At 34.6% G+C, this 124,367-nt stretch overlaps 4 protein-coding genes across 8 annotated transcripts; 2 read left to right on the top strand and 2 right to left on the bottom strand.

The window, feature by feature from the left end:
• The first annotated feature begins 1,353 nt into the window (after positions 1 to 1,353).
• Positions 1,354 to 13,213, top strand: LOC123548575 (alpha-tocopherol transfer protein-like). 2 transcript variants are annotated; one of them, XM_045335942.2, is made up of 8 exons: positions 1,382 to 1,594; positions 3,081 to 3,230; positions 7,987 to 8,146; positions 8,388 to 8,449; positions 8,936 to 9,144; positions 10,204 to 10,314; positions 11,240 to 11,363; positions 12,664 to 13,213. In XM_045335942.2, exons 1-8 carry the CDS (start codon positions 1,579 to 1,581, stop codon positions 12,804 to 12,806), a joined length of 975 nt encoding a protein of 324 aa, XP_045191877.1. In that variant the 5' UTR covers positions 1,382 to 1,578; the 3' UTR covers positions 12,807 to 13,213. The 2 variants fall into 2 exon arrangements, with proteins under 2 accessions (XP_045191878.1, XP_045191877.1); XM_045335943.2 differs by lacking the exon at positions 10,204 to 10,314 and having other exon boundaries at positions 1,354 to 1,594.
• A 123-nt stretch (positions 13,214 to 13,336) lies between these two features.
• On the bottom strand, positions 13,337 to 27,043 carry LOC123548576 (alpha-tocopherol transfer protein-like). Of its 4 annotated transcripts, XM_053546159.1 has the most exons (7): positions 26,218 to 27,043; positions 23,087 to 23,236; positions 21,166 to 21,325; positions 18,205 to 18,266; positions 17,779 to 17,980; positions 14,982 to 16,658; positions 13,342 to 14,450 (listed from the first exon to the last, which is right to left on the bottom strand). In XM_053546159.1, the coding sequence occupies exons 1-5, from the start codon at positions 26,231 to 26,233 to the stop codon at positions 17,970 to 17,972; spliced, it is 399 nt and encodes a 132-aa protein (XP_053402134.1). In that variant the 5' UTR covers positions 26,234 to 27,043; the 3' UTR covers positions 13,342 to 14,450; positions 14,982 to 16,658; positions 17,779 to 17,969. The 4 variants fall into 4 exon arrangements, with proteins under 4 accessions (XP_053402133.1, XP_053402134.1, XP_053402132.1 ...); XM_053546158.1 differs by having other exon boundaries at positions 13,337 to 14,450; positions 17,779 to 18,266; XM_053546157.1 differs by lacking the exons at positions 23,087 to 23,236; positions 26,218 to 27,043 and having other exon boundaries at positions 14,982 to 15,105; positions 17,779 to 18,266; positions 21,166 to 21,250.
• A 23,969-nt stretch (positions 27,044 to 51,012) lies between these two features.
• On the bottom strand, positions 51,013 to 63,668 carry LOC123550032 (alpha-tocopherol transfer protein-like). The gene is made up of 8 exons (XM_045338472.2): positions 63,555 to 63,668; positions 61,564 to 61,713; positions 60,781 to 60,940; positions 58,603 to 58,664; positions 57,761 to 57,969; positions 56,286 to 56,396; positions 55,063 to 55,186; positions 51,013 to 54,464 (listed from the first exon to the last, which is right to left on the bottom strand). The coding sequence occupies exons 1-8, from the start codon at positions 63,568 to 63,570 to the stop codon at positions 54,322 to 54,324; spliced, it is 975 nt and encodes a 324-aa protein (XP_045194407.2). The 5' UTR covers positions 63,571 to 63,668; the 3' UTR covers positions 51,013 to 54,321.
• A 15,602-nt stretch (positions 63,669 to 79,270) lies between these two features.
• On the top strand, positions 79,271 to 106,203 carry LOC123548577 (alpha-tocopherol transfer protein-like). The gene is made up of 8 exons (XM_045335947.2): positions 79,271 to 79,288; positions 87,099 to 87,248; positions 95,885 to 96,044; positions 98,009 to 98,070; positions 98,923 to 99,128; positions 101,199 to 101,309; positions 103,968 to 104,091; positions 104,342 to 106,203. The coding sequence occupies exons 1-8, from the start codon at positions 79,273 to 79,275 to the stop codon at positions 104,482 to 104,484; spliced, it is 972 nt and encodes a 323-aa protein (XP_045191882.1). The 5' UTR covers positions 79,271 to 79,272; the 3' UTR covers positions 104,485 to 106,203.
• The last annotated feature ends 18,164 nt before the right edge of the window (positions 106,204 to 124,367 follow it).

Genomic DNA, 124,367 nt, shown 5'->3' with positions numbered 1-124,367 from the left:
GCTCGGTATAGAAAGACAAAACAGGAAATGTAACCTATGTAACATGAACGATATTGGAGACGAATTCCACTACATATTTAAATGTACCTATTTTCGTGAATATAGAACACATTTTTTACCTTTTATAAGAAGAATACCTGTTAATGTTATCTCATTAAAGAATATCATGACTGAGAATGATGTTAAAAAACTGACCAATTTGAGTCGATTCATATCAGTTGTTTTGAAAACCGTTAAAAACCCACCTGGCAACTTATAACCCTTAAAATCTTAAAGATACATATGTATATTCATATTGAAAATAAATGCTAGCTGTAGTTTACTGATAAAACTGTATTTGTTTAGTACCACTACTTAAGATTTTTGTATCACAAATGTTCCGTTATACTGCAATATAGTTTATCTTTGTTCTTATAAAACATGTAGATATTGACCTTACAGCCTGGTTAACATTTTTGTATGTGTATTATACATAATTGATTATTATATGTACCTCTAATCACATGTATTTTGTGAAGAGTGAACAATAAACTGAAACTGAAACTTTATCGTCGTGGCTGATTTCTGCCAGATTAAATTTTGTTATGTGTTTCTGTCGCCCCGCCATGATGACAAAATGATCTTTTGCTGTTTTATTTCATTGTTTTGTTGTCTGGTCCTCTCGCCCCCACCAATGTGACAAAACAAAAAGTACAGCGCTACCGAACGAAGGAAAGACACTTACGTATATATGATAATGATGCCTTAAATTATTACATTTGCGGTCTCTCGTGGTGGGAATACGACTGACCAAATTAGCAGAAATCAGCAACCATACATTTCACAGGAACAGCATTTTAAAATTCACTCTTAAGCTGTTCACACACCGTACAGGTGTATAACTGAATTAAAGCCGATTTTTTTTTCTTTCAAAAACACAAAAGAAGGTTATGGCAAGATTTACCATGCGCTGCCGAACAATCGGCCATTTTTCAGTCACATGACTTTGCCACCGTTATAAGAGCTCATGCAAACTTTATTGGATTTTCATTGTGCGAGCGTAGCGAGCGAGAAAAAAAAACGCATATTTTATATTTTTTACCTAGAACAAAAGATAAATTCCCTATGCGAGCGTAGCAATCGAGAAAAATGCATATTTTACATTTTTTTACCTATGCGAGCGTAGCGAGCGAGAGAAAATATGCATATATTTTTTTTTTATCCAGAACAAGACATAAATTACGTATGCGAGCGTAACGAGCGAGAAAAATGCATTCTTTGCCAGCATCACTATCCCCAGTATGTTCAACCTACAGAATAGCTTAAATGAAACATTTTTTTTACGCGTCATTTAATCAACTATTAGTTAATGTTTTAGTAGAACTATGGTAAACTGTAGCTACAAATAATCGATCAAAACTGTTTCTGTTTTTGCCCGAAGCAGTAGTGAGTTTTCATCCAGTGATGTAGAGCGTTTTATCTTTTTGCTTCATTGATTGACTACAGTACATTTAACCTATTAACCCTACTTGCTGTTTTGTGTTTTTATTTTTTACCTGGAAATTGACCAATTTATAATTAATTGGAGTTAAAATCATCATGGCAGTTGAACCAGGTAGGTTTCACTTGTATATCATTTAGCAATTTACAGCTTGCTACAGAAAGCTGTTCAAGTGGAAGACACGAAAATATTCGTCACGCACCTATTCTCTATGAGCACACACAAAGTAAATCTGCACCTATGATATAAACTCGATCATTCATTAAAGAAAGTTTTGATGTTAGTGTTATTAAGTATCGACGCTTTACATGTACCTAAAATGTATTATAATTTAGGTAAAGGTAAATTTTATCTACCGTCGCTTTGTGAAACAATTAACATAAGCTCTGTAGAGCTTTTGAGCGACCCTTATTTACGAATAGTTAAAACCAATTATACCTTACCCACAGCAATTTGTTGGTACCCATTTAAAACAGCTGGGTCGGCTGAGGCAATCGTGTTAACGTGCCTCGCCCAATAAGGACACACCGCAATGGGAGTAGCCAGGAATGGAACCAGGGGCATTCGCTTCGCTTCCGTAGGAAAGCGCCTTAGCCATTTCGACCAGTGCGTCCACGGTAATAGACTTCTAATTTAAAAATCAGGTTCTTATGTTTATTGTTTCCCCCTTTTTCTGCATGTGAATCACTAATAATTGAACGGTTGAAAATGAAAAATTATTTTGTAATATTAAGTGGGTATAGATATATATTTTTTTTGCAATATTTCAGAGGTAGGGTATTTTTGCAGTGTTTCGGGGCAATAATTTGGGGGTATGTTTTTTGTAATATGTCGTGGGTATACAATTTTTACAATATTTCGTGGGTATATCAGTTTTTTTGCAGTACTTCAGGGTGTTTTATATTATTATCAATTTGTGTGTGTGTGGCGGTGTGTGTGTGTGTATTGGTGTGGGTGGGGGTGTGTGCGTATGTTATCTTTATTTTTTTTTGCAATATTTCTACTTTGAAGTTGATTTTTGGGTTATATACTTTTCGCTTTATAGCGGTAAACTTAGAACCAATAGAATCCATTTTTGATATTTTTTCTCCTTTTTCTAGAATGTAAACTACTTGTAATTGAAAGATTGACAATGGAAAACTATTAATAGTATGGGGCTATATAATTGTTATAATAGTTTTGGGTACGTTAGTTTTGCAACATTTTGCAGTATATTTTTGGCTTTTTTGTGTGTGGTGGGGGGGGGGGGGGGGGGGGGTAAATGTTTTGCAATATTTCGGACTTTTTATTTGCAATATTTCAGGAGAATATTTTTTTTTTCAATATCTCAGTAGAAGATTTTCCCAGTATTTCAGGGGTATTTCTTTGTTGTTTGTGTTTTCAATATTCCGGGTGTATATTTTTTTTGCATTATATCGGGGGTAAAGCATTTTTGCAATATTTCGGATTTATATAAGTTTTGTTATATTTCGGGGTTATACTATTTTTGCAATATTTCGGGGGTATATTACTTTTTGCAATATACTGGGGTTTTATTTTTTAATGCGCTGAACAGGAGCAGCTGTGATTAATTTACTTAAGTCGATCTTTTTTTTTCAAGACGATGCTAAGTTCATCAGTAAACTAGACGAAACGAGTAAACAAAAGGCTAAAGAAGAACTAAACGAGAGAAATGACAAAGACAGGGAATTGGCAGTACAAACATTACGGCAGTGGATACTGGAACAGGACTGGTTAAAGACACCGACAGGTATACATGTAAAGTTTTACCTTAATTGATGAATGAATACAATCTGTAAAAAGACATTTTGAAAGCCTAGACTGTATTCCAGTAACACAGCAGATTCGGTTGGACCGAGTCTGTTCATGTAAGGTAATTAAATTTGCAACACCCTCACGCCCTTAGCACCGGAATTGGTGGAATTCTGTCGAAGCAAGAATAAATGGACGCAATGGGGCCAAATGACCAGAAAATATAAAAACTGTTATGGTCGCTTACACATACCCTGCGCGTTTAAAGCCATTTTCTGTAAACTGCATGTGTCAGACAGTCGACTCTTTGGCTTAGTGGTTAGAGCATTGGACTAACACCTGAGCGACCCGGGTTCGAATCCCACTACAGGGAGTTGGAATTTTCCGTCATAAAATGCTTTGCTTTTTGATTTGTTACACCCAGAAGTCATAAGATGGGGACACGTCCGGGATACGGACTTTATCTCGCACTTTCTATGCCAAATCCTTAAAGTATCCAAAATGGTTTTATTTTTAATGATGATTTTGTCTGATATTTACAATGGGAAAATACAATTTTAACCATAAAATTGACATTACTAAAGATCATTTGAAAAATAAAACAATCCTGCTTCCATCAATGGAGATCTTTGGAATAATGTACGACTTATATCTGGATCTTGCAGGATAAAGCCGAAAACATGTTGCGAACTAGTTTAGTAAATACATACTAGATAACTCTCCAAAAAATCAAGATATTTAGATTATGGTATCATAAATTATACATAACTAGCGTTTTGGATCATTACACGCGATAGAAATATAGTTTCATTGGTTACTTTATAGGCCTTCTGCTGCATGATTACTTATATTTTATTTGCTTTATTGAGGTTAGAACCACTACCTTTTATAACTACTTAGAAATGGGTAATGGTTGCGTTTTGTGACGGCCAGTCACAGGCGACTAGTATTCAATACTCCAACGATTCTTCTTTTTTTCAGTGAAAAACATTGAAGTGTAATTATAATCATTTCATGATTTCAATGTCATTTTGTAAAAATAATATATTTTTCCTTATTACTGTCATGTACAAGTAAATTTCATTTCAAAGCAAAAATACCATTCATAATGCTTCATGAAAGGTAAGGTTTGCCAGTTATGTCAGTGGATTCCTGGAGTCCAGAGTTCACTTTTCACTTTTGTTTAAGTCAAGCATTAGATGCACTAAAAACTTTTTTATTTGCGCATGTATACAACACAATGATTGTGTGTTATACACAGTATTTTAACTTTTTTTCAGCAGACGTCAATACAATTTCATTTTGTTTGTTAAATTGATTCATATGCTATGTTAAATATGAAAAGTTATATAGAGTACAATACCAAACAAGAGGGCCATAAGTAATTTGAACAATCTTGGTAGAGGGTCACACAAGGACCATTTGTGTGAAATTATTTGCAAGGAAATATTGCTTATATATGCTATTTAAGATATCTGAAAATGTTATAACGATCCAGTCACAGATAATGTCAACACTGAAAGTATTTTTCAGCAGGCTGCTATGACGTTTTGACGATGTGCCGTAATAATTGTGACATACAAAAGGTGCATGTGTTGCATAATAATACATAGTTTCTATTGTTTTATAGGGAAATAAATTATCATATTATATTATATTTAAAAAGAAATCAAGGAAAATCCTTGTTATGGCAAATGCAAACAGCAGACAATTTTTATTGAAGCTGAAGCATTTTAGTATAATTCAGTTAACTACGTAATAATGCATGCATTTGTTGCAAACGTTTATGCCACTGTACAAAAATGTTTTAAAGATAAAAACTCACGAAATGAAAATTTTTTGTAAGCAATGATGAATGTAATAAAAAAATATTTAAGTACATGCAAATATTATTCACTTGCAACTGCACATTTGGTTTAATGCACTGTTCAACAGCAAAAATTAAACCTTACTAAAACAAATAACTACCGTGAATTATTTTAATTGCAAACTTTTACTCAAATAGACCAGAAAACATGCACATACAGGTGAACCTGCCTTAGTGCAAACCTATATTAATTTCCAGCAAGTATATTGCACTGAAAAATGATAAACTGAGTGAAAATAAGTGTTAGATAGTGGTCAAAAGGCAAGAAAAATACTGGCTTTTCGGTGTAATGATTTTCTCCCGTCTGCACAACATTTTTGATAATTTATTAGAATGCATTACAAAATGAAATGTTTATATATGTACCATATGTGTGCACCATATCAAGGCATAAAATACATGTATTACAAACCAGTGCTCATCAATTCACAATTTGCATTACAAGAGACAAACAAAAAACCTAAGGCATTACAGAAATTAAAACTTATCTTAATAAAACTAAGACACATCATAGGAAACAACCAGTACATTTTGTATTTTAAAAGTGTTTGGACTTTTGTCCTTGTTTTATTTTTATAGAACATAAGGGTGCCATGAATCACCAAGTATTACAACAGATGGAATGAAAGTGTAGAAACAAGTTGTATCAGTGCAATTAAAACATTGCATAGTTTTAAAAGAAATGGGGTAGCTAAAATATACTTAAAATTAAAAATACTATAATACATGCTATAAATAGTTCAGAGACTTTTGTTATCTTATTCATGGTCCTTAAATCTCATAAAATCATATTGTTCAATAAAAAGTAGCAAATTTATTACATGAAGCATCCTGATACCTGTTTGTCATTAACATGCTTAGATAAATTAATGAATAGTTTAAAAAAATACAATGACTGTAACAAAATTATTTTTTAAGTTTTTAATTGGTCTTTGTTCAAGCAGGGTTTGGTGGTTAACTTATCAATGTCATCATTAGAGAGTACAAACATACGTTAATGTTGACGTCCATGTCATTAAAATTCGCATTGGTATCCTTAACTTTATCAAACAGAACATTTCTAAGAGCTTGGTATGCAAAGCATTGAGTAATTACATGCAGTTCTGTCTCAACACCATGTCTACACAGGGGACACATCTTGTCATTGTTAGCAACATACTTTCCTGTCTCACATGCTGCACCATATATAATTTAGCGAGTCGCTCTATGCATTATAGATTCTGACGACCACTAGGTCCATATTAAACAGATTGTGCATGACAAAAAGTTATATGAAAGGTCCTCTAGAATTTGATGACAAAAAGTACGCATATATATATATATATATATATATACAGCAGAACTTAATAATTGTATGTACAAAGTCGAGGTAAATAAAAAATTTAGTTGACCGTATTGGTTTTATTGAGTCGGCTAAAGGCTGAAAGCCTTTTGACGAGTCCTTGCTGTTCAGCGATTCTCTAAATGGACCGAATAACACGTGAAGGGATGTAGTTCCATTAGATTTATCAAACTTCAAACAGTTCACTGCATGAATGAAGTTAAGTTGTGTCAATTCCCTTTGCTATGACCAATATACGATGTAATCTGTAATATTTATGACATGTGATTGTGCAATACTCGAATGTAACTCATTAAGCATAAATGTGCATTTTAAGAATTGCGCAGGCTTACAAAGCTTGGGTAACATCCTGCGAAAGACAAAAAATAGTTCCACAGGGCTCCAGATAAGATGCGTATTAGCGTAAATTATGTATAGAAATAATGCAAATACGCATGTCTAATAATTTCTAAGCGTATAAAAACGTATATAAAATTTCAGAAACGCACACAATGCTTTTTTAAAAACAAAATCTGAATCGTCTGGATGCGTTAGGTAACATAGCCGATCAGCCTTAATTCTCCCACATTGAACGTAAACACGCATCGTATGATTTCTATAAACTTTGCGTGAGTTGAATTTTGCAGTCAGTAAACGGATAAATTATCGGAAGAAGAAGCTCTTACTGGTTTGTTTAGATACTACTGATATTAAAAATGATTTTAATTCTTATTTTTTCGAGAAATAAACAAATCGGCGAAACATTAAATTGTATTTTCTTGTAGTCTATGTTTGGCTGCTTTCACGAAACGAAACAACTTTTTTTATGAAAAGATTTAAATAAGAGGTAATTTAACCCTAAACTTCAATGTCAGATACTGCCAATTGCTGCTAAATGTCTTCGTATCATCACAATTTGTAAAATATATTGTTGAAACTGGAGAAAAGTGTAATCGTATCCGGATATAATATTTTGTGTAAATATCGAGCTGTGTTATGAAATTTTAAGATAAAAACTAAAAACAAACTGAAACTGGTAGACTATACTGTCAGTACATCAATCATTAGCCGACTCAGGCCCTTCAGGCCTTTGATTTTTGTTCTTACTGACGAATATGGCGATATGTGAAACTAAATGTTTTATGAATATCAAGCAGTTATAACGTATTTAAGGTAGTAAACCTACAATGACAATTAGCAATGTATTCTTGTATGGCTTGTCGGCATTCTTCAGGCGATAATATAGGTCGTACGAGTACTTGACAAAGCGTTTATACCGGAGAATACTGGACTCGCATACGGAGAGTTGTGCTAATTGAATGAATATTTCCCGATTATCGTATTAAGTCCACTACCTTAACTACGAAACGCGAATTCTTAACAAACTGAGTGTGTAGACTGTTCTTTATTAAATAAAAGCGACATAAAAAGTACCCTTCAACAGCATTTTAATTTATTCATTTTATCTATAGTCTGGAAAAAATGGTTTAGTAAAAGTTTTGATAATCCCACGAAATGAGTATACGAGGAGCCGCTTTAAAACGCATAAACTGTGATATATTTCAGACTTTCAGTTCCTGCTGAGATTTCTACGGGCTAGAAAGTACAGTCAGCTGGGTGCACGAGAAACGCTGGAAAATTACTGGACTGTGAGGACGAAATTTCCAGACTGGTGCAAGAACGTTGATCCCGGAGAAGAGGTTTTGCAAGAAATTATCAAGTCAGGGTATGCGTTTAATTGTGTTTCACAGTAAGCTCATACAGATTGTATGCAAACCTGCTATTCGAAGCTTTCCTGTTTAATTTCTGTATTCCATTGAAAAATTGGTTCTCAAAATCCGTTTTCTCAATATTTTGTTTTATGTTCTCCAATCTGAACTTTTAAAGACATTAAAAAGAATATGACCCATGTGGAAAACACATACTTAATATTTAACAATGTTAATGTGATTTGATATACATTTTAGGATTATTGTGTGTCCTAAACGCTATGACAACGAAGGGCGTCGAGTTTTGATCGACAGAACTGGTAAAAATAAATTGCATTTCTGTTATACTAGTACATCCTTCTTCTTCTTCTTCGTACGTAATAATATAGTACCTCCAATATAATATTTCTGAAAATATAATATTTCTGAGCTTGGCAGAATGGCCGAAATTCTGCGATCGATATTGATTAAATGTGTGAGAGTATAATAGCTCTTGCGTCTATTTATGTTAATTTAATTCAATGTTAAATATGATTATTCATTTATGGACAACAGTTACAGTAATTTTATGTTGCACACTACAAGTCGTTTAAAAATCCGATACCGTCATAGAGCCGTGGTGTATTGGATCATGGAGTCAGTTCAGTGCTACTGTTTACAAGAAAAGAGTCCTGTAAAGTCGATGATTGAGAGTGCATAATTATTCTATTACCTCTGCTTTTATCTCTATGCTTCCAAAGGATCTTGTTATAGAGTTGATGTGACTTCTGTTATGACAATATATACTTTTTTCTGTACTCCCACAGCACACATTGACGTTGACGAAGCAAACCAAAAATGGGGACTGAAGAATGTGTTTAGGGCGTTGGTACTTGTTTCCGACTGGTATTGTTTAGACGAAAATGTGCAAGTGAATGGCATGCAAGTACTGTTTGATGCTAGTGATATAACACTAAACACTGCGACTACGATATTTACTGGAGAAAACGGCAAAAATCTCATAAAATATTATCAGGTAGTAATTCTGAACACTGCGACTACAATATTTACTGGAGAAAATGGCAAAAATCTCATAAAATATTATCAGGTAGTAATTCTGAACACTGCGACTACGATATTTACTGGAGAAAACGGCAAAAATCTCATAAAATATTATCAGGTAGTAATTCTGAACACTGCGACTACAATATTTACTGGAGAAAATGGCAAATATCCCATAAAATATTATCAGGTAGTATGGTACAGTGAAATCAGAGGTTTTTGTGAGGGAATTGTTTTCGCTATATTCGCTAACTGCCCTTAACCGCGAAATTAAATACTTATATTATTGTTAAAAAAAGACCTACCTGTGTCAGAAGAGGTCTGTATATCGCGAGTAATGTACATAGACAAAAATCTAATTAGCAAGACAAATTTTTAGCACAGCTTAATATCCGATTTTACAGCATCTAAATAAGTTTATGTACAATTAACTTAATGATTTAATGTGAGGGTGATCTGTTTCTCTTCAGATATACGGAAGATCTTAAATTTTGTGTTTGTTCGCAAGCTGGTTTATAAATGTCATTGTAGAAAATATAGTTGAGTGATATAATTAACTGTTGTATATCATTACATGACTGCTGATATAAATCTCCGCTTCAAAAGTCAAGTCAAAAAGAAAAATTATTTCTGATGTTATGATATAAAACATTTATTGAATTGTCAGTCAAAAGTCAAAATTATAGCCCTCCGCAGAAGATGATAACTTTGGCTATTTAATAATAATTGTAACTAAGTTGCTGAAAAATACTGTTTCATAACACAACATTTGAGCCTTGCCATGAGAAAACCAACATAGTGGCTTTGCGACCAACATGGATCTAGACCAGCCTGCGCGACAATCCTGCGCATCCGCGCAGTCTGGTCAGCATCCATGCAGTTCGCTTTCAAAGCCCATTGCAATTTGAAAAACTTTTAGCGTACAGCATGTATCCAGTCCAGACTGTGCGGATGCGCAGGCTGGTCTGGATACATGCTGGTCGCAAAGCCACTACGTTGGTTTTATCATGGCAAGGCTTCTGATTTATTCCAGCGTTCACAACCAGTTCGGGTGAAGAGACTCAATTTATACAAACAACCTTCTTTCTTTGATACAATATTTGCCATAATTAAACCTCTGATGTCAGAGAAAATGAGAAATAGAGTAAGTTTTTATTTTATTAGTATGTATAACTGTCAGGGGATATGTACATATATTTTTGAAACGGTTATAATGAATGTGGACCAAACATTTGCTGTTAACACAGTTTTATATATATTCGCATGAGTATATGTGTTGTGTACAAATCTTTCTTTTTATTGGATTTACGTATGTTAGGGATACTCCAGGCGGCGTGTGCTGTCGGTGTCATGGTGGGATTAAAGTGAGGTGGTTTCGTGCACAGTATACAGGTTTAATCTTGCCAGATGGTGTTCTTGCCACAGACTTTTCAAAATCTGGCCTGTGTGTATTTTCCCCATTGTGTATTTGCTTAACTTTTTCTACGTACTTTTTGTGAACATCCCTATCTACACGTACAATTGTTGTGTTATACTATAACAGAACGTTAATATTCCTTTTTGGATCTGTGTCTATATGTCGGTTAAGGGGCATAATTTTGTAAAAAGTCCAATAACTCTACCTTTTGTTAATTGGTCGAGCTACATACAAATATCTTCAACATCTGGTTAAACTGGTCAGTGGTGTTTGCCTTACTTTAGATACAGCAAATTCCCGTATGAAAAAGTCATGTTTATTTTAATAATGCCCGTTAAATTGATTACGCTGATTTACTTATAGCGACCGAGAAAGAGTACTGCTGTGTTTGATTTACAAGAATCGAAATGATGCATATAACTAATTGTAACATTTCGATAGAATATTTCATTCAGGTGCACCCGCGTGCGCGACGTAAAAGGTTTTCTCGTGTGTTAATTAATCAAACCACGCTGCTTCTGCTTTGTATTTTATCTTAAATGGCAGTTTCTTTATATAAAAAGTCTACATTTGAATGGTCAGAAATTAATTGTTTTAAAACACTTATTGTAGAAATCAATCTACGTTTCTCAAAAAATTTGGATCATTTAAGGTTAAACTCCATGGTAACAGTATGGTGAGTGTGTACAAAGATATAGACAGATCTGTACTTCCAACTGAATATCTACCAGATGATTACACCGGACCTAGTGCTGGGCCTCTAAAAGGTATTATAGGTAAGTGGGAACAAAAATATAGACAAAATCTTATTCACCCACATCTACCAGATAATAACCGGACCATGCGGAAGGCTTCTGCAAGGTATTATAGGTGCATTATATAAATATAGGTTCCATCAAAAAGAGTTTTTACCTAGCTGTAAATCTAGATTTCTTCCATTTTAAATAAAATTTGCTGCTTGATTAACACAACTACACCTTTCAGGTTAAGTTATATAAAGTTATACAGTTGATTTTCATTAAAGTTAGAAATACATGAATATTTAAGTCTTGATGTATATAAAGCACATCTAAATATTTTATTTGGTACACTTTCACGGTTGTCTTACCTTTATGTTTGAAATCTTAAGATTACCAATAAAATGTATCAGAGTGCGACACAATTTATAAATTATATTTAAAGTTTAGAGTTTATTCATTCATGCATTGGACCATAGGTCCCTGAGCATACATGCAAACATAAATATATATTTACAAATAGTTACATTGTCAAGTACATGTATCAGTTAATAGAATATGTTGTAAATATCAGTAGCACATCAATAATAGGAACTGCAATATAATATCATATACATATTATTTCATATATTATGTATCATGTATACAGCGTGAGGAAAGAGAGGTTTTCTATCAATTAAAATAATAACAATATTGATTTCTAATGTCAAAAGCTTTATGTACATACATCGCTACATTCTTATTAATATTAACATTTTCTGCAGTCATTAATTCAATAAATCTTGGTATATTTGGTCTTGACCAGTAATATTTCTTTATATATTTTTTTCTCAGATCATTATAAAGTGAGCATTCTAAAACAAAATGAAATTCATCTTCTAAGCTATTACAATAGTGACATTTTCTTTCATTATAAGGGATTGGAACCGGTTTATGCCATCTGCCTGTTTCAATTTCTAGTCTGTGAGATGAAACTCTTAATCTACAAAGTGCATTTCTAAACGTACTTATGTTTACTAATTTTAAATATGGTTGAAGCTTAAAACTTCAAAAAAACAAAGCATAACTTTTTGCTGTTGTTGAATCATTAATGTCCGCCCTCCAGTTTTGAATAAATATAATATGATGTAAAATACAATTAGATCTGAGAAATTTCCTTGTTAACCTAACTTTATTTTCACAAGAATTTCAATAAATTGATTGCAGTGTAAAAATGAACTTATCTCGGTTTCTTAATGATCATTTCGAAGTAAAACACTTGGCAGTTTTCGGTTACATTTGAAAAATTATATTGTTTATATATATATATATATATATATATATTTTTTTTTTTTTTTAGATGAGATGTTAGAAGACATGATGGTACCAGAATTCCGAAGCTACATACGGAACTTGTCCAGCGAAAAACATCGTGTAGATTTTTTTAAAAGAAAACGGGACGATCAGCCAGCAGAATCTTTTAGGAAACTTCATGCGGAGTAATACTAGTATCTGTGCAAAGGAAAGTTACATATCATTCAATGCATTATTGTCTTGGTATTTAATTCGGGGAATAGTCTTACTGTATTAATTGCTTGAAAACAAACAATATCTATTTATAAGCAGGTGAATGTTTTATAACATGTAAAGGATTTTGTAGCTGGTAATGTAAGTTTTTTTTGTCGCCCTTTTTTTTCTAAAAAAGTTATTCTTGTGTTTCTAGTGAGTATACTATACCTATCTCTATGTCGTGGATAGATAAATTTTGTTTAAAAAATGATTTAAATTCTATATGCAGTTGTTTGTTAGGAAGAATCATTCTAATAGAGCAACAGGACATTTCACATGTTGAGTTCTTTGTTCCTTCTTATTTCTATGTGGACAATGAATTCAATAAAATTTCTACTTTATTTGTTTTTATTGTTAAAACGTGATTAGAACGTTACGCAAGGTGTTGTGCGTTTTCGTTCCATCGTCAGAATGTGTAACAAATTGTTATGTTTCTTTGCACGTTTTTGTTTTATTAAAATATGCGTGTATGAATCCTTTTTTTTTATTAAAAAAAAGCGTTGAAAAGGCGTTTTCATCCTATTGTACAGACAGAGGTCGGTATGGTGGGGTGGTATTTCATTAAGTTAACTTTGTGTCTAGAATTTTCTAGTTATCAGTCATATTCTTTCAGTAACAGAGTACTTTCCAACATCAATCGGGTGCACGATGAATGGTCGGAAAATGTTTTTGTAGCTAAATTGAAGCGAGAAACAATCCGTATTGATGCTAGTTATCTCTTTCGCTTAAATTAAAACTCTGACTGTCATTTGTTCTTTATCCGTGTTTGAACCACGAGACCGAAGAATAAGTGTTTAAAGTAAACCAAAAGTCTTTCTCTCTGAAAATAACAAGAAACGTTTAAGCTTCAGAATATTTATTGTCTCCGAGTAGTAACATACCGGCCCTCATTGCACAATTTCTATGGAAATTTTATCGCTAAAACCACACAATTCTTAAAAGCTTTTTTCCAGTTTAATGCAATGACAGATTTTAACAAAATACATATACAGCAAATACAAAATAACCCGCATGTTTTCAGATACACATTGGTTAAATACATGACTGATAAGCGCATAAAATACATAGAGTAACACATAGCTATAGACAATGAGAACAAAACTAACAAATAAAGGAACATAGTGGGACACCGAAATAGAGCAATCACCGGTAAAACCTCAACTGGTTAAGTCTGTTAGCTTTGCAAAAAATCCTCATTCTGAGTTCTAAAGTTAAAAGAGTTATTCTTGTCATGTGCGCCATCTGGGGCTCCACCATGTTCTAAAGTTACAAGAGTTTTTGCCGTCAGGTGGCACCAGAATCCCTAATACACGTGATGGAATCAAAAATCATGCGTTTTTAAAATAGAGAAATTATCAGAATATATATATAGAAAACATAATAAACCAAGTACGCATGTACTTAGACCCTTTGCAGATGGAAAAACATCAAGATTTCACTCTACATTGAGTTTTCTGAACGACTCCTCAGGCGTATGATCTTGTTTTCTTTCTTTCAAATCCACTCCATATTTTTCACTAGAAAGATCTCTGATATATTCCCGGAATTCAGGGCTCATCATGTCTTCTAGCATTTCATCTAAAATGAAATTTGTAAAATTAGAGGCAGCAACATCATGAGTTTTTCCTAAACAACTGGAATCACCGACAAGTACCGACAAGAATATGTCCAATAAAGTCTTTATATTTATAATCCCTGTATCAGAAATTTTAGTTTAGGAAGTTATTTTTGTATTGTTTCTGCTATTGGCAGTTTAATAACAAGAAGCGTTGTTATCTATTTTTAAAAAAATATTCAAACAATTTGTATTAGATCACGTTCATACTTGCTGAGATGAGGATAGGTTCACTCATAACACAATCTTGTTGAAATGCAGAACAATTAAAGCATTCTTCACGATGATGATGATTCAGGTATAAACCAAACTTCTGCTATCCCGTTTTACAATGAATAAAGCAAGCATTCAATCATTTAACTCCAGAGTAGATATTTAATGTTATCAATTTTCTGTTTTGTTAATAGAAGTCATTCAGTTTACCTTTAAAAATAAAATAAAATGCTTTTTACTAAAAATGTTCGTTTCTATTTCTAAATCGAATGGCTACATACTAGCAATCTTTTCATGTGTTCCCACACGTGGCCCGTCATAATCGTCCGGCAGGTACTCGTCAGGTAACACAGACATACCTATCTCATCGTACACCTTTGCTAAGCTATTCCCATGTAAAAACATCTATAAAGTATAACATATGATGCCATATTCTATATGAAATAACAGAGCAATAGAATAAATAAAATGCACATAAAATTTTCCAATTGATTAAATATAATTGTCAAAAGCAAGGACAAAAGTACGACAGCAAAAAATCTCTTTCAAAGAACGGAGCCGCTCATTCAGTACTCCACATGGAAATAAGGAGTATATATAAATGTACACAGAACACATACACTCATTAACAAAAACATTTGCTATAATAATAGCAACACAAAAGTAACAAATAGTAGACACAAAAATACATGAACTCCTCCAACTCATGAAACTCATTTCTCCAGAAACAATAGCATTTGAGTGCCTAAATTGACAGAAATGTGCTAGCCTGTATTTGTATTTCAAATTGCAGCTGACTACAGTATATGTAGATTAAAAGTAAGAGCTAAGTGCCACATATCAACATAGCAAAGGATATGTCCGACAATAGAAACAGATGTCTTTTTCTACCCCAAAACACCTTTTCTTGGAATAGTTTTGAAATGAAGAGACACAGTATCTCAAATGATTTTAAAGCATAACAAAAGAACGAACTGCGGTAGTCTCTTTATAGGTTATGCACTTGGCTCTAAAACTCTGAATCATCAAGTGAACAGCAGTCAGTTACTGCACTCTTCATCAAATCATATAATACATTAACGTCAGCCAGCGTAATAATGTCTTGTTTAAAGAAAGAAATCTACTGTTATGCTGACCTAAACACATTTCCATTATTTCAAATATTGTGCGATTTCTTTCTATGATTATAAGGTAAAGATGACATAACAAGCAAGTAAGAAACATCTTTGGACACTACCTCTAAACAACTACTAGGGAGAATAGAGCACACAGCACACACTCTCAATCCCACAGGACAGTGTAAATATATAACACGTGAAATACCTAATACAAGCAATGGTTTCAAAAGTCACAGCGTGCAAACCAATGAAATGTTCGAGTAAAGATATAATATGTAAATAACACATATTGAAGTAGATATGTGTGTGTACTCATTGCCCTTGAAGATAGCAGAGCAACAACTGAAAAACATCAAATCCAGTATCAAAGTTGGCCTTTATATCTGCCGGTCACGGAATCCTCCAGAAGGCGATGAGATACAGTTAGAGAGGAAATCGTAGCTTCCAACTGTTTAGCTAGAAACAACCAACAACATCGATTAATCTTGAATTAGTTTCAGGTTTTGACGTTATTTCACGTAAAATAATAGCCCAATTATTCAAAATTGAGCGGTAAGAGTAGTCTCCCTGAAGCATTGAGCATAGCTAACACAGCCAGAGTCGCAAGACAAATACATTTATACGTCACTCGAACTATTCTTTTAACCCATGCTGTGAAGACTTTTACATATTACTTAACTGACTTAGCAGATTTTAAAACCGCTACAGAAACTAATAGGTTCTGCTAATCCGATCTTTCAGCTTTTGTTTCATTAGATGTGAAAATACTGCATACATTGCATCGAAAAATATTGGCTCATTGTACAAGTGAAGACCCTTCACTCTTGCTGGCATAGAATTCTGAAAATAAGAATATATGTAATTTTGACCGTTTCAAAAGGAACAGAATATTCCAGTTACTCCTAATAGTGATAATAACATACGTATTTTCAATTTCTTTGTACTAACAACAGGATTTGGTCAGATATTCTGACCGAAAATGTCTTAGAAATACAGCGTGTTATCTTATGGAATTTCAAAGTTTCTCCAGGAGGCCGGAAAAACCCCCGTACCTTAACATATTATGCCAGAATTTGCCATCTTGGCCTGGAGACATACTTTGTGTAAACTAATGTTGATCTGTACCTTAGTCCCTGTACACCTTAATCTCCACTCAACCCAGTACCTGTCATAGGGTTAGAAGAAAGTGAAGCAGTCTGTGGCTCGAACCCGGGACCCTTCGCTTACAGCGCAAATGCTCGGTCGTAAATCTACCGACCGGGCTAACTGGCTGTCAGACACATATTCTCCCCTAACGTGACCAGGTTCGTATCTTAAATACACCCCCACATACCACAGGGCGAGAAAAACATGCAGACAGTCATAGGCTAGAACCCAGGACACCTCGCTTACAGGGCAAATGCTCTATAGCCTTAGATAACCAGCTGCCTGACACATATTCTCCCCGTACGTGACCAAGTTCGTACCGTGACACACTTCCCCAAGAATAAAAAACGTGTCTTCGAATTCCAGAGGTATACACTATTACAAAGGTCGTAAGACTACCAAAGCAAGCATGCCATGGTCACCCATTGGGCGCCAACTGCCACTGGTTGAGAAAGATGTGCAGCCAGTCTTGGAGCGGTGCTCTACCGACCGAGCTTATCGGCTGCCTAACATTTTTGGGCTAACGTGATCAAGTTCGTTCCGGGACAAAAGTCATACTTACGAGGCTTGCACGAGAAACATCAACTTATAATGGTTAATCTATGTGCCAAGTTATTTGAATATTTATTCATGCAATACAATATTACTGACTGTATATAAGACAGTTGATCTTTATGTTTGAACTTCAAGTGTTACCTTGGTCTGTGAGGTAGGGAGAGGTCTTGAGTGCATCACTGTCTTAATTGTATGGATGTTTGAGCTTTGATATTTGAAAATCTGTGGGTAAATGTGATTAACATATGAAACAATATACCTGCCAAAAGTGCATTGTCTTGTTTCCATTATCATGACCAAACAATGTCAGCACGTGGTTCATAGTGATGTGTGTATTGTCCACAAAAACTACAATACTATTTACTTGTACGTTCTCATTCCTGTTTACCCAGTCAGATACCAACGTGATCGCCCGATATATATTGTCCACTCCCCACTCCATTACTTCATTCATGTCCAGTCTCGCGTAATTAAAAAATAAAATATCAAATAGATATTTTTTAAACAAAAAGACATAGTTCTATTTTTTAAACAGTTTAATATTGGAGAAAGAAGAAAGCCTGTTATCAGGTATAAATGCCGTTGTCTGACAGAATGCTACATCTGGTGTTATTTTTTTATTTTGTCGTAATACCAGTACTTTGTAAGAAGCTTTTATACATTGTATGTAATAAAATGCACTTACCACGGTTTTCAATAATCACTCTTCTGCCGTGTTTGTCTAACTGCTTAGGTATAACATAGAATCTGCAAAAAAGTAGCTTTCCCTTTAATCAAGAGTAGGAACTGGTTATATAGCACTAATTCGTTCAAAAATGTGCTTCCAAAAATGTGCTTCCGTGGTGTAGATAGATGCTATTTTTTCCATTTTTCTCGCATTTGCGCATAAGCCGGGGACCAAAAAGCATTATTTCGCTCGTGGAATGTATTTTACATAAGATAAGACACTTTTCATGCTTATATTCGCATGTTTTAGAGTTGTTTACTTGAAAACGAAAGTAGGGTGCAAGATGAGGGTACCTGACTTCAGTTGACTTGCATTTCACTGCATACTATTCAACATCCCTTTTTCTTTTCGTTTTCTTGAAGCAAATGTATGGATATCTTGTGGAAAATAGGTCTAAGACGGAGTGAAAATCTAAAACCTGTATCAAAATTGTTTTGAAGTAGCTGAATTTTATATGAAACAAAAAACAATTTCTTTTATTGGTATATAGCCTAGTGCTAATTCCACTGAATCAAGAGTAGTTAACTTTTTGCCCGTTTTCTCTAAACTTTGCCGCCTACTGACATCTGGAAAGTAAGTTTAGAGGTAATATAGGAATAATTATTTCTTTTACACGTAACATCAATCATCCCCATTGGCTGTGGTTGGAGAAATTATCTAAAGAGCACTTATCTGACATATGGCGATATTTTCAAAATTATTTTTAATTTTCAACACATGTTTCAGTCTGCACTTCGATATAACTGATTTCAGTTTAGTTCTATTCATAAGATATGTTAATAGATCTATGCAGAAGATACAAAAATAATAATGACACTTTTTCAAAGAAGAATGTAGCTTCTTCGTTTGCGTATTCACACACGCACTGCTGTGGAGTTTCATTCTGGGGAATCTGCGTTCTTGTGTGGCTATTCTTATAGTACCTTTGTCCTTGTTTCTACGTTCTAAAGACAAGCAAAATATAAAAGATGAAAGTCGTTAAAGACAGCATTTTGTTTCAAATTCTAACACGATCCGCAGCAGTTGCTATATAAACATATAGCGAAATCGCCTATACATGATTCTACGATAAAATATAGCTGTTCCATTCCACCCTACGGTTGTAACATGACTGTGAGATTCTACATGCAGACTAAATACTCTACTTTTTCAGTGCTAAGTAGTAGTTTTCTGAAACAAACAATTTCTAACTGATGAATTTGTTTGTTTATATTTTTACCGTAAGAAAATGTTTCAGCCCGTAAGTTTCAACTTCAACATCGGTGCATCTAGATCTATATCTGGACGTGTGCGTAGTTTACAATTTCTGCGCCGTAGGCACCACAAATGTCAACTAGGTTCTGCTTTGACAGTAAATAAATTATAATTCATGTTCCAATCTTCCAGACTCAAGTGTTTACGTGTTTATATGCCGCAATGTTCTGGCGTGTATGTTTCAGTGCCATCATGTAGGTGACGTGTACTATTTTTAGAAACTGCATATATAAATTTTGAATGAAGTATTTACTTCTGATTTCTATATCCGACCTTAAATGTTATTGAAAATAACATTTTCACAGCAGTAACTAAATACTTTAATTAAAATTTACTGAATAGTGGAAAATTCCGTTTTATGCAACGCTTTCTATTCGTTGGGAGGTTTTTATAATAGCATATGACCAGCCGAATGACGTATCGAGCTAAAATGTAGTGCTGTAAAATGCGAAGAATTTGCGCGGTTAGAATCGAAATAATAAATATGTTCCAATAATTTTATCAGTTAATAAAATATGGGCAGTCGTTCGGATGCGAATATTAAATCACTCGTGCTACGCACTCGTGATTTAATTATTACGCATCCGAACTCCTGCCCATATTTAATTAACTGATAAAATATAGGGACATATTTATTATTTCTTAAACATAAATTCTCTGTTGCAGGCATTGTCTCAAATATTTCCTAAAACGCAGTCACAATATGTCACTTCATAATAACTTCGTTTACTGTCAAATCATATACGTAATTTTGGTCCATCAGCATAAGTTGTTCTTTCCGATACGTTTAGTAAGCGTGACGTCATTTTGCTCTTGGTCAGTGTAACATTAAATACTGACCCCGTTGAAAATAGACCCCATGGGTCCTTTTTCAACGTTGAGAATTGACCCCGTCAACATTATACATTAAAGTTTGATCAAAAGGTTCTTTTTCAACATTGAGAATTGACCCCGTTAACATTTCAACATTAAATTTTGATCAAACCGTTCTTTTTCAATGTTGAGAAATGACCTCGCCAACACTTCAACATTAAATATTGACTAATGGGGTCAATTTTCAACGGGGTCAATATTTAATGTTACACCGGCATCGCATTCATGAACTTAAGGGAATATTGGGAAAATTTTCAAAATACATCTTCATAAAATCTTCATAAAATGTACGTAATAATATATTCAGTTGTGTCATTGTAGTACCAGAAAACTAATGCAAACAATGTAAAAAATCTTGTATTCATTGATTAAATAAAATTTTGATATATTTTTTTTTTCATGTTTTTAATGGTATTAAAGACTATAATACAAATTTACGCTTTTAGCTTGCGCAACGTCACGCGTAATATAATGACGTCAGCGCAATAAACATAATATCATTTGCTCCAAACCTCTAGGAATAAATGCAATTTGTTCCATTTAAAAGATATATTTGTAAAATATAAAATGTACTTGTATCGATTTATCAATTAAATGGTAGTCAGCCTCACGGGATCTTTGGCTGATAAATATTATTAATTTTATTGATTTCCACTGACTTCCATGACAAAGTCTACTCGCTTTACTTTTTCGATGTATTTTGGTTGTGGAAAGTTAATCATTTACTTTTTTTACTTTATTCTATAAAATTAACATGATATAAAACTATACATGTATAATTCAATGACTAACCCAGTTTTAAGGATTTCCTGTATGACTTTTTCAGAAGGGTCCACATTTCTATACCACTCTGGTGTTTTTGTTTTGCACGTCCAGTAATTCTCCAGCGTTTTTCTTGCTTCCAGCTGACCGAATTTTCTAGCTCTTAGTAATCGCAACAGAAAGCCAAAATCTGAAAAAAAGGTTTAACATTATTAAAGTAAATATCATTTATGAACAGACATACTACATAGAGCGTCAGCAAAGGCGTATGTAGGATTTATATAGGCAGATGGCCCCCGATTTTTGAAAAATAAAAAGATAGATGACAGTGTTAAAAATCGACAGTTTTCATTAAACTAAACTTTAAACTACCGAACTGTGTCGTTTTAAATATTAACACATTCTCAATATTGATGTAAAATGAGTTCAAAGTACGAACGGTACTGGCATTTTGTGTTAAAACTGCTGAATTCGGCCATTTCAGACTCAAAATTCGCTTATTAGCAACCCTTGCTTTGATTAACAATTTATAACAGCTATTACATTTGTTAATTTCATTTAATATTTTCCTAACCAGAAATCAAAGCAAGGGTTGCTAGTAAACGAATTTTGGAAAAAATGATAATATTTGTCTGGCCTTTTTCACGTATACGAGTAGCCTCCCTTGAAGCTAGGTGCTCGTTGCCAGGCAATATTATAGGTAGCGCCACTGTCAACATGTGGATGTGAAAACGAAAGTAGATTATTTATCGTGGAATAATTACAATTGTTTACCCTTCTACATGGAATTTATATGGTAAGTAGATCAAATGCCATTTTGTTGTGTTAAATAAACTAGAAGAGTATTCATTCGATTCTTTTTCAATGGAAACCGAGCAGAATTATTGACACACAAGTGTCACAACGTACAGTTATCTGTGACAGTGACACACAATCAACCTGACAATGATTTGCAGTAGTGAACAGAGATATTCAACACTTCTTTATTTTCGAATGATTTTTTTCAGCACTTGATTAGAAAATTTGACATCGTTAGAGCTTCGGAATACCTAGTAAGCGGACGATGTTTATGAAGTCGACAACAATAATGACATAATTTCATAAATTAAATGGACTGGGAAGGGGTGTCTGTTAATTTATTGAACAAGGAACCCTTAAAACGGTGGTGTTTTGGTCATAACTCTCCACCTTGATAAGACTGCAAAAGAAAGAAAAAATCTGCTGACACAGTGTTTAAATATAAATTTGGCATTATTTTTCCGATTTGTTTACGACACTACACAATAGATTCAGCCTGATGGAAGGTGTGTACTCATTGAATACATGATCTCTATGTGAATGTTTCATAGATTTACTGAAAGTAATGAAGCAATAATTTGACAAATACAAGCGTTTTACTGACTATGTTTACGTCTGCCGGCAGGGCTACAATCGTCACAATAATTTACATTTATCAGAAGCATGTTTTATATTTCCGAATCCAGGACCTGTTCCTGTTTGAATAAGTTATCCTTAAAAAAGCCGGACTGTTTCTGGAATAAATGTTGGAAATATTATACACTTATTAAATGGCTAGCTGGTCAATAGTCAAAACTATTGCCCGATGTACAAAGCATGATGTCCAATCGTTTAAACTATTGATCGGCAGGCCATTCTTTAAGTCTTTTATCATAAATTTTCATTTCTTTGTGCAATTTTTGCCTTCAGTCCAGTAAAATTTAATGTTGAACTTTAGACCGATCAATAGCTCAAAATATGGGCCGGCAATTTGAATAAGAAGGTATTACACGTGTCTTGCCGATTTGAATTGCCAAGAGAAAAAATAAAATAGATATAGCAAATCTGAGTTTTTATAGTTTTTTTTTTAAAGTTACTTATCTACAGTTTTATAACAACATGGGAACGAGACGGGCTGTTTTGACCAAATGCGAGTTTGCGGACGATTATGTACCTGTAGGTGTTTTAAGCCATTTCTGTTGTAATATCCACTGTCTAAACGACTGTACAGCAAGTATTCTATCTGTGTCATTGAGCTCGTTCAGTTCCCTCTTCGCCTTCTTCTTACTCTCCTCGTCTAGCTTGCTCACGAACTTGATATCATCTGATATATAAATAAACTTTATATCAATAGATGTAAAGTATACTTGATAGCACCACGATACCTTTAGCCTGCTGTCGGCAAGTGATTATGCCTATCCGTGCAGGCTGATCTTGATCTGCACTGTTCGCTATTTGTCTGTAAATTTTCATTGAACACCCCTTTGAATAATAAATGGTACTGCCAAAATTGAATGATGGACAAGTCTATTATAGAGATTTAGTTGGGTAAAGGTTAAGTGAAGTCCACATGAGGATTTATCAACCTGGAAAATGTTGACACCCTCGTTTGATATCATTTTTTCAAGGTTGACACATGCTTACATCGACCGAGGCTAATCGATACATCCTCATATCGACCAAAACTAATCGATAATCTCAATATTGACTGAAGCTAATCGGTACATCCTCACATCGACCGAAGCTTATCGACACATTCTCTTACTTACCAAACCTAATAGGCAATAAATTTTTTACTGTTTAAACTAGTACATATGCTTGTCATTTTCCCATCGTTATGTTCTTAAATTGTCCCATCGTCATGTTGTTATATTATGCTCAACCCTCGATTCTTTTGAACTGTGTACACCAAAAGGAAGGGACATCAAATATCCTATAATCTGTACAGAAAGGATTTTATATTGCCTTCCATACAAAGAAAATTAACTGCTTTGTTTATATGATAATATAAAACATCAATATATAATATTTTACACGTCTATGTGATTTGATTTTAAATGATCCAGAAATTTCCTTGTATGCGTACACTAATCAATGTTAGGTCGACTGTGAAGCAAGTTCTACAACTTATATTAATCACTCTCGGAGTGGGTCTGGGAAAAGAGAAGCCAGTTTCCCTTTTTCTGCTGAGCTTCAAGCAAGGTAGTAACTGGTACCAATTTTCACGTCTTTCGAGGATCGAACCCACAACCTCCCGAACTCGAAGCGAACGCTCCACCACTAAGCTATCCCTCTATGCATTTTAACGATGACTATATCATACAATAATATACTTGTTGAACGTGTTAAAAGTTCACAACACAGTAGCAAGTGTCTCCAGCAGAAGAGTCTGTATTTGAAAGGGAGTTTATTTGTGTGTAGAAGTTAACCCTCATATTTCAAATTAGCAATTGCATTACAATTCAGTTAAGTCAATAATCTATGAACAGTTTTTCAAACATTGTTGTATTTTATTTCTTATTTTGTCTATACTAACGTTTTTAAGATGGGCATATATAATTATTGTTATATATTACAATGATAAACAATACAATAAACAACGATGGTGTATAAAAAAGTTATATAGCAATAGTTTCTTTGTATTTCATTAACTAATGTTGTTTTCTCAGAAATACATGCCAATAAACGTAAATTTGCGTAGACAGGCCTCCAAGGAGAACATAATGATCACCCACTTAACTTTCTGTGTATATTGTCGCAAATCTGGATCACCAAGACGCTTGTATAACAGGGTTATAATAATAGCAGCTACTCGAGCCGAATACAAAATCCCAGATCTTAGCTACTCCTGTATATACCTCCGCTTTTGTGTTTGTCGTTTTGTTACGGAACGAAATATTCAACGTTTTAACTGTTTATCGATGTAAAACAGAACTGAGAGTAGTTTTTGTGTGCGCTATTTATAACACAGTGTTAGGTCATGAAAGTAGTCCGGCAACATACAATACAAAAGGTACAATATGGATATTTTTCCTGCCTGTTCGTATTTACTTGTAAAAAAGAAGATCAGTATTTTGACAGAATTCATACAGGTATATAATAATTTCAAATACTGTGCACTCGCATACAAAGCAAAGAAGGCGGACTTAAAATGCATTACTCTAAGAGACGGTAATTAAGTGACAAATAAATGAAATATGTTATTAAATTTTTATGTTAATTATTAATTGTTAATAATCGTTTCATTTATTCCGTGAAGACTTTCGATACTGATGACATTTTGCAGTTTAGATTTTCTATTTGGTCTTTTAATACCATTTATTCTGTGAAAGAAGTATTCCCTGGGACGTTATTTTACGTTGTATGTGAAGAGTGAAATCAACAAATGGCACGTAGAGTGGATTATGATGTAGACCGACTGTGTTTTCATTTATTTTATATGCTACAAGAGAGAAGTTTCTTCCGCGTATTTAAATGAATGAAGAACAAATATCGTCGCTCTATATATAACCCGGGGTAAGTTCCCTCTGGTGATTCTCGCCATTCAGCTACCATGTAGATAACGTCCCCGGGCAATATTTCTTTTTCCCATAACAGAATCACAGTCATTCCGTAAAATTGCTATTGTTAGACACACTCCCCAAAAGGAATGCCAAGCCCCATTCTCTAATGCATAATTTCCCCGGACAAAACCCTATTTCAAATCTTCAATTAGTGTTTAACTCCCCTTTCTTTTTCAGCCAGATGTCAGTGAGACTGAAAACAATCAAAAATGTTAGATATACAAGACAAATGATACAATAATTGTTGTAAGATGCCTTACTCTTTTGTTTTATTGAATGTTTAAATGCGAAATGAATAAAAGAAAATATCGCCTGTCTATTATCTATATGTCAACCGGTCTACATCCTCTTTGTTGCTATTACCATTGAAATACAAACAGAGGGAACATTTATTTTACGGCATAATGATTTTTAAAGTGTTTGATATATAGGGAAACATAAAAACATCCCGTCAGTATACAAAAGTCTTCACGTAATGAATGACATGATTATAAACAAAAATGAATTACCATAAACTTATAAAAGCATGTTTCGTTAATGTTTCTATTAATTACACTCTCTTGTCCGCCTTGTTCGCGCGCTTTGGTGTTCCAGATTAAAAACAACATGCGCAGTAAGTAACTAATCCGGATACTACTATCATTCACCCGGGGAAGTAGACCAGATATTGCCAGGTGCAACACCCCTTACATATGTCTTACCTTCGTCAGTTGCCATTGTCATTATATAGATAAAATCTTACCTTTTTCACATGCCATATTCCTTATTAAATAGTCAAGTATTTTTACAATGTTTTTCTGTTACACACTGTTGATCAGCTGTTACGTTTTGCTTCATAACATCACGGATATGTCGCATCGCCCGCGGCAATGCAACAATACCTGTAATTTTCAATATCGGTTTTAAAGCTGGAGTAGTTATATAACCTATGATGTAGCAAATGTAATACTGCCAAGCCCTCTTGCGAGTATTAAACTCACGGGGGAAATTTTGAATTTTCAGATTAACTGAGAAAAAGGTTATGACAGATTTCCCGGAAGCACAGAACACATCAAACAAAGTCAGAGAGCCATGCATCGCAACGAAAGCTAAAGTTGAAAGAATAATCACACATGCCCTTTCCAAAAAAAAAAAACAAAAAAAAAAAACCTATCTCTTTGGCTTTTTCTCTTTTTCTCTGTCTTTCTTTTTTCTTGTTTAGTGCCACACCGACTCAATTTTAGCTCATGTTTAAGCGTTTGACTTTGAAGGAAGACATCAGATATCAGATGCCCCGTGCATTATTTCAGACGGATATTTCGAACCCACATCAGTGAATCGTAAATGATCCGAAGTCAGCGACCTTAACCACTCAGCCACAGAGGCCCCCTAACTTTATGCAGACTCTTTTATCGTTGGTTAACCAGTACCAATATGGCCTATGATCTAGACGTCTCCAACATTGACAGCGAAGAGATTCCATGGATTCACTTTCTTCCTTTATGTGTTTGTGTGTTTGTTTTGTCATTGTTGTTCGCCTTTTTACTTTTATGCAAATATTCATTGTCTCTACATCCATACGTACACTATTGTCTCTACATCCATACATACACCATTGTACACCATTGTATCTACATCCATACATACACCATTGTTTTTACATCCATACCCACATCATTGTCCCTACATCCATACATACACCATTGTCTCTACATCCATACATACACCATTGTATCTACATCCATACATACACCATTGTTTCTACATCCATACACACATCATTGTCCCTACATCCATACATACACAATTGTATCTACATCCATACAAACACCATTGTTTCTACATCCATATGTACACCATTGTCTCTACATCCATACACACACGATTGTTTCTACATCCATACGTATACCATTCTCTCTACATCCATACGTATACCATTGTCTCTACATCCATATATACACCATTGTTTCTACATCCATATATACACCATTGTCTCTACATTCATACATACACCATTGTCTCTACATCCATATATACACCATTGTCTCTACATCCATATAGACACCATTGTCTCTACATCCATACATACACCATTGTTTCTACATCAATACATACACCATTGTCTCTACATCAATACATACACCATTGTCTCTACATCCATATGTATACAATTGTCTCTACATCCATAAATACACCATTGTCTGTACATCCTTACATATACCATTGTCTCTACATCCAAACATATGTAACTGTCTCTACATCTATACATACACAATTGTCTCTACATCAATACATACACCATTGTCTCTACATCCATATACAGTCAAAACTGTGCTAACGGCCACCTGTAAGTAGCGGCCACCTGTCGACAACGGGCAACCAGATTTTCCCCCGTCGAAATATAGTCATAAAAAGGCCGTGAATAGCGGCCACCTGCCGACCGCGGCCAGCGGCCAGCCAAAGTCCTTCTTATAGACGCTAATTACTCTGAACAACGGTCATTTTTTTCATGCGTCGGCCGCTCATAATTTTCCCGCTCATAATTTTCCCTAATCAGCGGTCAAACTTCAAAGTCTTGATAAAGAGGTGCTAAATTGGCAACTGCCCCCCTTATTAACGACATAAAGAGCAATCGGTGTTATTGATTGTTTTTGATCGATTGTTGAACACGTTCTGCAATCGATAATATGGTTGATAATTGAGTTGTTTGTACATTGTTAACCGCTCTTGGTACACCTGCAGTTTTTCACACTTTTTAATGAACGGTGAAGTGCTTGTAATAAATGAGCAATTTCATAAAATATATTCATTATGTTAATATCTCTCATTCGAATTGTGTTCAAAATACCAGTCAAACGTTACTAAATTAAGTGCTTACTTATCATAGAAAAATGTCGAAACGGAACTTTCTTACGTTAGAAAAAAAGTATACACCATTGTCTCTACATCCATACATACACCATTGTTTCTACATCAATACATACACCATTGTTTCTACATCCATACATACACCATTGTTTCTATATCCATACATACACTGAGGTAGAGTTTAGTTTTGGTGGTATTGCTTTCCTGGAACGTCGCTGTTCCTATTTTGTCTATTATTTCATAATTTTTGGCCGACAGAATATTACTATTATAAATCTACAGGCGATACAACCAAGATACTTCCCAGGCTGACAACACACAATATAAGCGTTCAAACAATTCCACCTGATATATCAGTTTTGCCATGCACTTGTTCATAGCAAAGTTAAGTTTTCTCAATTTAAATGTGTTTCTAAGGAATTTTGCGGAATAAATGTATGGATACTTTGTAACGGAAACACAGGGTAAAACTTTTAAATTACAAGATGTGATCAAAAAGCTGTAGTAAATTTCATAAACTCTCGAAAACTTGACCATGTAAAACGTGCTCGCTATATGTATGGGCGCCGCCATGTTGTTTATATGATAGTTTGAGTAAATTTGATGTGAACAAATACAATCTTGAGAAACGGTAGAAAGAGACTCCGATAGGAAAATTGCAGACAATAATAAGGAAAAAGAGTGAGGAAACGAGAATTCTAAACAACGGGGTCGGAATGCAGTCAGTGCAAGTGACCTTGACTCTAGTATGAGCACTCCTCCAAACAAAACGCGAACAAAACCAGGAGGAGTTGACCTCAATTCAAAAGCAGTTGTCAGAGATAAATACAAAAATGTCTAACGTTATGACAAAAAACGACGGAAATCTTCGAAACCTGATTTGAGAAAACATCCAACAGATGAAAGATGACCTATTGAAATCTGTCGAAAAAAAAATGACATCCTAGAAAGTAAACTGTTCGAAAAAGAAAAGGAAAATGACGAGCTAAAAACAGAGGTAAAAAATTTACAAAAGAAAATGAAACAAAAGGATGATGAAAATCGCAAAATTAAAATTTGAAATGCAAAATATTGACAATAACGCCATGGAGTATTTAAACGAAATGGATCAATATAATAGATCAAACAACATGAGAATAAATGGCGTACCAGAAAATGGGGAAAAAAACGCAGAAAAAACGATAGAAAAAGTAGTAGAAACTTTGAATGGAAAAATTCAAGATCTGAAAATAACCAAGAAGGATATAGACAATGCCCATCGGTTAGGTAAACCAGCAGTTCAGAAGAAAAGGCAAATTATTGTTAAATTTGTGTCGAGAATTACCAAAAACAAAGTTATGCGAAATGTCAGAAATTTTAAAGGCACCAAGATGTTCCTGTCAGAAGATCTCACTCAATTAAATAAAAAAAAGTCCTAATCAGTCTCAGAAGTAAAACACCTGGTGAAATAAGATCAGCACGGGAAAATTCTGTATGAAGATAAAGAAGGTGACATCCACAGTGTTAGATACAAAGATTACGAGTATTGGTTAAATCTCCCATTTCTAGAAGATGTCAATAAACTTGGTCTTCCAAAAGAAAGCAGTGCTAGCTGTGATTAGTAACTAACAGTCTATCTGAACAAAATATATTTTGTTTTTGTTACGGTTTCTGTCTATACAAATATAGTTTGTTGTTTTTTAGTTACCTACATATACATTAAAGAAATCTGCTAAGTGTACAGATAAAAAAGACATGTATATACTCTTAATATCAGTGTATATACAAAAATTCTCCTCTTTTCTTCGATTATTAAATAAATTTAGCAAGAGGTAACCCCGTCAAGATGCCTAATTTTAGTGTTTGTACAAGTCTAGACGTCAAAACATTTTTATATCTTATATTTTAATTTTATATATAGAAGAATTAGTAAAATATTATGTAAAAAGTGATCGACAGATATTAGAAACTGTCTTGATATTTAAGTTAATAGTGTTTATTAAAAAATACTGTTTGAAAACTTCAAATTTGCTTTTCAATTGACTGATGTAAGTTTGTATTCACAACATGCGTATAAGAGTATGCATATGGAAAAAAAAATTAACTATTTTTCTCACTTTTATACTACTACGTAAACATATCTTTGTTGCGTGGAATTCCTTAGAACACATTAACATTCCATTTCTGGAAACGTTCCATGCTTGTGGGAAAAGCCCTGCTTTTTGTATGATAAAAATTTTAAATGCTGACATGACATCTCAGAAAATGGACACACATTAAGTACATCTTGGCTAAAAAGATGTACTAGAATTATAAAATGAGATTAATGATATAAACGTACATGTCTAAAAGAATTGAGACGTCACAACAGTTGTTCACAATAACAATGTGTCACATGAAGAAATCAGTATGAAATTGGTGTAAAAATAAGACTGGTATAAAACGATATATCTTTAAAAAGGTATAAAAGATATTTGACAACAAATACATTTGAATATCAAAATATGACAAATGAGCATATTTCATACGCAACAATTATGTTAAGAGAAATATATTAAAAATGTGGTAAGTAAAGAAATGAATAACTAGGAGATAACAATTGGAGATACAGAGATTGAAGTTCAACAATTATTGTCGACATACATAAATGCTTTGATATTGTAAGAGGAATAACATCTTAAAAAGATAATTGCAAATGAAATAAAGCAGTAAAAATTAGTAAGAAGTATTGATACTGAAAAATTTATTCGAAGTAATTAGCATTTTTAACTGACCAGAAGTAATGTAGCACTCTGAATTCACATTTATTGTCGATAGTACATAAATTTTTTGAATTTGTGTGAGAATAACATCTAATAAATAATTTGTAATGAATATATATCAGATAAATTTTAGTAATGTAGCACTATATGATTCCTGCAAACTATTAATTCAACAGTAAATAAATCTTAACCTGCTCGAGAAGAAATTATCTTAAAGTTGATTCAGTAAGAAAATTGACAAGAATACATTAGTATACAATTAAGGTAAAAACCACATTGTTCATATGACAGAATTAACTTTTATCCGACCTTTGTAAGGAAATTTAAAAATTGGTTATATGTAAAAGAAATGCTAGGTAGACTTCTAAAGGTAATGTAAGATATTGACAATGAATATATTTGGTATACAATTAAAAGTAATGTACTACTGAGCCAACATTCATTTTGTCTTTAGCATACACTTATTTGATATAAGAAATATCTTAAAAGTGGTAATGATAAGAATAGACAAGATATATATTTATAATATTGGTATTAAAGCATATTTTCTCGCTTTTTACTTTTGAATACATTAAATTTTGATGCAAAAGACATTCTGAAAGCAGTAAAAGTAACCTTTACACAATCGATGCCAACATTTAGTTGGTTAGTACAATTCTAGAGCTCTAAGTTTACATCATAATTTTAATAGATATAGGAATCTTGTATAAATAGATAATAAAGTGTATATATAAATTAGTAAAATGGATATATCGTTATACATTTGATAAAGTTAATATTTTATGCTCAAAATTATTTTGACAGATTAATTGTTTTCTCTGATAATATCTTAAATCAAAAATACTTAAATGATGGTCGCGAATTGTAATAAGAAAGAAATTATAATTTTTCTCTAACTTTCATCTATTACTAACATTTTGTCAAATTGCTAAACTAAACACACTTTAGACAATTAATGGTCCTTTTAAATTTTCGCAAGGTTGTAGGGATTGCATTTTTTTTTCGTTAAATCTGACATGAATAAATACAGCATTAGTTTGATAAGACTACAGATGAGTGGTTATAGAAGAGTCATTAACGTGTTATTTTTTACTAATTTGGTCCTACCATTTGTAACAACAAAGCAGTGAAACTTACGATAGTTACACATCGAGTTTGATAAAATCCATTAACAATTTATGGTATGAAAAAAGGCATATCTACTTTTAGTATAAGTGGTCCTAATAAGGCCATTCCTATATAAAATAATTTGAGGGGATTATAAATGATGCTCCAGACAAGTATGACAAAGATACCACCAAGCTGTTAATGAGACCATAATTTAAAGGCATTCTAGTTGTATAGCTCTAGGCAGCCCTAAAGGGTTTCAAAATGTCCACAGACAAAAGTTTTTGATGTTTGGGATCCTCATAAAGATCTGACAAAGCAAGTTGATAAATACCTAGAAAAATCAAAGGATTTGATTGAGTATTAATTGTAATTATTTCTAACAATAGCTGAACTGATCCCGCTTTAACAAATAGCATATCGTTTTTCATGAATTTTGGCAATGAGATCACACCTATAAATATGAAGGTCAAGCAAATATAAATTGTAATTATATCAATATTTTGTTCAAAGCAAAGTTTGACAGTATATCAATAGATTAAACCTGATGCCGGACGTACTTCATTTCAGTGTTAATGAAAGATTCAGATCATTATATAGCAATTATAAAAAACAGTTTCATATGAAGTTTCAATATTTGCGACCTTACTAAAGAAAATATTCTAAAAATGATGTAAAATAATTTATAACAAAATATATTAAGCAAACAAGTACTATTTTAATAGCAATCTGAATAAGTTCACAAAGCAGAAACCTTTTGCAGTTACATGAACACAATTGTTAGCAAGAAAATTATTTAAAAGCACTTCTACATGTAAAGATCTTATACAACCTTTATTATATATACGCAGACCTAATTCAGCTTTTCTTTAATTTGTTATATTGTATTTGAACAATTTTATCATATTTATAAACTTCTATAATAGAGATATATCAAATCTTGCTAAATATACTGAGCAAAGTTAGCTTTAAAACTGTGAACACGTTGTTTAGAACACGTTTGTTACAATTTCACTCAGCGAAGCACAATCAATAGAGTAAAGAAATTTGACAACTCTGGTCAATCAGTCAGAGTGGTAACATAAATCTTCATTTTGATAAACTATCTATAATGCGTTATCAAGTAGTTTGATTTGCAAACTGAAGTCACGTGGCATAGGTAACGAAAACGAATTTAGACGGCGTCGCCGAAAAATGGTATATGGTATATGAAGGATATCAGAAAAGAAATATATTCGTTCTCGTTTTCTTGCCATCTTTGCAAAAATTCCATTTTTAGAAAGCTATAATATGATTACTAAATAGTACATAATTTAAAGTTTTTGAAACAAATTAGTAGACTGTCTTTTGTAGATGTATTTGAAAATTACGATATACTGAATTCTGTATATCTATGACACATATAGTTGTTTCTTGTGGTTATGAATCATCTCTTAACAATAAGGAAACCAATTTTAACAAAGTCTATCAGTATATAACTGTGACTTCTATTTCTTAGTATATTCAAACAATTTAGTCTCCTTATTCTACCAACCTCACAGTACTATTATATAATGCAATGTTTTTGAAACTAATAATAGACTATTGTTGGAGGATGTTATGAATCAGTATCAAGAAAAAAGTAAACAATATTAACTAAGTCTACCAATTATAACTATGAAGGGGTCTTTTTACTTGTGTTTATATTTGACAACAGACCACCTTTTGTATAACCTATGTTTATAGATAGGTGTCATATTAGTTAAGAACCAGTATTAATAATAAGATACCAAATAGCAACTAAATCTACCATTATAGGACGACTTTTAGATAGTATGATTAAATATATTGATAATAGAATGTGTCTTAAAACATTTATGTCACATATAGGTAGCTTATAAGTTATGATTCAGTATTAAATAGAAGGTTACCAGTAAAGTAAGGTTTTCAAATTGTAAGTCTACGACTTGAGTCTTGTGATTAAAAGATTAGTAAAAGTTTTAAACCACTTCATGAAAATCTATTGTAAAAAAGTCGATAACATTGCATTATACCAAATTAGTAGTACAATGTTGTTACTATTAGCTTATTAAGTTTTACTGAACAAAATAAGAAAGCATTGGTATCTATTAAAGGTAAAATTAAGCAATTCAAGTCTATGCGATTTTTGTAACATGTATGTAGAAAGTCAAGAGCATTTATTTTGGGAATGCCAATATGCTCAACATATGTGGAATAGATTAACTGATTTCCTAAGTGCCTTAAACATCTCAGCATACTTTAATCTAGAAATAATCAGTTTTGGTCATTTAGTAAGCGGACATAGAAATGTAATAAACTTTCTGATCTTTTTAATGAAATCCTATATTTTTCAGGTAAAAAATAAAAAACTTTTACCTGTCTTTGACAATTTTATTTTATATTTGAAACTACGAATTAAAATAGAACAGGAAATAGCCACAATACATAACAAAATAGAACAACACAGGCAAAAATGGTCAGTTTTTGATAGTATTGGAGAAAAAATATGAGCTGTCTTAATAACATTTTGTATGAGCTAAAAAATGCATTTTTCCATCAATAACAGTATATAAATTATATCGAGAACATCCAAATCTTCATTTTCTTTCTTTTTTTTTTCATTCTATTCCTTTTCTCTCCATAAATTTATTGTTGTTTTTTTACCCTCCTCCTTTTTTATCACATTTTTCCAATAATATAGACATATATAATAAAAATAAAATGAATAATGAAGATTAATTAAGAAAGTACTTTGTTTATCAATATTGAAAAGAAATAAACTGTCACTAATGTATTTGTTGTAAATATGCTGTATGTATTGGAAATAAAAATATATTACAAAAAAAGAGTTAAGTTTCTTGTTCCAGTAAATGTTTTCAAACCGTAATATAATCATGTATTCTCTAAAAAGAAAATATTTGGAAGTTTAAAAGATAACAAATGTTAAAAAGACGCTGACAATTTCAAACTAGAATCATTGACCTGCTTTCCCTAAAGTACAATCAATGTATGTATACATCCAATTAGGGGCGCCGACGGACGTCATAAACAAGTGCACTTAATACTTCCCTATGCAGTTTTCTAGTCAAACACCTCGATTCCGTGAGAAAACTTGCGACTGTTTTATTGATAACTGATAGGCTTAGAAATGACCTATGGTCCGACGTACCTGCATGTGTCCATTGTTTGTCACTAACGCTCGCAATATTTCAGAAAGCTTTTGTGTTAAGGAGAAACATTTGGTTTAAACTATATTTTATTAATCACAATTCATTTACAACATGTACATATATCAAAAATGCATACAGGATTGAGTAGAAAGCTGAAAGCTTATTTGAAACTCTCTCCTTAAATATTTACATTTATCATGTTAAATCACGGTAATTTATAAAGTGATTGATAATATATATTGCTTGCAGTTTATTCATCTACATTTGTTTTATTCTTATTATAGCTTTTTAAGTAATATCTATGTTACGCGCATGAACGCAAAAACAAATTAGAAAATAATATAACATTAAAGTAATAGGTTGTCAATATATTAGTGTACTTAATGTGTATGTCTATGTGGCAAAGAAAGGGGGTGGGAGGCGAAAAATAGGAAATTAGACAAGCAATGAGTTGAGTGGTCGCTTTAGAGACTAGCTTGGATTTGAAATTTGTCTATATATCGTGTGTAAATATATATGTGGGTTAATATGGCAGTGCATAGTAATTATGTTTCGAATCTCTTTGTTTTGTGGGTGTACTTGTGTATGTGCAGGAATATTGAGCTGTTGTGTGTGTTTGTAATCCAGGTGTCACCTTTAATAAAGCAGTGTGTGTAAAGTAACAGTCGTTAGTGGTCTGATATTGTTGAAGAGTTCAGTGCGTTCTATGGTATATTTTGGACAGAGAAAGAAATAATGGTAGGTGTTTTCAACTTCAACGACTTCACCGCATATGCACAGAGGTCTGTTGAGTCCGAAGCCTACCGTGCGGTATTTGATATTTGCGATCTCCAATACAGTAATGACAATGAGGTTTGTGTATGTCAGCAAATAGTCTTCTTTTCAAGACTGACAAAGTTGGAGAGTTTCGAATGTCTGTTGGTAACTGGTTCCAGTCAGTTATAGTTGATGGAAGGAAGAAGTTAGCAAAAAATGGAGTATTGCGTTGAAAGTTTCTGGTGTTGCTGGCATTTCTAAGATTGTATGCAGAGGCCTGTCCAACAGTGTGAGGAACTTGTGTAGAGAGATACTCTGGAGATAGAAGATTATACATTGTATAGAATAGAATGAGTTTGTGTTTATGTCTTCTAGTTTTAAGAGGCTCAGATCAAGTGTCTGTGTAGAGATTTTCAAATGATACTAGTTGGTTGCACCGGTGATAATTCGACAGGCTTCTAATTGATTTTTCTCAAGCTCTGTCTCTTATTGTTGGGTAATATTGCTCCACACTACGACCGAATACTCAAGAAGTGGCCTTATGAATGATAGATAAATAGTTTCAAGTGCTTTTCTATCTAGAATGAATTTCAGGGATCTCGTGACGTTGATTCGTTTCCAGGCCTTCTCTTTGATGTTTACTATATGTTCATGCCAGCTTCCGTCGTTCGAAAATGTAATTCCAAGATGCTTATGGGAATCAACTTCGTTTATTTGGAAACCATTCATAGAGAGAGGAGGATGGATGAGTTTGTTAAGTTTACGTGATATGAGAAGAGTCTCTGAAATCGACCAACCAATCATTCGCCCAGTTGGTGATTTTCAGAAGATCAGAATTAAGAATATCAGCAGCTGTAGTTGGATTATCAACAATATTGTACAGGCTTGTGTCGTCAGCAAACAGTTTGATAGTAGAACTTATGTCCTGAACAATGTCGTTCATGAATACAATGAAAAGAAGAGGACCAAGAATAGAACCTTGAGGGACACCAGCAGGAATAGTAACTGTGTTGGAAGAGCCACCAGGAAGAACCACTTTCTGACTTCTTCTTGATAGATAGTCTCGGAACCATTCCAAGAGACTTCCCGAAATTCCTGTAGACTCGAGCTTATGGAGAAGACCTCTATGCCATACACGATCAAAAGCTTTGGAGATATCACAAAAGACTGCAAGGACTTCTTTCCCTTCGTCTAGAGCTTGACAGAATGTATTGTATATAGATACTAATTAGTTAGTTGTTGAATCATTAGGTACAAATCCAGACTGGAGAGAAGAAATTGTGTTATTTTGTAAGAAGAAATTGAATACTCGCTTGTGAATAATTTTCTCTAGTGTCTGGCTAATTGTGCTGAGTAATGATATTGGTCTGTAATTTGAAACTAATTGAGGGTCATTCTTTTTTGAAAATAGCGCTGACATGTTCGAGTTTCCGTTGTGACTGTACTATGCCTTTGATTAGTGATTTATTGAAAAGTTTGCAAAGTGGCTTTGATAGTTGGTGCGATAGTTCCTTTAAAATTCTATTATTTACATTGTCCGGTCCAGAAGCTTTTCCAATTGATAATGACGTGAGTGTAGTAGTTATTTCATCTTCTGTTATTGTGATTGATCTAAGTTGCGGATGATTTGATACGTTGTGTATGGGTGGCAGTGTTTTGTTGGTGTCATTTAAGATAGTTTGTGATTGGAAGAAGTTGTTTAATATGTTAGCCTTTTCTGTGTCAGAGGTGATAAGATTATCATTGTGGTTCAGAGTTTGTACGTTTGTATTTGGCGTTGTTGATGCAATGATTTTTTCTAGGATTTTCCAGTAGTCTGAGAAACATTTGTGCACAGTGCACTTCGTGGCATCGCTTCCCCACCCAACACACAATGTTATGACATAAAAGTATTTACTACATTTCTAACGAATCAAATTCCTGACCGGGTGTTCTATTTGCAAATTAAAAATCAGTGATACCTTCTAAACGTAAATTTTCCAAGAAACTAAAATTCTGCTTTTCCAGTGATGCACTTCAAAACTCTTCGACCGTACAACAGCGTCCAAATTGTTCGTCTTTTACTTGGAATGAATCTACTTTTAATAAACCTATAAATTTAGTTCGACTCACGGTACTTCAGTAAATGGGGCCAATTTTTCAACAACAACAACAACAGTAAAGACATGCAATGCCCTGTGAACCATGTGTTTAGTTTTATTTGTTTGACCTCGACACTAAGTAAATGTATGTAATGGATCATCAGTAAAAATACATCCAAATTAATACCTGCAAAACACCCTGTTTACCTGTAATGCGTTAGCATCAGTTTTTTCACTTTCACTCCCTTTTCAAATTGAAAGTTCTCTTTTCGAAATATACAAATTATTTTTTTTTACTGTTAAAAATAACATTTTATTATCTTTATTTTGATATATACCGGATAAATAAAAAAAAACAACATAGTGTAGTATTTTTATTACTTTAACCATTTTTTAAAAAATAAAATACCGATCGTAATGCATGCAAATTTTAAAAAGCAATTAATTACTAAATTTATCGCACTAAAACTTTAAACATGAAATGAAAACTTTCTTTCTCAATTAATCATGTATATAAAAACAGCAAACATTAATCCTTACGTGTATCAGTGCTATACACTGGGCACGTTAAAGAACCAGGCTGTCTATTCGCAATGAGCTAGGCTAAGTTAGCTGGACAAGCCTGTATCTGATTTCTGATATCTCTGTCGTGGGGGCTTTGTCTCACTCTGTCCCTCTGGTCAGATCGCGCTGTGTCTGTACTAGTAGAGGATGAATTATGCGCCCTGTGTGGCTGCATTTGAACTATATAAAGCGCCTTTGAACGTGAAATTGATCATGAAAAGGGCGCTATATAAATCTGGTATAATAATAATAATAATAAACTGCTTTTTCAAATGAAATTTTGTCGAAAAAATCTATTTTCCCTACAATTTTCTGTTTGTGATAAAAGGTGTACAGCTGTACCCCATATTAATTATTTAAATAGAAAAAGCAAAACTTAACTAGAGCTATCACTAAAGGTGATGAATGTACCCCCCGCATGCACTGACACAGTTCATTGCAATTTGACGCACACAAGATTGCATAATTATGTGAACTGTATGTATACAGTATAGTAACAAAAAAACAAAGTCCCATAACTATGCAGAATATTTATCTAAAAGAATGTAACATGCACCATGCACAACTAGGGTTGGTACTGATCACCTGTGTGAAGTTTCATTAAATTGTGTGTAAGGGTTTGGTAGATTAGGCACGCACAAGATTGCATATGCAGACTGTATGTACATAGTATGTTAACAAGAAACAGGGTCCCATAACTCTGCAGTTTTTGTCGCTGAAAGAACCTAACATGCCCCATGCACAACTACTGTTGTTACTGATCACTTGTGTGAAGTTTCATTAAATTGTGCCAAGGGGATGAGGAGAGATGGTGCGCACAAGATTGTGTCTATGTATATAGTATAGTAATAAAAAATCAAAGTCCCATAACTCTGCAAGTTTTTTTTTCTGAAAGAACCTAACATGCCCCATGCACAACTACTGTTGTTACTGATCACTTGTGTGAAGTTTCATTAAATTGTGTCAAGGGGATGAGGAGAGATGGTGCGCACAAGATTGTGTCTATGTATATAGTATAGTAACAAAAAAACAAAGTCCCATAACTCTGCAAATTTTTTTTCTAAAAGAACCTAACATGCCCCATGCACAACTACTGTTGGTACTGATCACTTGTGTAAAGTTTCATTAAAGTGTGTCAATGGGATGAGGAGAGATGGTGCGCACAAGATTGTGTCTATGTATATAGTATAGTAAAAAAAAAACAAAGTCCCATAACTCTGCAATTTTTTTTTCTAAAAGAACCTAACATACCCCATGCACAACTACTGTTGGTACTGATCACTTGTGTGAAGTTTCATTAAAGTGTGTCAAGGGGATGAGGAGAGATGGTGCGCACAAGATTATGTCTATGTATATAGTATAGTAACAAAAAAACAAAGTCCCATAACTCTGCAAATTTTTTTTTCTTAAAGAATCTAACAGGCCCCATGCACAACTACTGTTAGTACTGATCACTTGTGTGAAGTTTCATTAAATTCTGTCAAGGGGATAAGGAGAGATGGTGCGCACAAGATTGCGTCTACGGACAGACGGACAGACAGACAGACGGACAGACAGACAGACAACCTGAAACCAGTATACCCCTCCTTACAACTTTGTTGTCGGGGGGTACAATAAAACATTGTTTCTGGTTCAGTTTTACATACTGATTATGAAAAAGGTAAAAAATAAATAATATGCTGGAAAAATACTAACATGTAAAAATTGTTTGTAACATCCGTCCCAGAAATATCCGTCCCCTAAAGCACGGCACCTAATAATTTGTATATTTTAAATACTTAAAGTTATTCAACTTACAATAACAACACCAGGAGAAAATACATCAAAATGATAATTTTTTGTTGTCAATTCAAAACAAAACATTTAGCAATTCAAAAACAAAACCTGCATTTTTAGTGGAAAATGAAAATTTTCACTTAAATGAAGAAGAAAGTGTAAAATGATGACAAATGATCAACAAACAAATAAGAAATAAAATATTTTGCGATAATTACAGTCAGCAAATATAGAGAAATAAATCACGAAAGAAAATTTCGTAGTCTATACCACATAATGCAATCAAGAACTTTATAGAATTTTAAACAGTAATTAAGGACCTTAAAGATGCTACATGATTATTTAATTCTTTATTTATGTTCTGTTTCAGGAGAAGTATCAAGACGTTAAAGGTAAAGATGCAGCTTGAAAACAACTTGACAGAAGTAGTTTAAACAGAATGCAGCTTCACATCCGAGAAATACAAAACTATACTTGACAAGGCTAGATGGAATACACAAATACCGAGGGAAGAACAGTGTTCAAAGTGAAAACAGTCTAGAAATTAAAACGCCAGATGGAAAAACACGGAAGTCCTTCAGGTACAATGTAGCCGAAAACAAATGAAAACAAAATCTTACTAACGGGTAAGAGTGACTAAGTACCACTTACGAGTAAAGTTAAAAACTCTACAAGGATGCCAGGCACTACAGACACCTACAAATGGTTCACCTCAACTTCAAACAGTAGCGGATACAAGTACAGAAGCTGTGAATATCGAGCTTTAAGAAGGAACATCAACACCAGCTAAAAAAGTTCGTATCATTGAAAAGCTTTCTTAGGTAAACCAAAACGTTCCGACAGGCCTTACGTCAGAGTTTAGCAGTGCAATCAGCTATCAACCCTAAAATGGCTAGAAAAAGACGTAGCACATAATTTTCACTAATATAGTCCTTAAGACAAAATCTTTCTAAATAAATGGTAAAACCTCAGCCAACCTTGTTGCGACGAAATTGCTCTGGAAGGCGCGCAAAGTGTCAGCTGTGTCAGCAATGATCACGAAAAGACGTATCACGGGAAAAAAACTTGCACGCTCTATCAAAAGTGAAAATGTCCAAAGAACGAGGAGAAATGATTGTATTAATAATGAAAAATTTGAACTTCTGCATTAATTTAATCTGAGGATGCAACTTGCGAAATGCCCAACAAACGAGATGTTTTGCTGATTCAGAATGATAGGAAAACAGCATGCTAAGAAATCTATAATGGAAATGACTCAAACCAAGGCATATCAAACATTCAAATTGAGGAATCCAAATGTAAAGGTTGGCCAGCGCAAGGTTGACGTTCAGTCCAACCCAAGTGCGCCGAACAAACGTATCAAAAACAGGATTTCTGCTGCTGCACCTACTATGAAAACATTCGACTAAAGACCCAAACTTTTAGCAAATAATCAAACAAATGCCCCAAACACTGCCAAGAGCCTTACTAATCTTATCATGTACAATAAGAATGGACCTTATCACTTAAATTAATGTATAGACAGAATTATGAAAACTTAAAACTACTAAATGAGAAGTTTGCTGACAGCCTGTTGCCTAATGGTGATAACTTGGTTTCGTTGAAGTCTTGGGAAAAGAAGAGAGTGTCGCTATGAGAGTATATTTCTCGACTTCATTAGTGAACTCACATCGCCGAGAGAGCCATACGCAGAACACCTGGCATTATGACCAATTCAGAGATAATATTCAAAACATTGAAGAAAGACAAGAAGTAATGGCGATGGATTTAAATGAAATTATACGTGTCGCTATAGACGTGAAATATAGTTTGTTCTCTGGAATAAGAAGCAAATAACAATACATCTAATGCTGTTGTATTACAAAAAAGGCGGTGAACTGAAAAGAGAATTTACAGATATAACAGATTATATGAAACATGACTCCTATGATGTGTCAGAATTTGAGCAAGCGACTGTAAAACACTTACGAGATAATACTTGTTTGAATGAAATTCATCAGTGGACTGACGGTGGTGCTTTGTAGTACAAATCTCAAACACAGTTTCTCTTCTATCACTAATGCTGAAAAACTTTTTGCACTAACTGGTTTACCCTGGAGTGATTTATCATAGACGCGGTTGCAAAATGTTAAAAATCAATAGATACTGACCAGTTGTGGTACTACGGAAGCTTTTACCGTTGTAGTATTTATAGGAATAAAAATGTTCAACATCAAAAAGTAACGGTTTAGCAGTTTATTTAAGAAATAATAAGTTCCCAAACGTGGTTTATCGTAGAATAACCCGATCTTTGCGTTCTTATGCGTAAGAATGTATCACGAAGGCCGTAGGCCTAAGTGATATATTGTTTCGCATAAGAACGAAAAACCCGGGTTATTCTGCTATAAATCACACTTGGGAACTTATTATTTCGATTCTAACACGACAAACTAGTATCAACAGTGTTAGAAAAAAATTGTAACTATTTCTTACGACCGTGCTACGCACCTGGATCGGACGACGTCATTGAGTGGTTTATTGCAGAATAACCCGAGATAGATTTTGTATTTGGTGGTCGTGTTAGAATTCAGAATATACACGAGGGTCATTCTAAAAATAATGACAACCGTGCCGGAGTATAGTAGACAGTCAGTACAGATTTCATATTTATTTTATCTCTTGAAAATATTCGCCCTTGACTTTCATACACTTCCGCAGAGGTGAACGCTATAGAGTAGTTTCACTTTTGTATGGTGTTAAGTAACAGAAAAATACCACTCTGTCAGGATACGAGTTATATAAACTAGGGAAATGCTCTCGCCTTTAGTATCTTGAGCAATGAAATGGGTCCAATCGCTAAGGTGACTGTCCCAGAGTAGCTGACAAATGTAGAATGTCCTTCTTCAAAACATAGATACTGTCATCCGTCTAACTATTGATCCCCTTGCGGAGGTGCGCATTGATTAGTGCTATTTATAGAACTTGCTTCTGATTGGTCCAAATTCGTACATGGTATTTTACAACGAGTACCTGATCTAACGAATAGTTGGTTCCCTTTTACTAATGTATATAACATAATATGTGATGCTTGGATCCAGCTATCACTGTAATTAACCCAAATCGTCCAAAAATGACCGAAAGCCAATTATTTACAATAATTAAACTATAATTGTTGTAATAATAGAATGCAGATTGAATCATGCACTATCTGTGCTTATGTATCACGTTTCCAATACATCAAAAATAAAATTATTCTGACACACAAAAAATGATTTTAGTTAAATATTTGCGCCCAGTCAGCATATTTCCAAGCCTTAAAAAAAGTTACAAGAGAGTCACAAGGACTTAGGTCTGGTGAACAAGCGGGATGATTGATTTGCACCACTTTTTTATCTCTCAGAAACGTTTGAACGATGGCACGTTTGTGAACCGCAGCGTTGTCCTGAATGAACTGTGACCGCAAAGACCAGTCCTCGGATTCATTTTTATTTTTCATTTGCAACAGCTTTTAATACTTTGTCTCTGTAAAACCTTCCAATGAATGGCTTTCCTGGCGGTGTAGGAATTAATTATTTGTACATCAGTATACCTGAATTAAGTAAGACAAGATAGAAATTCAATCAAAACCCTTTTGACACATTTAGTTCGTTTTGCAAATACTGGTCTACATTCACACTTTTCGCAACATTTCAAGCACCAGTCGGGCACAAACTTTTCTTCAACTTAAGGTAGTTCTGCACGTTTGAGGCCTAACTTAACTAAAGGAACCAGCGTGGGATCCATCTGGTCTAGTCGCGTAATGGCTGCCAGGTATTTGAACACTAATTTTTCACTTGGCATGGCAACAGAAGTCTAAATGGAATCTAGTTTCTGTTTAAATTTCATTGTGGATGTATTTTGGACATTTTGGTAGAAAAAATGGGAGAGTAGGTTGTATTTGGTGAAGTGAAGCTCAATTTTAGTATGAGTAGTACTTCCAGGTCACAGCAGTGTGATTTTGATGTCAGTTTACAGTAAGCAAATATGACCAGAGAAATCTCTCTTAGAAGATACATGACCCCTACTTATCTCTTCATTTTATATCAGTTTTATCATAACTCTTTAAAATGAGGTAAGGATTTGTTCTCTGAAATGGGTCTAGCTATGTTTGGTAGCTCTTTATAAAAGGTCAGTTTTATATAGAATATATAGGGAAAACTATTTAGCTAATTGTGACCTTTGATAAACCGGAAGTGATGGCGTAACCTCATTTATCCGGACAACGTACAATAAAGCCTGGATTCGGCGTACGGAAATAAAAATCATTTTATGAATCAATGATAGCTTGTTGGTAAATTTATTAAAATGGCTGTTTTACTGTATTTCTAAGGTCAAAATATGATATTAAAGCATATGACACGTTAAATAACTAAAATAATATCTTAAAATTAGCGTGAAATATTCGGTTCACTTTAATCATGGTCAAATATCTCAAAACTAAGCACACGGACCAATACATTTTATTTCACCTTTTATAGGCCATATGTTTATTAACAACTGTGAGAAGTTTCATCAAAATCTACATTGTACAAAATATTCTATTCGCGAAAATGATTTGAAAGTTATGATTTTCAAATAGACACCCATTATGAAAAATTGCCTGAGGTCGAAATTTTTCAAACCAGTCTAGCAAAAAATCAAGCACACGACCCTATCCTTTTTATTTGCTGAATCATCTAGGTATATTCTGAAGTTTAGAAAAATCAGAGTTTAATCAAATTCTACATTGTAGAAATTTTTTTTATCCAAAAGTGCAGAACTACCGTAAGTTCTTGGCAAATGTCTCACGAGTTATCCTCGTTGACATGCCAAGAAAAGACGCTATCTAGGACACCGTGTACCTGGCGTCTTTATCAGTCAGACGTCTTACAGCAGAAATGTTCTCAGTGATTATCAGCCTTGGAGGTATTTCCTAAGAACAGCATGATTTAAAGTACGCTCTAATTTCAGCCTTTTGTTCGCTTTTCATATCTACGTGTAATTTGCTTAGTGTATATGACAACACATGTTACAATACTAAATATCTCCGAAACGGTACCGTAGTTTTCAATAAAACTTTGCAGGATTATAGAGGAGTCATTCATGTATCACCCATGTAAAAACATGAATATCTTGTCTATCAAACATTTACGGAAGCGCGTGATTGTCATTATTTAGGGAATAGCCCTCGCGTAAGCGATAAATATTTTATGATATGTTCTGATTATGTTCTTCTGTCTTGTAGATGGGTAATGTTTGTATTGCTGCATCTTTTGACAGTGCGTGTGTAGTAAATATATCATGTCTGTCTCTGTATTGTGGATGAATTATTTTTGTTCAAATAAAAATAAATTTCGTCCTGTCAAGTTGTTGGTTGTTTGTTAGGGAATGGAATTCGTGCTACTACACCAAAAGGAATAAGATATATATTAATGTCGAGTTCTGTGTGTTTCTTCTAATTGCGATTGGATAAAATGAATTCTGTAAAATTGCCTTATTTCGTATGCACTGTATCCGTGTTGTTACATTTGTCCTATAAGGCAAAAAGGACAAAAACAAAAAACAAAAACAAAACATCACGTAAGTTTTACCGATCTATATCATTTAACACATATTTTTTTCACAATAATTTATACCGCTTTCATTCATCATTAAATATTCAGAATATTAGATATGAACTGATCAAATAATTCCAGTTTAAATTGTTAAGTGATAACACGCTGCAAGAAGGGAAAACTGAACTTTAATTCGTAGAATTGTATCATTAGGAAAAATGGTTTACAAGAAAGAAGAAGCATTTTTGCAGATGTTGTCATTGGAAAAGTTAGTACTTTTGCACCAAAATATAATCTAAAGTCAACAACATGTGTGTAACGGTTTGGACACAAGTAACCTGTATAGATTTAGTATAGGTAACGGCTTGGATCGCAACTAAATTCACGTGATCGATTGATTAAAGAAGATACAACTACAGTTTCTCTGGGATATCAGAGTAGCCTTGTGATCATAAAATCTTAAGAGCTGGGTTTTACAACAAATCGATACAAAATGTTACATACTGCAAACAGGTCATAAAACATAACATCTAAGCTAAAATGTAAAGCAAGCTGTGTATAAACGATACAAGAATTAACGTTGGTGTGATTATAACTAATTATTTTTGTTATTGTTACTAAAGAATGTGTTACGTAAGATGTTGTTCCATACAACAAGTGCAAAACATTCAATGATAGAAGTTTCTGTATTATTGGTCCAAAACTTTGGAATGACCTGCCGTTAGAACTACGCAAAAGTAAATCACTTGACACGTTCAAAAAAAATCTTACGACACTGTATTTTAGAGATTTCGCGGCATTGTTTTATATTTTTGATAACTGTTTATCATGCGAAAACAGCAGGTGATAGTTCTTAAATTTTTGTTAAAGGTTTTACATTTCAACATTTATATCTCCATGGTTTGTTTAATAAACGCACTTGTTGGTAGGTCTCTATGTGTAGGGTAGTGTGTAGTATTTCTTTCTTAAATAGTATATGATGGCACCATTAACGGGAGGGGGGGGTTGGAACCTCTACATGCAGCTCGTCTGGGCGTACCAGGGTAGTGTGTAGTATTTCTTTCTTAAATAGTATATGATGGCACCATTAACCGGGGGGGGGGGGGGGTTGGAACCTCTACATGCAGCTCGTCTGGGCGTACCAGTTGCTTTAAGCACTGGTATTGGCAATAGGGGTAAAATGACCTCAAGGGGAGGGGTGCGGTCATGACTATTTACAATAAGGCTGTTATTATTATTATTATTGTCATTATTAATATTGTTATAATAACTATTATTATTATGTACAACGCCATTGAATATATCATTGTATAAAAATTGGCGTTTAATCAAATTATTCAGTTTCAGTTTCAGATACAAATATATTCCTGGGACCATTTCAGAATGAAAAATCAAATATCCTGATAGATAGGTCAAAACTACTTTTAAAACATATGGTGTAAGTGCTTCTGAGTGCAAGACCCATACCAATCATTCGTTTTTGAAACCATGAGGTAGGTCACAAGACAGTCTACCGTATCGAGGATAATTTGATATCAAACATAAACAGGTAAGAGTAGATTTCCCGGATGCACAGAGCTCTCCAAATTCTTGTTCATTTGTCTACCACATTTGTCAGTTGCTTTTTAGGAACTGCGATACGTAAATAAATAGAGACCAGGCCCCTTGTAAAAAACTCTTGTTTGCCGTTTCCCCTTCCAATTTATAGGCAAACAGCCTGAACATATTAGTGTTCGCAATTCTAAAAGGAATCCTTTCGTTGGGTTCGACGTCTCGATTTGGTAAAGTTATGTACATAAGCTGTTATATTAGATATCACTACAAAGAAATTATTGAAACTAAAGACAATTGTTCACTGTGATGATCTAGCATGTAACGCACAGTTACCGCAAGTTTGCTTTTTCACAAAGTTATGCCCCTTTTTTGTTTAACGTCAGGTATCTCAGTAACCACTAGTTTGAATGGATTAAAATTTCACACACTTGCTCACTGTGATGACCTAACATGCACTGTACAAGTTTCATAACTTTAAATTTTGCTTTGTTACAAAGTTATGCCGATTCTTCAACATACCTTTTTGTATGTCAAGTCAAGTCAATACTTTTATTCAGAGTCACAGTTTACATGGTGTAAATACATGTGAACAAATAAATACACATAACTGATAAAGTTCATACGGGAGTGGCAATTTCTGAAGGGGAAGTGATCAAATCAAGAAGACACTTTAAATAGAAAAAATGATACTGTACGATGAAAAATATCAATAACATAATGTCAGATTTAAATAACAAATAGAAACAAAAAACAAAAGCAAAAATAGAAGTTGAAAAATAAAACAACACAAAACAAACATTGCTTTCAAATTATATGGCACGTTATTTTTGTTGTGTAATATAGAAGTAGCTAGGTTTGCATATACTCTGTTTTGATTGGACGAGTTCGCAGGGCGCGCGAAGATCACGGAATCCACGTGTACAGTTTATGAATGGAGGCTACTATCGAGAGTTTATCTTTAATTGTAATAACAAAATAAGTCCGAAAGTACATTTTCCTTATGCTGATATCAAAATGGATTAAGATTTCGGAATGCGTGGACTTACACGAAGGTACTTCATTTTCTTTCTTGACTGAAATACAAACGAACAAGAATTCGTAATGCATGGACTTACACTGGTTTGTTAAATCTTATTATATCATTTGGTACATAGTAAACACTGTTTAAGAAAGGTATGTATACAGATAGGAAATTACTTAAATTCTCGCAATACATGTTTAACAAATAAGCATAAATTATGATTAATTGTTTCATTTTTGCACTTCATCAGTTCTTTGTATTTCAGGATATTTGGTCTATGGGAAAATCTATGAGGAATATATTTATTCCTAAGAGCTGTAAAGAAAGGACAAATTAAGAGGTAATGCATTTCATCCCCAATATCGTTAAGTGGGCACTGTGGGCACTTTCTCTCCTCATGTGCAACGTAAGATTGTCGCCAGCGCCCGGTTTCAACCGGAAGTCGATGGTTTCCTGTTCTGAAATGCAGGAGACTTAGTCGGAGCGAGCAAGGCAACGACAACAAATAGCTTTCCATCAGAAGGTTATCTTTAAATAGGCTATAGCCTGTACCTTTTGATGATCCAGTTAGGGAAGTTGACCACTGCTGGTTAAATTGGTCTGTTAGAACCCTTTTAACCAAAATATCGATACCTTTACAATTTAATGTCGCCTGATTAAGCCAGTAACAGGAATAGCCAGTATTGTCTAGAATGCTCTTAATACAAGATGACCATTTAAAAGCGTGTACAGACTGTATCATGTTCTGATAACAAATATAAACAATTTTAGAAAGCTTGGATAAGATTATTTTATTCCAAAACTTTATCATTCTAGCTTTAATGATAATTTCAATTGGGTATCGCCCAAATTCTGCATACTGCATATACCTAGGGGTACTGCCCCTACATTTTCCTATTTTACGTAAAAAAGTACAAAGGACATATTCTATCAAGTCTAGATTACTATAGCCCCACACTTCGCATCCGTAAGTTAGTATTGGTAAGATGGTGTGATCAAACAGCTTTAACTGAAGATCCAGTATGCATGTATGTTTGTTTGTTTCACTGACCATTTGTAAGAATGAAATGAAACTTAACGCGACATGCTGTGCTCAGGTTCCATTATTTGGTATTGCTTTTTTTCAGAAAGGTATGTCCCTATTTTGACAGTGAGGAAAAGTCTATAGCTTAAAGATAAGTTTACGCAAAGTGCATGTGTCACTTACATATTTATTAAGCTTTATTTAGTGACAAAGCGGTCGAGCTTTATTGTCCTCGTTTAAATTCTTTATTTGCTCTCTTTTCAATGAGATCGATGTAAACCACCGTGAGACGATTTTCAAATTTATAACAGAAATCAGCATATACCGCATAAGTACTTTTTTTCTGCGTTTTCTGCGGGTGACAGTAAGACCGCAGATTTAAAATCCGCAGAAAATTTTGCCCTAACATGCTATGAAACGACGACACAGGCCGCCATTGTAATCCGGTTAAGTATAAGATAATGTCCGATAGCGTTATCGTCTTTTGTCCCGCATGTAGCCTAAAGCAGAAGAATGAAGTTGAAAATTAAGTAGAAACTTACGGTAATATAATAGAACAGTGTTATTATTGTTTTGCTTTTGAATAAACCATAATAAAATTATCGACATTGTTTTGATTTTCGTTCACCATTGATCGTTTTTCTTTCTATAATGAACTTGTCCATCTTTCAATTTGGTCAGTGCCATTAACTGTTAAAAGCGGTGCTTGTCAAAAAGATACTTACTGAATGGCGATCAGTGCAGATCTTGATCAGACTGCACAGAATTGCAGGCCGATCATGATCTACACTGGTTGCAAAGGCAGAATCAATTGTTTCCAGCATGATAAGGGTTAATCAATATTTGAGAATGAGATGAATTTCAAAATTAATTAAAGTTGTCATGGATTGGAACGTTTGAAAATAGCAGAATTCTGGTTTAACGCCATTTTCATTTTTTTCTAGATCTGCCTGGTGTCTTGTCCAAACTAAGGCAGAAAATACTAACTGGGCGTTAAATGTTGTTTCTACGGAAGCATGACATTTTTAAATTAAACTAAACAAGTCATGGCTGTTTAACGCATATATGGAGTCATGTTTGATTCAACTAACTTTGGGTACAAAATACTCAAAGTTACAAAATTACAAAATATGACATGTGACGTATCATAATTAAAGAATTGCTAAATATAATCTAGTTTTACAGCATGTCCAGTAAAATCCATTTGTTTTAAATTAGAACTTAAAATGAATTATAAGATACAATAACCTGAACTTTCTGTCATTTGACTAGATAAAAAAATTAAATTAAAAACATCAGGTACGAAAAGTAGTGAACACTACCTAACAATTTTATCCAAAACTGTGAACTTTTTTAAGTTTAATGCATTGACCGATTTTAAGCAAATATATATGACAATATGCGTATGACTAAAATGTTTCCATAATAATATCGAGTGAATACATGTCTGAACTTCTTACAGAAATACAGTGTAAAATATATTAACAAAACTATACACAGATAACACAGCGGGGCATCAAATACACTGCATCCATCACACATAATTTGGTAAGCCCGTTACTTTTGCCCCAAGCCCTTCGTGAGTTCCAAACATGTTCTAAAGCTACAAAAGCTATTCCCGACAGGTACACAAAAATGTTCTAAAGTTACAAGCTATTCCCGCCAGGTGTACCACCTTGTACCACATTGTTCTGAAGTTACAACAGTTGTACCTGCCCAGCGCCCAGTTACAAGAGTAATTTCCGCCATGTGCCCAAACATGTTCTAAAGTTTAAAGGGTTATTCCCGCAAGGTTTCGAATAATGCTCTTGAGTTATTTCTTTCAGGTGCCGAATAATGTTCTGAAGTTACAACAGCTATTTCTGTCAGGTGCCAAAAGATGATCTAAAGTTACAAGTGTTATTCCCGTCAAGTGCCCAATTATGTTCTAAAGGTGTCCAAAAAATGTTCTAAAATTACAAGGGTTATTCTAACAATGTTCTACAGTAACCAACCATGTTCTACAGTTACAAGAGTTATTCCCTTCTGGTGACCCATCATGTTCTAGAAACATAAGAGTTATTCCCGCCAGATGCCCAAAATGGTATCAGCTTAAAAGAGTTACTCCTGTCAGGTGCCCACCATGTTCATATGTTACAAGAGTAATTTCCGCCAGTTGCCTAGGTCCCAATTTTATGAATAAACTTAAGTAATTGCTTAGCTAAGTCTGTTATTTCAGATGCTTGTTTTGCCCTTTATACGTCTTCAATGTTGACTTTTTCATCTATATCAGAACCGTATATGACTATTTCATAATTAAAACACAATAATTCTGTATTTTACAGAAAACGAAGTATAGAAATAAGAAATATACTTAAGAAAATACTTAATGTCGTTATATCGTGCTTAAATAGAAATACCACATTTGCGTGACTGAAAAGGTACACAAACAAATACTACTAACCATATCATAATTCAGCTATATAATACACTGTTAGCGAAAAAATCAACATTAAACAAGTGAATAAAGTATTGCCATGCAATACAAAGTCCCCTACTGGAAGGCACCTAATTTTCTCAACTGCAGTATAACAAAATGAACTGATATCTGTCAATGATGTATAAACAATATGTTATAACAACACACTTGGATTAAAATTTGCATATATAAAAACAACCAGTTGCTTTCATATTGATTTGTTTGGCCGATTATAAAAAAGTTATCATATAAGTTATTTATAGTAACAAAAAAAAAAAAATCTATATAATATAAGTCCACAAGAAACTCTTTACCAGGTAGAGATAGGTCAAAATACACCTAAAAATTAAAATTGGATGTAACATGCATGTTGTACAACAGAAAAGTGGTCTCGATTTTTCTCTACGGCCACTAATAAAAAAAGTTACAATATAATCTATTTATAGTAAAACAAAGGGATGTAATTCTAAAAACAAGGGTGCCTCATGGTGGTGAACATTTGTGCCAAATTACGTCAAAATCCCTCCATGCATGGAGAAGAAATGCTCCTGACAAATTTGACTTTTGACCTCTAGATATGACATTGACCTTAGACCTAGGGACCTAGTTCTTGGGCAAGACAATCCGTCTCATGTTGGTGAACATTTGTGCCAAGTTACATCAAAATCCCTCCATGCATGAAGAAGAAATGCTCCGCACAAAGTCATTCTTGTATCTGACCTTTGGTCTCTAAGTGTGACCTTGACATTAGACCTTGGGCCCGGGTTTTGCGCATGACATGTTGTCTCATCCAGGGGAATATTTGTGCCAACTGATATTTAAATCCTGTTTTGCATGACAAAGTTATAGACCTGACAGGAAAAAATCCTATTGACCTTTGATCTCAAAGTGTGACATTGACTTTTAAGCTTTGGTTCTGGGTGTTGCGCATGACATGTCGCCCCATCATGGGAAACATTTATGCCAAGTACTATTATAATCCCTTGATGGATGACAGAGTTACGGACCGGAGAGGAAAAAAACTCTGTTGACCTTTGACCCCAAATTGTGACCTTGACCTTTGAGCTAGGGGTCCGGGATTTGCACATGACACGTCGCCTCATCATGGGGAACACTTGTACTAAGTGATATTAAAATCCCTTTATGAATATCAGAGTTAAGAACCGGATACGAAACAGACCCTGTTCATGCCATGTTAACATTTGACTGCTAAGTGTGACCTTAAACTTTGAGCAAGGGGTCTGAAAGTTGTGCACAACATATCGTCTTATTATGAAGTACATTTGTGCCAAGTAATATTAAAATCCCTTCATGGATGGGAGAGTTATGGACCGGACAGGAAAAAAGCCATGTTGACCTTTGACCTCCAATTGTGACCTTGACCTTTAAGCTAGGGGTCCGGGTTTTGTACATGACACGTCGTCTCATCATGGGGAACATCTGTGTGCCAAGTAATATTAAAATCCCTTCATGGATGACAGAGGTATGGACCGGACACGAAATTGCGGACGGACGGACAGACGGACGGACGGAATGACGGAAAAGCGCATTCCTATAGTCCCCGAAACTGGTTTTCAACCAGTAGGGGACTAATAACAATAAATTAAGCAATAACACAATTTTGAAAAAACAGACTTAACTAAGTAATTACTTTTGTTGTTTTTTTTTCGCGAAATTGGGGCCAGAACTTTCTAAAGTTGGAGTTATTTATCTTAGGTACCCCCAACATTTTCTAAAGTTACAAGAGTTACTCCCGTCATTCCCATCAGGTGACCAAAAAATCTACAGTCTATAGAGTTATTCCTGTCAGGTACCAAAAAATGTTCAAAACTTAAAAGAGTTATTCCCGTCATACCCGTCAGGTGCCCGTATGATGTTCTAAAGTTACAAGAATTTTCCCGCTAGATGACCCCGATTCTTTAACAGGAGTAATGGTAAGTTACGATATTTTAAAACATAGAAATGTCCATAAAAATATATATAGAAAAGGAAGACAACATAACAAACAAGAATGAATATCCACAATGGAAAGCCACATTGCAAAAGTTATGTAAAAATGTAAGTTATATATAAGAAAACAATGCTTAAGAACCAAAAACATGTATTGAAAGCCTTCGCAGAAGACAGAAGAAACTAAATAAACATGTACTTTAACCGTTTGCAGATGGCAGAGTAACGACGGAACACCATTAATTTCACTCTACATTGAGCTTTCTGAAAGACTCTGTAGGAGTATCATCTTCTTTTCTTTCTTTCAAGTCCACTCTATATTTTTCACAAGAAAGATCTTTAATATATTCCCGGAATTCAGGGCTCATCATGTCTTCTATCATTTCATCTAAAATTAAATTTATACAATTAGAGTGGGTAAGTAACATAATGGATCTTTCCTACAACTTGAAACGAAAGTACCGACATAAAATATTTCCATTTATGGATTTTCCTAAATTCAGAAACACAAATACGACATTTGTTTTTAAATTATACACATTTCCTACAATTGGGAACATAAGTTCCGACATAAAATGTTTCAATTAAAGTCTTTTAACTTTAATATAGAACATGTAATTTAGCAATTTCTTTTTGTGGTGTGTATGTTTTTACCAGTAAAATAACAATGAGCGTTATTACCTATTTTTTTTTTCAAAAAAATATAAAAGCAATAGGTCAAGCTCATGCTTGCTGATATGAGGCTATGATTGCTCAAGACGGGATCTTGTTGAAATACAAGTAATCTTCAATGAAGACTTAGGACTTCTGCTATTCCTTTCTAGAATAAAAAAGCAATTATCCAACAAATTCTTGTCAGAGAGGATATTTCGTTTGAACAATTTTTAATCATAGAAGACGCTCAATACACATTTAAACAATAATCAAACTGATTTAAAACAAAAATCGTTTTTGTTTCAGAAATATAGATATGTGGTCCTACATACCAACAATACTTTCTTGTGTCCCCACTCGCGGGCCCTCATAACCGTCCGGCAGATACTCATCAGGTAATGCAGACATACCTATCTCATCGTACACCTTTGTTAAGCTATTTCCGTGTAAAAACATCTATAAAGTGTAACATATAATGCTATAAAAGGGAAATGTAATGCAAGTTCTCTATGTAATTAGGTCATGTCATTTAAACTTTGGGGTTAAGCAAAATCCAACATTACTTTTTGATTTGTAATAGATAGTATGTAATGCGATTTAATACAAGAAAATAATACCTTCGTCCATTACCGAGATAGTGCATCTGATCTTTTGAAGTTATATGCTAATCGAACCATATAAAGTATCCTCGATATCTGTTGCGATATCTTTCATAATTCTAACTGTAAATTTTTTTTTTAATTTCACACGTATTTAGACGACTTTTTGTTGCGAATAACGTAGCAAATTTCAATATAAACAAGTATTGCAAAGACATCAATTTATTCATTTTATGATCACTAACACATTTTTAAAATGTCACAAAAATACACATAAAAATAGTGCTTTCAAAAAACAAGCAAATGTCCTTTAAAATGATACAGAGTGTGGAAACTGACTTATTTTTATCGTATCGGCATGCTTATTTTGTCGTTCTTGCATGTAGGCGCATTCGAATGACGCTAACGCACCAGCACGGCATATAAACTCGCCGATACGTCAAATAACGTATTTGCCGTATTAGCGGGCTATTTTATTGCCGTTTTGCATTCTGACATGTTGGTGCTTTTAAAGAGCGCTAACAAGCCAAAACGAAATGGCAGAAATCAGACACCATACATAAAGCTTGAATTGAATAAAAGCTGACAATCTTATGCCATAAACGGTTTATTTGAAAATTATTCAAAACTAAGAGGAAAAAGTATTGGAGGACTAATTTGTCGTTCTTTCGTTGTGGCAAATTTAGACTTAGAGTAACCTCCCTGAAAGCATTGAGAAAAGTTAGCACAGCTAGAGCAACAAGACATGCTAAGACTTCCACCGCTGGTACACTGATTACTCTGATATCCCATCAAAATGGGGAAAAATGCAAACAGAAACCGTATAATAACCACTTATTCATTTGACACTGGATGGAACAAAAATGATTTTTTCTCTTTATCAATGTGGGAGGTAACTGTAGCTAGGAATTTGATAAAAGTAGTATTATGGACATTAATTAACAAGATCTGCTTACCCGATCTTTCAACTTCTGTTTCATCAGAGGTGATATTAACGCATACATTGCATCATAAAATATTGGCTCATTATACAAGTGAAGGCCCTTCACTCTTGCTGGCATAGAGTTCTGAAAATAAGAAAATAAAAAAAAAAAGATCTGTACTTAAATGCTGACAATATTTTCATACGGCTAGTGCTGCATTTGGTCCTTTATCTACGGCATATATATCTATTAAAATAGTTATTAACGTTGCACCGCAGGTCAACATTATCTGGAAAGTTTGTAAAATGAGCCAGCTGGTAGACGCTATTTGTTTCCACATTTTATTTCTAATTTAAACTGTCAAAGCACAAGTTAATTATTACCAAAAGGGCATTATTTTTGTCACTCCTAATTCCGATTAGTACATACATATTTTCATGCAACAGGACCTGAGATATCAATATTTTTCACAAAGGCATTCAGGTTTCATAGCGAGTGCGTCACGTAACTTGTGGCCGCGTTTGCGCTAAAAAGTCCATGAACGGCGGTAAAAAGTTTGCAAATATTTCACACTACTACTCTAAATATATATAGGAAAGGAAAGAAACTCGCTTTTTAAAGATATAATGTTTATGATTTAAAAAGTGGGACCTTATTTCAAGGTCCGGGTCTCAATTTTGTAGCAATTCTATGTACTGGTAGAGATGTTTTATAAACTGCTCGAAATAGCGTGGATCTCTTTAATCACTGGACGAGCACACAGACCTAAACGTTTCATTTCACCACATTAAATGCCATATGTTTATTACGACTGAGAGAAATTTCACTAAAATCTACTTTTAAGAAAATATATTTTCGTGAAAATTCATTAAATTTGAGATTGTCCTATGACTCTCCTTGAGAATCCGTCTAGCAAAAAGTTGATTAAACGACCCCATCATTTTTATCTGCCGAATTGTGTAAGTTTATCTTAAAGTGTTGAAAACTCAGGGTTTTCTCCAAGTTGTACTGTAGAAAATATTTTGAACCGAACGTGCAGAACTACCTAAGCATCTGATTGTCTTATAGATATTTGTTTAAGGCAAGCTTGTTTTAAATTCATTGAGTATATTAAATTAAAGAGAAGTAATTAACAAATTTGTCGCTACAAATATTATATTTTAAAAGTAATTAATCCTTAATCTCTAAATGAGATTTGTATTTTACTGAAGGTTTTGGGTCTTGCACGAGACACACTGACGGCTAATGTGAGTGCCAAGTTATTTGAATGCCCATCTATATACTGCTATACCAATGACCAGACAAGAAATTGGGCTCAGAGTTTGACCTTGCTCCTCGAGCTAGGGCCGGGTCTTGTGTGCAACACTTCCTCGTTTTGTTCTTTTGCATGTGTTTGCCAAGCTGTTTACAAATTCGTCCATCCATTACAAAACTTTCCCGAGCAATAATTAATTTAGAAATGACTGTTCCTATGCAAGTAAGAGTAATAAACTTATGAAAAAATATACCTGCCAAAACTGCATTAATCTTTTTCCATTTTCTTGACCAAATAAGGTCAACATGTGATTCATAGTAATGTCTGTATTGTCTACAAACACTACGAGGCCATTTACTTGCACGTTCTCATCCCTCATTGCCCAGTCACATACCAGCGCAATCACCCGGTATAAATTGGCCACTCCCCATTTCTTCTTTACATCATTTAAGTCCAGTCTCGCTAAAATAAAATATGAAGTGCAAAAGAAATACAATCAAATATGTATTATATAGCCAGCCAAGCCAGCGATACAATGTGGCTACTTGATTAATTCGTTTGTTTGTTTTGGGTTAAACGCAGTTTTTCAACAGTATTTCAGTTATGTAACGGCGGACAGTTAACCTAACAAGTGTTCCTGGATTCTGTAACAGAACAAACATGTTCTCCGCAAGTAAGTGCCAACTTCCCCATATGAATCGGAGGTAGAGGACGAATGATTTCAGATACAATGTCTTTTATCAAATCGTCACGGACAACATACGCCTCGCCCAGGGCTCGAACTCACGACCCCGCGATCCGTAGTTCTGCGCTCTCCCCTTTGAGCTAAGCGGGCGGGCTACTTGAGGTAGGTAGAAATCGAAGCAAAGAATCAATATGGCTAGTGACAGCTAAGGTGGATTTAACTGTAGACTCCTACTAGTAAACAGTTGGAAAATAAGGAAAGAAATGAAGTATCTTGTCAGCGATAAATGTCTTTATCTGACAATATGTCACATCTCGTGCTACATTTTTTACTCTCTCGAATTTCGTAGCCAGATACACTTTTATTCCGCAAGCAGATCTTATATCTTTAATGTAATGAAATACGCTTACCAAGTTTTTCTATAACGACTCTTCTGCCGTACTTGTCTAACTGCTTGGGTATAATATAGAAGCTGAAATAAGTTCCAATGTTGGCAAAATTATATAGAAAATATATTATTAATTTGTGCGTTATTCAAAATTTAACCGCCTACTTACATTTGGAAACAGGTGTACAAAATAAAAGTTTAAAAATAATATAATGTAGTTAATTTATATATTCGTTTACTTAATCATCACCATTTGTTCTGGTTGAAGAAATTTAAAGAGCACTTATCTCGCATATCATGATGTTTAACAAGTTATATACGTTTTCATATGCAGAGTAATTTAACTGATTTTCAATTCAATACAATTCGTAAGAGATGTCAAAATCCAAACAAAAATAACAATTAGGCTTTAATAGGTATTGGTTTGCGCTTCCACACATGCAGTGCCGTTAAGTTCCGAATTTGGAAGGCTGCACTTTTTAACTGGATATTTGTCCATGTTTCTCGCTCAAAAGACTAGCAAAACTAAAAAAGATAGAAACATAGTCGTCTATGAAAATAGTTTGCTTTTGAACGTAGACATCCGTTGCAGGCAAACAGCATTTTAACACATACACTTCCTCAAAGCAACGACAGAGCTATCATTTATACTAAATAATACAGGCTAAATATAACGATCATCATTTGCTTATATTACAGAAAATTCTATCACGGCCGGATTTTTTTTTCCTTTTAAACACAGAAGGCTGAAAATGTGTATTTATTTTTCAGACGTCACAATTATTACGTCATAGCGTTAAAAGGCATGGCGACGCGCTGAAGAAGAAACTAACAGAAAACAGGCAAATATTTGATGTATGTCGTCCAGGACGTACATAATAATCGTGATAACTTGTCCGCATTGAAATAAGATGTCTCAAACAGTGATTTGCTTTTGAAAAAAAATCATTGTCGTTTAGATGCGTATTATTATACTCATACTACTCCTGCTGCGCCCTCGTGATATAATTCCTCCGCATCTAAAGTCCAACAATGATTTTATTCAATGTAAAATTATTGTTTGAGATATATCATTTCTTAAATGAATCTAGCAGTTTTTGTTGAGAAACTCCGTCTTATGTCATAATTTAAGGTTTAGACCAGTAAAGACAGCTCGAAAATTACGTGGTATTTTATGCAGTCTCGAATTGTCCGGTTTTTAAGGAATGTTATATGTGCATTGAGCTACAATTTCGTCCGGAGAATGCCGGAATTACCAACGAGAACACGTAGTCACACGGAAATTGACGGATGTACTTACGGGTTCACTACCTTAAGAAGATCTACAGTAGCTCGCAATTTTCCATGAACCTCAAACTTTAATATTTCCGTCATCTATTTTTCTTGCATACCAGACAGGGATTTCTGGTGGTTTCAACGGTGCTGGAAAATTCCATCTTTACACCCTGACTCTCGTGCTCTAAATGACGTATAACGGACTACATCTTTGTAGCAGATTTGTGTAGTAATTATAATGACGTAAAACCGGATAAAAATCAAATACCTTGATAGTTCCCTTTTGTTCCTTACAATACATTTCCTGATTAAAAACCCCGTCATTTTACGGAAAAAAACCCTGAACGCATCATTGCAGATGATTAAACAAAACCGGTACTATTACGTTGCGTTTGTATTTATAACGTCATGACGTACTTTCTGTTTGCGGACCTAAAGTTCCCGTGCTTTGTTAATGCGCTATTGAAAGAAAACAAGTGCTATAACAAAGTCATTTATTTGAATTTATCTTTACTATTTTTGTTGAATATGGCATGAAAGAAAAAGATTCAACCACTGGTGGTAAGTGCGAGGGAAATATCAGGCTCTCGGGTAACTATTTACGCGATAACTCGGCATACCCTCGTTACCGCCAAAACATTTACCCTCGAGCCAGATATTCCCATCTACCACGAGTGAATTAATCTTACATTATTTATACGGGAAGCATGTATTCACTGGCTGTTACAAAACGGAATATAACGATGTTGTTTGTTTTACTTAATCTATGTATTTCTATGTGTAAAATTAACCGTTTACATATCCATACATGCACGTGTGTGCGTGTATTCCAGAGGCAGCTTGCTTTGGAACGTGGCTATGTCTACCGGATCCTTGTTTTTTATTCGATAAAATCAACATAAAATATAATAATTCATTGACTAACCCAGTTTTAAGGATTTCCTGTATGGCTGGTTCAGAAGGGTCCACATTTCTGAACCAGTCTGGTGTTTTTGTTTTACACGTCCAGTAATTTTCCAGCGTTTTTCTCGCTTCCAGTTGACTAAATTTTCTAGCTCTTAGAAATTTTAATAGAAAGCTAAAATCTGAAGAAAAAAATCATCAATTAAGAAAATATCATGTATAAACGGCTAAATTACAAGGAAAGCAGTGCTCAGAGCGTCTTTTCTGAATATGTACACGTGTGCCGGAAAAGCTATGTCGAAACTGACCAAATGGTTTACCATATTTCCGTCGACCATCACAATGGTTTTCATATATTTGTAGCATGCTTTATTCTCCTGAATCGAGGACCAGCAGTCAAGTATAAGCAAATCCATTAATTGCGCTAGTGATATTTGGTTAAATTGCCGATCATCTTTTTTTTGTCACTCATTTCTCTTGAACTTCAAAACAATCAGTTCTTTTCTAAAAATTACATTATATTTCCTTTCCGTTGACAAACGCGGGCGTCGCAAAAACTGCGACCGAAGTATTCGTAGTTCTGGCGCTTTTCCTTGTGTGGTTAATACAAAAAGAACCTCTTTTTTTTCAGTGGAACGAAATAAAAGGTATTTTACGCGTCCAACCGATTAAATTGTAAAAAAAAATAATGTAGATACAGCCAAAGTAGTTTTGCATATATGTTTTAAGTTATCGACTAATCTACAATTTAGTAGAAAACTAGGATTAAACGGTCTATTTAATAATGTCCCAAATGCAACTTTACCTGTAGGTGTTTTCAGCCATTTCTGTTGTAATATCCACTGTCTAAACGATTGTACAGCAAGTATTCTATCTGTGTCGTTGAGCTCATTCAGTTCCCTCTTCGCCTTCTTCTTACTCTCCTCGTCCAGCTTGCTCACGAACTTGATATCATCTGGTATATAAATAAACATTATATATCCAATATCATTTCATATCATACAATTATTACCTTTAAATGCGATACCGACCGAGACCGCAGCCCGAGAAAGATATCCCCTTCTCCATGTCGTCACGTTGCTTAAAGCCGATAGTTCTGCGCGTTCAAATCGAACTTTTTTCATCACTGTAGAATTTGATTAAACTCTGATATTTCAAAACTTCAGAATATACTCGTACTTAGAAAGTTAAGCAAATAAAAAAGCTAGGGTCGTGTGCTTGATTTTTTGCTAGACGGATTTGATGAATTTGGACCTAACGCAATTTTTCATAATGGGTGTCTATGGGAAAATCATAACTTTCGTAACATTTAATCCGCGAATAGATTTTTGTTTACAATGTAGATTTTAATGATATTTCTCACAGTTGTAAATAAACTCATGTCCTATAATGTGGTGAAATAAAATTCATAGGCCCGTGTGTTTATTTTTAAGATATTTGACCATGATTAAAGTGAACTGCACACTAACGCTAATTTTAAGATATTTTTTTTAATTATCATAATTATTTTAACTTTAGAAAGAAAGTAACAGTTCCATTGTAATAAATTTACTCATAGACTGCCATTAATTCATAAACTGATTTTCATTTCCGTACGCAGAATCCAGGTTTTATTCTACGTTTTCCGAATAAATGACGTTACGCTATCACTTCCGGCTTATCAAACGTGCAGAACTACCTTAACGTCATAACATTATAACTCACTGTCAAAAGACGTTTTTGACTCCGCCTAAGAAGTAGTGCGACATTTTATCAATAATCATGTGACTGTCTGTAGCGAATTGTGTCAGCAGCATGCGTATGTACAATAATTAGAATATCACACTTGATATATCCTTGTATGCTACAAAACAGAATAATCATGCAAGTGATATTTTTTTCAAGCATTTGATTGATTTAGAAGAGAGAGTCAAAACAGAGAAGTTCTATGACGCCATTTTAATATGGACAATATAATCAAACAATAATGAACACATCAAACTTGATTTGCAAATGTGATATTGATATATTTGTTTTCTATCCAATGTTGTAAAGTTTAATAATAAAAGTGTCATATAATCATATTGGTTCTGTTATGTATCTTCGAGCATTAGGTTTTTGCCAATACGACCACCCTTTGATCAGTAACAAGGCCAATATGACATCACTTGATTGAAAAGCGTTAATGTGCTTGATGTATCGTGGCAGATGATCTTGCAGTTATGTAGAATATCCTTGTATGTATTTTAACAATAAATATATCATACAAAAACATACTAGCTGAACGTGTTTAAAATGAATAAAACTGTAGCCAGTACTTACATTTGACAGAGAGTGATGCATTGATTTTATTCGTACATAGACCAAGGCATTCACGTAACAATTGTATTACACTGACTGATTCGTACCAAACACCTGTCATACAGTATTTTAAACATTTTTGCATTTAATTTTTTACTATGTCCATACAATTGTTTTTTAGGTTGGAAGGTATATTTATTGCTATATATAGTGCAAACAATTATGTTGTTGAACGGGTAAGAAATGAGCTAATAATGACCCAATATTTGATGATCCATGACATCAAACGCTAATTGACGCAGATAGATGTTATCAATACATTTCTAAATGTTTCCCCAAACAAAAGTATGGATGTATTTTATTTTCATATATGCATAGTTGTTAATAATGTTGATTTAATTGATGAAAGTGATGTGAAACATTAATTTATATGAAAACTCTTCAATATCAAAAGATATACATGAGAATGTATCAGATCCGTAAGACAGCAAATGTCATTTTATAGCAAAGTCTTACCCTCTTCAGACGCCATATTCCTTATAAAGATTAAGTCAAATGTATTTTGCGCGTCTGTCTCACTCAACAGTTAAGCTGTTACTAATACATCATTATGCTGGAGGCGTTTCAAAAATAATAACGATCAATATCGCTTTTAACTTCGCTTGCGTAGTTATATAGCATATGACTCAGCAAACTTAAGGCTTAGAAATACGCTTTGAGAAACAAAAATCAAACAACACCAAATCATAGAAAGAAAGAGTTGTTTAACACGAAATTTGAACAGCATGTAAAACATGTATATTACTTTACGAAACAAGTGTCAGTATACTGATATAAACATTGAATTCCGGAAAAGGACTGTCTAAAGGGGCCCTACTTCCGGACAGTCAAACGCCTTTAAAAACTCACCATTTTCAAAGAACTGTTACACATGTTCGTTTTGATGCATTTGCAATGGGCGATATCGGTCAGTTAATTCCCCTGATAAAACAGGTGCGCGTATAGGTGGCGCTACATGCGAATAGGTCCTAGAAAAGTGTGTATACATTATTTACATCGTTATACAGTCGCTGACACATCAAAATATTAATAGATTTGGAAAGTATCCGACAAAGTCATCAATGTTAGTTGTTTATCACTTGAGCAAAATTTTGATTGAAGATCTTTATTCATATCTATGGATATTCTATGCTGCAGACTGTTTTAAGGTATATTTTCTGTGTGTCAGTTAATTCATAGACTGTATGATTGTCATATTTGTTAATTGTGGCAATAAGTGCTTTATTTAGCTTTAAAGTATTTTTTTTTCAATATTAAATGCCCTCCTTGGAAAATCCATTCACATTTTGCAAGTATTCAGACTATATTCTTTAAATAAGGATCAGTATAGACAGTATATAGTTACAATTTAATCGGGAAGATCTGCATACGCAGCTTAATGCCATGAGGTCTTGAATAATATAGAAATTATAATAATAATTACTGTAAAACGTTAAAATATACGCCCTTGTGATAAGATGTCCCTTCAATTTTCCATTAGCCCAGTTAATTATCACAGTTGTTTTCTCATATATTTTATGAAAATATCATCCATGAGGCATAAATGATCTCTATTGACAAATTAACTTATCTCGTGTTAATTTTAATTTTATGGTGTTGCTTCTTTAATTTTCAGTCAATTCAAATTCACAGCAACTTGCCCACGTAAAGTGAAAAACAAATTTCCAATAAAATGGTCATTGGTTCAATCTCAAATTTTTGTCTGGCCTAAAGCATCGCCTCTTGAGATAACAACCTAACAATCAGTTGAAATGTTTTTAATCAACAAAAAACCCTGACACGTTTGTTTCTTAACTATAGAAAACAAAGTAGAAATATCACAAGAATGTCAAAATATGAATCTTTTGAAGATTTTTAATATACAGACCACAGATTTGTAGAGCTTTGGAAATAATAAAAAGAAAACATATGTGAGACCTATTAGACATTATGTCAAATCAGTGTTAAAAGTATTAAGAAAACTTATTATACACATTATATTAACACCAGACTGTCCAATATGTAACACTCACGTGGGAGCAGGAAATGTTAAGTCTGCTTCAAGGACATATTCTTTAACCCCCTAGAGTTAACAGGACACATGTCATGCACATTTTTATGATAACAATCAGTATGCAGTGGATAGGAAATTTTATGCAATCTTAATATCCAGAGTAACCATTGTCTATGTGAAACAAGGCATCCATACAGGGGTAAATTTAGCAATATTTTTAGCTAGCTAAATTAGCTAACCCAGCTTTGCTCAAAAAATAAATAGAAATGTGACTCGCTTAAAAATAAATGCTACGACATTATTTCAGTTATATATTACTGGCCAGCATTTTGAAGTGAGGCTATAAATTTCCTGTTAAAACAGAAGAAACAGCTATCTAAATAGATGATACTGATAAATTACATGATTCTATCTTTTTAAATAATCTAAACCTAATCACTTTTTAACACTATGATAAAAGCCGAGAGTACATCGCATGATAGGACCTATTCGCCCGTAGCGACACCTGTTAAATGATTTGGGAAGATAACCCGCCGAATGCTGCTATAGCGTGCGAGTGGTGAAATTTCACATAACAAGGTGGAACACAGTTTTCAGCAAATGTTTGTCTTTATTTCTTTACAAAGGGCATTCATTTTCAAAGGGAGACAACTTTTTCTCGACGAATAGTTAAATATTCGGAAAAAGTTGTCCCCCTTTGAAAATGAATGCAATTCGTACTTTAAATATTCGGAAAAAGTTGTCTCCCTTTGAAAATGAATACCATTTGTAAAGAAATAAAGATAAACAATTGCTGAAAACTATGTTCCACCTTGTTATGCGAAATTTCACCACTCGCACGTTATTGAAAAAGCATCAAAACGAGCATGGGTAACAGTTCTTTGAAAATGGTGAGTTTTTAAAGGCGTTTGACTGTCCAGAAGTGGGGCCCCTTTAGGCAGTCCTTTTACGGAATTCAATATCAGTATACTTACAATTGTTTCGTAAAGTAATATACATGTTTTACATGCTGTTCAATTTTCATGTCAACAATTCTTTCTTTCTATGATTTGGTGTTGTTTGATTTTTGTTTCTCAAGGCGTAATTCTTAACCTTAATAAAATATTTCGAAAAATTTATCAGGCAGCCTAGTAAATATGATCTTTTTCATAAAGTTTAACGTCACACCAACGCAATTATTGGTTTTGTGGAGACTTTTTGCACTGAACGAAGACCCAAGATAGAACTCCGCGCATTATTTCAGGCATGGCCGGTTACCTGGTTAGAACACCTGAACTTCCGTGAGCCAGATGGAAATTTTCCTGACATGAAATAACTTTTAACCACAAACGAGATTTCGATCCTAACATAGGTGAGGGGTGAATAATTCGAAATTAACGACATTAACCACTCGGCCACAGAGGCCCATAACTTTTCGTAAACACTTTATCATTGATATTGTAACCTGCTTAACCAGTACCAACATGATCTAAGCATAGTTGAGAAACGAACATATCTCATGCATCACCGTCTCGCAAGAAGACCACGTAAGCGGTAGGTGTTCCAAGGCGGTGTTTCACTCTTTGATTTGTCCTTGTTGTTCGTTTATGTAAAAAATTATACTATCTATACACATATACACTGAGGTAGAGTTTTGTTTTGGGGACGCTGCCTTACCGGAACGCGGCTGTTCCTTTTTCGTCTAAATACACTATACTCATAGACTAAACTGAGGCCCTGCTAGAAAACTGATACAATAGAAGAATGAACAATCTAATTAAAATTATCTTCTATTAAAGCTACGCAAAAGGACCTGTAGTCAACCGATAAAGACATTTCCACTTGCCAATCAGTGCCTTGCTTTTAACATTGTGAAAATGAAAGAATACGTTAGAAAAAAACTATATTTGCCTGTGATTCCAGTTGTCTTTGTGATTATCACGATTTTATAATTCTTATGACGACCCCTTCGTGTTTTTTCTTAAAAGGTATACAGACATTTAATAGGCATAATGGCGGATTCAAATAGTTTTTCAGATTTTCTTTGCTCTGTAGAGCTATTTTCATTATTCGCTTTGTAATGTTTTGCTAAAATCACATGGCAGATCTATAACTGACACGTAGGAAGCATTTACATAATGAAATGATAGCTTGACAGAATTTGTCATGGAATCCTAAGTCATACACCACCACTTCAATTTTGGGTCTTATTTTTTAGCTGATTTGCACTTTGTGTGTTTTCCTGAAGATACTGTTATTGCATCAAATTTGACCCCACCTATTCTTTTGATTTTGTATTCAGCGCTGAAAATATTCTTCAATAAAATTCAAGTTACAGACATTCAAAATGGTTCCTGATATGTGTGCTGCAGCCATTGGAAAATTCTCAGTTTTACATAGAATAAGGAACGGTAGCTATTTCTTGTGTTCATGCCTATAAAGAAGTATTGCGGAGTCTACGAATAAAAAATAACTCTTTGCCATAGTTTAAATTTATCGATATAAACTTCTTTTAAGGTATGATGGTATTAAATGCCTCTGCTACTATTTTCTATATAAAATTAACAACTTACAACATATTTTTATCAAGATTTCTAGCCTTTCACTTCCTGTGAGACTACCCTTGTCTTAAAGGTCTGTCTTTAGGCAATCAAAATATACCCAAAAAATATGGGGTTGACCATAATGCAGTGAAACCATGGTCACGTGACTGAGACACGTGATGAAAACGTTAATATTGCGTAGGTAGACATCAGGAAATACCTACTTTCACTTTCATTTTACAAGGCAGCTTCCAATCAACTTTTGAAGCATATAACGTAGCTTAAAATCATCTGCGGACATTCCTTTTTACAATCAAGCATCAATAAAGCTTATAGCTGGCATGAAATTGGCCTTTACTAGGCGGGAAAATTGCACTATATATTGATATGGACTACATTCGAGTGGACCACGGAGGCATATCCGGCTAATTGCCCCCTTCATGCCTATAAAAGCATCGTGCAATACTTCGTCAATCGACGCCATTTTGAAAGTTAAGCCAAACGCTTGTTGAAAGAGGTCGTCTGATGAATTCAGATTGGTGAAAAATAACATTTTCAGAATATTTCAAGGATCTATCGTACGGGACAGTACGGCAGAACATGTAATTATCAGGTAGACTGTTGGTAAAGATGGAGATTGTTTATCAAATATTTCTTTTTTTAATGATATACTCCTAAACCTTTATTTGCAATACAATGAATATTGTTGTATTTACTGTAATATCTAGGTTCTAAATTTATATATTTGACATGAGGGATATGCTGTTATTACAAATGTGTATCCAATAATGACAAGTTTATATTTGTACGAAAATGCGATCTGAAGTTATTTTTGTGTGTGAAATGTGATGTTACGTTTATTTATAGTGTACAGATGTAATCAAGTTTAAGTTGGTATATCATAAAATATAAAACAAGGATAAATATCTTAAAGGGAAAACAACGCTTACAAGAACGCCACTACCTCAAACCGCATCAAGTATTAGTAAATGTGTGCAGGGGCCTCCGTGGCCGAGTGGTTACAGTCGTTGACTTCAAACCATTTGCCCCTCATCGATGTGGGTTCGAAACCTCATTTGGGGCGTAGAATTCTTCACGTGAGGAAGCCATCCAGCTGGCTTACGGAAGGTCGGTGGTTCTACCCAGGTGCCCGCTCGTGATGAAAGTATGCACGGAGGGGCACCTGGGGTCTTCCTCCACCATTAAAGCTGGAAAGTCGCCATATGACCTAAAATTGTGTCGGTGCGACGTTAAACCCAACAAAATAAAAAATAAATAAAGTAAATGTGTGCAAGTCAAACAGTGCACGGAAATTGCCGTCAGCAAACATCTTACGAATTTTGTAAAAAAACATTCCTATTAAAAATCAGATTTTGATATATACCTATTCTCAAAAATGTTTTGTCGCTCTTTTCTTCCAGAGCATATATTTAACAAGGTTAAACAGCTGTCTTTCGTTTCCGTGTGGCGACCTTGTACTTTGATTCAGTGTTGTTTTACTTTCTTGTCTATTTGGACCATGGAGTCAAGTCATTGTTTTTGTATTGAGGAACCCAAGTTAAACCAGTGCTAGAGAACATGGGTGTAAAGGTGGTTGGTTGCGTGGGTACAAAGTTCATAACCTCTCATAAACAGACTCAATTTAACCGGATCATTGTTCTGTTATTTGGTTGGTTTCTGTTTTAAGCTTCCAGGCGATCTTTTTATCAATTAAATTAGGAGTGCTATCTTACTGCCCTATACCTTTCAAGACTATATTTGAATTACGTTTTATTCGTGACGTATTAATTACGTTCATAGGAATCCTTAACATGACTATTCGGTGTTATCCTAATTTTTAGTTGTATTTATCTTAGTTTCCAGGGATAAATCTGAGCCAAAAAACGAATTACTAGTAGTATTGATATTTAGAACTTCATTCTGATAATGGTTCAATATAAAATTCATGCAAAAAAAATAATAATACAAAAGCAAATATGCCATAAAAGTGCACATTTTGTTCCAGCTAGAATACTAGTTACTAGTGGTGAAAACTGCATTTCCAAATATGACATTAACAAACTTTTCATATCATTTACGTAATTGTATAACATCAAGTTTATTTATATATCAGCTGCTATCAAATCTGTATTTATACATTCAACCTCAACAGGGTTATTATGGAAACGTACCTAGGCAATAGTATAAATGGGTGGCTGGCGTTTGGATGTACAAAAACACACAGCAGATTTTGGATAATATAGGGTGTGTATGTTTACTTTTTCTTTTTTTGTGGCAACATTTGGATATATTTGTTTTAATTCTGATCTATTTAGATCTTGGAGTTCAATTTTTTGGTATAGTAAGAGTTCGCCTAACCCGATGTTGGAAGGAGTAAATGTGTTTTACATTTAATAATCTATCCTGAACAGACTCGGTCAAACCGAGATTGTTATCATTTTGGTTGTATTCGTTTAGATTTCATCAGTTTCTTTTTGCCATGTGACAGCGTTAAAGGTAACCTCGGACTTGGATTCTGTGTTGTTATTATTACGATCAACATTTATTACATGCATACTGTAAATTAGGTTAAACAAGTACATTCCAATATCTCAAATCACCCTTTTTACAACAGGTGGACAGTGCCATTTCAAATCAAGCAGCATTTTTAAATCAAACCACATACACTAAACATTCAAATCAGTATATGCCAAAAAAGCAGAAAATCGAAGTGCGCTATTAATGAATAACAACCGCCTTCAGCTCGTACACCAGGCCACTGTGAAGAGCAATAGTTATTACGTACATTGTTACATGAGTTTGCATACCAGACAGGTCATGTGCTAAAATTGCATTTTGATAGAAATCGAAGAAAAGAAAGACTATTTTGAAAACAGCGAAGTACACGTAGTACCCGAATACAAGACTTTGCCAGAATGATATACCTGTAGGTGTTTTCAGCCATTTCTGTTGTAATATCCACTGTCTAAACGATTGTACAGCAAGTATTCTATCTGTGTCGTTGAGCTCGTTCAGTTCACTCTTTGCATATTGTTCTCTTCTTGTCCTACAGATCTTTGTCTTCCATTAATTTGGCTTACTACTATCAGTTGTAGTTCAGATTTTTGGTTTCTGTTGAGATTTTTGAGGGTCAAGAAGTTCAGTCAGTTGGAAGCCAGGAAAGTGCTGGAGAATTACAGGACATGTAAAGCAAAGACCCTGAGTGGTAAAGAAACGTGGACCCTTCTAAAGGGGTTATACAAGAAATTCTCAAAACAGGGTTAGTAAAATTTTGTTAATTTTATTGAATAATATATTTAGATGTTATTGTACAGGGCAAGTGTGCCTTAAGGCGATATTGGCATACAAGGAGAGCGTCAATGTTATGTTGTCTGATGACGTTGACGCCATTTAAGGTAGTAGAGGTGTAATAGCAATGTTTACAAAATAGCATTTGCTTGGTTTATTCTTAAAGATGACCGTGTTTCGCACTGCTTTGCAATTTTTTACTAACATTTACCATGCCGTTTTTTCAAAATTTTGTATAACTTACGGTATCTCCTCTAGCTCAAGTAGAGACAAATTTCAAAGTGACGACCAATATACAAAACGTTTGCAGAGAACTCATTTTACGATTTATTTTAATAAAAGAATCATCAAACTATTGGTAAACAATTATAAAACACAAAATAAAAATATGAGTATCATTTTATCTAGGGTTCCTTAAGTAAATGGACTTAATGATACAGAATGCTAACTTCAACATTGAAAAAATAAGGTCGAATCCTGTGTTTCTGTTTTGAATTTTGCTTACTTCATTCAAAAATGACCTTGGGGCAGATGTAAAACCTACCTAAATTTCTTCCACAATATGTAATCTAAAGAGTAAAAGCAAAAGAGAGAACTTTTACCACATGTAACTCAATATTTTTAAAGATGTGTAACTCTACCCCTTCTGTTTAAGTAGTAAATTCACTTTGAACAGCAAAAAATCGCTTATCAAATTATTTTTTTCCATTTTTGTACAATAAATCAATCATAGATCTTGAAAGAAGTAAAAACTTACCAGAAAAAACGGAAAATAAGAGAGAAAAAAATTTGGTCCCAGTAGGGCTTGAACCTACGCCCCCATGAGAAATGCAGTAAAAGTGGGTTTATGCTGGGAATGGAATACTCTTCAAAAAGGAGGTACTCTATTACACCTCTACTACCTTAAGGTCGTAGTTTCTTGTGTCAGTCTTTTTCAACTATGACAGAAGTGGAAGCTAGCGAAATTATGCTGATTTTTTATATCAATTCATAACATTTGGATTCTTTGCGTAGTGTGTCTGATGCCACCGGAAATGTGCCTGATATCGGCTTCATTTCTATGACGTACCATTTGGGTCAAAAGTCTGAAATCGCTCGAGCGGTTCCATAATACATGGTGAGGGTGTATTTAGCTGGAATACAGCCGAAATTTATTATTTTTAAGAAATAAACGGAAAAAGTTACATGCGCAGCGTCCGCGAAGATATTAAATTTGAAAGTTGCGTACAAATCGCAGTTCCCGATAATTTTAACATAATGTTGCGGTTTTATTTTCTGGCGTTTCAAACGCTCTCCTGAGTAATTTCCCTATACGGAAGGTTAAATACTTGTACTGTGAAGATAAAGGCTAGAATGTACCATAGGCGGATTGCGATCATTGTAAATTCTATAATTTGACATGAAATAGTTTGATTCAATATGCGTGTACGTTTTTTTTTCGGCGACGCCGTCTAAATTCGTTTTCGTTACCTATGCCACGTGACTTCAGTTTGCAAATCAAACTACTTGATAACGCATTATAGATAATTTATCAAAATGGAAGATTTATGCAACAATCTGCCTGATTGGACGAGAGTGTCAATTTCTTTCACTCTGTTGATTGTGCTACGCTGAGTGAAATGTAGACAAAGCCTTTATCCTAAACGACGCTGTTCACAGTTTTAAAGCTAACTTTGGCTCAGTATATTTAGCAAGAATATTGATATATCTCAAAATGATAAGTAAGTTTAATAAATATGATAAAAACCTGTTCAATACCAACATATATCAAATTAAAGAAAGAGCTGAATACGGTCTGCGTATCACATGAATAAGGGTGTGATAAGAGTCTTTTATGTAGAGAAGTGTTTTTTAAAATATTTTCCTTGTTACAATTGTCGTCTGTACATGAAAAGGTTTCTTGCTTTTGTGACTTATTCAGGTTGCATATTAAAATGACTACTTGTTTGCTTTGATATATTTGTTATAAATTATTTAACTGATTTATTACATATGAATATTTTTCTTTAGTGTGGTATGCAAATATTGAACTCAGTTGAAATCTGTTTTATTATATATATGCTATATAATGACTGAATCTCGTTACACTGAAATGAAGGTACGCTGCATACAATTTATCTATGTGATATGACTATGGTCAAACTTTGCTTATGAAACAGAAATATTGAAATAATTACAAATGTATGTTTTGCTTGACCTTCACTTTTTTATAGGTGTGACGTCATTGTCCAAAGATTCATGAATAGCGAATACGCTATTTGTTATAGCGGGATCAGTTGGCCTATTTTAGAAATAAATAAAAATAATAAATAAAAAAATCCTTTAATTGATTTTTTCTCATGTATTCTAATCAAACTTGATTTGTAGCATCTTTATTAGGCCCGCAGCCAACTTTGTTCAGCTGGGACATTTGACCCCTTTTAGGGGCTGCTAGAGCTAAAACTAGAATTGCTTTATACAGCGTCTCATGAACAGCTTGGTGGATCTTTGTCATACTTGGTCTGGAGCATCATTATAAGGTCCTCTTCCAAATTTATTTATATAGGAACTTGGGCCCTATTAGGGACCACTATAGCTAAAAGTAGATATGCCTTTCTTCGCATTAACCACTAAAACGTAATGGATTTTTATCCAACTCGATGTATAACAATATCGTAAGGTCTCCTGCTATTTTGTTACAAATGGGGATAGGGACAAATTTAGCTAAAAATATAAACACGTTTAATGACCTCTTCTCACGAATCGCTTCATGAATCTTCATCAAACTACTGCTGTAATTATTCGTCTAAGGATAAACGAAACAAAATTGCAACCCTACGAAAACTTTGCGAAAAATTAAAAGAGAACCATTTAAATTGCGGTGTTTAGTTTTGCAATTTAAAAAATGTTAGATGAAAGATGAATGTTAGATGAAAAATTCATAAACTTCTTTCCTTATTACAATTCGCCGACCATCATTTTTATCAAATCTAATGAAACAAAAAACAAAAGATGGAGTAAGTACAACTTGTTTATTACTACTTACTATACTCGCCTAGCGGAAAGGGAAGACCACTCCGAAGGTTTTTTTTACACTTGATTGTTTTCTGTTTGAAAAATAAAGCATGCTGTTATTGCCAGGTTATTACCGGGCTTCTTTATTCATTTGTCCGTTAAGATGATTAAAATGAATAGCACGCTTGAAATGCAAATGTACCTGTTGAAATATGAATGCTACCAAACATTTCCAAATAAGCATAACCATCACACTTATTTGCATCCATTGCCAACACGCTTTTCTGACTAGACCCTTTCATATTCCCAATATCTCGGACGAAACATAACCTGTGATAAAAATACACAGAAACTCTATTACAAACAATAATTTGCTTAGTATAAATGCCTCATAAGCACATTGTTTAGGCAATTTTTGACCCACCGTTTGCATGTGCGAAATGGATTCTTTTGTAAGTGGCCTCACATTCTGCGATATTCATACTATAAAGACAAAAACATATGTTGATATGTCAGACAAAAAAGGGAAAATTACATTGGAAATCTGTATTAACACAGTGTAGTTTCAAAAGCAAGCACACACAGTTATAGAAGGGTTCGTTATCTCACCAGTGAATTAATTTGGAATTTTCAAGTCTTGTCAGCATAAACTTATGTCTCATTTTACCTTTTTACATTTTTTCAAAGAAAATAGTTTAAACTGTTATTTTGAGCATGACTGTTTGTTCACCACATCATCACTTATTTCTAAGCCAGTTAGAACAAGCGCTTAGAATGGATCAACATTAACCAAAGGTAACACATTCCATTTGACAAGGCTAGCTTCATGTTACAGGTATCATCCGTGCGAAGAATACAGTTCTAACCATCATTTTGCTATTTTTGACTGCAGAAATGTTTACGGATCATTTGTTGCCTAATTGTTAAACTAATCGGAAAACAATTTTAAATACCTTTGAGTAATATTTACGTCAGCTGGGTCGACATTCAACGAAATGGACAAAGGCACAAAATGGAATAGTGAACAAATAGCTGTATAAAGTCACGGTCATTCCTTTTTGAGTTCAATGATGCATGAGAACCATAACAATCAAACGATGATATAAACGTGTTGTAGTTTAAATCAGCGTTCGGGAGTAGTACTGATATCTGCAATATGTACTTACAATTGATTTATTTATAAAATTAATATTAGGACCTATGGTCCACTGCGCAAGCTAATAAACTTTTACCTTTATATACGTTTATATTTTTTTACAATGTTGATATATATAGATATTATATTTTTGAGATGACTATGTTTATGCATGTATACATGTGAAATATTTTATGAACATTTTTGTTAATGAACTTATGCTTAAGGGTAACACCGAAATTTAAGTTTTGCAGAGATCTTCCTTAAATAAAATCTGAAAAGTAGATCTCTCGGAAGCACCGAGAACAAGGCAAACAGTGAACATTGCAGACTAGGTTTGATTGAGTCTGTTCATGAGCAGTAATGGAAAATGTATCACTGCCCGGCTTAAGCAGTATTCAATCTTCAAATCTAAATAAGTTAAAATTTTACCCCTATCAACCGTTTTTTAAGTTTATTAGTTGATCGTTTAGTGGATTTTATTAAGTACATAAAAGCATAAGGTACAAAGTTATATAAATATGATTTATTAATTCCAAAGCCTGAAATTATCCACAATTGATTAATACATAAAATCTCTCTAAGAGTCCTAATTACTGTATATTTTCTCTTAATTACAGTACTATATTTAGCTCATTTTTATATATTTTTCCTACTGAATTTTGTGATCTATTTCTGAAAATACACTCAATAATATTGGTCCTAAACTAATGTCAAGTCAACTTCTGATCCGACGTTTTTGCTTTCTTTAACATGGTGTGTGTATCTTCTATATATTGTATATGTTGCGAAAAAGAGAAAGAATAAAATAGTATTTGAATAAAGTGAAGCATTTTTTAACATTAAAATCTTTTAATTACCGAATATCACGGCGAATTTGTAGGTTTCAGTCATTAAATCTGGTAATCTTTTGTTTTGTTAAGTACTGTTATGCACAGAGAGAAGACATTAAGGACGAGTAACTTGGTAAACACGATTTATTCCACTTTATCGCTCTTCAAAGCAGAGGCTAATACTTCTTTTAGGTCATAGGGAAACAACTAAATTTCCATAGGCCCACATTGTAATGTTTCCGGTCATTGGACTGTCCTAACATTTAAACTTTTGATGCCATACACAGGTTGAAAGAACTATCCAAGAACTATCGAAACACTGTAGGAAATATATATGTTGACCATCACTTTTGGGCACTTTTTTCTCTTTGAACTCAGTTACCCATAGTCCGGCAGTGATATTTTTTTATTTTTCATAAAAATGCTCTACTGATAGAATATGCATATTTCTCACACAAAATGCACCATTTCATATTATTTTAGCCAGTAATCATAGATTGCAGTTTTATTTTATGAAATAAGATAGTTTTTAATCACATCCAACATACTATGCACCAATGGGAGATCACTTTACATGATAGATATACACTGCAGAATACCATACACTATGTCCTACGTAGGAGATATTAAGTACTACGAAGAAGATACTAAGTTCTACGTGCCAGTGAATGTAAGGGGTGTTGCCCATTTCATTACCTCTCACGGCTAGACTCGGTCAAACCGTGTTTGCTATTATATGGATTTGTTGCATTCTATACATGTACTTCCAAAGGATCTTGATACAGTTTTCATTATTTCATTTATTCTAGGGTAAAAATCACGTTATACTTCCGTGTCCTTTTTGCATCACTTCTTGTATTTTATAGTGGAGTCTACACGGGTATACTTTAACAAAGGTGAAGTATGAGACTGATTTTACTAATTTTAAAATGGATGATATCAAATGATTCTAGCCTCAGTACCATATAATTTGAGTATGATGCATTAAAACTCTGACTCCATTGAAATGTAGCTACTGAGTGATTGTGATATGCAGCAGGGAAAATTTACAAGGGTCGTTCTTTTCTCTCTTTTTTTTTAAATACATGAACATTTTGAAACTGAAAATGCACATGACGAAACCCTATTTTATATAACTTTTATCATAACTAGTCTATCTATCTATATATATACTGCATCACGCCTCTTTTCGAGTATTACGTGCAGCTGCGCGCCTGTACAAGAAATTTAAATTAGAATGGACAGGAGACGATGTGTATTGCAAGCATGAATACAGTTGATAGTGTTAAAAAAACCAAGAAGGATTTATAGATAAAAGCAGTTTTAAAACAGGTCTATCATGTTAAGCATTGTGTGCAAGTTTGGTCACACCCTGCTTAACTGGTTCAGGGTGGCCGGGGCTTGCACAAGTTGTGTTGGAAGGAAATTCCAAAGCACTATGGTGGCTGGAAGAAAAGAGTACTCTTACAGTAATTACAGGGAGTGAAGATCTGGGTTATAGGATGCATATGTCTTGTTAGACGGGATGGGGGACTGACATAAGGAGGAAGTAGTACAGCAACCAAACCATTCACTATTTTGCAGAATATAAGGAGGCGTGAATTAGATCTCCTATTTTCAAGGGTATGCCATCTAAGCTGATTTAGCATGTTTGTGGCGCTGCTGTAAAGGGAGCTGCCATGTTTTATCCGTCGCGCTGCCCTCCGCTGAATCATTTCGATCTAGTGAATGTTCTGTCCAAACTTGTAATTTTGCTTCGTCATGTAGTAAACCTACCAAGCGTAAATACTTTTACTCACTCTATGTCGTGAGTTAATCAATTATTCACTAATTTCATGTTCCTAACTACAAAAACAACAAACAAAAATATAGGATACAGGTCTTAGTATTTGACAGCATTCCAATGTACAAAAAATACGAATATATTTGTCTTGCAAATGTCAGACGGTACGATGTTGTGCGATGTGTTGATGATCGACCAGTAGAAGCTGGGTAAATGTGGTTATCTTTATCTTTGTACACCACTCAGCCTGAAAACATACTATCAAAATTTAAGGCAAACATACAATCAGATGTACATGAAAATCTTAACTGTAAAAATGTGCTTTCTATTAGGTCCCGAATGAACCAAATGTAATAACTTGAACTCGTCTTATCTAGAATAGTTAAACAGCATATAAGATGACAATTCTGGTCTCTCTCGGCTTCGTTGAATAACCACAAAATAAGAAAAAATGTGCAGTGTGTAAAACATAACATTCTTTCAAGGTCAAATCAAAATTAAAATGAAAACTAGCTCAAAAGAGGATAACGGCAATTTCCATTTGATAATGAAAGAATAACATTGCATGGGAAAAAACAGCATAAAATATATTGATATAGAATTAAATGCATACATGTGAATGTTACTTTTCTAAATGTAGATACCGAGTCTGGCATGAAGAATTCAAATGTTCTCATATAATGTCAAATGTATATCTGCCTTTAAAGTTCTAGTAATACATGAATACTCAACAGTAATAATTATCAAGGAACTGTTCATGTCTAAAGACCCTTGAAATATAAGGTACGTAACTGTGAACCTTATTTTCTATCAGAACATAAAGGAGACATAATGTCTGGCCTGAGGAATCTCTCTAGAACTAAAAGATTACTCTTGTTTAAATCACAATCAAAAAGTCAAACCTGCCTTTGATATTCGAATACAGCTACAAGCCATCAGCAATAACTATTAGGAAACTTGAAATGTCTGCAAGGGTGGGTGGGAGGGAATAAACAAATAATCAAAATACTTGTTATGCTGTCAAATATTCAACCTCGAGTGAAGAATATCAATTAACAATCACTTATATAGTGCACTGAAAACATGAAAAAATAGTGAATTGCAAGCAGAAAACGCGGTAAAATAACTACCGGGAACTGGAGACAAAATAGTTAGCAGACGATGAAAAACGTGAATAATTTTACCTAATCTTGAGTGCATATGCACCAAACATAAGTTATAAAACAGCTATAGTCATAAACTACCCATGCTTAACTAAACCCGATATTGAATATACAAAAATATTGATCGTTTAAGACAACGAGTCAGATAACATGGTAGTAATAAACACATATATTATCTATAAAAAGTAAAGGCGATTACTCTTATCATTCCCTACATTAATCTGTCATTAAATAAAATGTTACGATTTCTTTTTAGTTCATTTTTTTTCCACTTATTTGAAACGTGATTGTCTGCCACGTGATCGTAAATGGATAGTACTGTATCCATCTATTGCCTCAAGCATAACGCCGTGTATTTGTATTGTCATTGTACGGGTACAAAGAAGTTAAAATATAAAAGCAGAAAGAGTTGTTATATAAGGAAATCATTTGAAGTCAAGTGTTTACATAAACTTTAAGGAATATGGCATCTGAAAAAGGTGAGTGTTGATTAAGCTATTGCAGTATTCATTCTTTTTTAATGTGAACATTTTTTTTCAATATTGTGTTGATCTATCATATTGATTTTATGGGTCAAATATATATCAGCTGATCAGTGTATGTACTTAAATATCGCAGGATAATGTAATCAATCAAATGATTTCATACGGACCTTGTTATTTGTTAGGATGTGGTAGTCCTGCCTCAAAGACCGAGAGCCAACACGACTGTTCGAGGCACAGGCACTTGGTTGCACTGATAGTATTTTTCTTATATTGGCCTGTACCTACTGTTTGTTGGTTTTAATACGTGCACCAGTGCTCCCTGTATTCAAAAACATTATTTACTGTAAGTGAATCCCTTTTATTAAAAAAGTTAAAATTTTAGGTTAGATATTATTACATATAAGGTACACCTGACGAGGCAACAGAAGTGTATGACCGGTGTATGACGGGTAATGAAAAGGTTTTGAACCACTAAATTATTTCCGGCTTTTGAGCGTTGATCATGACTGTTGTCTTTTTTTAAACTATGAAATAAAAATAAATTGGTTACACAAGGTCAAAAACAAGTTCACAACATTAAATTATAGAAAAAGAACTTATTCACAATGCACATCTCAGATATTTAATTTATAAAAATTTAAAATGTATTTCTGTATGAAAGGTAGGTATATACTTCATAAGTGGCTGCAGGCAGGTAATCTCTCTCTCTCTCTCTCTCTCTCTCTCTCTCTCTCTCTCTCTCTCTCTCTCTCTCATAATGTCAAGTCATCTCTCGACTGATAGAGACATGGGATACACGTCGACTTGCTAGTTATGTTGAAAAAGTGTTCTAAAAGACTGATGGGTCCGACATCAGCTAAAATGAAAAGGCTAAAGGAATGTTAGCATGGTAAGTGTGATTAAAAAAGAACAAGCATTAAAAGATAAAAAAGAACCCGCCCGCTTAGCTCAGTAGGTAGAGCGTCGGTCTACGGATCGCAGGGTCGCGAGTTCGATCCTCGGGCGGGGCGTGTGTTCTCCGTGACTATATCATAAACGACATTGTGTCTTAAATCATTAGTCCTCCACCTCTGATTCATGTGGGGAAGTTGGCATTTACTTGCGGAGAACAGGTTTGTACTGGTATAGAATCCAAGAACACTGGTTAGGTTAACTGCCCGCCGTTACATAACTGAAATACTGTTGAAAAACGGCGTTAAACCCAAAACAAACAAACAAACAAAAGATAAAAAACCCATAGCACTCTGGTCTAGTACATGTACTTTATAGTTGCTACAACCACTTTGAAAGCTTCAAGGTCAGGGTGGTCAAGATTATTCCACAGTACATCTGAAACTTTGTGGTCAGGTTATTCTACAAGGTCAAGGTTATTTCATAGTATTACTTGGGTGCAAGATGGTATATGCATATTCTAGCTGTGGACGGACAAGTATTTTTATGCTTATGTTTTGGCGTTTTCGTTTGTTGTTGCGATGATTATTAAATTAAGCGTTTATTAGCATTTAAAGATATTTAAGTGATATTTTACATCTGTCACACTATTTAGCTCTGACAATTAACTATAAAATATAGCCATGGAGTAAATATTTGGTTTTGATGACAGCTTTGATTTTTGTGACATGTAGTGCCTAATTTAGAAGGATTAAACTCCATGTCCCACTTATTTTCCCATTGTTCTAGCTTGTTCAGATTTTCCTGGAGGATTTTGTTTCCATCCACAGAATTGATATCATAATAAGGTATATGTATACTACATTATCGTCGGCAAAGTGTCGGATTTGAGACTTGATTGAAAATGGGAGATCGCTAATATAAATAGAAAAAACTGAGGTCTAAGGATGGAACCTTGTGGAAACCCAGATGCCATTGGTACTTCTTTGGAATTTCGCCCTCAAAAACTACAAATTGACTTTCTATCAAGTAGAAATGCATAATACCACTTGATGACTTGTGGACAGACACCATGATCTTAACAAAAGTCTTACTGAAGTCGAGTACAATTAATTCAGTTTGTTTACGACTGGAAATGCTGTTAATCAGCTCACCTATTAACTCAGTTAGTTGAGTTTTACAATATCTCCTTCAGAAACGCCATGTTGGAGGTCATAAAGAATGTTACGTTTAGAAAGGTGGACAGAGACATCGGAGGCATAGATGTGTTCTAGTGTTGTACACAGTGAATGATATAACAGATAATTTGCCAAGTCATGCGGGTCCCCCTTCTTGAATAGAGGGCAAACAAAATCTTATCTCCATTTTGTGGGAACAGTGCCTGAGGAGAAAGACTATGGAAGATTACCAGTAGAACATCAACAATTTCATCATTAAGTTCCTGGAGGACAACTGGACAAAAATGGTCTGGTCCTGCAGCTTTGTCTGGTTTTAGGTTAGCTAGCAATTTAAATTGAAAATATCCATTTCATCGATGGAAATTTCAGATATTATGGAGGCAATGTTCAGAAGGCTATAGAATTTTAAGTTTTTGAAGTCAGTTTTGTCTAAGATAAAGTGGTGATTTGTTTAAATACGGATTGATAATTTTAAGTTTGAAAATGAAATAGATTATTATAGTGTTTGTGGTCTTAAACCAGTGAAATGTCAAAAAGGTTATTCCATAACCCTACATAGTGCTGGTAAGTAAATATTTACACAGACTATCATCATAACTGAGGAGTTACATTTACATGCTCTTCACCAGTGTGGATTTTAAGTCATGCTTTGGTGTAGAAATCTTTCGCTTGAAGAATATATCCTGGTACATGGAAGGTTGGTGGTTCTACCCAGGTGTCTAATGAAGTTATACCTGCAGGCACACCTTATGTATTCCTCCAACAACATCAGATGTTTGAAAAATACCATGTCAAGAGACAAGAAAAAAAAAGTACAGCAATAGACCAAATCAGTTATTACCATTCATAATTTTATCATGTCCAAAACATTGCGCAATGATACTTGTTTCCACTTTGGTGATTATTATATTTCACTCGGACTTTATCGTAGACCCCTTTTTAAAATCTCAAACTTTAAACTAAAATAAAGGTATTAAATCCATATAATATTTGAACAAAACTTCAAAGTTTTGTTGTTTGTAGCATCATCTGAAGCATGTGCAGTGAAAAATCTTAATTTGATATCTAAAATAGTGTGATATTTATTTCTAGTCACTATATTTTCATTGTAAATATACTTCGTTATACCCAAGTGGAAACTGGCAGGTACTCGAAAATGCAGCTCTCTGATTGGTCAGTTAGAACCCCTAACGTACGGTGATGTCATGTTAAAATTATAAATTTCTGGAGGTCCATCATGAATTCTGTGAAAAATTGTAATGTCAATTCTTGTACAATCTTTGTCGACGTGTCTTGTGTTATTGTTCTGGCTCTGTAGGCAAAAAGCAACATGTACTCCAGTTCGTTTTAGTCTGTTCCATTGATCTGTTTTAGTAATACAGAGTTAATATGTAATATTAACGCATGAAATAAGTTACCACGCCACGATAAATTAGTGGCTTACTACCGTTTGCAAAACCAGTCGACCGTAGTTCCGTTGCCGATAATGGCCGATAATGGCGGAGTGCAATACCTTCACTTTATATCTATCCTGAGACCAAATTTTTAAGATTCTTTAAAAAGCGAATTTTCGACATACCATCAGTGCAACCAAGTGCCTGTGGTCCGAGGACAAATAATAAAGTCGGTGTGAAATAAACTGATTGCTGATAATTTTAGTAATTGGCTCTGTACTGGCCTGTAAGTTTAACCAACAAAAATGTTTGAATTTCGTGTTGATCCTTTTTTCTCGCACTAGCACATTTTTGATATTGTCCCACCCTTTCCGATATGTGCTGAGTTTAGTTTAGTACTGGTCCAACAGTTCTCATATTATATGCACGTTTTACCTAAATTTTGTCTCATATTCATGTTGAATAATAATGTAACTTTACATAATATTGTGTTACTGTATGCATCATCACTCTGCACTTTGAAGGGTATATAATGTATATTTATGTCGGGTGATATAAGTTAATTTTTCTACTATGTCTCAAACGATTTCAAATTTACATCTGTTTATCAACCCGCCCGCTTAGCTCAGTAGGTAGAGCGTCGGTCTACGGATCGAGGGGTCGCGAGTTCGATCCTCGGGCGGTGTGTGTGTTCTCCGTGACTATTTGATAAACGACATTGTGTCTGAAATCATTAGTCCTCCACCTCTGATTCATGTGGGGAAGTTGGCAGTTATTTGCGGAGAACAAGTTTGTACTGGTACAGAATCCAGGAACACTGGTTAGGTTAACTGCCCGCCGTTACATAACTGAAATACTGTTGAAAAACGGCGTTAAACCCAAAACAAACAAACAAACATCTGTTTATCAGGATATCAGTGGTAGCTAGTTTATGTTAAAAATTAAAACGATTTTAGTGCATGCTTTATATGAAATGATATCGGTTGTGTGCCTTATTATAAAAAAAACAAAAACAAAAAAACATATTTACCAACGGTTATCAACTTCGGTTTTCCGTAAGGGCCAGCGATGTTTGGCCCCTTCGCCTTGTACGTTAGTAACGATAGAACTGCAATATACGGTGGAGGGATATAGAATTCTGTCATTTGAGAGGCTAATGGAATGTCCGTGGTTTAACTCAGATGCCCGTCCGTGCCTGAAATAATATTTGTAGGGACACCTTCAGTCTTCAACCACCTAGAAAAGCTGAAAAGTCGCCATTTGACCTGTAAATGTGTCGAAGTGACGTTAAAAATAATACAACAGAAACATAAATAGAAGATGCGTTTGCGCACCTTTGCCATACAACCATACAAAAACAAACAACAAAAAATAAAAAACTTTGCGAAGACAAAGTTTCACAGTATCAAATTTTCGCATCGTGTTTTTTTTGCGTTTGTGCATCGTATGAACACATTATCGCCTCTCGTCTTTATGTCAATACTACGATGCAGACGTGTGAAATCAGCAACGCACTATCGCACTTTCGTAAGATCACTGTTAGGTGGTATCCGGACCAAAGCCCCCCTGGACAAAAGCCCCCTGGTCTAAAAATAGTAATGTGGACAAAAGCCCCATGGTGTTTTTTTTTTGCAAAGTAGACAAAAACACCCTGATCAGTTTGGAAGAGTGGACAAAAGCCCCCTGCTATATTTTTCAGGGTGGACAAAAGCCCCCTGGTGAATTTTTTTTTAAAGTGTACATTAACCCCCTGATAAATTAGATGTATTAATTATCGGCGTCGGCGACGGCGTCACACCTTGGTTAAAGTTTTGCGTGCAAGTACATATGGCTATCATTTAAAGGCATATAGCTTTGAAACTTATTTTTTTCTAGGTCAATTACCAACCTCACCGGGTCAAGTTCCATAACGCAGGCATGTATTTTGGGCAAATTATGCCCCCTTTTGGACTAAGAATTTTTTAAAAAAAAGTTTTGCGTGAAAGTAACCATCTGCAAAACAAATGCAGATATTAAATTGAAACTTCACATGTGTCTTCGCGGTAACAGAACTAGTAAATTGCATCAAGTCCCATAACTCTGGCATTTATTTTGGGCAAATTATGCCCCTTTTTGGACTAAAAAATCTTGATTAAAGTTTTCCGTGCAAGAACATATGGCTATCATTTTAAAGCATATAGCTTTGAAACTTATTTTTTATGTCAATTAACAGCCTCACTGGGTCAAGTCCAATAACTCTCACATGTATTTAGGCAAATTATGCCCCCTTTTGGACTTTCTGGTTAAAGTTTTGCATGCAAGTTTCTATCACCAAAACTAATGGAAATATTGAAATGAAACTTCGTGTGTCTTCGGGGTTATAAAACTAGGTGATAGCATCAAGTCTAATAACTCTTGACATGAATTTTGGCCAAGTTATGAGCACTTTTGTGCAAGTACATATAGCTATTACTTAAAGGCATATAGATTTAAAACTTATTTTTTTTTAGATAAATTAGTTAAAATTACCACCCTCATCGGGTCAAGTCCCATAACTCTGACATGTATTTGTGGCATATTATGCCCCTTTTTGGACTTAGAGAAGTCTTTTTTTTTTAGTTCTGCGTGCAAGTTACCATCTGCAAAACAAATGCAGATATTAAATTGAAACTTCACATGTGTCTTCGCGGTAACAAAACTAGTAAATTGCATCGAGTCCCATAACTCTGGCATTTATTTTGGGCAAATTATGCCCCTTTTTGGACTAAAAAAATCTTGATTAAAGTTTTCCGTGCAAGAACATATGGCTATCATTTTAAAGCATATAGCTTTGAAACTTATTTTTTATGTCAATTAACAGCCTCATTGGGTCAAGTCCAATAACTCTCACATGTATTTAGGCAAATTATGCCCCCTTTTGGACTTTCTGGTTAAAGTTTTGCATGCAAGTTTCTATCACCAAAACTAATGGAAATATTGAAATGAAACTTCGTGTGTCTTCGGGGTTATAAAACTAGGTGATAGCATCAAGTCTAATAACTCTTGACATGAATTTTGGCCAAGTTATGAGCACTTTTGTGCAAGTGCATATAGCTATTACTTAAAGGCATATAGATTTAAAACTTTTTTTTTCTTTTTCTAGATAAATTAGTTAAAATTACCAACCTCATCGGGTCAAGTCCCATAACTCTGACATGTATTTGTGGCATATTATGCCCCTTTTTGGACTTAGAGAAGTCTTTTTTTTTAGTTCTGCGTACAAGTTACCATCTGCAAAACAAATGCAGATATTAAATTGAAACTTCACGTGTGTCTTCGCGGTAACAAAACTAGTAAATTGCATCAAGTCCCATAACTCTGGCATTTATTTTGGGCAAATTATGCCCCTTTTTGGACTAAAAAAATCTTGATTAAAGTTTTCCGTGCAAGAACATATGGCTATCATTTTAAAGCATATAGCTTTGAAACTTATTTATTATGTCAATTAACAGCCTCACTGGGTCAAGTCCAATAACTCTCACATGTATTTAGGCAAATTATGCCCCCTTTTGGACTTTCTGGTTAAAGTTTTGCATGCAAGTTACTATCACCAAAACTAATGGAAATATTGAAATGAAACTTCATGTGTCTTCGGGGTTATAAAACTAGGTGATAGCATCAAGTCTAATAACTCTTGACACGAATTTTGGCCAAGTTATGAGCACTTTTGTGCAAGTACATATAACTATTACTTAAAGGCATATAGATTTAAAACTTATTTTTTTTCTTTTTCTAGATAAATTAGTTAAAATTACCAACCTCATCGGGTCAAGTCCCATAACTCTGACATGTATTTGTGGCATATTATGCCTCTTTTTGGACTTAGAAAAGTCTTTTTAAAGTTCTGCGTGCAAGTTACCATCTGCAAAACAAATGCAGATATTAAATTGAAACCTCACATGTGTCTTCGCGGTTATAAAACTAGTAGTTTGCATCAACTCCCATAACTCTGACTTGTATTTTGGGCAAATAATGCACCTATTTTAACTTAGAAGACTTCTGGTTAAAGTTTTGGTTGAAACTCTATTGATATTATAACATAAAATTAATATTCCTGCTATTGTGACAACAATTCGAATAGTCGCACACTGGCTGTCTTACGGACAGCTCTTGTTCTCATCGTTCTTGCGCCATCGCATCATATCTCGTTTATCGCAGTGTCTTTCACCCTTACCATTCAACAGGGCGAAGGATCACCATAGGAATAAATGACATTAGTTTATTTTCGCATATAAAATGATACTAAGTTATTTTATAGTGGATGCTAGAGCTACTTACATTTTGATATATATCAAATGCTTTCAAGTTTATTTATATACATAGATGATATAAAGTTCGTGAGCAAGCTAGACGAGGAGAGTAAGAAGAAGGCGAAAAGGGAACTGAACGAGCTCAATGACACAGATAGAATACTTGCTGTACAATCGTTTAGACAGTGGATATTACAACAGAAATGGCTGAAAACACCTACAGGTATATATTAGCACTTAATATTTATGCAGCTTTAATTGTAGTGGGGTCCTAATTTTTATTTTACCTCACAATGGCGAAAGTCCGGGGATCTATTGCTGTAACTCCGGCGCCGACGCCGGCGTCGTTTTTAGACTCTTTGTGAATGATTTTCAGCAAGCTCATATCTCAGTTATTACTCATAACAACTGAATGAAACTTCAACCACCTCTTCCACATGATAATACCATCTGAATGACATGGTACCCATAACGCTGTCTGTCTTTTATGAATTATTCCACTTTTTTTCAACAAAATTCTGTTCGTAACTGTCAGCTAATTAGTCACTTCCCTTTCCTATAATAGTACCAAATAAATAAGTCAATTTCAATGATTCATGTTGCCATTTTGATGAGGTTATGCCCGTTATTTCGTACTAAGCCATTTTTTCCAAAGGAGTCTTGTTTCTATTGTCAGCGAGTTTGTTTCTTAGTAAGTACTGTATATATGAGCCGCACCAATAGAAAACCAGCATAGTGAATTTGCGACCAGCATGGATCCAGACCAGCCTGCGCGTTCGCGCAGTCTGGTCAGGATCCATATTATTCGCTTTCATAGCCTATATATTGCAATTAAAGAAACTGTTAGCGTACAGCATGGATCCTGACCAGACTGAGCGGATGCGCAGGCTGGTCTAGATCCATGCTGGTCGCAAATGCACTATGTCGGTTTTCTCATGGTGTGGCTCATATCATAAGCCAACGTTACTTGACCCTTATTTTCGCCAGTTCCAATGGGTTGTATAATTGTACATTTTATAACTCTTGATGCCATTTAGATAAAATTACCTCTCACTTTGTTTTTTTTCCCAACAAAATTAGATCGCACGCTTCTCTTTCTTTGGACTGTCATGAGTAAATTTAGTTATTTCTTGCTGTGAAGTCAAAAGGCACCGGACGGGGTGGGAGTGGGGTGAGGGAGGGTGAATTAAGTGTATAATGCACACAGAAATGTTGTTCATACATATGTTAGTGTCTGTCAATCTGTCCAATTTATCATCCTCATCCACCCACACAAGTAACTCTTTTCTACTTTAATGAGGTCTCGTCTCTCTTGATCGTCGGCGTCCTCGTCGGCGTTGGTTAACATTTTTGTTTTTGCCTGCTTTTCTAGAAAACTGTATGTATATGATGTGAACGATAACATTGAAACTTTGAACACATGCTTGTCATTACTAAGTTAGTATCTTGGACAAGAAACGTGACTCGTGTATGCATTTTGTCAAAAATATTGGTCCTTTTTGTACTTTTAGGTCCATTTTTCTGGTATCATAAAAAGCTGCAGGCTTGAATCTTTCATCATTAGGTAGCGCTTACACGTTTCTTAATGTCAAGCGTAAGCATCCGTATGAGATGTTTCTTAATTTCAGATAAAATGAATACTTACTTTTCTCGTTTGACGTTTCAGTGTAAGAATATAATAGATCAAAACTTGTCATTCTCATTTCTAGGGATGTCTGTCTCATCTTTTGAAACAAGAAAATGAATCTGTCAGCTTTGACTGTCTAGTGGTAAAACGTTTGCGCGAACAGAAAAGGGGTCATAATTTCGACCATTAGTTGTCAAACAAACGAGCGATGGAAAACGTACCACCGGCAATTCTCAAATTATAGAAGTTATGTATAGTTGTTGACAAAAGATTTCAACAGGATTTACTAAAATATCAGACAGAAAATTTGTTCGGGTATGAACTATCAGCAACGTTATGACCTGTTGGTAACTTTCTGATACTTGAGGTCATTTTCAATAAAGGATATGTTCATCTTACCCATATTTTTAAGCCATAAATTCATCATATTGTAAACAGAAATCCGTAACCGTTAATTAATCAGCAAAATAACATTAGGTTTATTTTGCTATTTACATATTCTGTTCAACGATAGACAATTTTAGGTAAAATAACACTGTATTATCAAACTAAGTTACATATTGAAAAGACACACCAATTCTGTGAAATACCAACTTTCTTTCACTTTCGATGACGACAAATATAAATACAGAAGTCGTCCTGAAATCCGTAACACTGCTAAAATCCGTTACCGTGGCTCGTCCAAAGTCACTTCTTCGTGTGACCGGCATCCATACCGACCTGACTCATAAGTAAAAGGAAAACAGTTACTCAAGTATCTCTTTTTGAACGAATGGAAATTCATGAGCTGCGCTCAGTAAGATACGAAAACAGGCTATATATTTTCTACCTTTGTCATTTTTTCTAGACTAGACAGCAGTATAATTTGATGTTTAAAATGCGCATACAAAAGAGATTTGAGTTTGTAAAATGGAACATAATCCAACTGTCTCATACTGTTATAAAACCTGGGAAGACACTTTTATGAAAAAAAACTGTATAACAATGGGGCAATAAATGAGCCGTGCCATGGGAAAACCAACATAGTGGGTTTGCGACCAGCATGGATCCAGACCAGCCTGCGCATCCGCGCAGTCTGGTCAGGATCCATGCTGTTCGCTAACGGTTTCTCTAATTACAGTAGGCTTTAAAAGCGAACAGCATGGAGCCTGACCAGACTGCGCGGATGCGCAGGCTGGTCTGGATCCATGCTGGTCGCAAACCCACTATGTTGGTTTTCTCATGGCACGGCTCAAATGTAGTTCAAATGTAAATTTCGTGAAATGTATATCTATTTAGTATAATATGGTATTAAATATTTGCTTGTCGAGTTTGGGGTCGGCATTAAATCTCCCGCATTGAGTATACGCAAACATTGAATGTACTCTATTAAAACCTAACCGTCTATAGTACACTCAATAGGGGCGATTTAATGTTGGACCAATTAGGCAATTGGGTAAGTTATGTTGCAGGCTAACTAACTTTTTGTCGGTCAAAGTTGAATGCTGCTAGATCTAAATTTTTACAGGGTATTTATTACCAGCATTGCTTTTTTTTTTTTTTTTAAAGATAATCAGATGGTATATTGGTAACTTTCATTCAATATGTCCTTTAAATGTAGTTAATCAGATTTTGATCAAAAATGGATTCGGTGGAAAGTTAATGGTCATTTACACTTATTTCTGTTTTCACAGACTGTTTCATACATGTTGGAAATTCCGAATAAAACTGGAGATATTTTAGCTCATCTGATTTTTTTGGGAAAAAATGATGAGTTATTGTCATCACTTAATCGGTGTCGGCGTTGGCGGTTCTATTATACAGAGACAAAAATCAGATGAGCGTCTGCACCCGCAAGGCGGTACTCTTGTTAAAATTTGATTTTCCTATCCTTGTTGTCCAACCAAGATAGAGTTATTTTGGCATATGTATAAATCTAAAATCTAACTTTGCCATAAAATCTTAATAAAATAAGAACTATCAAAAATCTTATGAAAACAAGAACTAGATCTATCTTATTAGAATCTATAGATCTAGTTGCCAAATATTTATATTGACAAATATAGATTAAGCTGAAATTCATTAGAAATACAAGTTTGTAAAAATATTGTTACCTCCATTTACCTGTCTTTGTTGCACAACCAGGTTAGATTGGAAAAATATGATTTCCGAAGCTACACACTGTTTCAAAACATACCTTTTGGTTCAGATTGTTGAAATGTGTCAATATCTATCAAATATAATTTAAAATGGGAAATTATGTTGAAATCAAAAGCAATAGAATCAAAAGCTTTAGTACTGACGCATAATTAGAGGGGAGTAAATACAAAATGTCATAAAAAATGATAAAACATACATTAACAGAGTACATTATCAAAAGGGAAAGTACACAAATTCCCAAATAAATGACCATTTTCCTCAAAACTACCATGTAAATATGTACCCATATTTTCATACATGTTGAACAAAACTTCACATAAACAAGATGTGTTTCATGGTTTTTATTTCAAATGAACATAAAATGCATCAAATATATGCCTGTTAGGCCAGCCTAACAAATAAATACATAAATATGAAAGCTGAATATTTGATAAAACATAAATGATATAGATCTTCACAGAAGAAACAGTGTTAGGCTGACCGAACAAAATTTTGAACAGTCTGAAAAACAATTTAAAACCGTTCGGTCAATCTAACAATTCATATACAGACCAGTTAGTCCGCCCTTACAAAATTTCAAAATAATTTGAAACAAGAAACGCGGCAATGCCACGAAACCAGGTTTTCAACACTTTTCATAAGAATAAACAAGAGTGCCAGAATGTCACAATATACGCCTGTCACAGCAAATTATGCTGAACTTCATTCGTCCGAATAGTAACGAACCGGGCGTTGTGCTGAAGATTGACTTCATCCACACCCTATTACCTGATGTCCACCACGCCGAGGGATGCGGCTGCCACAGAGGTCAGAAATCAATAACGATGAGTAGTGGTGTTAGTCTTTTGAGCTGTATTTTTTCATTTCGACTTTCCATGAAAATATTCTGATGGAAGCATACGTGTAAATGCCTTAACATATTATATAACTAATCCTGGTCGCCAACTTCGCGAAATAAAGAAGTATTCAACAGTTTAAATTGGACGTTTATTAAAATTGATGCGAAAATCATATTCAACGGCCCAATTCGAAGTGTTTACGAAATATTTTGATCGAATTTACCTCACAAGTCAAACGACCAATCATCTGGGGATAATCCTGGCAAGTTTCAAGTCTGTCCGTACGTCTACACCGACGTTATGACCCTCCAAAGGGACCTGGGTATAGTCACGTATGATAAACTTTACCGCAGAGGGCATTTTTAAATGATGCCCATCCCACCGAGGAGTCAAAATATAGGATATCGTTTACGACAGAGGGAAATTTGGTGTAAAAACGTCTATTTTGGCTGATTGTTTCGCTTTTAAGTCTTGGGAGGTCATGGAATCATTTGCAGTATACATTGTTTATATACTTATGTTTAAAAATGGGCGATTTTCAATGGCGAACACCGCTGTAACACAGTGTTAATCAGTCTAGATTGTATTTCTACCTCCGACATTGCATACTATCTGCTACATGTATAGATTGGTTCTGCTGCTGATTGTAAATGTTCATTTTGTAATTCAGTTTCTTTTATGATGAAATATACAGAAATAATGATATCTTAAGTCCTGATACCTGCGTTCTTGCAGGATTCTGTGTTGAAGTTACGGTTAATAGTAGGTATTAAATCGTTTTGCATTTATTATATACAGCTTTCATTTAAATACACATCAGATCATATAGTTAAACACAGTTTGTCGAGTAGTATATTTAAGCATATATATTTGAAATGCATGAGAATCGTTTAAAAAAAAAGCTAAGACACTGATATGCAGCTTACGCTAGAGTGATTGACCATTTAAGTACATGGAACTGGAATAAGATGAAAACATTTGGAATGCTGGATATAGGACAGAAAACATATACCGACGTGATTCCAAATGAAGGTGAAATATTCATTTCTAGTGACCAGCGTGTGGGCATGTATCGAAGTTACAGGGCAAAATAACAAAACTGAATACATCTTTAAAGTTTTCAAGAGAGATCGATCAGAATGAAATCTTCATTTCAGATAGTAACTCGGTAATAACAGATGGTTTAGTTATTTCCATTGCATTTTGATAGATCTCTCTTGACATGACAATTAATTACATGGTCAATTACTCCAGTGTTTACTTCAAAATCATTGTTACAGTAATAACACGTGTATGCCTTCATCTTTGGTTCTGAAATTGAATACAAAATAAATTGTTTAGAACATTTCTGTAAACGATTAATGAATAACAGATTTATTTAGAACCGATCACTTGACTTATGCCACTGACAACAAATATATTTAAATTTTCTAGCCTAACGGATCATTTATGTAGGACTATGTTACTATCAGTAGCCTCTTAGTATGAAAGCTTGATAATGCAAAACAATTTGATATTTAATATTAACCTATATTCAACACTGAATCCAGCAAGAACGCAAGTAACAGGACTTAGGATTTCATTGCTGGCAGCAAATGTCTGTATATTATGATAAAAAAGAAACAAAAATGATTTTACAAAACGAAGACTTTCAGTGGCAAAACAACTCTATACATGTACAGTATCAAATTGTATGCAATGTAGGATATATATAGACTGATTGCAAAACGATTTATCATTTAATATAAACCGTAAATTCAACACTGAATCCAGAAAAAACGCAAGTACCGATACCATCAGGACTTGCGATAGGATAAGATATCATTATTTCTGTATATTTCATGATAAAAGAAATTGAATACAAAACGAAGACTAATAATAGCAAAACTACGTCGGAGATACATAGAAGTTCAATCTAGACTGATTAACACCGTGTTACAGCAGTGTTCGCCATTGAAAATCGCCCATTTTTAAACACAAGTATAAACAATGCATACTGCAAATAATTCCATGACCTCCCAGGTCTCAAAAGCAAAACAAACAGCCGAAATAGACGTTTTTACACCAAATTTCCCTCTGTCGTAAACGATATCCTATATTTTGACTCCTCGGCGGAATGGGCATCATTTAAAAATGCCCTCTGCGGTAAAGTTTATCATACGTGACTGTACCCGGGTCCCTTTGGAGGGTCATAACGTCGGTGTAGACGTACGGACAGACTTGAAACTTGCCAGGATTATCCCCAGATGATTGGTCGTTTGACGTGTGAGGTAAACCCGATCAAATTATCTTGTAAACACTTCGAATTGGGCCGTTGAATATGATTTTCTCATCAATTTTAATAAACGTCCAATTTAAACAGCTGAATACTTCTTTATTTCGCAAAGTTGGCGACCAGGATTAATCATATAATATGTTTAGGCATTTACACATATTAGGCATAGGAAATAGAGATCAATATAATTGCACCTTTACTAATCCTACCAGGCGTTCTGTATTACAAAAGTGGATCTATTGTGACATTTTGATACAAGAAAAACTGTATTATCTGCACTATTATTTACCTACTGGTACTTCGTTTTATTATTGGCTTGTTAAAAGTTAATTTTTTACCATATGTAAGTTGACAGAATCATAGGAACCATGTCTTGAGGGGTAAATCAAACACAAATGAATAAATCCTTAATGATTTTGTTGTGCAAAAAAAGTATGATATTGTGTCTTACACAGTTTTCATTTTCCACTCAATTGTGTAATTGCAAGGGAAGTAAACTAATAGATCTCTACTTATAAGTACTAGCCCAAGGCAAGAGTTGTCATTCTTTGTGGATCACAACTTTAAATTAAAAATTAAAACTTCTGTTATTGATATTAACAAAACTATTATAAACTTCACATTTGTGAAATCATTTTTGGTTATTTCAAGGACTTGGAAATTAATTTCTAGACTTTATTTAATGTAATTCTATCATTGAAAATTTTAGGGCCTATCTTTACACATATGCCTGCACCAGAATATCTTCATGGAAAGTCGAAATGAAAAAATACAGCTAAAAAATCTAAGAGCACTATTTACAGTTATTGATTTCCTACCTCTGTGGCAGCCGCATCCCTCGGCGTGGTGGACATCAGGTAATAGGGTGTGTCATCACTGACGTCATTATGTTCTCTCACCTGTCCGCGCATGAACTGTTTTTGTTGCAAAATATACAACGCTTTACTTCCTTCTTTGTTTATGTTACAGGAAGTAAGGAGTAAGAATATACTGTACCATTTGGAATTGTGCCATCTTGGATTGTCTTCTCTTTAACTTTCACGTTAGAACTACTTGTGCACCATCTATATTGCTATGAAAAGACATTTTATATTACTGCCTCTAATGTTACATTACGCTAACTGAATAATATTCTTAATATATGGATAACCCATTTTGAATGGGATCAGTATATCAGCCGCACCATGAGGAAACCAACATACTGCATTTGCGACCAGCATGGACCTGACCGACCTGCGCATCCGCGCAGTCTGGTCAGAATTCATGCTGTTCGCTTTCAAAGCCTAATGCAATTATAGAAATTGTTAGCGAACAGCATGGATCCTGACCAGACTGCGCAGGCTGGTCTGGACCTATGCTGGTCGCAAATGCACTATGTTGGATTTCTCATGGGGCGGCTCATGTTATCAAACAACTCCTTACAAAAAATATTTTGCTAAAGGGAAGTCAGATTTGGTCTTGAAATTTCCTGGTAACATTGAGGCGCTTCTGCAACAACGTTAATAAAAAAAATCCCCTGCATTTTATAGGAATGTTATTAACAAACTTCATAAGATTATTGGTCATGGAAGTTTTCCAAGTCTTTTCTGTAATAGTATGAAAAGTTTAGACCCGTGTATTTCAATTTTAGAGACACTGCTTACCAAATGTTTGGTGTTCAGCCATATTATTATGTTGAGTTCAGGTAAAAGACTCAATTATAGCCATATATATAAGCAAACTGGGACTGACTAATGATTTTCTCTTGTTGCTCTACCTTCTGCAAAAGACGTGAAGTCCATGTTTATTTGGTTTTTAATGTTATCTTTTTGTATATTTTTTATGTGTTTTGTACATTTTGCGTATTGTTGTCGTTTTGTAAGCCTCGTTACCGCCCAATGCGCAGGTGCCCTCGGGATCGGATATTTCTAACCGATTCATAAATACATGACAGATATTATTATTGTGACGTTGTCACCATTTTTTTATATTTACTACAGATTTTGGGTTTCTGTTGAGATTTTTGAGAGCCAGGAAGTTCAGTCAGTTGGAGGCCAGGAAGACGCTGGAGAACTACTGGACATGTAAAACAAATACCCCGGAGTGGTATAGAGACGTGGATCCTTCTGAACCAGCTATAAAGGAAATTCTTGAAACAGGGTGAGAAAATGTGTACTATTTCAAACGTTCGTATTGTAGAAAAATGTAAATTTTAGTTGTAATTGAAGGAATAATTTAAGGGTGATGTCATTTAAAAGACAATGCTAATTTGATTGAAAGGAGGGCGAGGATGCAGTACTATGTTGATATATCCAGAGAAGGGGGTTTAGTGAAATTAGAATGCCCCGTCAAAATAAAGCCAAAATTGAATAGAAGCATGTCAAAGGTATGAGAAATAGTAGTATTTTGTTAGTTTAGATACTTTTTTTATTTTAGTTGACGATAGACGAAAACATATCACTACATGAGCCGTGCCATGGCAAAACCAACATAGTGGCTTTGCGACCAGCATGGATCCAGACCAGCCTGCGCGTCCGCGCAGTCTGGTCAGGATCTATGCAGTTCGCTAACGGTTTCTCTAATTGCGATAGGCATTGATAGCGAACAGCATGGATCCTGACCAGACTGGTCTGAATCCATGCTGGTCGAAAACCCACTATGTTGGTTTTCTCATGGCGCGGCTCACATGTAGTTAAGAATATTAAGAATAGTAATTGAGAAGTCTGCTATAAAAGTTTTAGTTCATTGCGCTGAAGTACGAAGTAAAGTGCCCCGACATTTGATAAGTTCGAAACTACTTTTGCAGTTTGGATACTCCCATCTCCAATAAATCCAACTAAAGAAGTTGTTAGTTAGCTTAAAGGCATGTGAAAATGACGAAATATTTACAGGTATAACTTTTGCGAAGATACATTATATATGTCAAGATTAGGTTTACATGTAATAAGGGTTCAGGGTGCGAATCAATTTTATTCTCACATTTTTGCCTATGAAATCCATTAGTAATGGATCGTCTATTTTTCATCAGCCGACAAGTATATCATTATCAGTGTTATCAGCATATTAAATGATCCGTACATTTGAAGCTTCATAATATATTTTTCAATGAAAAAAAACTAAAACAATATCATGATTATATGTTTAGATATAAAAAAAATACACACGGGTTCAGTGTATATCCGATATCTATGATTTAAGGTTGTATGACTGAGTGTTAGGGTGACGTATGGTGTTCTATGAAATTTTATTCGCAAAATAATTCTCAAGTTTTTGGTTCCTTTTTCATAATAATTAGAAAGTACGCTAACCTATTTATTTTTCGAGATATCTTTTAAATCTAGTAACAGGGAGAAAACAAATAATTTTGAAAAGATATACGTCATATCACTAAGGGGTATTAAACTGTTGATGCCTAAAAGGGCAACAATGTGGAACACGTTATTTGTTGACACAGCGCCGCAAGAATTCAAGCACTTTAGCCTGTAAGAAAACTCAAATCAGGTCAAATTAAAAGCACCGACAAAAGTTGGCATGACTTTGGTCATCCCTTTGTGTGACCTTGACCTTTTAGATAGAAACCTTAGTCATGTCGTAATACTCTTGTTTCATGGAGGGAAATCTGTATGCCAAAAAAGATGATTGCTCAATGTGTTTCAAAGTTATGGCCTAGACTTGATCTTATAGGCCTATAACATTTTACACCTGATTGTGACATTGACTTTTGATATATGGACCTTGGATTTACGCATGTCACTCAATGATTTCCTTAGTAAACATAGAAAAGAAACCTGTAATTTCCGACCAAAAAAACTAACATTATGTAGAATGCATTGTGGACAATTTCTTATGAATGAAATTTTAGTTAGGTTATAGATTTTGGTCCGCTATTTTATTACTTTTCATCATTTGTTATTCTATGCTTCTGTACATAATACTTAGAGATGCAGTTCAGTATTTGACGTGAATATGATACCCACGACTGATTCCGAAGAGAACAAGCGGTTTCGGTTTGTATAGAGTTTCTGTTCGGTAAATATCTAGAATGACCTTCAGTCTAAACTATGATCTTCAGTAGGTGTGTGAATACCTTAAGCTTTCTGATATACTGCTTTTCTTGTTTTCAGATTTTATGTTATACCTAAGCAGTTAGACAAGCATGGTAGACGAGTCATCATTGAAAATCTCGGTAAGCAGGTTTTATTACGGCAAAATATAGGGTCTGATATTTCTTTCTGAATTCACAAAAGCTCAGTCACCTCCGAAAGAAAATGATAAAAAAAATGTGTTAATGACGACAACGGAAAATTAATACTGCAATGCCTCTTTAAGCTGGCGAACTTAGTGGTAAAAATAAGGTGTAAAGTAGCAAACATTAATGCATTGGGCCGATATCTGGACGATATTGGGTTTCAATATCAGTTTTGCAAACGACTTAATATCGGCCGGAAATGACGATTATATGCTTAGGGTTAAGGTTAGACCAATATCATAAACGGATACAGATATTGGTTTTTCAGTATTGGTCCAACACAACAATATTTACTGGGAACCAGTTTCAACGCTCAAAAAGGAACAAATTAAATCTATGATATAACTTTAAGGTTTCACTTCCATTTATGTAAACTCAAGCATATACGCAACCGAACGTTTATCGCAAGTGGCAAATGTGAGAAAAGTAAGATATCTATATACATGTCATTTAGATATACATGTAGTTATAATGAGCCCATCCTTATCTTCGCAATCCACACTTGAAAGAATGCATACAGACAAGCGCATATACATTTATGATACGTTGATACTAACTCATAGGAAATTTCTCATGAGCCGATACTTTACAAAACAAAACAGTTATAGCCTCTGAATTCTAAGAACTGGAGAATAGGTAAGAAAATCAGCCGTAAGTATCGAAAGTATGTATCTGTTCTAGAAAGGAGGTCATTTTGACACTGAAACAAAGTCGTTCTATTGTTTCACGAAGATGCATTGAGATATGAAAAGTATAAGAATGTCGCATTTCTTTTTATACTTTTAACAGCAAAATTGAAATCAAAAGACGTGAAGAGGTGGACAGTTGACAACATATTCCGGACGATAACGTTGATATGTGACTGGGTTAACAGAGACGAGAACGTACAAGTGAATGGTATCATAGTATTTATAGACAATACAGGCGTCACAATGAACCATATGATGACATTATGGAGTCCAGAAAACGGGAAAAAGATCATGCAGTTTTACCAGGTATATTTAATTATGTGACACAATTATCTACACCTGCGCAGGTATCATCATTTGTAATATATATATATGTTAAGGGGTCGTGAAAGTTTTACATCATAAGACCATCCCGCTAAGAAGGGTGAGAGTGGATCGCTGAATCGTGAGCACGATCCCAGGGCAAAGCGTATGTTCTCAGCGACGAGTTGATGAATAACATTATACATTCGTCCTCCCGTTTATGTTGAGAAGTTAGCAGTTACCAGTTGAGAACAAGGTACAGAATCCATGAAACCGTTATGGTTTTTCTGCTCGCCGTTTAATGACTGAAATACTGCTGCAAAAGGCGGACAAAGAAGCTGACCCCATTTTTTAATTATCTCCATTTTTGTGAAAAAACTTGTCCGGAGCCAAAGTCAAAAACAATGAAAGGGATTGACTTGATACTTTACACCGGTCACCGTGGCCCAGTGGTTAAGGCGTCCGCCTCGGGATCGGGAGGTCGAAAGTTCGAGCCCCATGGGAGTGTTCTTACGGGGGATGTTTCGAAAAGGCCGGTTTGTAAGCAACGAGTAAGTAAAATGAATGGTTACCGTCTTCTTTCCTCCTGGCGCCTGGCATGTTGGTAGGAGTTTGGAGGTATTTGGTAAGCACAATAAAGGTGTCTCATAAGCCGAATTGGCTGGCCTTTTCAATAGGGGTGAAACTACAAATGTATAATAAAACAAGACCTTTACCTTCACCTTTTATTTGTAGAGGCAAGTAAGAGGAATTGCAATATCAAAGAATCACAACTTAAGCTGACCCCATTTTTGAATGATCTCCCCTGATGTGAAAAAAAGCTTGCCTTGAGCATTTCTTGAAAACTGTATGAGGGATTAACTTAAAGGTCACAGAAAGAAAGTGCAGTAACTAAGAACTATAACTGTAGCTGGCTTCAATTTTTTTATTATCTCCCTTTATTTTACAAGCTTTGTCCGGTGCATATGAGATAATTTTCTTCATTTTTTTTAATCTCAGAGAAGTCATTAATATGAGTGCAATACATATGAAAAATAAATCTAGATTACCGTATTTGTATAATCTCTCTCTTATGAATAAAAGAATGCCTGGAGAATAACTTGAACACTGTATAAGGGATTGACTTGGATGTAAAAATGATCAGTGGTCAAAATGATCATTATTATCATTATATTATAATAATTATTACATCTTTTATCATTATTATTATTATAAGTAGTAGTAGTAGTAGTATCATCATCATCATCATCATCATCATCATTGTTATTAATGTTATTTTCATTTTTATTTATATATTAAAGGCACTGACCTCATTTTTTCACTAAAAATAACTTTTCTTTCAAATTGAAATTCGGTCGTGTAAATGAGTTTTTGTTTCTAAAAGGATTTTTAAAACTTCTAAATAAAAAAAAAAGAAAACGAAACGAAACAAAACAAAACAAAACAAAACAAAAACAAACAAAAAACGTCGGGAATCGAACCCCGAACCGCTGCGGCAATATAGAGATTTTCACGTCGTCATAACCAAAACATTTATAGTGGAATCATGACTTAAAATTATAGATATTTATAATTGAGACAGTTTACTTGGAGTAAAGCGTTACAAACGCTTTTCGATTTTCATCGTTAAAAGTAGTACTACTAGTATCATTTTATTCATCTGATTAAACATTTACGATGTTTTGTCCTTAGATTATCGTCTTAGTCGGCGTCGTGGAGGTCTTAGAATTTGTTAGGTCCACATTTTCTCAAAAAGTTTAAAACTATAGCTTTGAAACATAGCACACTTGTTCATCATCATAATTGAGTATGTAGGCAATATTTGATTGGATGAGCGTTTAATATTTTTGCCATGTTTTTAAAACGTTTTATTTTCTTTTTTTCAAGTTTAAAAGATACTGTGTAGACCTTGGTTGTCCGTTTGAAAAAAAATATATTTTCATGGACGATATTTTCTTATTTCACTTGTAAGAAGTTTTAGTGTACGATGTCAAAAGTAAGTCACCGCTGGATAAGTAAAGTACTAGATCGTATGTTCAGACTATTAGGAGTTTGGTAAATTCTTAATTTCAGAATGCCCTTCCAGCAAGAATGAAAGGTCTCCACTTGTACAACGAGCCACATTTTTTTGACGCAATGTATGCATTGTTTTCACATCTGATGAAACAGAAAACAAAAGACAGGGTAAGTACAACTTGTTCGTAACTGTTGAAATCCCCGCAACGATTATCCCCCTATCTGTTAGGGGCGAATATAGTCAAGTAAATAGTATTAAAATAAAAAGTTTTTGCTCTGTTTCCCAACTAAACAATCAAATTTGAATTCTGCCTATTGACCACGTATGTTTTAAGGTAGAGTCATTTTAACAGGACTATTCGAAGAAAATGGAGAGCTTATACTACTTATTGGTTAAAGTTTTTTATGAAATGGTTGTATCGCGTATACATCAAAGATATTTACGTCAAACATAGAATATGGATCGTACAGTCTATACCCGTAGGCAAGAGTACATAACTCTGTCAAGTATTTTTGTCTGAATTATGGCCCCTTTTAACTCGCAAATCTTGGTTAAGGTTTTCGTACCAGGTCATATCTTGTGTAAACTGTTTGACATGTGGCTTTGAAACTTCAGTCACTTGTTTACTATATTAGCCTTTTCCTTTAAGCAAGAGTACACAACTTGTCAAGTATTTTGGCTGAATTTTGGACTTTGAAATTGGTACAGTTTTCGTACATGTCCGTGTTTTGTCTAAAATATTCAACATGTGACTATGAATGATCTTCCTCTGCAGGCAAGAATACATAACTCTGTCAACTATTTTTCCTGAATTATGGACCTTTTTGGACATAACAGTTTGTTCAGTTTTCGCAGAAGTCCACTTTTTGTCAAGACTATTTGACTTGTAGACACTTGCTTATCGTCATGATTTCCATCTGTAGGCAAGAGCTCATAACTCTCAAAACATATTTTTGCTGAATTATGGCCCTTTTTGGATTTGAATTAGTTCAGTTGATTGTACAAGGCACGTTTTATCAAAAATATTTGACACGTGGCTTTGAAACTTTGAACACGTCTTTTTCGTCATGATCTCTATCTGTAGGCAATATAACATAACTCTAATACCTATTTTGGCTTAATTATGATCCTTTTTAGACTTTGAAATCAGTTTAATTCTTCATACCAGTCTATATGTTGCTTAACCTGTTTGACAAAATATGGAATGGTATGAAAAATCAAACAGATTTCAAAGTCTAGAAAGGACCATAATTCAACTAGAACCTGTCATGGCCCTTTATTAACGGGTCAAAATTTGTTGGGTTTTTTTCGGCTTGTGAACCCAATAGAGACCACTTTTATTAAACTTGCACACAACTTGTATTTGCATAATACCGTGGTTCTTTTCGAAAACTGGCCATATCCCGTTATGGTCCTTTAAACGGCCAAAAATTACTATTTTTGGCTTGTGAACACGATAGAGACAACATTTTGCAGTCAGATATAATCGAACTTGCACATAACTTGTATTGGGATAAAACTCGGTTTCATTTGAAAACTGGCCAGATCTTATCATGGGTTCCAGACTTACAGCCCCTTAAAGGGCCAGATTTTGTTATTTTGGCTAGGTGACCAGGTTTAATCAAAGGAAAAGCTCGTTAACACTTTGGAGGCCATATTTACGACCCTATCTTCTTGAAACTTAGTCAGAGTGTTTATCTTGATGATTCCATATCCAAGTTTAACAAATCTTTTGAAATATTTTGTCCCTATACTTCAATTATTTCTTCGAATAGTAAAATGAGCTGTCAACATACAGCTCTTGTTTTACATCTGTTGGTGTGTCGGTTAAAGAGAACAGCTGTTCCCTTTTACAAAGAAAGCACGAGGCTTTGTTTATAACTAAGAAGTAAGCTGAATCCAAAAAAAGGTGAAAAACGAAACATTGGCCTTGATTAGCGTAAAATGAGGCACAAAAGGATCTATATTTTAGCGCACCTGAGCAATGCTCATGCGATAGAGGCTGTATTTTTCAATTGATTTTCATGAAATTTGGTCAAAATGATTGCCTTGATAAAATCTAGGTCGAGTTTTAAAAATATGGGTCATCTGGGGTCAAAAAATAAATCGCTAGGTAATATCATAGAAAATACTTGTTTAAACTGAAGAGACCGCATTTTTGGTCCAATTCTTATAAAAATTATCCAGAGAATCGTTTCCATGAAATCACTAGGTCAAACATGTTTACACTGTTACGGTTTGTTTTGAAGGTGAGCAACCTAGGGCCATCTTGGCCCTCTTGTGTTAATTTTAATCATACAATTTTTAAAACAGTTTCTAAAAAGTTAATTTATGAACTTAGTTTTTCTTGATACAGTATCTATTTTGTCACAATTAATACTGATTTTTAAGACACAAAAAATGATACATATGAGTTATAATCTCATCTTATGTGTGCTGTTTGTTAAATGTAGTGTTAGGTATACAACCCAGCGACGCAATTATAAGGCATTAAATGCTTGAATAAACACAATTCTCTCGTTAGGTGCCTCCGTGGCCGTGTGGCAAATGCCGCTGACTTCGAATCACTTGCCCTTCACAGAAGTGGGTTCCAGTCTCGCTTGGGGCGTAGCTTACTGAAGGTCGGTGGTTCTATTTAGGTGCCCACACATGATGCAATAATGCACAGAAAGGCACTTGTGGTTTTCCTCCACCATCAAAGCTGGGAAGTCGCAATCGTCATATGACGTGTTATTGTATGAGATAACGTGAAACAGGAAAAGGGTATACTGTGCTTTTCTTCGTTGTTGTTTTCTTTTTCTTACGGGAATTATTACATTTTGTAGATGTTTTTACACGGGAATTCTTTAACAAAGGTGTACGATGAGATAGGTATGTCTGTGTTACCTGACGAGTATCTGCCTGACGATTACGAGGGACCAAGGGTTGGGACATGTGACGAAGTTACTGGTATGTATCTAAAACTTTTCATGTTTGTATAAAGAGCATTTGCTTTAATATTTTTGCAGATGTAAATTATTAAGATAAAATGATATTAGATAAAAGAAGAAACAACAGGCACACTTAACGACGGTGAACTTGTAAGATTATCAAATTTATTGGAAATTTTTTGATAGTCAGGTAGGAGGTCAATATTATTTCTACTGTTTAAAAAATGTTATTTTACGACAATATCCATATTTTATTTATTTTATTTTAGCTGAAATGATAAAAGACCTGAACAGCCCTGAATTCAAGGAATATATCAAAGATCTGTCTAGTGAAAAATACAAAGTGGACTTCAAAGAAAGAAAACAGGACGATGCCCCTGTTGCATCTTTCAGAAAACTTAATGTGGATTGAATCACTTAATGTGGATTGAAACGCGTAATGTGTAATGAAACAGTTAATGAGGGAGATTGAAGCACTGACTGTTAACTATTAAGTTGTGCAATTTTCTCTCAAAGAGGAACAATGTTTAAGCGATTCGACTTGCCAGAAAATTTCATTTAATCACGTGTTTTTAAATATATCATTTATATCCTAATATGAGAGTGACTGAATATAAATTGTACTGTAGAACCATTATTTTTCCTGGATTTGTTTCATGGAAGTATAAATTGAAACAAAGAAAGCTAAAAAAGATCAAATTCAACAGTTCTTTTATCAAAAATATCCGTTACATGCATAGTGACACCAACTTTTTTCTTTCCATTCTTAAGGGTTTGGGGTGTCATTAAAGCAATTTTAGAAATGCTTGAACAGTAGAAAAAGAAAATTCCGTATTAGATAAAAGCGAATCCGTTAACCTTTATACTTTTTTTTGTCATTACTTCATAAGTACTCGATGCTTGTTTTCGAGAATGTGGATAAAATAATAGAGAAAACACTTTTTATGTTTCAAATTTCGTTTCTTAACCGACAGTTAATCCCTGTACTATGGATGTTTTATACTTCATGTCATATAAACATTACAATCAACTCCAAAAAGTCTGATGACTCCTGAATTTTACTTTCAGTGGCAGAAGATTATTCTAACATGAAAGATTTATTCTTCAGCCAAAAAAAAAAAATAAATCGAGGCACTCCAAATCTTTTCGGCAAAGTCAAATCAAACTAATAATGAAATATACAAAATATACGACAATGATGTAGCCGATGTAAGTTCAAATACCCATCAAGGTCTCACGAGAGCCAATTCCATCCAAGTCATTGCGGAAGAGAACGTTGTCAGAAACATACAGAAGGTTATACAGTTTCCTAATAGTGGAAATGCACACTTCAGGACTGGATATTCGGTCTTTCTTACACATATTCCGAATGTATGTTTCGCCTATACTTTTGTTTGGTCTGGAAATCATCCTTACACAGACAAAATTACTTGATAAGTTAGAACTGTTTCAGAAGAAAAGTCTCAAACAGCTTTTTGCCTTACCGTAGAATACAGCGAACGCAGCAGTCTACATTTTGACCGGTTTTCTACCTATGGAATCATTAGCGAGCATTAATACTTTCCAATAACATTATGTTTGCAAGACGATAATTCCGTCGAAAAGCGACTGGCTAGAAGACAACTACTTGACCAATATCCAGAGAGTAATAGCTGGTTTATTGAATTGTCCAAGATCTTATGTCTGTATGATTTGGGTGATCCATAAGAACTTCTAGTCAACCTAGTTGACTCAATAGGTAGAGCACTGGTCTACGGATCGCGGGATATTGAGTTCGATCCTCGGGCAGGGCATATGTTCTCCGTGACTATTTGATAAATGACATTGTGTCTGAAGTTATACAGAAACTCTGTGATCTAGAATCAAGTTGTAAAAAACTAGTGTCCAGACTTCATTCGGAAAGATATAGACATTTAAATTTGAAGAATAAGTTTGTATCAACATCAACAGTTCGGCATAGGACTACACCCTAATTCTCATAACATTTAAAGACTTATAAATCAAGCACATTACGAACTCAGAGTAGAAAGTTAAACAGTGTTCTTAGTATAAATTTATACATCAGTGTAAATAAGGTATGACGGTATTAAAAACATTTCGTCTTTGAGTCATATTAAATTGTCATAGTCTACAGTGTATTATTTTACTTTTCCTTTCTTTCACTTGTTGCCAGACCATGTTTCTTGTATAAGATAATCCAAATGCTATTGAAAACACAGAAAAAAACAACAATATGTCGACCAACTTCGAATGACATCACTATTGTAAACAATGTTTTCTTCTGCAAACTTTCCCAGCATCTTCATGTGTCACTAAGCAACTTTTACAAACTTCCATATATCTGAACTCTACTGAAATACTCTAGAAGGATATAATTACTGATTAAATTTAAATAAACGCAATACCTAGCATGAAAATGCCTTTTCTACCCTCAAAAAATTGAACTATATAGTGTAAGGGACTCCGTGGACCACGGAGGAATTCTGGCGCGTTACTACCGTCATGACATAATAGTCAACTGATCTATTCACTTGGAGGAGGATTGTATGGCGTACCGTTTGGGTCAAAAGTTCCCAGATACCACCAGTAGTAATGAAATTATACCCACAGGTATAATTTTATACCTACAGGTATAAATTGAAAATGTACCTGCGGGTATAATTTTATATCTGCAGGTATAATTCTATGCCTGCAGGTATAAAAATTGTACATGCAGGTATAATTTTTATTACGAACTGAGCTATGATTTCCGATCGTAAACATAGGTTAGCGTTACTAATTGGCTTGCCGTGAACCATAGTTTACGGACGTTAACCTATGTTTACGAGCGAGAACCTATGTTTACGACCGTGAACTTGGGTTTACGAGCATGAACCTCAATTTACAAACGTAAACCTAGGTTTACGCTCGATAAACTAGGTTTCTCCAAACAAATCTATGATTTTCGGTCGATATCCTATGTTCACGAGCGTGAACCTACGCTTTTGATCGTAAACCCGTGTTCTAGATGTTTGGTGGCGAAGTTATAAAGATAGAGTATAGACTACAAACAATAGTTGCGTACTATGCGAGAAATCTCTTATTTGGTGGCATACCGAATCCGAAAATTTCAAAGCGACTGCAAAAATAAAGATTGCGAGGAAGTTGTATAAGAGTTTCTGAAAAATAAGATGAATATTCAGGACAAAATCTTTTCGACAGCACAGACTGGTCGTTTTAAAACGAACCAGACATATCCAAGACCTATAGTCGCAAAATTCACGTTTAACAATGATAAAGAATTCGTAAGAAATACTGCACCTCCAACTTTGAAAGGAACGGCTTAATGGGTAGATGAACAGTCTCCACTTGCAATTGAGGAGACACGTAAGCCTCTGTATGACATTGCAAAAGAAAAAGGGAGAGACAAACAGAACAAAGTTAAATTAGTACGAGACAAATTATTTATCAATAGCGGAGAGTACGTATCATCAAACGAAGAGTTGCATATGGTTGACATAAAGTTAAAACGAAGACGACATACACATATGAATACAAGAGCACATTGCATCGGAAACAGAAACACAGAACTGCTCGGGCCAGCAGGCTTCAATTTGTTCAAAAATCGGACAAATAAGAAACGACAAATACAAAGAAATTAACTACGCTCAAGCTGACAATGACAAAGTAAATCCCACCCAACGGGGTAGGTATTACCCACGACAACCAATAACACAACAGTCTAGACGAACACATAACAAGGAAATAGCTACAGAAAATAGATATGCTATTTTTCAACAAGAAACACCAGCACAAACACGTGTTTCATACACAGGTAAAAAGAAGGCCACTTCCTCTCTTGATTGTGAACAAACATTTTAAACAGCACTTTGACAGCAATACATCAGACAATGACATGGATTCCGACGAAACAATACAATTCACAAGAGGAAATATAAACATTAACCGAACTCCACCCCCTTCATACAGCACCCCAGCCGCCAACAAATGAGGAAACAATTACATTTGCATCCTCGCCGAATATGTTACTGCCTACACTCCAGCAATTATTGTTAGTTCTTTGGAAACTTTAAACAGCCGATACATGTAAAATTCTGATTTTAGTTGTAAAACTAGAGCTAACTGCTTTGTATGAATCGATGAGTCACTTTGGCGCGGGAAATTCAAATCACAGACGATTGATATTCAGGAACATTTTTGCTGTTTTGTGAAAAAAAAGTCCCCATTCCGGTTCATATCCTGTAGTTCAGTAGGGACTTATAAATTGAGAAATGCAATAAAACTGGACATTGTTCCTGCAACTGGATTATTGCAGGCTGTTCAAAAAGTGCAAAATTGATGATTTTGGCATGCTATTTTAATGGATGGTGTAAAACTTCCGTTTTGATAACTTTCTGTTTTCTTGTATGAGAGTCCTGATCTTGTCATAAATTAAAAGCACAGAACATGCAAGCAATTTATAGAATGGACATCCTGATTCTGCTAGTTAAAGAAGTACAATTTTGGGGCTCGCTACATATAAGCCTGGTCGTGCCCAAATATTTCGAACCTAAGAGTACCCTGCTACCTCAGATAGCTGATACCACTCCGGGAAAAGTACGTTCCAACATAAGTCAAGTCTCAACGATAACATGTGACAGCACATCCACGACAATTGTTACGGTTTCGCGCCATATCGACATTATTGATTCGTTTATTATTTAAAATAGAGCATTGATTCTATGTTTTCATAGCTGAAAAGGTGAGTTTAATGTGTGAAAGCTGTATTAGCTATTTGAAGAAATTTGGAAATTAAAACGAACAAGTTGCAAATACGCATATGCAAGCTACATAATTTATGTAAGGTCGCAACGATAACAGAAAATATGTGACAACGTCTCACATACAGAGCTGCAAAATCTCAACATCATAATTACCATTTGAAATGGTAGAAAATTCAAGTGTAAATTTTCTCTTTTCGTCGAGACAATTTCTTTGACAGTTTCATAAATGACTGTATAATGTCTTGAGCAAGGTGCAACAATTTAATCAGTATGACAAATGTATTTGTCGTTAACAAACTGAACTACGATTTAACATTATAGTCTTACGCAGGCTGGAATAAAAGGCTTTGAAACGAATGCATACAATCATATATATACAATTTTAGTATGAATTAAAACGTAAAGTCAATGCTCTTCAGGTGTTCCCTATAAAATACTTTCATTTATCTAAATATCATTGGATTCTGCTAGCATTGTCGGTGACTCATATATAATAGTGTTGCTCAGCTTTTCAATGTTAACATTTACGTCACAGAGCGGGTAGAGAACCTGAAACAAAATGTGTTTAAAATCTAATGCTTGTTAGAACACAACAATTCTGTAATCATATACTTTATTGTATTTCCTTCTACCTCGTTCTTTAAAACCAATTTAATGAAATATGTCATTATTTTGCATTTTGTCATCTCCAAATGTCCTTCAAAGGCGGGAATTCAGGAAACTTGTGCATTTAATAGATCCGCCATACTTCAGTTGCTTAGAGCATCACTTTTTCTTTTTCAATTCAATTCATGGAAGTCGTGCAGTAACTATAATCTCTTTTTCTTTTGCGTTTTACTGAATCGCCCTTCAAGTTCTTTACTATCAACAGATCATTAAATTAAATTGTATTATCAAACAGAAAGTCGTGGAAAGATAAGCATTTATATTAATATCAGACAATATTGCATTTTACTGCCCGTCCCTTTCTCTAAAAACAAAATAAAACTTGATCTTTATTTCTCCCTCCAATCTATTTTCGCATGTGCTTGAAATTTTTCTTTGGGTGTGGGATTCTCATATAAAAGAAAGTCATCCAGGCTTAAAGGAGGTTGTTTGCCCTACCCAGGTGCCCGTCCGTATAGGCTGATCACTACCAAATAGAATGTAAGCCTCCGCAGGTCTAGTCACAAGTAGTCCAAATAAAAATAGTACTAATCTTTTTTCCTTTCCTAGTGCATTTTCTCGGCAGCAACGTGCTTACTTTTACCCTACCGCGTTTCAGTATGTATCACTTTGCATTCTATTGAAATCGGCATGTTCCTATCGCATGCTAGAAAAAAAATGGCGGCGTAAGAATTTAATGTCACGAAAAGAGAAATTGAAAGAAGCGAAAAGTAGTAAATTCGGCGGGTTGTATTTAATGAACTGTAGTTTTCTTATATAAAAGTTAACACCCCCTTTTCTTTTTGTTTTTCTAAAGTAGCGATCTAGTTCTTAAGGAGGTAGGTTACCTTTATATTTGTATGTGCGCATGTCCAACCGGAAGCTAGCGTGACGATTTACGACGACGTTTACGACAAACTAAATGTCTTTGTATATTCATTCTTCTGAAAACAAATCATAGACCTGTCTTCGATCTGACGCTTTATGGTTTAATAATGCAGAAATAATGAATAAATTGCCGCAGAAACGCTTCAAAACAATGTTGCCTTAAAATGACGTCATTGACGTCATGACGTTACGTGTCAGTTACCGCGCAAAATTAACAGCTTTTATCTTGAAAGTACGTAATTCTGTGCATTTTCTTTATTCAAACTATTTTCAAATAACCATTATTTGCTGAAATATTTTTTATGAGTCTTTTGCTCTGAATAATAATCAATATTTTGCTTCTTTTATGTAGTTGTATTGAAATGTTATGCGGAATGTAAGAAAATGGATGATGGTAACAAATGTTATTTGGAATATAGTTGGGTGAGAGGTTACTTGTTACGGCCATTTTCAAATAAAAAATCTAGCAGTTTGATTTGTAATACCTATTTTACAGGTTCCGTTGATAATTTGTTACTTATATACTAAAACTAAGATCTAAAATTGTTCAAATTTCAGTAGAAAATTGTGGTTTCTTGAATTGAATTGATGTTACCATGGAAACGAAGCCCGTGACCTATGTATCTAAATGTAAAATTCAAAAGCGTTGACACTAGTCTATTTAAGAAACACAGCTTCGGCTTTTTATTTTCATTTCAACAATATCCATGAGAATAATAGTAGCATGCTGAACGATTTTTCCATGAAAAATGCCAGACGAGGGGTACTGCTGTAAGTATTCTAAGCTTAGACATTTGTTTGAATAAATGCAGATAACACGAAAATATAACTTACGTTAGAAATAATATGTTTTAAAGCTACATCAACTAGAAAGATAATCTTATTCAATATTATTTTATAAGAAATTACGACAAAAAGCAAGATATAAGCCATTTTAAACATCTCTGTTGCCATGGTTACTTTAAACTTTAAGAAAAATAGTGTACCATGTATAGTGCTTGGTATTTTGCTAATAATATTACCCAAATATTCCATGTTGGTCATTAACAGAATGGCACTGAAGCCGTCGAAAACCCCTATTTTTATACATAGTTGTTTAAAACTGAGAGAAAATGCGTTACCATGGAAACACGAGCCCCGCGACATATACATTTTAAGCTTATCTTAGAAAGCTAACGTGCATACTAGTAAAATTATAGATTATGTTGACTTCTACGGATATCAATGAAACTAAAATACACCGAAAAGTGTTAAATATCCGTATTTTCCTTCTTCTTTCAATACGAAATACCTTTGGATGGTCATGTTCTTCAAACCCGGATAAAAAATGAACTTGAAGGGACAGAGACAACGAAACTGAGATTTTAGCAGTTAAAACTTCATATTACACGAAATACAAAAAGATGCTGCGGTTCAACTAATCTGAATTTACCCTTGTAACAAGGTAACCTACCTCCTTAATGGGAATATAAGTCTCTGAAAATCTGATATGCTAGAAAATGTCGAAAACCCGTTATGAAGTGAGTGGATTTTATATGAAATAAAGAACAGCTGGATTTAGTGGTGTTCAGCCTATATGAACTAATGCTTAGACGGGCACCTAGGGTCTTCCGTCACCATGAAAAGCGTAAAAGTTGCTTTATTATCTTTTATAAATTGGTTTGGAGTGATGTAAAACCCTTCATTAATGTTATATGTACTAAGTGATCTCATTCGCTCGTTATAAACAAAACGTTTGCACATAATAGCTTATACGTGAACACGTAATAACTAATACATGCGTATGCCAATAATCAATATTGCATAGATTATTATTATCAAAGTAGCATGTTCCAGGGCACTTAAACGAGACAAAACAAATATTTATGCAGAATTTCGGTTCTGCATGTTTCACAAACAATTTCATACCCAAATAAATTTTGTTCAAGCTTTTATTTTGCTGCAAACTTGTACTTCAGGCAAATTTGGAAGCAATTTCTTACTTTGAAAATTGTGTACAATTCTTGGAACATGTCGATTGTATTACATGTACATTTTTGCAGCATCACGCGGCCCTAAATTTGTTTCATAAAAAAGCCTGAAAATTTGAAAGTGTAATTTGCGACTTACAATTGAATGCACCAACTTTATACAACTCTATAAGACAATCTCAGTAATTCACATTATTTCATAAATCTCATAATCTCATAAATCACAATAATTTGAAAATAATTTATATGTCGTTTTCATAAATAAAGGACGAAGACGAGTTTCCATCATGCAAAGGTATAAAAATGTCCTTAAATTTAGCAAAGGAAAGGCAAAAATGTGCAATAAACGTGCAACGAAGAGGTAGCGGATATGTATATTTTTTTAAAGAGATGATCTACTATGTATATAAGTTTCATAAAAAAAATTGTTTTGCTACTCAAAACGATTTCTGAATTATAATTTACCGAAGAAACTAAGAAATTCTTTTGGACACCTAAAGATTATTGGAAGGACAACTTGACAGAATTATGCATGGATTTGCCAATCAGGGCCTTGTTCAAGGAAGAAGAGCGACTGTAAGTTACTTCAATTCATCATCATTTAAGTCAATCTTTCTGTTCCGTCAGACAGAATATTAATTAGACTATTTCAGACCACAGTCAATTAAGACCTTAGATGAGACTTTTTTCAGCAAATTTAATCCGTTAAGAATGTTTAAAGTTAGAACAAGAGCTGTCCGTAAGGCAGCATGCTCGACTTAACTTTGTTAATTTTAATGTACTACTCGTATTTGTAAAGATAATTGCGGAAATAAAAACAGTTTAAACCAATATCAGTCTAAAATTCAAAACAACTCTTCCTCGCTAAATAATCGCCAGCCACTCCTGTGGTGGAAAATACATAGCACCAATGACAAAGTAATGCTTCTGGACCTTCACAATCTATCATTTTTAAGCCAATAAACATACTCGCAATACCATTCAAAGTTCTAATTTTTTAGAAAGTTAAGAGTTTACAATTATGGATAAAAAGACACTCAATTTCTCCTAATTTGCGTTTAAATCTTTCTAAACGTGACTTTGAGAAAAAGTCTAGTTTGGAATATCAATAATAACATATATGTATTTCCATTTAACAGTGTTAGGTTCAGAACATATAGTATAATAACCACATTATCATTAACATTGTCAAGTTTATCTATTTCAATCAGAATATCCCCACATACAACATAATTAGGATCTGTATGAATGTACACGAAATCACTTAGATGAACAAGAAAAATTCAGCCACTGTTCACAGAACACCGGAAAACCTTTTTGGGTTCTAACTGACCAGTGATCGGGCCTACGTTGTTGCTATCAGCTTTCTCTTGGGTGCCTAGCTCGCACCGTTCGGTGCACCTTTAGCAGTCAGCCCGTGGGTGTGCGACGAATATCACGTGAGGGTGCATTGTTGCTGCGCTCATTTTAGATCTGTTTTACTACTTGTTGCGTATCGCCGCCGTTCACTGGATCATCGTTGGTGATGACACTGGTGGTGGGCATGTCAGCATGGGTTTTTATAGAGGCCTCACTCGCAAGCTGGAATTTCTCTTGGATACGTCTTATGACGTCCAGGTTTCTCGAGCCACGGAGAACATTAAACCATCCAAGATATAGGTTGCGCACGGTATCACTATTAATCTCCAGAGCTTCATAGAACTTTAGCTTGAAATTTCTGACACCTTACTTATTTCTCCTCACCTTGTTTTCAGGCGTGCTTTACTTTAGGACTCCTATATTCTCTTATATTTTATAGCAATTATAATGAACTACTGTTTTTGTAGAAACAAATTATGTGTATTGTTCTCTCTTTATTTATGCAAGATGACATTCTTTGGAATATTCATTTACAAAATTCCTTGAAGTATCAAATACAGTTAATCTTATACTGAAATCAGATATTATTAAATAGTTTTGTCTGATTCTGACTCTTATCAATATTGACGAGTAGTTTCAGAAAAGGAAATGAAATAAATTCAGTAAAGTCTCCAACTGTCTCAGCACTATGTATTCACATATCTGAGTTTATATTAAAAGAGCCGCGTTACAGTGAAATGGGCCTAAGATTATCGTTTTGACATTTTGTTATAGCCTGCAACATTTTCGTTTTTGTCGTGTTGAGCGACCTGTGAAGTTTCTACTTTCTCTGTTTGATTTGTTTATTATTCATCATGATTCCATACTTTAAAAACGTCTAAAGTGTAAAGTAAGATAGTGGAGAGTTTGAGATTTCAGCCTCCGCCTTCCCCTTCAACGTCTCTCATATCAAGTAGGCCTAAGACTTCTCTTTATTACTATGTGAAATAAAAAACTTTGTTTAAGGATTTCTGCTTATTAAGTAATTCGATTATCCATATGTATAATTAGACTTTTGTTGCGAAACACTAGCAATAAGTATTAGAATAATGAAGTTTTGTATGGCTAATAATTTTAATTAAATCCATTGTTCAAATTGAACCTTGGAGTATGAAGATATCAACTGATTTTGAGGAGCATTGAGATTTTGTTCAATTTTTAACTTCTACAGCATATTTGTGTCCCCAGGCAGTATTGATTATACAAGATGGGCCTTTTTGTCGTATGAAGTGAAGTTTTGAACGTCCGAGGATGTGATATTACGAAAGTCAAAACGTTAGTCTTTTTTCATCTACACTGTTCACATACTCAGGACCAAAGACTTAAATCTGGATGGAGGCGCGTGGCAGGACAGTCATTTTACTTGAAAAACGAATAATTTGGCGCGATTATCATTTGGTGGAACATTTTATTTTCACTATCAGATAAAATCAATCCGTTTCTGTTTGACACTTTATACGACAGTTGCGTTTTAATCATAAACATAAAATGGTACTACTAAGACGGAAAGTTCTTCTTAAGTATCAGACAATTTCAGATCTATGATATCATGATGCAAGAAGTTAGCCGTTTAGGATAACTCCATTCTTTACCTGCACGGACCTGCACGGACCCAGAGCCTGGCAGAGGAGCATTGTGGTCAATCCCCACCCCCTTGAATCTCACATATTACAAAGAAAATCGGTCTTGAAACTCGGTTTTAACTCCCCAACCCTCAATAGTATATTCAAACAATTATATGTAAATGACCACATATTATTTTGTGCAAAATTTTCCGTCTCCACCTAACATTTCTTAACAGTTTCACTAAACACATGGTGTCTGTGCCCGATTATATTGTGCTGTCTGGGAGTTTAGCATTTTATAGTCATGCAGAGTGTCGTGATGCCAAAAATGTATGATATCACGAGAGTAGATAGATAGATAGATTTATTTCGGTAAGGAGTGAACATACATGGCCAATTAAAAAAAAAACATGTATAGTAATTACAACATAATAACATTATGCATACATGAAATTAAAAATAGCCATGACAGGCACACCGTCACCAAGGATTACACAAAAAAGAGAAAACTCTTATTTCCATTGTGGTCCTTTGTGTTGGTGGCATGACATAGAGAGGCATAACAGAGTTTACAGAATTATGTGACTAGATGGAAATTGAAGTATGTGACTAGATGGAAATTACACAGCTATATCAAATAAAGAATTATGTGACTAGATGGAAATTGCACAATTATATCAAAAAGTAAAATGCGAGCTTAAATTAAAATGTTCATATATCCAAGGCCATAAGAATAGTTATTAAAACACATTAAATAGTTATTAAAACACATTAAAATAATTATGCTAAACTGTCTAGTAAATAATTCTTTACTAACGTTTTAAAAACAGGTAATTTCTCAGTCTGTGCTATACTAGCAGGCAACTTATTCCATAGGGAAATACCAGAAAAGAAAAAGGACTTTAACCCAAAACCTTTGACCTTTGGAACAGCAAAAGCACCTTTGTGACTTAACCTTGTCCTATATGAATGAACAGTATCCTGTGGGATAAAAGTGTCTCCCATGTAGTCCGGGGCTAACCCATTTTTTATCTTAAAAACATGACACAGGATAATCTGGTCTACACGTTTGTTGACTGGTAACCAGCTGAGAGATTTAAAGTGCTCTGGGCCAATGTGCGACCTAGCATCAAGGTCCAGAACAAACTTCATTAACTTATTCTGTGTGGTTTGGAGCTTGGATTTAAGTAACTGAGTCAGACTATGGTACCATATAGAACAGGCGTAATCAAAATGACATTGGATTAGGGCCATGACAAGACGTTTCTTGGTGTGTTGAGTAAGATAACGTTTCTTCCGATATAGATATTTTAACCTGGCGTTAGCCTTTTTTAATATGGAGCGAGCCATTGAATCGAAAGATAGGGTCTGATCAAGGGATGCACCAAGATATTTGACAGTAGAAGTTGGTTCAATAGTTGTACCATTACATGTAATCTCAAGAGTTGGATTTGACCTTATTCTATGTTTAGATCCAAATAAGATTGACTCAGTTTTACCTAAATGAAGTGACAACTTATTATCTACCAACCATTGACTGACAAGATGCAGGTCATCTTTCAAAGATTTTTCTACAGATGACTTACATTTACCTGAAACAAGTATACCAGAATCATCTGCATATAACAAAAGCTTGTTTTTAACCACAGCTGACATATCGTTGACGTAAATTAAAAATAAAGAGGGCCTAGTATGGACCCCTGTGGAACTCCACATGTAATGGGAGCAGAAGCAGAATGAGTACCAGAGACATCCACCAGCTGTTGTCTTCCTGAAAGATATGACTGAAACCATCTTAAAATGTCATCACCAAGTCCCGCTGAACGAAGCTTCATAAGAAGAATGGAATGGTCTACTGTGTCGAAAGCCTTTTGGAGATCTAACAGAATCATACCTACTACATGACCTTTATCCATCTCCATCCTTATATAATATGTTAAATGAATTAGACACGTGTCTGTTGAGAAACCACTTCTGAACCCAGACTGAAATTTGGACAATAATTTGTTTACCTTGAAGTATGATTCAACTTGGTCGTATACAACCCTTTCATAAATCTTGGATACAATACTCAGAATTGAAACGGCGATAGTTACCTACAGAAGTTTTGTCATTCTTCTTAAAAATGGGAACAACCCTGGCTAATTTGAGATCATCTGGTACGACACCTTGAATGAGGGACAAATTTATGACATGAGCAAGAGGTTCAGCAATAATGCTAGCTCCATCTTTTACAAAATGGGAAGGTATACCATCTAAACCTGTAGCTTTATTAGCACCTAGCTGAGTTAAGTATTTCAATACCTGATTTTCAGAAACTAGTGAAAAAAAGTAGTTATTTTGTATCTTACATTTGTTTTAATTTGCTTGTTAAGATTCATATAAGGTGTTTGATAAAGTGTTTGTATCTCTACAACGATATTATAAAAGCTTTAGACGAGGGCAAAGAAGTTCGTGCTGTCTTCTGTGACATCTCTTAAGCGTTTAATCGGGTGTGCCATCGGGGACTGTTAACTAAACTATCATTTATTGGAGTACAAGGCAATCTCTTGAAATGATAGAAAGCAACGAGTAGTTCTTGCTAATGCTCCATCTAACTGGTCTTTAATAAATGCCGAAGTCCCATAAGGATCTACCTTAGGCCCTCTTTTCTTTTTGCTCTACATAAACGACATTGTTGTTGACAAAAAATCCAATATTCGCCTATTCGCCGACGACACAAGTCTTTACATTGTCGTGAAAGATCTTTCCATCTCTGCTGCTGCTCTAAATGAAGACCTGTCTCGAACCTCCTCTTGGTCAAAATTATGGCTTGTTTCTTTTAATCCAGCCAAAACAGAATCTATTGTCTTCTCAAGGAAACGAAACAGACCTTTCCATCCAACTTTTTTTCATGGACCAGATTCCAGTAAACATGGTAAAAACACACAAACATCTTGGCCTCACTTTTTATCTGACGACGCCAAATGGTCTTCCCATCTTTCATTATGTCTTAACAAGGCATAGGAGAGAACCGGAATACTCCGATCGCTGAAATCTAACTTGTCAAGAAATAGTCTTGAGAAAAGATATATTTCATTTATGAGACCACTCTTGGAATACGGAGACATCGTTTGGGATAACTGCAGGAACGAGCTTAAAAACGATCTAGAAGCGGTACAGATAGCAGCAGGAAGAATTGTAACAGGGGCTACGCAATATTGCAATTCAGAACGTCTCTTGAAAGAATTAAACTGGGAAACTTTGTCTTAACGGAGAAGAAAACATCGGCTAAAACAGTTCTGTAAGATGAAAAACAACCTCATTCCTATGTATCTACGAAAGCTCATTCCTAGCAATAATATTCAACCTTACCATCTCCGTTCGATTCATAGCATACCTTTGATCCATACAAACACCCAGTCTTATGCCAGTGGAACGCGCTCTTTTCTGATGTCCAAAACGCCTCCTCTTTTTCCGAATTTAAAAACAAAATTTTCATTTGTAAGAACAACTCTAAACCACTCTTTAACGTCGGGGTACGTAAGAACCAAATTCAGCATACTCGCTTACGACTCGGATGCAGTTCTGTAAACTAAGCTTCATCGTAGAAATATTGTTGAATCTCCTCTCTACGAATGTGGTGCAGTCGAAACTCCGCTTCACTTTCTCCTTCATTATCCGAGGTTTTACCTCCCACGTCAACGGTACTTATCTGATCTCCCATGCGGTATCACACTGAATAATCTTCATGGAGACGTGCATCTTGCACATGAAACCATCAAACTAATCTTCCTTAGTGTCCAGAGCTACATAGCGCAACTAAAATATTTGACACATGACGGGGACATATTTGGTGGTATTTTGCATTCCTTTAGTCCCTTGCGTGACATCATGACCCATACCAAATCACACAATTTTGTTTCTTTTTATACCATATTCACATTATCTCCTAGTCCACCTTACACAATTGAATAACAAAGGTTATTATATAGTTATTGCGGTAAACGTAATGATAAAGATCTAAATCCTTTTTGCGAAAGTTTCAATCAATAACTAATTTCACTAACTTACATTACTTTCCGGTCGAATATTAGGCCAACTCCACCATGGCAAGGAATTAATATAAGCATTACTTGCTTGTTTTCCAATCCAGTATTTCACAAATGTATTTTGCACATGTATTTGACTATGTAACTTTATCTAAAGAAATAAATATGTCTAAACTAAAGTGTTTGAGACTGCCCCTTTTGTGAATTTTTGCTTGTTTTTAGACCTCATAGGCCTTTGTTTTTCATCATACATTTTATACCAAACTGTTCAAAAAGAGCAGAAGTGTCATTCAAGAGAGGTTGTTTTGTTCGGTATAATGAAATTCTCTTATATCATATGTACTTTGCTAGTCCACATTCTGTTTTGTAAAAAACATCAAACTTCTTTTTCAAAAATATTTAGGCATTAGGTCTATACTAATTGTGTGCCTAACATATTTCTCCAGGTACTCCCAGTGTTAAAATTGCTACAATACAAAACGTTACAATAATTGCAAAACGAAAGTAAAAAATATTCCTATTTTTCAGAAAATATGTAAGTTAACCGTATTTCAATACTAGGAGTACCTAGATAAATTATTTAAAAAAAAAACATATTGAAAGAAAAAAATACATTTAAAAAGGAAGTTTGATATTTTCTACAAAATAGAATTGTGACAATCGAAGTACACGTAATTTTAGACAAAATACTTATTCTGAAAGAAGCTTACCTTTGTATAATGTATTCCCTACTTCCTCTGAACAATTCACTGTATTTGTAATAAATAGTAACGGTCTTTGAGGAATAAATTTCCAAACACTTTTGCTGATTCATAACTTGTGTATATTGGCTCATGTTATCAACATATCTTTTAAAAGGTTAAACTTTCATCAGGTACATTATTTATGAGTGTAAAACGCGTCTTTTAAGGAATTCGATGTACAAAATACCAATTCAAAGTGAAAACCCTTTAAGAAAAACTATGAAATACTAGTAAGCAGCATATGATTATCATTTCTATTTCCTCTCATATATGATTTACAATCGTACATTGTATACTGAAATTATTTTATTAAATTCTAAATGTTTTGAGCCACACCAACGAGTTTTTACATTTTTCACACTGTTTCACTTTTTTATCGTAATTGCACTATATCCATGCGATAATTATATTAATTAAAATTATTTTTTTTTTATTTTCAATTTTTAAAACCTGTTGTAATAGTCCTGCCCTGTTGGACAACTGATATCAAAATACACGAAAAAACGGCCATAATTACGTATAAATTGAATGGGCGGATTAATTGAAGTAAGGTTCATTTTTAATCGAACTTCAACTTCATACGTTAACTTCGCAAGAGAAGTTGAAGGGGAAGGCGAAGTTTGAAATCTCAAACTCTCTAATTATAATGGTAAAGTGACGTCAGAGCGGCAGATATGACTTTGAATCATAAATAAAAAGTTCCATTTCATCTTGGTTCATGTAAAACGCAAATGAAATTTTGACAAAAAATATTCATAATGACGAAAACTTTATTTACTTTCGATTGAAGGAATAATATTATGGGGTTACCACATTACTTTTGTATGATATTCAATTACGCTATCCGGCTACCTCCAAATCACATGATAGCGCAATTGCTTATATGAGCCGTGCCATGAGAAAACCAACATAGTGGGTTTGCGACCAGCATGGATCCAGACCAACCTGCGCATCCGCGCAGTCTCATCAGGATCCATGCTGTTCGCTTTAAAGTCTAAAAGCCTATTGGAATTGGAGAAACTGTTAACAAACAGTATGGATCCTGGCCAGACTGCGCGGATGCGCAGGCTGGTCTGGATCCATGCTGGTCACAAACCCACTATGTTGGTTTTCTCATGACACGGCTCATATATGTTGTCTTAATAACAGGTAGTTACATTTTAAAATACAATCCTCTCAATTAAATTGTGAGAAAATTTGTAAAACATATGCTGACAAATATAAACATAAAAAATATCTATATTCTTGAAAAAGGTATTGTCCTTTTTACTGAATTAAAAGTGCTTGAAAAAAATAGCGAACTGCGATAAAGTTTTACATGTTACGTGGCAGTGATAGCATGATGTATGTAACGGGGCAGTGATAGCATGATGCATGTAACGTGACAGCGATAGCATGATGCATGTAACGTGACAGCGATAGCATGATGCATGTAACGTGACAGCGTGGCATGATGCATGTAACGTGACAGCGATAGCATGATGCACGTAACGGGACAGTGCTAGCATGATGCACGTAACGGGCCAGTGATAGCATGATGCATGTAACGGGGCAGTGATAGCATGATGCATGTAACGTGACAATGATAGCATGATGCATGTAACGGGCAGCATAGCATGATGCATGTAACGGGACAGTGATAGCATGATGCACGTAACGGGGCAGTGATAGCATGATGCATGTAACGGGGCAGCGATAGCATGATGCATGTAACGTGACAGCGATAACATGATGCATGTAACGTGACAGCGATAGCATGACGCATGTAACGTGACAGTGATAGCATGATGCATGTAACGTAACAATGATAGCGAGAGAGCGATAGCATGATGCATGTAACGTGACAGCGATAGCATGACGCATGTAACGTGACAGCGATAGCATGATGCATATAACGTGACAGTGATAGCATGATGCATGCAAGGTGGCAGCGATAGCATGATGCATGTAACGTGACAGTGATAGCATGATGCGTGTAACGGGGCAGTGACAGCATGATGCATGTAACGTGACAATGATAACGAGAGAGCGATGGCATGATGCATGTAACGTGACAGCGATAGCATGACTCATGTTACGTGGCAGCGATAGCGTGATGCATGTAACGCGACAGCGATAGCATGACGCATGTAACGTGACAGCGATAGCATGACGCATGTAACGTGACAGCGATAGCATGATGCATGTAACGGGGCAGCGATAGCATGACGCATGTAACGTGACAGTGATAGCATGATGCATGTAACGGGGCAGCGATAGCATGATGCATGTAACGAGAGAGCGATAGCATGATGCATGTAACGTGACAGCGATAGCATGACGCATGTAACGTGACAGCGATAGCAGGATGCATGTAACGAAAGAGCGATAGCATGATGCATGTAACGGGGCAGCGATAGCATGATGCATGTAACGGGGCAGTGATAGCATGATGCATGTAACGGGGCAGTGATAGCATGATGCATGTAACGTGACAGCGATAGCAGGATTCATGTAACGAGAGAGCGATAGCATGATGCATGTAACGTGACAGCGATAGCAGGATGCATGTAACGAGAGAGCGATAGCATGATGCATGTAACGTGACAGTGATAGCATGATGTATGCAACGTGGCAGCGATAGCATGATGCATTTAACGTGACAGCGATAGCATGATGCATGTAACGGGGCAGTGATAGCATGATGCATGTAACGTGACAATGATAGCATGGTGCATGTAACTTGACAGCGATAGCATGATGCTGTAACGAGAGAACGATAGCATGATGCATGTAACATGACAGTGATAACATGATGCATGCAACGTGGCAGCGATAGCATGATGCATGTAAGGGGACAGTGATAGCATGATGCATGTAACGGGGCAGTGATAGCATGATGTATGTAACGAGAGAGCGATAGCATGATGCATGTAACGTGACAGCGATAACATGACGCATGTAACGTGACAGCGATAGCATGATGCATGTAACGTGACAGCGATAGCATGATGCATGTAACGGGGCAGTGATAGCATGATGCATGTTACGTGACAATGATAGCATGATGCATGTAACTTGACAGCGATAGCATGATGCCGTAACGAGAGAACGATAGCATGATGCATGTAACATGACAGTGATAGCATGATGCATGTAACGGGGCAGTGATAGCATGATGCATGTTAACAGAGAGCGATAGCATGATGCATGTTACGGGGCAGTGATAGCATCATGCATGTAACTGGACAGCGAAAGTATAATCCACGCAACGGGACAGCGATAGAATGTTGCAAGTAACCGGACTACGATATAATGATGCATGTAACGGGACAGAGACAGCATGATGCACATAACGGGAGAACGATAGCATGATGCACATAAAAAGACACCGTATTTAATAATGCTTTCTGTAAATGAAGCAAATCAATGAAATTGATAGAATATAACCGCCCACGATACGAGTAAGATTATTCAGAAGTCAACATTCTCATACTCATTTTTAGTGCTTATCGTCGCACTTTATTTCATTGATTATTCATCAGTGCACAATATTAAACTTACGTTCTTCCTTCCGTTTTACAAGTAGCTTTAAGTTGTTCCATCCTCACTCTGCGACTTTGGTGATACTTAAACTTATTTAGGTATTTCTCAATAACACTCATAAAGTTATGTGCGTGAAATTAGCAAGAGCAGCCAGAGTAGCCAGGGTTCAGCCAGAGTTTAGCCAGAGTAGCCAGAGAAGTCAGAACTCTGGTTACTCTGGCTGGCCAGAGTAGCCAGAGTTCAGCTAGAGTTCAGCATGAGAAGTCATCACTCTGGTTACTCTGGCTGGCCAGAGTAGCCAGAGTTCAGCTAGAGTTCAGCCAAAGAAGTCATAGCTCTGGTTACTCTGGCTGGCCAGAGTAGCCAGAGTTCAGCAAGAGTAGTCAGAACTCTGGTTAGTTACTCTGGCAGGCCAGAGTACCCAGAGTTCAGCAAGAGTAAACAGAGTTCATCCAGTATCCAGAACTCTGGCTGGCCAAAGTAGCCAGAATTCAACCAGGGTAGGCAGAGTAACAAGGTACCATGTTCGCAAAATATTTTCAGTCTTAGCTAAGTTTAATAATGATACTTAATATGTCATTTCTATCATAGCATATTTATTTTCAGGTACATGTGTTTTTTTACTTCCAATTTGGTGCCATTTTTTTAACAGAAGGAATATGAGACAATACACTTGGGATAAAATATGCCATGAATAGGATCCAGAATGGGTCAATACAAAACAAAAGACCATGACAGCCAGGTCGCACTGCACTAAATCACAGTCC

This window comes from Mercenaria mercenaria, chromosome 6, assembly GCF_021730395.1.
Source record: "Mercenaria mercenaria strain notata chromosome 6, MADL_Memer_1, whole genome shotgun sequence".
Taxonomy (NCBI): domain Eukaryota; kingdom Metazoa; phylum Mollusca; class Bivalvia; order Venerida; family Veneridae; genus Mercenaria; species Mercenaria mercenaria.
Note: the sequence above shows the minus strand (reverse complement) of the source record. Positions and strands in the feature narration are given on the sequence as shown.

Excerpts from the sequence above, each read along its gene's own strand:
- LOC123550032 (XM_045338472.2), bottom strand. Across the intron at positions 58,665-60,780 it reads CAGGAAATCCTTAAAACTGG|CTTCTATATTATACCCAAGC; the intron begins GTTAGTCAATGA and ends AACTTATTTCAG. Across the intron at positions 56,397-57,760 it reads GATTAATGCAGTTTTGGCAG|AACTCTATGCCAGCAAGAGT; the intron begins GTATATTTTTTC and ends TCTTATTTTCAG.
- LOC123548576 (XM_053546157.1), bottom strand. The coding sequence starts at position 17,973 with ATGAATGAAGTAATGGAGTGGGGAGTGGACAATATATATCGGGCGATC. Across the intron at positions 15,106-17,778 it reads AGACAATGCACTTTTGGCAG|ATGTTTTTACATGGGAATAG; the intron begins GTATATTGTTTC and ends TATACTTTATAG. Across the intron at positions 14,451-14,981 it reads AACACATGAAAAGATTGCTA|ATGAAATGCTAGAAGACATG; the intron begins GTATGTAGCCAT and ends ATTTCATTTTAG.
- LOC123548577 (XM_045335947.2), top strand. Across the intron at positions 98,071-98,922 it reads AGTCATCATTGAAAATCTCG|CAAAATTGAAATCAAAAGAC; the intron begins GTAAGCAGGTTT and ends TACTTTTAACAG. Across the intron at positions 101,310-103,967 it reads AACAGAAAACAAAAGACAGG|ATGTTTTTACACGGGAATTC; the intron begins GTAAGTACAACT and ends TACATTTTGTAG.
- LOC123548575 (XM_045335942.2), top strand. Across the intron at positions 8,147-8,387 it reads CAAGAAATTATCAAGTCAGG|GATTATTGTGTGTCCTAAAC; the intron begins GTATGCGTTTAA and ends TATACATTTTAG. Across the intron at positions 8,450-8,935 it reads AGTTTTGATCGACAGAACTG|CACACATTGACGTTGACGAA; the intron begins GTAAAAATAAAT and ends GTACTCCCACAG.